This window comes from Phoenix dactylifera, chromosome 4 (assembly GCF_009389715.1).
Source record: "Phoenix dactylifera cultivar Barhee BC4 chromosome 4, palm_55x_up_171113_PBpolish2nd_filt_p, whole genome shotgun sequence".
Lineage (NCBI taxonomy): Eukaryota > Viridiplantae > Streptophyta > Magnoliopsida > Arecales > Arecaceae > Phoenix > Phoenix dactylifera.
The window spans coordinates 10,042,318-10,164,213 of record NC_052395.1 but is presented as its reverse complement, the minus strand read 5'-3'; the positions used below and the strand labels follow the sequence as shown (position 1 = coordinate 10,164,213).

The window sequence follows — 121,896 nt, the reverse complement described above, 5'->3', positions numbered from 1 at the left end:
TTCAAAAGAAATTATATTCATGTATCATTGTAAACCTTTGAAGTCAGTACATAGTTAAAAGAAGAAATCATTACAAGTATTGATTTCTACTACAAAAAGTGTTTCAAAATAGCCTAGGGTATACAAAAAGAAGATCCCTAGATGTCTACAAAAAGTCCCTTATCGGCGACGTTGCTCATAAGCCCTACAAGCTGCATCTATAAATGCATTGATTGAATCCATTAGGGTCTTGAACTGATCTCCCTGTGACTTATGGAAGGCTGCCACGAGTGCTTCAAATTCTATGGTTGCCATTTCAATTCTTCCTCTAAGTTGGGCAACCAAGGTGCCCACATTTCCTCCTGGGCTTGTCAACTCTTTAAGACTCTTTGAAATGGTCTTCAAGCTGTCCTTTAGCTCAATTGATCTGATTGTTTGGGTGGCACCCACACCAACTATTTCTTGCGTTGTAGCTTCAATTTGAGCTCTAATTTCCTTCAGCTCTTGTAGAAGCCCTTCATGTGAAGCTCTGATGGGGGCCAACTCAGTAGAGATCATGGATCTCATTTTCTCCCTCATCTGCTGGCAAATGACAGATGCTAAGGTACGCATCTGGTCTTCTGATAGGAAGGAGGGCCCACTGACTGGAGGAGGTGGTGGCATGGATGTGGAAGGTCCAGCTGAGCTGGAGGGTATATCAGGGAAATCCATGTGGCTGGGTGGAGGAGAGTGGTGGTCAGACTCCTGATGTGGGATCTCAGGCTCTAGGGTTTGAGCTTTTCTTTTTGGTACCTTGACCCAAGACCCATCTACCTTTTGAAACTCCATTCTTCGCATTGTGCCCTCATTATAGTAGTCGGTGTTTCTCAAGGGTTTTGTAGGTTCATTTTCGGGAATGTGAACCTTAAAGTGTTTAAATACTAGGGTAAATATCATGCCATAGGGTATACTAAACCTAGAATACCTATGACATAGAGCAATGTAGTTTAACATGAGTCTAGGGAGGTTTAGAGGAATCCCTAGTAGGATATGGTGCATGATAACTAAATCTCGCTCCGAAACAAAATCGAAGCGACCGGTTTTAGGAAACAAGACCCGGTTGACAATACTTAAAAGTAATCTCATCTCGGCATTTAGGTCTTGTGAGTTCACTACATCAAGAGGGCCGCAGTCCTCTCGTCCTAAAAGTAAGTTTAGGGCTATTTTCCTTTGGGGATGTGAGGTTGGAGCCTCACCGTCCTTAGGGATTTGCAAAACAGTGGATAAGATGTCCTCATTAAATTCTAATAATGTCCCCCGGACATATGCAGTGTACCCTAAGTCCCCTAAAGCCATATTACTAAACATTTCTCTAACAAGGCCGGGGTAGGTCGAGGTATTGAGGGTACAAAGGTGCTCCCACCCTTAGGCTCGGAGTCTCTCTCCAATATAGAACCCCTCATTATCTAGAAAATAAAAATCTATGTACCTCCCGGTTGTCACTGTGCGATTTGCACAGGAAATGGTTGTGGTCGGCGGAGCAACCGGAGGAGACGGCGCGGAAGGTTCTTCCCTCCGTTCCTCACCATCGGCCGCTGCCCTAGGATGCCTCCCACCAGTCCTCCTAGCTCTTTTGGATGCCATTGAATGGAAATCCTAGGAAAATGAGGAGAAAGAGGCTAGGGTTTGTGTTGGAGAAAAATGGAGGCTAGGGTTTTTGTTTTTGTCGGGGATGAAAGGGAAAGCTCGGGTCGGCTCGAGCTGTTTCGACCTATTTTAAAAACCCTCGTTCGGTCCCCGAGACGTCTCCGCGACTAAGGCGAGACGTCTCGCCTGAGGGGACGTCTCTGCGATTTGCCAGAGACGTCTCCGGCACTGAAAAATTTCAGACTGAATTCTATCTTTTCCCAATTTTTTATTTAATCACCCTAATCAACATGATTTCTTTTGATAAACACAGAGTGAATTTGTTTGTGATCCTCCCCCTTAATAATACATCCTATAATAATTTGATAATGATTTTTGAATTATTAATATTGAAATGAGGAATGTTTGACCAAATTTCGAATACCTATGAAATAGGCTCTGAAAATATCTCCATGAAGAGTCCAAGGGAGGGTAACCATCCTCCGGAAAGTCAAACAGTTCGTCATTTAGCTTAGATGAATTCATGCTTTCACTTATGTTTACCTTGAGGTGGATTACTAGTTTGAGTAGCAAAGCAATGCAATACAAGTTCAATTTATTTGCTAGGATCATACAAGCTCAAAGCATTCCTTAAGAAGTTGAATCTATCTTTACAAAGGGGCTTTGTAAAGATATCGGCCAATTGATTTTCAGTACATACATATTCAATCATCACATCATTTTTCAGCACATGATCCCTAATAAAATGATGCCTAATCTCTATATGCTTTGACTTAGAGTGTTGGACAGGATTTTTTGTTAAATTAATTGCACTTGTATTATCACATTTAATTGGTATATTATCCATTTTGATACCGAAGTCTTCAAGTTGTTGCTTAATCCAAAGAACTTGTGCACAACAGCTTCCAGCTGCAATGTACTCAGCCTCAGCTGTGGACAAGGCAACTGAATTTTGTTTCTTGCTAAACCAGAAAACCAAATTAGCACCTAAGAATTGACATGTGCCACTTGTGCTTTTTCTGTCGAGTTTGCACCCGGCAAAATTAGCATCGGAATAAGCAATTAAATTTATGTCAGATTGTTTAGAATACCATAAGCCTACATTAGATGTCCCTACCAGATATCTAAAAATTCTTTTAACAGCTTGCAAGTGTGATTCCTTAGGACATGCTTGGTATCTAGCACACATACAAACACTGAATAATATATCTGGTCTACTAGTAGTAAGGTAAAGTAATGAGCCTATCATACCTCTGTACAATTTGCAGTCTATATTTTTACCTTTTTCATCTTTATCAAGCTTGCAACTTGAGCCCATGGGTGTGCTGATTTCCTTTGCATCCTTCATCTTGAATTTTTCCAACATTTCCTTGATGTATTTGGACTGACTGATGAAGATGCCTTCCTCTGATTGTTTTATTTGTAGCCCAAGGAAGAAGTTGAGCTCACCCATCATGCTCATTTCAAATTCTCCCTGCATAAGCTTGGCAAACTCTTGACAAAGACTATCGTTAGTAGCACCAAAAATTATATCATCCACATAAATTTGCACAAGCAATAAGTCATTTTCTTTTCTTTTAATGAAGAGGGTTTTGTCTACATTTCCTCTCTTAAATTTATTTTCAATTAAAAAATTACTTAATCTTTCATACCATGCCCTAGGAGCTTGCTTAAGTCCATACAATGCTTTATGCAATTTATAAACGTAATCTGGATGTAAGTGGTTTTCAAAGCCTGGAGGTTGTCCTACATAAACTTCCTCCATTATATAACCATTTAAAAATGCACTTTTTACATCCATTTGATAGAGTTTAAAATCCATGAAGCATGCATATGCCAAAAGTAGTCTAATAGCTTCTAATCTAGCAACAGGAGCAAAAGTTTCATCAAAGTCTATTCCTTCCTCCTGATTATAACCTTTGGCAACTAGTCTAGCTTTGTTTCTTATGACTATTTCATCTTCATCTAGTTTATTTCTATACACCCACTTGGTGCCTATAATTGTAACATTAGGGGGTCTTTTCATTAGAGTCCAAACTTCATTTCTTTCAAATTGGTTTAATTCCTCTTGCATAGAATTCATCCAATTATCATCTTTTTCGGCTTCTTCTAGTGATTTAGGTTCTATTTGTGAAACGAAAGCAAGATAATTACTGGTATTTCTTAGAGAGGATCTTGTCCTTACCCCTTGCGAAGGATCACCAAGGATTAGATCCCTTGAATGACCATGTGCATACCTCCATTCCTTAGGAAGATCTTGATTTCTTGATGGAGGTTGATCTTCTTCATCTTGCTGAATTGTATCTTCTTTGATCTCATCCTCATGTTGTTTGTCTTGTATGGAGAATTCCTTCATTCGGTCTTCAAGTATACCAGCATCACCATCTTCTTCTTTTCTAGAAGAATCTCCGTTAGCTTCATCAAAAACAACATGAATGGATTCTTCAACAACAAGAGTTCTCTTGTTGAAGACCCGGTATGCTCTACTAGATGAGGAATAACCTAAGAAGATCCCCTCATCTGATTTAGCACTAAATTTGCTTAGATTGTCCTTTCCATTATTTAAAATAAAGCATCGACAACCGAAAACATGAAAATAGCTTATATTTGGTTTCTTACCTTTTATTAACTCATAAGGTGTTTTCTTCAAGATGGATCTAACTAATGCACGGTTTAAAATGTGACATGCAGTATTTATTGCTTCAGCCCAAAAATATTTTGGTAGATCCGATTCGCACAACATGGTACGAGCCATATCTGCTAGTGTGCGATTCTTCCTTTCTACCACCCCATTTTGTTGGGGTGTCTTAGGTGCCGAGAAATTATGATTGATACCATTTTCGTCACAAAACTTTTCAAAGTGCTGATTTTCAAACTCGGTACCATGATCACTCCTAATTGCTTTTAGTTTAAGATTGAGTTCATTCGAAACTCTATTATGAAACTTGATAAAAGCGGGAAAGGACTCATCTTTATGTGCAAGAAATGAAACCCATGTAAAACGTGAAAAATCATCAACAATTACAAGACCAAATTTCTTACCCCCTAGACTAGCAGTTCTTGTGGGTCCAAACAAATCCATGTGGATTAGTTCTAAGGGTTTTGTTGTTGAGACTATGTTTTTAGACTTGAAAGAGCTTCTCGTTTGTTTCCCTAATTGACATGCAGCACAAATTTTGTTCTTTTCAAAATCTATCTTTGGTAGTCCTTTGACTAGATCTTTTGTAATCAATTTAGAAATTAAATCCATGCTAGCATGTCCTAACCTACGATGCCATAACCAACTAGTCTCATTGACTTTGGGACTCATGGCTACAAGACATTGGCCATCCTTCATGGTGAGATCATCAAGATCAACCATATAAACATTTCCATGCCTATGTCCTGTGAGTATGATCTCATTGTCAATTGGACTACTAATTATGCATAGTGATGATTCAAATGACACTTTAAATCCCTTGTCACAAAATTGACTTATACTTAATAGATTATGTTTTAGTCCATTAACTAACAATACATTGTCAATAAAAGAGGAGGGTGAAATGGAGATTTTACCAACACTAATGATTTGACCTTTAGCATTGTCTCCAAATGTGACTACTCCTCCTTCTTTTGATTTCAAAGTGACGAAGAGATTCTTGTCACCGGTCATATGCCTTGAGCAACCACTATCAAGATACCATATTCTCCTTTTATTCCCGGCTGCAAGGCATACCTGCAAAATGATCATGTGAAGCTCTTAGGTACCCAAGTTTTCTTGGGTCCTTCGTGGTTAGTGTAGTTGGTTCCCTTAGGCACCCATACTTTAGTTATGTTTTTAGCTTTCACAAATGTACTCTTGTTAGTTTGGATCTTTCTTTGAATACAAGAGTAGGCTTTATGTCCATTCTTTCCGCAATGAAAGTATGTAGGTTTTTCAGTTTTTACATCTTTTGCTTTTATAAAGAAATTCTTTAGATACTTTTGTTGTTTGTTAGTTTTATATCCTAATCCGGCTTTATTAAAAACAGCTCTTTGATTTGAAAGAATAAGATTTAATTTTTCAGAGCTTTGTGTGAATTTTTCAACAATTGGTTTGTATTTATGTACCTCATTCTTAAGATTTAAATTTTCTTTAACTAGTTCTTCCTTATCCTTTTTAAGGGATTCAACATTTTGTGCAAGTGAGGTATTATTATCGAGTAGAGATTTTACTTTTAGATTTAATTCCTTAATTAGTGTTTTTCCCGTTTTATTTTCAATGCTAAGTTTTAAGTTTCTATTTTCTAGGTCAATGGTGTTAATATTTTTAACGCTCTCCTTCTCAATCAATAGGTTTTCAATATCTTCTTTCAGTTTTTGATTGGAGGCTTTTAACTCTTTATTCTTTGCTCCTAACATACTACAATCATCCATAAGTTCTTGAAAAGCTTCATACAATTCTTCTAAAGTAAAATTTATAGTTGAGTTTTGACATACCTCGTCGTCTTCGAATGCCATGAAGCACAAATTGGCGGTCTCTTCCTTCTCTTCCTCGGAGGATGATGTGTCACTATCATCCCATGTTGCCTTCAATGCCTTCTTCTTCTTCTTTCCAAAAAACTTCTTTTGTTGAGGGCATTCGGAACGAATGTGTCCCGGTCTCTTGCAATCGTAGCATATGATTGGGTCTCTTTCTTTTTTTTTTTTCTTTTTCCCAATCATTTCTCCCTCCAAACTTTTTCCTTGGAAAGGGTTTCTTTTTCCTCATGAATTTTTTAAACTTCCTAACTATTAAACCCAAGTCCTCGTCCTCACTTTCTTCCTCACTCTCACTACTTTCTTCTTCACACATACTCGAAGTAGCCTTGAGTGCAATTGTCTTCTTCTTTGGCAAATCATCTTCATGTTGCTTCATCGTGAGCTCATGCGTCATCAATGAGCCCAAAAGTTGTTCTAGCCCCAAGGTGTTGAGGTCTTTGGCTTCTACGATCGCCGTGACCTTTGCTTCCTATGCTTTCGGCAAAGACCTGAGAATTTTACTTACAAGTTCCGGATTAGTATAAGATTTACCCAAACTCTTTAGACCATTAATTATATCGGTAAAGCGTGTAAACATGCATGTGATGGTTTCATTGGGTTCCATCTTAAACAACTCATATTTGTGAACTAGAATGTTCACTTTGGACTCTTTGACTTGATTTGTACCCTCGTGGGTAACTTCAAGCCTATCCCATATTTCCTTAGCGGAACTACATGTGGAGACTCTATTAAACTCATTTACATCTAGAGCACAAAATAATGAGTTCATGGCTCTTGAATTGAGTTGAGCCATCCTATCATCATTCTCATCCCAATCCTCCTCAGGTTTGGGAACTTGAATGCCATTAACCATGTGTGATGGTTCTTGTGGTCCCTTGACTATAACCCTCCACAAGGCATAGTCTTGTGCTTGAATGAAGATTCTCATTCTAGTCTTCCAATAGGTATAATTTGTCCCATTGAAGAGTGGAGGTCTATTGGTTGCTTGCCCCTCAGCAGGAACATTGTTAAAGGGTGTTGCCATCTAGATCTTTGGCTAAGACGGTTAGGTCTTTCAAGAAATACACAGAGCACCTGCTCTGATACCACTTGTTGCCCAGAGATGGTCACCCAAGAGGGGGGGTGAATTGGGTGTTTTAAAACTTTTGTCTAATTAAAAAATAAAACACACAAATGTATGAGCTAAAGCTAAAATAAAGCTATGAAGACAAACAATCGCAAACACAAGCTTTTATAGTGGTTCGGAGCCTCCACTGCTCCTACATCCACTCTCCAAAGCACCTTTGGAAATTTCCACTATAATCCACGATTACAGTACGGTAGTTTTGCGAGTTCACTACCCAACTCGTTGTTTTACACCGGGCTAACAACAAACCCTATAACCCCCAATTTCACTTAGGCTTGGGACGCCTTTCCCTTGTTCCAAGTCCCTTGACTGGAACAAGCACCACAATGAAAGGTTTTACAAAGGATCGAAAAGCTCTAAATAAGCAAATATGACAATGATAAACAATAGAACCCGGAAGAATCCTTTTGCCGTTGGAAGCGTGGGAAATGATGATTCTTCCGATGTAGATCGCGTAGGCTTGAGTATGAGCTTTGAATCCCGAGCGGAAGAGAGTGGTTGAGCTTGAAATCACTTGGGAAGCTTGAAAGCACTTGATTTCTTCACTTGAATGCACTCACTCCCTTGAACTTCTCTCTCTTGCTTCTCTCTTAAATGATCTAGCTTTGGGTTGGTGAAGAGTTGTTGAGAAGCACTTAAGAGGTCCCTTTTATAGCCCAAAAAGCAAATATAGCCGTTAGAGATAAAGTAAAAGAGATTTGAAATTCAAACCAAACCTGCAAAAGTTGTCAGTCGCGTCCCAGGCGCTCCGGAGACGTCTCCGCTTCAACGCGAGACGTCTCGGCTGTATAAATTTACTTTTCACTTTGTTTGGGGTCGACTCGGCACTTTACGGGGACGACTCTGGAATTGTATCGTTTGAATCCTTGTTTTTCTGTTTTTCTGAGAGGGTCGTCTCTGTACTTTACGGGGACGTCTCGGCTTGTTTGCACTTTTTGCATGGGGACGACTCGGGAAGTCTGCTTTTTACTTGCGGGGACGACTCCGTGTACGGTGGGGACGTCTCGCGCATATCTCTTGAAAACTGCCTTTCTGCCGCCACTGAGAGAGTCGACTCCGCTATCGCGGGGACGTCTCCAGACGTGCCAGTTCTTCCTGTTTGTGCCAGAGACGTCTCTGAGACAACCCGGAGACGTCTCGGCTGTCCCTGAACTTTTTCTTTCATCTCAAAAATTCTTCAATAAGTCCTTAAAAAATCATGGGAACTTGCCTAAACATTTCTTAACGATATTCTTAATAAAATACATGAAATCCTCAATTAAATTGTTAAGATAAATGGAATTATACTCTAGTATTTTGTATTCATCAAAATCCATTAGGGGGTCAACAGAAGCATATGTAACCAGTAAAGTTCGACCGTGGTGACAGAGAGGGACCTCTATTTAGCCTCAGTGCTGGACTTGGAGACAACAGATTGTTTCTTTGCTGACCATGAAATCAAATAATTGCCCCAAAAAATGCCATACCCCGATGTAGAACGATGGTTGTCTGGTGAACCTGCCCAGTCGGCATCACAAAATGCTTGTAATGAAATAGATCCATGAGAATACCAGAGACCAAAATTAATCGTTCCTTTAAGATAGCGGAGGACCCGCTTAGCAGCTGTTAGATGTGTAGCGGTGGGCTTGTGCATGAACTGACAAAGTTGGTTCACTGCAAAGGAGATATCAGGGCACGTAAGGGTGCAATATTGCAATCACCAACAAGTTGGCGAAACTCGGTGACCTGATCACTTGGCAGAGGATCGCCATTAAAAGTTGAAAGTTTGGAGCCACTAGAGCAAGGAGAGTTCACAGGTTTAGCACCATCCATTTTTAACCGAATAAGAAGATCATAGATGTACTGTGTTTGGCGCAGATGTAAACCAGAGTGGTCACGGGAGGCTTGTACTTCCAGAAAATAATTCAGATCACCAAGTTCCTTCATTTTAAATTCACCCTTCAGCTTAGCAATGAGGAGAGCAATAACATGTGGATGACTACTCGTAACGAGTATGTCATCCACGTAAACAAGCATGAAGATGTGAATTTTGTCCCTGCGAAACAAAAACAAGGAAGTGTCGACAGATGAGGCAGTAAACTCGAGACCGAGCAGTGATTCCAAAAGTTTAGTGTACCAGGCACGAGGAGCCTGTTTTAATCCGTAGAGAGATTTTCGAAGTCTACAGACATAGTCAGGATAATCAAGATCAATAAAACTCTTGGGTTGTTCCATGTATACCTCATCGATGAGAAAACCATTCAAGAAGGCATTAGACACATCTAACTATTTAATAGGCCAATTGAATTGTACTGCTAAGGCCAAATCCACTCGAATAGTGCTCTATTTGATAATAGGATTGAACGTCTCTATAAAGTTAACTCCAACTTCCTGATCGAAACCATTGGCAACGAGCCGTGCTTGATAGCGATCAAGGGAGCTATCTTCCTTCTACTTAATCTTGTACACCCATTTATTGCGTAAAATATTATGATCAGCAAGTCTAGGACAAAGCGTCCAGGTACCATTAGCAATAAGAGCGTCGAATTCCTCACCCATGGCAGCCCTCCACTTTGGCGATAACACTGCTTTTGAATAACAGTTAGGTTCGGATGGCAAAGTTGTTACTATTAAGGCACGAAGAGGATGTTTTGTGGTAAGAAAAAGTTTGTGATTAGGAAAGGTTTTAGGTTTTAGAGTCCCAGTTTTAGAACAGGTCGTCATAGAGTGTCGGAAAGTATTTGGTACGAGATCAGCTGCAACAGGGTTGGGGGTGATATTGGGTTGAGCGAGATTAGAATGATGCGAAGGAATAGGACTAGAGCCACTTAGTATGGGAGGAGTAGCATCTGGCATGAGACTATGGCTTGGTGAAGAAGGCTCAATATTCGTCGAAGTTGGCAAGGGCAGAGAGACTATAGGAGAAGGATCAGGCAAAGTGAAGTGTGTATGAGTTTGACTTTGTGATGATAACTAAATAGAAGGAATAGAGATCTCACCTGATGTTTCGCCAAGAGATGCAGTAGAACATGGCAACATCGAGTGTTGAGGTGAAGGAGTTATCGCAGGAAACCTACACTCATCAAACACAACATTCCTAGATATACAAACTCGACGAGAGAGACAGGGTCAAAGCAACAGTAGCCTTTCTATTGAAAACCATATCCCAGAAAAATGCACTACTTACTACGAAACATTAATTTGTGGTTATTATAGGGAGTTAGCAAAGGATAACAAGCACAACCAAATGTGCGTAACAATCTGTAATCTGGGGCAGTACCAAAGAGTTTTGTGTATGGTGAGACATGATCAAGAACCAGAGTTGGTAATCTGTTTATTAGGTAGGTTGAAGTTAGGAAAGCATCAGCCCAAAAAGTCATGGGTAGATGAGATTGTGCAAGAAGAGACAACCCCATTTCAACGACATGTCTATGTTTTCTTTCGGCGAGGCCATTCTGTTGAGCAGTATATGGGTAGCTTAATCGATGACAGATCCCATGCTGAGCTAAAAAAATTTGAAATGGAGTAGAGAGGTATTCACCGCCGTTGTCGGTCGAAATTGCTTAATTTTTGTGCTAAACAAATTTTCAACAAATATTTTAAATTTAACAAAGCAAGTGAAGACATTAGTTTTGCGTTGTAAAGGAAAGAGCCATGTGAAACGAGAAAATTGTCGATAAATAAAATATAGTACAAGCTGCCGGTTAAAGATTTGGTAGCACAGGACCAAACATCATAATAAACTAGCTCTAAAGGAGACATAGAAACTCCAGTAGACTCAACAAAGGGAAGCTGCTTAGCCTTGCCAAGTTGGCAGGATTCACAGATGCTTTCTTTATTCAACAAACTAGAAACAGGAAGCTTATAACTCGACACAACACGACTTAAAATAGAATGAGATGGATGACCGAATCTCGAATGCCAAATTTCAAAGGGAACTCTTACGCCGAGAAAGACCGTTGGATTGTTGTGATTTTTGAGTGTGGTCCTCCCTGAGCGAATAGGATATAGACCTCCTTCACTTTTGCCCTCGAGCATTGTCATGCCTGTTCGCATGTCCTTTACAAGAAAATGAGAATCGGTGAGTACAAAATAGCAATGGTTATCCTAACAAAATTGATTAATGGACAAGAGATTGGCTAAAGCTTTAGGACAGTGAAGGACATGTGGAAGTGTTATTTTTCTATTGTGTAAGGGAAAGAAAATAGAGACAATATTTGCAACTGTTAAACCTGTACCGTTACCAACAGCAATAGTATCACCACCAGTGTAAGGCTGATGCAAGGAAAGGTTTTCAATATTCACAGTTATGTGCTGGTTGGCACCAGAATCAACATACCAAGTATCATCTTTTGGGGGAGAAGAGCGTCGAGCCACCATTGCAGCAAGTTAAGTAATAGGAATGCGCCCTTGGTAAGAGTGATCCAAACGTTTGAAACAATCAAGTGCACCATGACCATATTTACCACAAATTTGACATTTCTCACAATTATCCTGGAATATTTGAGCATTACCACCCTACTTGTAAGAACCAGAGGAAGACCCTGAATTGAGTTTTAGGGTGTAGTTGCGCTGAGGAGCTCTGGTGTTGTTGCCTTGCTTCTCCTTGAAGTTACTTGCGGAGTTGTTATTGTTGGATGGCCGAGAAAATTGTTGGTTATTATACTTTGCCACCATAGCAAATGTACCTTCTGGTTGTACAGTTTGCTGGTGTTGTTCCAAGAGATCCTCATGAGGAAGAAGCTCAGATTGGAAGTCCTCAAAGGAGAGACCCTGTTGGCGAGTAGCAAAGTAGAATGATGAGATAAATGATGTGTACAATGAAGTCAGACCACTTACAATATAGCCAATCATGTCATCATTTGCTACTGGCTTGCCAATAGCAGCTAACAGATCAGCAATGGCCTTGGCATTGTCTAGATAATCTTGACAAGAAGAAGAGCCTTGGCGCAGTGTTTGGAGTTGACATTTCAGACGAGCAGCATGAGAAGCTGACTGCAACGCAAAGCGCTGGGATAGAGAAACCCAAGCCTGACGTGCAGTAGTAATACTATACTAGGTGGAGAGAACCGTAGGAGCCAGTGTAGCATTGATGATGCTAAGAATAAACTGATCCTTCTTGTGCCAGAGGGTATAGGCAGAGTTGACAAATTTAGAAGTTCCATCCTTAGATGAAAGAAATTCTTCAGGAGTGGTGCCAGAACCATCCACAAAACTCTAGAGATCATTAGACTTTAGCACAGGGTGAACTGTGCAAGCCAAGGAAGATACGAAATGGGACCATCCAACTTGACAAAATAAGTTGTCCAATATTAGGAGCAACAAAGGCAACGAAATTCTCAGAAGAAGAAGCCATATGATTGAAAGGATAAAAGAAGAGGTATTGCATTTGTAGGAATAGGCTCTGATACCATGTAAAATATTTACCTTCCCAAGATATTCAATATGCATTGATGTTCACAATTTATACAATTGTTTCTCACGTTTTACGTGATGTACAGTTCAATAAATCTCGCTATTTCAGGTACAACAAAATTGGAACAGACTATGATCAGCTAGAAACTGAATTGACTTTGTCATCTTGAGATCTTTGCATGTGATCAGTTGAGATGTGGTCAGTACCACTAACAATAAGTAGAGGCGACAAATCATTGTGTTTCGTTGTTTCAAGATGATCCTGCATGATAGTAGTTCTAATTTACCCTCATTCTTCAAATCATTACTCAACTCAATGATGGGGAACTATCTTTGAGAACGAATATCTAAGATCACCCTAAAGCAATAATCTTGGGCTGAAATTTAGGAACAAAAATATCCCTTAGGCCAGCTAGAAAATTGATATATCAATATACCACTATGTCAATGTTTACATAATATCATATTGATATATATATATATATATATATATATATATATATATATATAATATTATTAATCATATTATTATTTAATTATATTTTTTAATTATAATAGAAATATATTATTATACTTTATATATATATTATGAAATTTAATGCATTACTTCTATTTTCTTATTTTTCTCATAAAAATAAATAATAGTACTAAAATAACAAATAATAATTAATACACTTTTATAGGCTTAATAAGTATATTTTTATGAAATATATTAATAATTTATTAAAATATGTTTTTTATAAATAATAAATATACGAAGACTGCCTCACGATGTGCTATCCCTAAGTTCGTCAAAGGCAAAACCTACAGGTTGAAAGCCTGCGTTTGGTGACTCTGCAGTGGACAAAAGAAAGCAATCTTATATAAAGGAATGGAATATTCCATCTTTTCCAATATTGGGCTATTCCCAGTATGCATAATAACAAGAAGTAGAGAGATGGACAGGATGAGCAAAAGAACTTTGCATTATTAGAATTGTGAGGACCCATGCGATCATGTGTTTAGACCTACATCAGTTATTCGCCAAGAAGATCTTGCGTACTTATACATGACTAAGAAACCCAAAAAAATAACTTTCAACAAGTTTTTTTGGATAAGGTCCGGAGTTGTTACAAATAGTATCAGAGCGAATTCGGCCTATAACCTATGTGGACAAAGATACACTGCAGTACGATTTTATGGAGGCTGACCATAGGTCGATCGTGGTACTTATGATTAGATTTGAATGGATTTTAACCCTTAGCCTGACGAGGACGTCAGGGCTTGAATGGGAAGAGTATGTGAGGATCTGTGTGGTCGTGTGTTTAGTCCGATATCGGTTATTTGTCGAGGAGATCTTGAGTATTTATATAGGACTAAGGAATCAAAAAAAAATAACTTCTAACTAGCCTTTTTGGGTGAGGTCCTAAGTTGTTATAAGAATAATTGATTAATGTGGAATTGTGGATGGAAACATGTCACATTAGAAAGCATAGAACGAATGGTGATATGATTATATGAATCAGTGATAGTCTTGTCGGAGGATCCATTTCAAGCGAAAGCAAATGCAGAGGTGCCTATCTTTGGTCACTTAGATTTGCTTTAAGGTATGGGAGTAGTGGCATAGGTTCGCTGAAGTGCAAGAGCAAGAATCTTACAGGCTGTTGGCCAAATGGCAAGATCACTTTTTGTATCTTAACATCCTCTTTTGGAGAAGAATTTCTTGGAAGTACATTAGATATGCCTTTTGGCATGCCATGCCCTTCTGCTGAAAATTGTAGAACTGCATGCTTCTTCTGTCGGCAGATGCATTGTTTTCGGTCAATCCTTTTATTCCTTAGGACCAATAGATTGTTTTTACTTGATTCTAGCTTTGGTTTGTGTAAGAAACCCATATATTGGCGGTGAAAAGGTTAAAAATTATGGATATACCATTAGGTGATATTGTCCCTAGATTAATATCTAGGGATCATTACTCAATGCAATGGTTAAAAGGTTTTGGCTAACAAGTGCAATGGAGCATGGGTTCAAATCTCAGGACAGCACTTTGAATAAAAAGATTCCAAGTATTTGATCATAACTAATATTAATGACCTTTTTTTATAGAAAAATAAATAAAAGACCTTTTTTATTTATACCAAAGATTAAAGGTTTTGTCTCCATTTCATCCCAGATTGCTGGGATCATAACTAGGTTAATGACCTCTTTTTTATAGAAAAATAAGATATCATCTGCTTTAGTTTGTAGACGCGAAAGATGTTTTTCTCCCTCAATAGCAATTGTTCATTGCTAGTGTTGCGTGTAGATTATCATCGATTTGCTCCTATGGTGAGGTTTATATATAAGTTGGCATCTGGTTGCCTCTCTACATCTCTCAATTATCTTGAACACAACCACTCAGTTCAACGTTCTTTATTAATGTTATAAGACAAGATCCAAATTCAACTAAGTCAGCTATTCAATCAAATAACAAGATCTAAGTGGCGACCTAGTAACAAAGTGGCATAAATTCAGTAATAAAAGCAAATTTATTTGACATGGCTTTGGAGAATGAGGTATGCTTGGTTGTTGGAGAATGAGGTAGCTTTGGTGTACTTCTCACATTAAAAATTATTTTTTTTTTAAAAAAAGTTGCGATCTTTGAAGGCAAAAAATCTCATTTCCAGGACTAGGCAATTGCAGATCACAATACAGAAGGCTGAACTTGCACTTACTCTTCACAAATAAGCTGATGGAACTACAGTAATCCAATCGAGCAAGGGGCTTCCATAATGCCATTACCCTGCCTCAAAACCATTGTAATAATCAAAAAAATATCATAACTCACACTTGCAAATAGAGCTGCAGCCTAGTAGTTACATCCCTGTGCTGTCAAGAGGAGGATCTCTGTTGAACTTTGAGGGAAGTTTCCCCAAGCATTGGCTTAGAAACTTTGATTACTTACATGAATTGATTACCAGTCATTGCACCGCTATTCTAAAAATAACATATATGAAATGATTTCCAGTCATCACACAGCTATTCTAGAAATAACAGAATGGGAACTTTTATGCAACACAGAACATCGCCTCAGAAACCTTATGTGCCGAAGAAAAGGATTCCTCTTGCAGAGGAACTACCACCTTTCTGCATTGTCTTTTGCTCCATGTATGGGCTCCGCATATGAAATAACTCCTTTTCTCAAGTCTCAGTAACATTGCTCAGAATAGGTTCTGGCAGTAACCCCCCTGCGAGTGCTCAGAAACTGTTGATTACAAGGCAGTGATAGAAAACCATACTTCCTTACTATAAAAATCAAAGATGTGGCTATCAATAGAGACAAAGTCAGTTTTTTGAATTGAAGTATGATCTAACAAGTCTGAGAACTATTCAGGTGCAGAAGAGTCCTGCAACAATTTGATCACACCTATTCTTGAAGTATGCATACTGAATTTTGCAGAAGGAGAAGCACCTAAACTTCACACAAAGCATAGTTGCCTTCCTATCCATGCTTGAAAGCCAAAATACTTTTCTTTTTTGAGACATGAAAGCTAAGATACAATTGTTTCAGTGAAAACTGTGAATGAGATTTGATCCCAAGCTATCTTCTCTCCGCAAATTATGATTCCTCTTCAAGGATTGCTTCTGCAAAGAGAGGGCTGCTCACTTGGTGAGAGAAACTTGGAAGATCCAATGCATCTCTTGCAACAATCACATCTTCTTCAGATAATTTTAAAGCCTCTAATATATATTGCTGCAAGAACAAAAGTTCTGATCATACTAGCAGGCATATATTAGATTTGATAAGTAAATTAGTAGTAAATGAGTATGAATTTTAGTTCTTTTCTTCTCGCTAGGAAGGTAGAGTTAGAATGGGCAAGGGAAACAACTAGGAGTTGCATGACAAAGTATTAAGTGAAAAATATTGTTTAGTATGATACTGAGATGTGCAATGAAAATTGCAGACAGTTGCAGAAGGGGTTCTCGATTCTCACAAACAAGAGGGCCAAAGGGAAGGGGAGACCAAGTAAGACCAGGATGGAGGAGGTTGAGAAACATCCAAAACACCTGCAATTTCTAAGGACTTTGTCTTGGACATGAAACAATCTACTAATACCAAATTGATGGGAGAAAGGCTTGTTAAATTTAGTTTACATTTAAACAACTATAGCCAACAATAATGTTTCCTAATAATTATGGCTAGCTGCTCTTCTTTCAAAATGTTTCCTAATACTTTAGTACCTCATTTCGCAGCTTCCGGATGTATCCAACAAACAGCAGGTGCAATCGTTCCTTTGTGTAGCTGTTGATATGGCTGATGAGCCGTAGTTCCTGCAGGAGGAAAAATACCAATTGGGACCGAGCAACTAATAAAATTTAATATCCACCTTGAGAGAGAATTTCTGTCTTCTGATGTTTCAGAAATAGTCATTTTAGAGGCCACTATAAGCATGTGTCGCCAATCTAAGATTTATAACTAGACATCCAATGCATACTCAGGTGACTCACAAAAACAAAAGGAAAACTACATGTAAAGTTTCAATGAAAAAATCGAGCTGATATATGAGAGGACATGGAGAAGAAATCTTGGCAAAGGAATCTTCCAGTCTCTCAAGATTCAAAGTACTTAGGCATAACAGAATTCACAGAATGTACTGTAAGACTCAGGAGGAAGAAGTTTTGACAACAACCATTGTATGCTTCCTAAAAACAGGAAATGCCATTATCAGTTGAAAGTTCAGCAGTCACCATTTAAGGAAAACACATGCAGATAATAAGAGGTAACAAGTTGATTCCCTTTCTTCGTGAAATAACAAGAAAATGTTAGATGAAATTTGCTTTATAAATTTATCCAATAAAGCAAACTGTTGTCTTAAACCAGAATATACAATCTAACTTTTGATAACTGATCAGAAATCAATTATAAGATACTCACAGTTACTCTTTTAACAGTGCCCAAGGAAATGTCCCATCCAATGCTCACCACAACCTTAAAGATTCCATGTATTTCAAGTTTGGCCCAACCAAAGAAGACTCCGCATACTTGATCAGGAACAAATTCATATGAAGCATTATCTGTTTGTTTACAGAATAAAATGTCAAGTGAAACCTAGAAGCAATAACTATGCATTGATCAAATAACAATCAATACTACAATGCCCCAATAGATGCACAATATCAGATGAAACATTAAATCGGGAAGTTTACTGACCTTCAGTTATTTTAGCAACAGCAAAGCCATCATGAGGAAATAGCTCACCTAGCAGATCTTTAGCATACAATGGTTCAATTGGCAATGCATTTTGAACCCCTGCACCATAACAGCATGCTTTAATGATAGAATGTAACCACAGGAAATATGAAATGAGAATGAAATAGAATTATACAGTCTTCAAACGCTGGAAGGCCCCATAACTCAGGCTGAAACTCTAAAAGTGAATGAAGCACACAATTTGCAATTGAATAACGTTCATCCTGACATTGGAGAGATGGAACAGCCACTACCTTCGCTCCAGAAGCCTTTGCAGCTCTCACACCAACCCTATATGAAACAACCTGATTTACTTCCAAGAAATAGATGCCGACATGCATGATATGTCGAAAAAAAGGATATAGTTAATAGCTCCTCTTGATAAATTAAGGTAACAATGCAAGGCAGGAACTTTAATCTAGCAGTGTGCAACATGCTAGCCTGGTAAATATTTCAGATCAGATTTTATGGGATTATTGATCGCCCTGCAGCTTTTATCATGTGACTTGCAGGTTTTCTTAATTAGCCACTAGTCATGCTACCTTCCACATGCTATATCAGTTTTCCCAGCAAACTTTTGCCATTGTGAACCACTTGCATTCGCCACAAAATAAGGGCTGCCACCTACTTTTGCTGCTTATGGGGTATGTTTGGGAGGTAGCATTGTTGATGTCAACTTATACTCGAGTAAGAAAGAAATTTCATTGTAAGAAATTTTGAAATGTACTCATCAATGATCGTACATGGAGAGAATTAGATCTTCTAGCCTTCTGCTGAATTCTATTGCCTCTATAAACTACATGAATTTTCAACACATATGGCTTTATTCTATAATTTTTTGAGGCTGCAGAATGATTCAAGTAACATGAGAGAATTAGATCTTCTAGCTTTTTTCTGAATTCTATTGCCTCCATAAACTACATGAATTTTCAACAGATACAGCATTATTCTATAAATTTTTGAGGCTGCAGAATTAATTATTCAAGTAACACGCCAGAAATCCACTAAAAAAATTCTTTTAAAATTTTTTTTGATGAATATTACATTTCCTTAAGTAATTTTTTAATGTTTAATCATCTAGGCAGAATATCTATGCAACATCCGAACTATGTCTAATATTTGTTTTTAACACTTCTTGTGAACAAGCAAATGCCCTTGTTAGCTACTACATATAAGTCAGCAATGCCGGCTTATGAAATAATGGATGTTTAAAACCAAACTCTTACTGGAAACTTGTCTTGACTATGTCCAAAACATTCATATTATTTAAGAGAGCAACTTTCATTGATGAGTAATGGTATCTATATGGAAATATCAAATGAAGGATCACATTCTGGTGATCAATTGTATGTGGCTAAAATTACTAAAATATTATCCGGTAATGCTGTATAAAAACTAATCATGCAACGTTTCCAACACCCAACTAACAAATATCCAGTTCTACTCACGGGGAATCCTCAATCACTAGACAGGCTGATGAATCTATGCCAAGTCTTTTTGCTGCCTCTAGGAATCTGAAAACAGATGTAGGACAGCAACAGTTAATCCTAATGCAAAAACAATTCAAGCCAAGAAATGAGGCATGTTATATCCTTTAGCGAAAACACTCACATGTCAGGAGAAGGTTTTCCATGTTTAACATCATCTCCACCAAGTATGACAGAAAAGGATTCCTTCCAACCTGTATCAATGTTTCTGATAGCAAATGAAAATATGCATACACAATTGATGAACCGCAGGCTAATATATCACATAAAAAAACTTGCACATCAAGATATCATTTTCCCTGGAGCTATCTACAGCATGTTGACATAAGACAGCATGTTATGCTAACTAAAATATAAATATGCTGCAGTTCTTGTGACATTTTTCTGCAAGAAGGCACAATTTAGGCTGTACAGAATTTATGCAAAGTGTAGGGTTGACATAAAACAACATGATATTATGCTAACTAAAATATAAATAAGCTGCATTTCTTGTGATGCTTTGGCAAGAAGGCACAGGTTAAGCTGTACAGAATTTATGCAAAGTGTATGGGTTTTCTTATCTCCATGCCGCAGCCATAGCAATATGTTAAAGATGGTAAAGCCAAAGGCAAGTCTAAGCTTTCGCAGAAAAATATTCCAAGAATGTGTCGTCCAACTACCTTGGAAAACCTACTAGCAGTTCAAGCATGTGAAGGGGGAGGGGGGAGCTGTCGAGTACATACTAATACATAAAATTTTTAAGCCAGAATCCTGAACAAGAATCTTTGTCTAAGGCAAGAAAATCAAAAATGTTACAGAAGAATATAAAGTTCATAAAAAATTCAAGGGAAAGTGATAACCTTGCTGGTGCGAAATTTTTGTCTCTATATGTCTCCTGATGGAATTTGAAGCAAGTGCCAAAGGAACTCCATGCTTGTGAAGATGTCTAATGAGGCGATTAACACCTGGAAGTGCTTTTGCTTGTGGCAACCTAGAGAAATGGAATCACACAGATTCAGCCCTTTACAATTCCTTCATTCAACTATAATACACACTTTGGCACTTCTAAAATAATATATTGTGCTATTAAATCGACCTTGCCTTTGTGATTTTCCATCCAATGGCTTAATAAGAAATATCATTCAAGTTCGTGGACTGCTAATTGCCCAGAAACCCTCTCAACTATTCCACCAACAAGTGTATATTATCAAGACTTGTAATAAAAGGTCTAATAAAGGGCCATTCGAACAAATATTAAAAACACAATCTGCTAGGTCACAGTGCAGCTTATGAAGTCATGAATTGATGATACTCCAAGTGAATGTGGTCATATTCTACCCATACGCTTATTTATTGGCATAGAAAGATAAATGGAGAAGACCTTTTCAAAGGTGCATATGTTGAACTTCAACCCATTAAGCGAATTCGCACCACAAAGACTTGTTACCACAAAGTTTGCATAGAGTTCCTATGTCCCTTCAGAAAATTAATCTATCCTCGATAAAAATACAATCAAGATCTCTTTAACATGAAAGCTCTACTACTACAATTTCATAGTAATTTATACTATGAAGGGCGGAATCCAAGCGACACATAAAATCAAAACTAGGCATGTTGTCTCTGTTACCCACAATTCTGGTCAGGCTCACTTAGCAATGCAAATGGAGCAGGTCAGGCCAAGCAAATCCAAAATTTTCAGAAGAGTTAGTCACATCATGTGGCCTGAAAGAATGTAGCAGTACTCGCTAGCTATAGTTCATGCCAGATGATTAAATGCTTGACTCTAAATAATGTTAAGCTCTCATATCTAATCGCATGATAAATATGAATTAGAATCTAACAAATAGAAGGATGCATCAATCTAGCTTTTTTTTCTCAAAAGGAAGACCTCACTTTTCCTGATACATTGGCATGATCGCCTCCGAGAATTCATCGGCAGTCAGTGGGAGGTCATAATCCTTCACAATGGCAGCAGCCGCCTCCTTCTGCATCTGTCCCAGCCTCCTCTCCTCCTTCTCCGCATCGGGGACCTTTCCATACCTGGCCAGGAACTCCTTCAGAACATTCTTTGTTGCTCTTTCTACATGGAAGAAAAATTGCATTAAAAACCGATAACCCACACACAGGGGGAGGGGGGGAGAGGACAAAACGAGACAAGAAATCAGAGACCAGTGTCCAAAAGGGTGCCGTCCAAATCCAAAATGACGGCCAAAAGCCGATCTTTCTCCATCGAGAGAGCGTAGAAGAAGCGAAGAGGGAGGCAGAGAAAGGAGATGGGAGGTGGCGAAGAAGAGAAGGTGGTGGCGGGGATTTAAGAGGGAGAGGATGGAGAAAAGGAGGAGGGAATGGGAATCGATTCGGAGAGCCGTGGGGGATCGGAGTCCTCAGGGATGGAATGGAATGACGGGTTGTATCTTTCGCGGTCCGCACAGATCTCAAAGCACTCCGAACCTACCATTCACAGTCTGCACAGATCTCAAAGCCACTATTGCGCGATCTAACGGTTGATTTGCGCGAAGGAAGGTGAATCCTTCTTTTGCTCGAAAGATACAACCCGGTCCCCTAATTTATGTACGGATTCCGTCTTACCTGCGCAACGGCAACAAGGTGCGGTATCTGATGCTTTTAAAAGGAACAAAAGGATATTCTTTTCTATTATTTTTAAAATTATTGGTTATTCATATTTGAGATCAAATGGAATTGATACATTTGTGTTTAATTAAATTGTTTGAAATGTTTTGATTTTTTGAATCCATGAGATCATTGCCATACTCAGGGGAACTGAATTCTTTGGTTGGGTTCAGTGCTTGAGTTTTTCTTTAATAAATGGTGGTAGTATCCCTTGGATATGCTTATCAAGGAGATTGCATCAACGAATGCGCACTCTAATATTCCTTGTGTTCTGGAATGGTTGTGATGCCATGTTCTTGGGATCTTAGAATTGGTCCACTTGAGGGTGAGGCTCCAATGGCATAATATGAGGCTATTGGATGGCTTTTCACCCAAGAAACTCATGCTATCATGCAGTCGAAGCAAGCATCAAGGATGAGGCCATCATTCTTGGCGACTGCAATTTGTCTCTGAAATAGTGAAAAATTATTATTTTTTAGAAATAAAAATAGAAATAATTATAGATTAATGTTAAAATCACCACTTGTCCCAAAAACTTAAACGGATAGAATGAGGTAGATTTATTTATATATTTTATATTTTCTTACATTCTCTCTCACACGTGGGCCGAACTTTTTTTTTAATGGGTGAGCCTAATATGTAAAATTTTTTAATAATAGGATTAAAGAGTGTGGAAATAAAGTTCGAACTCAGAACCTCTGCTCTGATACCATGTTAAAATAAAAATAGAAATGATTATAGATTATCCATCAATGCTCCCATCTGTAATTTAAAAATTAGCACTTAATCCACCTGAGGTCAGCTTCCGCCATGCTATGTATTACCTGGTTGTGGTTTGACAGGATGCAAATTTATCTTTAGAAAAAGATCTAGAGCTTATTTTCACTCGATTTGAATCCCTTTTTCTCTCACATATCCAAACTGAAGCTTGTTTCTCTAAATCCAAGCATTTTTCTTTAAATCTAAGCCTCTTTTCACCAATATAAAGCAAACGAGCAAGCTGAAATCCACTAGATAAGATAGACTTCGCAGTTCTTGAAGAACAAATATGTTGTGGTTCAAATTCAGCCTGAGGGTGACCATGCCGGAGGAGTCAGAGGGAGCTGCCGGACGGGATGGAGAAGGAAATTGCTTCCTGCACGCTGACGGACCTGCACAAAGCCTCATCGGTGGAGTTCTGGTGAGGCCCCTCCGATAATGAAGTTAGAGTAGATTTTAGGTGGTCCAGCCAAAAAGTCCTTAGGCATTACCTAATGGGACTATTTATAGTTCTCGCGGAGGTACCCAGGTAGCGTGCAGTCAAGGCTTGCTTGAGGCATATGGTGTAGGCCGTCCTTGTGAAATGTATAGCGTCGACAGAGGTGGCGGGGTATAATTCCTGGTTGATATGTCGTGGAGTGGCTAGCAAGCAAAGCATGGCGCGGTAAGGTTGTAATGTACGACCATGTATGTGGACATAGAGGCGCGCGTAGGTGCGCACGTGAATGTGGCCGTGGGCGAGATTGGGCTCGCTTAGAGGCCGCAACTTTTACTTGGTGAAGTTAGCTTGATGAGCACTGAGGTCGAGCCGACTTAGGGGGCCGCGACATATATTTGGTGAAGTCGGCTTGGCGGACACTGAGGTCGGCCTAACGTCCTCGGCTCTGAAGTCAGCTCGGTAGGGGGCCTCGAGCTCGAGCCGGGGCGTCATTATGGATACCTACGGTCGACGAGGCCTCTTCGGCTCTTGGTCGATCCTGCAGAGCGCTCCGAGTGTAGAGGTCCGGCCGAGATCTGTTCGGCCTTTTGTAGGGTTCGGGGTTGGACTGGTGCTCAGCGGGACCGAGGTCTGGCCTACTCAGTATTGATGTTTTTTTGGCTGAAATTGGGTGGTTTCATGTTGTGAGCAGGACGATCCATTTTGCCCCCTATCATTTGTCCCTCGACTTCCGAGGTCGAGTCGCTCTTCGACTCGGGCGAAGGAAGTAGCTCGAAAGTTGATCGTCTTGTCATAACCAAGTGCTTATGAGGACGTGCACACTGAGCTGGGTATACTTCACATAATTGAGGGCTGGTTGCTTCAGGCCGAGTCTTGCAAGCAGAGTTTGAGTGGATCAGGTTGCCACGTCAATTGAAGCGGGAGCGGCCGCAGGAGCTCTTTGAAGTGTTGCGTGCATGCTCCTTCTCAAGGCATCGCTGGGTGGAACGCAAGGAATTAGTCATTAATGTCCCGTTCTCCGAAGCGGCTCTCATGACCGTTTCGGTCTTCAATGCTATGATCCAGGAAGATCCGCCGAGGGAGATTCTGGATCTGCCATGTGGTGAGATCCAACTACTTGGGCGTTTGGTTAACCCGATTTGAGCCGTTGAGGCAGGCTATATAAGATTTTGGGAGGATCTTAGAGCGCTCACTCGATATCTTTTGCTTTCGTCCTCTTTCCTGGCTACCATCTTCATTATGAGAAGTTGTAGGGATGATCTTCAGCAATAAGACCTTGATGGCTCGACACAACGAGGTGGTTGCGTTGAATGGAGCTCGGTCTGAGAAGAAGTCGCAGAATCTCATCACCGGCATCACTAAGGGCTTCCGCTACAAGATGCATTTTGTCTTGGCCCGCCGATGCTAGGGTGGATGATGCCTGGAGCGAACGAGCTCGTCGAGGTGCGCGAGCTCATCGCCGATGCAACGGTCTGGGATGCTGCAGAGGCCGCTACTGTGGTCGGATCAGAAGCTGTTTAAGCTAACAATTCTTTTCTACTTGTTTTCTTTTTTCTCTTGCTTTTGCTAGATCGGCCACTTAGGCCTTTTGTATGTAGCCCGACCTCAAGGTCGGCTATTTTTGTACTCGGCCCTTGGCCTTTCAATATGAATAAAGTGCATTTTCTTCACTACTTTGCGTCTTGAAATCTGACATAGTGTTTGAACTCATTTCACTTGAAGCTTTATGCTTAGCTAGCAAGGTCCGAACTGCACAGTTTAGGTATTGACTTAGCCTCCATGCTGCCAGATAACTTTGCAGAGTCGACAAAGAGCTTGCCGAGGCCGGGACAGAGGCCACTTCCGAGGTCGGGACGGAGGCCGATCCCAAGGTCTAGCTCGATGAGTGGTCATGGGCACGTATGTGGATGCAGTCGTAGGCGAGGTCGAGCTTGATGAGAGGTCACATCATGTATTCGGCGAGGTTGGCTTAGCAAGTGCTGAGGTCAACTCAGCCTCTCCGATTCCAAAGTTTGCTCGGTAGGGTGTCCCGAGCTCGAGGGTCGGGGCACGTTGTTGGATAGGGCACCCCGAACTTGGCCAGGGCGCGTCGTCGAATATCAAGAGCACCCCGAACTTAGATCGAGGCGTGTCAGCGAATATAAAGATGCCCCGAGCTTGGTCGGGGCGCATCGTCGTATAATCCTGCGGTCGAAGGAGCTCTTTGACTCGCAGTCGACATAGTAGGGTACGGGCCTGCGACGTCATTATAAGCATCAAAAGATGTTGCTGCAGGTTGTAGCAACGAAAAGATTCAGCCGAGGTCGACTGAGCCTTTGGCGAAGTCCGAGATCGGGCTAGTCCTTAGCAGGACTGAGGTCTGGCCTGGTCGGTGTTGAGGTCTGCCCGGCTGGAATGAGATGATCCCTTGTCCTGAGCAAGACAATCCATTTTGCCCCCCATCAATGACCATAGAAACATTCGATGTTCAATATATATAACATGGAAAACAATATTTGAGAACAAGTCACTCTATAGATAATTGATTAGGATAAAATTAAAAGTTCATACTTCTGTATAATAACCAAACAATCATTTTCTCATCATTATATAAAACATGAGAAAACAATTAAGAAATATATCCCTTTTGGTGGTAAATAATTAATTGTAATAAGGGCCAAGTATCATATTTTTGTATGCTAACTATAGAACCATCATGTGGCCATTATATAAATATGACAAATTTAATTTAACGATGGAACCCTCAATAGTTGATTGATTATATTGTGATTGAAATTTAAGTTTCTATAGAGTGACCATGGACTTGCTGTATGAGATAGAGGATATAAAATTTAGAAACTAGTCTTCTTATAATTCGTTAACTATAATTAGATCTAAATTTTGTGTTTCGATGGAGTGCTTAGAAGACTATTTTGCATTTGCTCCGCGGGATATATGAAATAAAGCTTAATGTCAGATCCATTTGTGGTTCAATTATTTATAAAAGTTCAAATTTCATACTTTCATATAATGACCATAAAACTACTTTTTGGACACCGTATTAAATACGAAACATAAAATTTAATCGTAAATATTTTATACTTATGAATCATAATCAAATCTAGTTTTGAGTTTCTATGTAATAACTAAAAAATCATTTATATGCACCTTGTATGAAACATTGGACTCAATGATAAAGGAAAGCCCTGGATTCAACATTGTTTATACATTGACCAAGGTAAGGACTCTCTCTTAACTCATTTCAGGTCGCTTCCGACAATCAAATGTCTAAAACGACTTGTCTAAAATGGCTCCAGATGTCCACGTAATCCAAACTATTGTTCGATTAATTAGGTCATTTAGCTTAAACTAAATTTGCTATCCCAAACCAGATCATGTCGACGGGCTACAACCAAATGAAACACGTGTAATGTTTAAATCTCTTCATCTGACTTGTTACATTTACTTTTTAAGTTTCCTTCGACAGTCGAGCAAGTTAAAGGTGTGTCGTACAGGTACAATCAGCTGTTCATGCTTGAGACCAAACAGCTCCATTCTCCACTGAGGCGTTGCTACGTCACTAGATCTGCGGGACCCACTCTCCCAAAAATATAAATAAAGACGCCGAAAGTTTTCCCGCAAAACACCACCCTGGAGTCATTTATTTGAAGCTGGCTGTTCCTGTCGCCGTTGTATTCTAAAATCGAATCTCAAATTCTCCTAATCAACTGCCATGTGTCCATATTTATTTGCTCGACTCGAATGAGAACGAGAACGAGAGCATATGGGATCACCAGACTGAGAGCAGAGCTTCAAGCCTTCATCGCCTTATCCACGCCGAAATGAGCATCCGAAGCGAAACAAGGACAGAGTGTTGTGCCGAAAAAGAAACGAGGAAAGAGAGAAAAACGCTATTCCTAAGTCCTCCAAATCCAATGGCGTCCCCTTCGATCCCATTTCGGGATCCCCATTCCAATCCGAAACCTAACCTTCCCTCCATTCCCACCCCCATGGCCCTTGCTGCCGCCCCCTCGACCCCCTTCCCCCTCTCCCTCCCCCGAAAACCCCCGCCATTGACCCCTTCCGCCGCCGCCGCCGCGCCCGCCCACCTCGAGACCCCATCCTTGGCAATCGACCACAAGCTCGTCGTCTCCGGCGGCCGCCAGCTCTCCGGCCACGTGGACATCAGCGGCTCCAAGAACGCCGCCCTGGCCGTTCTCGCCGGGTCCCTCTGCTGTGCCGCCGGGCCTGCGGTGATCCGCGGCGTGCCGAACCTATCCGACACCCGGACCATGGCCGCGGTGCTTCGTTCGGTGGGGGCGCGGGTGGAGGAGGCGGGCGGTGGGGAGGTGGTGGTGGACGCTAGCGGGGTCAGCTCCGTCGAGCCGTCGCCCGACGATGTGGGGAGGATCCGGGCGGGGTTCTTCGTGCTGGGCCCGCTGGTGGCAAGGTTCGGGGAGGCCGAGGTCGCGCTGCCCGGAGGGTGCAAGATTGGGGCGCGGCCCATTGATCTCTACGTCCGGGGGTTCTCGGCTCTTGGGGCTGTTGTTGAATTGAGTTGAGTCTAATACTAAACTCCGTTGACCTGTTTGAGAAGAAATAGCATTAAAGTTATGATTTTTATAGCTTATACTGTTGGTTGAATGTTTTGATGCAAGTTCTTGAATTTTGTGACTGATGATAGATTCATAGGGAGAACAATCACAACATTGGAGAAAATTCCTTTATGATGTTTAAATTAAATAAAAGCGGAACTGAGCTACGAACAATTGTACCATTCTGAAACACAAGCAGGAAGCAGGGTTGGATCATGAGAACCAGAATTTGGTTACTGGTGATGAGAAGAAACAAGCCTTCCAGTCGAAATAAAGTTTGGATCCAAAGGGATTATGATCCAAGGCATTCATTGTATATATCTTTCATTTGTTTTTAATCTGGTCTGTCATTTAGTAAGTGCAGAAATTTTAGCATCGGTATGAGACGTGGGAAAATATAGAAAGAATATTTGGTCATCAGCAAGTTTCCAGTTGAAAACACACACATGGATTGTTAGACTGGAATAATTTATCAATTATCTCTTAGTTTTATCAATAAAGATTTAGAACCAGATAGTCTGATATTAGATACTCAATGTATTATTCAGATCTTTTTTATAAGTAAATGATGCTCTTTTCGACAAATATACTTTGACCTTGCTGGATACTTGCGTATTCTGCACCACTTAGTTCTGAATGTATTTGCCCGAGCGGCACCTTTAAGCAGATCAAAGTGTATATAATTAGATAAAGATTAGACCTTTTTGATTGAGGTATTTGCGTGCGACTTATGAGTTCAGAAATCAATTGTTTTCAGCTAATGATTTCTGAGCCACTTAAAATTAACGATGACCATGGCCTCTACATCTTCCTTCTTTACTTAACAATGCTTGTGATAATCCCATAATTTGACTTTGTGAGACCACTTATAAGCTGCTGAATGCTGGGAGCAAGCACTGACATAAATCCGTGCATACTTTTTTCACAGGCATGGGAAAGTCCGAGTACATGCAGCAAATGGCAGAGGCCTCATTGGAGGTCGGTTCCATCTTGATTATCCCAGTGTTGGAGCAACTGAAACCCTCATGATGGCGGCATCTATGGCAGAGGGGGTGTCTGTACTTTCAAATGTAGCTCGGGTAAGATATTAAGGAACCAAAATTAGATCTTCTCTCGTTTCTTTGTCTTATAGAAATTTCAGGATTATATTGATTGCGTTGCAGGAGCCAGAAGTGGCCGATCTTGCTCAATTTCTAGTTGCCTGTGGGGCGTGTATTGAAGGGGCTGGCACAGGCACACTTGTTGTTACTGGTAGAAAGCAGCTGCATGGTGCTGAATTCACCATAGCACCTGATCGCATTGAAGCCGGTACATTCATGGTCGCTGCAGCCATTACTCGTTCATGCATTTCACTGTCACCTGTCATCCCATATCACTTAAGTAGCATGATAGACAAGCTTTCCGCAGCTGGTTGCAGAATCACACAGAGAGGGCCTAGTATTCTAGAGGTATGAGTAGCTTTTATCTTCATCTTCTATATCTTGTTCTCTGTAGAACCTCAAAGGCTTAAGAATTTTAACCACTTTAGCAGATTTCAGCAGTGCCTGCAACAACTGGAGGAGATCTTCAAGGTTTTTATCTGAAGACATCACCATATCCTGGATTTCCTACTGACCTTCAGCCTCAGTTCATGGCCTTGCTTACCACTTGCAATGGGTCAAGCATTGTTGAAGAATCCGTCTTCGAAAACCGTATGCATCACGGTATGCTGTAATATGACTATTGAATCATTTTTTTTCATTTGGCATCCTTCTTGTTTCATTTGGCTTGACTAACATATGAGTATGATGTTCATATTTGCCTTATTACATGAAATTATAGATCAGATTTCTTTTTTCCTTTGGCGCAGTTCTTGACCTTATCCAATTTGTTGTTAAATCTAACTCTGTTGAAGTCAAAGGAATACTCGGTGAAGTCAAAGGGATAACATGAGACCTTTCCTCTCAGTGTCGTGTAATAAAAATACAAAACCTTCCATTCACTGGTCTTTTCAAGTTTGCAATGATGTGCTTTGATCGGTATAGGCTTGCAAGTTCATGACATCAAATCTTCACCTAGTGAAAAAGCTGCATGTGTTTCAGTCGAGTGGTTTTATCATACTTTAGGTTAGAAAATGAGATTCCATTTTGAGATTGTGTTTGTTTATGACTGCTATTCTTGATGTTGCCTCTTCAGCGGACTTCCTTGTTGGGTCTCTGTAAGGCTACTTCTAATGAGTTCAAAATCTATCTCCAATAAATTTGACATGCTAAGAATATACAGTAGTACGTTTCTTATTATCTGACCAGCATCATCCACTGTCTTTCTGCTTGTGATAGTGGAAGAGCTGCAGAAACTCGGTGCCAGAATTAAACTTCATGGAAGCACAGCACTAGTTGAAGGAAGAAAACCAAGGAGGTAATTGTTATATTATTTCCTTGATCGTGCCTATAACAAGTATGAGAATGTATGCAGGTACCATTTTAGAGGTTAATTTCTAGCCGTATGACCAATCTTTTTCCTGACAAAAACATCAATCGGAATACTTATTTAAATCTTCCTTTCTAGCTTTGCCCTCTATGGTTGTCCCATTGCTGCGGCTGATTTGAGAGGTGGAGCTGCCCTGGTCTTAGCAGGAATGGCAGCAGAAGGGGTTACGGAGGTTGGCGGTGTTGCTCATATTGACAGAGGTTATGAGAATTTTGAGCCGAAACTTCTTTCACTTGGAGCCCAAATTAAAAGAGAGGCGACTCCAAACAGCGTTTTGTGAAGAGCATTGCTTAATGCTTATGGAAAACCTCCATCAGTGGAAGCTTCATGACTGTCTCTGGCTCTTGGGGGGTGTAATTTTTTTTATATTTTTTAATAGTTGTTTGTGTTGCACGCTCTTACTTTCGTATAGTTTGGGTTCAAAAGAGAATCTCTTTGTACTGCTACATCGGGCTATATCCACGTACATGGCTTTTTATCTCTCGCAATTCAAATTTCGTGCTGTATTATTCTAGATGTAGGAACAGACACGCATGAGTTTGATAACTGATCGTCCATGCTTCCTAAAAAATTGCTCCCTTTGTTCTCTAGTTAGAGAGTTTAAGAAACATAAATTATTATAGTTGATGTTAAAAATTCTAAGCACCGCATAATTTGGTGATCGGGATTTAAAAAATATCAGCCATGGAAGACTTCTCTTTCTACCCTACAGATAAATCCCAATGCAATAGGAGATGTGTTGCCCAACTATGCAGCCCAACAAGAGGATAAATTGAGTTTTTCAAAAATTTTAAGTAAAATATAGTAGAATAAAACTTGATGAGTGCATACAAGTTGAAACGAGTAATTAATAAAAGTAAATATGTAAGATATCAATGTAAATAATACATGCATTATAATACAACAAAATTTATAGTAGTATGATGTCAACCCTACACCTACATCCATTTTTCAAGACATCTTTTTTGAAAATTTTTAGTATAATCTTTTCAAGATTGCAGTCCGATTGTTTTAGTCGGGTTTACAATCAACCCAGTTGATTTTTACTAGCAATCAACCAAAACCACAATCGAGCCTATCTCCAGGCTCAATACAATTTAATTCAAGATTTGGATAGACCTTTTTCTCAAGTTTCAGTCTCTGAAACTTGACACACTAACATATAGAGAATAATATGTAACACAATAAAAATATAGCTCTTTAAAGAGAAATACAATTAATAAATAGAGCTTTGAATCTATTGGTTGGCCTTGATTAAACTTGAATGTATTTCATCCACTCTCTTAGTTGTAGAAAATGTGATTTTTCGGTTCTTAATGAATATCCTTGAATATTTTTCTTTTTGAGGATCTTTTCTTTTCTTTGGCTATTCATTTTTTTCTATTTTTCTTCTACTTTGCTTTCTTTTAGTGTTATTATGTATTTATAACATTTAGGATTGGTTGGAAGATTCTCTTAGTATTTAAACAGATTCAAAGAGCTATTGTAAGATAAAGACAGTTGTTCTGATTTACATAAAAACTAGATGTTATTGTTGTCGGATGTAGAGAGTCGACTCAATATTTTCAGGGGCCGGCCCATAATCTTCAAGAATTGACTCATAATTTTCAACGGTTGACTCAGATTAGCTGTTGTTTTTATTGTGCTCTTTCTCCTGCGACCATTGTGAAGTCAGCTCTTTTGGTTTAGGAGTTGACTCGTCCATTAACAGGGGCCGACTCGTTATCTTCATGGGTCGACTCTCCAATAGACTGAATTTTATTGTTTTCTGTCTTTTCTCTGTGGCCATTTAGGGGTTAACTCGCTTGCTTCTATAGTCAACTCTTGTCTGACTATGTTGACTCGCCAATATGGTAAAATTTGCAGCTCTTTGTCTTTTGTCTGTAGCTATTCAGGGGTTAACTAATTTACTTCTGGGGTCGACTCTTGTTTGACTGGAGTCGGCTCATGTTCTTCATATGTCAACTTGCCAATATGATAAAATTTATAGCTCTCTATCTTGTCTCTAAGACTATTCTAATGTCGACTCGTGATCTGCAAGAGTCGACTCGTGAAAGCGTATCAATCTGCATCGATGTGCCATGGTCGACTCGTTGCAATCTAAAGGCCAACTCTTGAGATAGCCCAAGTCAAAATTTTCTGTATTTGTATGTTAGCATTCAAGGGTTACTTCAAGACCCTTTTGGAGTCAAGTTTCTTTGCGTGAGCTTTGGAGAATTAATCTTCATTTGAGAGTTACTGAAGGCTTTCTTCTTGACTTTTTGCAAACATTCATGTATACTCAAGGCAACTGATTAGTAAACTTTTTACTCAAATATTTTGCATCATCAAAATTAAATCTTTAGTATCACCAAGATGCTGCTGCTATCACAAGATAACTAGGATGGGTGGGCTGGATCGGCCTTCATTATTCGAAACGAGCAAGGATATTGGAGCTAAGTCAGCAACTGGGTCTGGCTAAATCTTATATATATATATATATATATTGAGCACACCTTTACTGTTGATATTTTACATGGATATTGTGAAGCCAATCAGTGTGCTGATGGGCTAACCAATTTTGTTATTAACCATACACAACCTTGTCCCTGGGCTGTTCATTAGCCTGCAGATCTCATGAACTAGGTGGCTGTGGATGCCACCGTCATGCATATAGCACGGCATGTCACACAGTTGTCTTCTTGCCAAAAAAGAAATATTAACAAAATGCAAGATAAGTACATCTACTGCATTTAGGGGCTATCTGGGAAATCCAGTAGAATTGGATTCGATTTCCTACTAGCTTATTTGGATATGGCCCATGCTAATCCTACACCTTAGCAGCACCAATTATTGTAGGAAAGAAGACTTCCATGGATCAATTTTCTTGTTCCGCAGACCGATAGGCCTACAGGCTAAAATTTAGACTAGAGTTTGATATGGGCCATGGTAATCCAACACCTGAGCAGCATGGCTTATTGTGGGAAACTTCATGGATCAATTTTCCTGCAGAACGATAGGCCTACAGCCTAAAATTTAGACTACAATTTTGAACTTAGAAGACTACACGTTCGACGGGCCAACAAGCCTTGTTCCTAAAAGATATGCATACAGGAATACTCAAACAGATCCTTAGTAATACCTACCGGCCCTAGAAAAGTTCTCTTTGTACTCTGCAGCTAAATCCCAGCGCACCAGGAGATGACGCTACTGTCACAATAAAAATTACATCTGCTAGATTTGGTAATATCTTTCCATGGGCAGGTCCATAGGTTGGGAAGCACATGGCCGTAGTCTTCTGTGTTTAAATTTAGGGCATGTTTGACAAGCCAAATTCAGATGAATGGATAGGGGTTGGAGTCACGGAGTGCATGAAAGGGTGAGGGAGATCACTTAGTGTCATGGCCCGATCCAGAGGTGTTTAAAAAAAAAAAAAAAAAATCTCCCGAGATCCTTTTTCTACAACTCCCCACCACCACAACGCTCTCTTCCCTGCAGATCATACTGGATCTGGCGAGAACGTCCCAAACATACCCTTAATAACCTCATTTTTTGCTGGATTTCCATCAGTCCCAGTTCTTAATAAAAATAAAATAAAATAGAACATGAACGAAATAAAATATTGTTTCGGAGGATCACTCTGCCATCATTATCCAGCACAACGCCATTCATGAAACTTTCAGGAAGATGTTTAAAATTTAAAAATAAAAAATAAAAAAAAAATCAGGAAATGAGAAACAAAGAAAATCTCATTATCTCACAAAATATTAAATCATTGAGCAGCTATGTAAGTGATCACCAAGGTCATCACATCCATCATTTTATCTTACACCCATCCAATACTTAGTCTCCACTCTTACTTACCAGAATAAGTTCAGTAGTTTCAATTTAGGGCAAAAAATTAACCTGACAATGCTCATCCTGAAAAAACTAGGCTGAAGAGAGTGGTCCATTGCTCTATAACATTTGATGTAACGAATCTTGAAAGCACAAACACCATGTCACCAACATTGTAAATTATGAAGCATGAGAAGGATGTGATGACAAGTAGAAGCAACATGATCTTCCGACCCCAAGTTGTAAATATGTCCCACTGTCAGTTAAAATCCCTTAAAACAAGCACAAGAATATAAGGAGATACCTGAAAATTAAGCTAAAAGATCAAAACCATCGTGGATGGCCTCAGAATCCTCATCCTTCCAGGTCAGAACTCGCAATTGGTCTGCTTTACTGAGAAAAGAAAAAAAAAAGAACACAGTGATTTTAAATCAGCTTATGGAACAATCTCTACTTCAGCAAAAGAGTAACCAGATCATCTAATCTTTATAACCCTAAAAGATTTCCTTGGCTATAGAAGCCAACCTCAGCATCTCCAACTGCATTAATTCCAGCACCTTCCTTTGTAGCATCTTCTGCTGCAGCCAAATTTAGAGAATATCATTACAAATGCATCTTCCAAGAGTTGAAAACATCAAAAATTTTAAATAGTTTCCTTAGGTATCAGTTCAAAAGGTTGAGCTAGAAAGTGATGAGAGATACACACAAGGTTAGAGGAGATAATCTCAAATTTTCTACAGTTTACCTAACCTCAATTTAGCAATGATTGCTGAAGAACACAGAAGATAACGAGGAACATTTGACTAACATCATGTCTAGGATACAGCAAGAACATGCAAGAATACTGTTAAATAAAACAAGGTAAAATCATGAAAGAGCAAGGTCAAAGGGAAATGTTAAGGAATATTATAGCTAATGTGAAGGCCTTATAACTAACTAGGGAAGTTGATCAAACTGGAAACATAAGTAGATTGAAGAGTGTTTAAGAAGAAGCCCACAAAGATGTTAAGTCCATGCTAGCTGCATCTCATCTTAATGAATTTGATGTGCTACCATCTTTCCACAACAAGAAAAAAGAACTGCGAGCCTACAGAATGGGAGTCCTGAGAATGATTATGTATATAAAATGTTCTGACCAAAATGCCCTTATACTGTTTTTATTTTTTAAGTCATCAGTACCTCCCCAACCAAGTCTTAGCAAAAACAAAAACCTAGCCAATCAATTAATGCTTTCTTTTTTTTTGTTTTTGAGGAAACAATTGGGATAGCATGATAACTCTTTTTCATTTATTTTTTTCCCTTCCCTTTTAAGTTTCGCTTACATAACAATCCATTTATATTATCATCTTTAACTGTACCAGTAACATACTAGTGACAATACACCCCACATTACCATTACTGATTGACTCATGATATTACATCTTAATTTGGTTGAGCCGAGCGCCAACAAACACACTGTCTGCACGGTGTTGTACCATGTCAATATCAAGACTTCAAACATTAGTTTATATGTAATACAATTACAAGAATGTGTATATAATCTTTCCCCTAAAATATGCATTGCACAAGCCCACTCCTTGCTCTGCACCTTGCACCTAAGCTACGAGAGACCTTGTTGCCCCTCTGCCTTTGACAACTTCAGTTAAGTACCAACCTAGTCCTATCCAATCTTCTCCATATCAAACAATATCCTATGATCCACAAAAAACACATATGCATCGCTACAGTTTTTACTTAGATTTCATACTCAAAATATTTCTTTTCAAAGCATGTAGTTTCCTTATCAATGCATGTGGTTTATAGATGCATAGCATATGTGTTTCTAATATGAGACCAATAATGCATATTCAACAAAATTCCTAGCACAGGTTATGAACTAGGTATACAAACTGGTGCAAGCATAGTAGACAATACTTAATCGTTGTATTGAAGCCAGATATCCAAGGAATGCATTTCATGTGCTAAATTGCTAATTTACACTTTTATGCTTGGAAATAAAGCAAAATGAAAGAAGTCTGATAAAAACAATTTTAGTGCGACATATAGCTAGAACTCATAATACATGAATACTTGACCTATGAAGTGAACCTAAAAAACATGAACCATGGTAAGTTTCAAATCATAAAACAAAAGAAAAAAAAATAAAGAAACAAATGGCCTAAAAAGTACTAGACATCAAGAACAAAGAGAAAGGAGAATTAAACCACATTAAATTGTCTGAAACTCAAAAGAATTACATGCACTACCTACTCCCCTACAATTTCAAGCCAGTATTCTGTAAGCTACTTGATGATTGGAAAAGATTTTAGTCGGTCAAATAGTAGGATACAAGAACTAAAATTTTTCAAGAAGTTTCCAACAGAGATAAAAATGGTTTAAGTAGATATAAGGATATAATGTCTAGATATATGACACTAGACGGAAGGAAAATGACACATTACCAGGTCTGTCACCATCCACATTCCACCAACACATGGGAAATGGGAATTCTGGCGATGGCACATCAAAAATGTTTAATAGCTGGGTAACATAAGGCTGGTAGAGACAAGAAAGAATAAACCAAAGAAATTGTTAAACTCATTCAGGTAGGTAAGAGATGAATGTGCACAATAGCCAAGATGACAGAGGATACTCATTTAAATTTTTTTTGTTGATAAAAAACTTGGTACTTTACCACTGAGGTGGTAGCCCAGTGGGAACGTAGCCTTACTTCTAACCAAGTGGTTCCGAGTTCGAAACGCATGGGCGTCGATTAAATTATAGCGACCGGATGCTTCCTGCTCGAACACGGGATTTAGAAGGGTGTATAGCTCTGCTGGTAGCCTCGGTGGTGCCAGATGTGACGTATGGTTTTCGTGCCGGAGCCCAGAGGGGTAACCGAGCCAAGCCCACGGATGGAGAGGGTATGAGTAAAAGCGGCCGGGGTGCCAACACACGGTCATTTCTGCCCGTATCGAATATTCTCCAGGCGGGGTGAGGGCCCAGTGGGAGCTGCTACGCGGGGGTGGGCTTGTCCCTTCCTCCCCCCTTCCCCTTTTGTCCAGCAAAAAAAAAAAACTTGGTACTTTCAAGGGACTCGAGAAAGGGGAGAATATATGGTCAACTTCATTCACATGGTAGGACAACAGTATCACAAGAAGATATTATGCTTCGGAATCCTAATACTTTAAATATTAGACTGCTAATAGTATCACAAGAAAACTTTATGTTCCAGCGCCGCAAGAATGGGAGAAAAACTAACATGGAACCACATGTGAAAAGCCGCATGGAAGTAGCATCCCAGTTATCTTCATAAAAGTAGGGAGAAAAGGAGGCATCTTGAGTCTCTTGACAACTTTATCTTAGAAGGCAACAAAACAATTACACAAATTGTACTCTCAACACACCTCCTGTTCCACACCAGATAGTAACGAAACGTAATGTCGATCCTTAATTGGCAGAATAAAGAGCAGGCGCAAGGAAGCAGATATTTTGAAAACACTTTCAGTAAATTCGACGTTCCAGCAAGAATCCAAAGCAAATGCAATACCCTATGTAGAAGACTTTGGTTGCTACTTGGTCCAAATGCATTATTGTCAGGGTATTACTATCGATGATTCAAACCATTTTATCCACAATCTAGCTAGTACAGTCGAAATTAAAATGACCCTTCGCAATTTGCATTGGATCCCTAGTTCGGTATCAGCATGGAACATAAGATCCAGATTTGGATCAGAGGATCCGGATCATGAACTGCATGGATCTTTTGGATTGTAAGATCCCTATTGAGGTCATAATTTTACAAATTAAAGTTGGAATATCAATGTTTAACATCAATTGATTTCTGACTTTTAGACTGACCATATCATCATTGATAAATTTCCAAGACATCAAATCAACAATTTCCTTTATAACTACCAACTTTTAATAAATTGATTTAGTTGTTTTGGAGCTAGGCCTAGAGTTATGTCTACTACCATTAAAAAAAATGGTTCTTTCTAAAATCTCTTCAATGGAGAATTGAGTTCAATACGCTCGTGCCCATAAACATTTTTTGTGGGGTTTAAATAGTTCGAATTTAGATATTACAGTGGCTTATATGGTTAAATAAAATTATAAATATAATTTTTTTATTTCCTGAACATGATATTTATTAACTTATGGCTTTTTAAAGTGAACATTTTGTGTCCCCATATGATGGTTTTTTATTCATTATTTGTTAAATCGCAAGTTCATTATGCTTTTTAACTTGTATGTTGTTTCAACACCATCTTTTGTGCTTAAAAGAAATCGAAGAGAATATCATGATTTGCAATCTAACCCGATTAACCCCCTTCTACAGTTAACCTATACAATATCGGTCTTAACAACATTGGTCCAAGCAATGAAGATGCAAGTGCAATTTTAGTAAACCTATAGAACTTATCAAATATGAAAACAGAAAAATTAGTTAGAGTCCACAATTGTCGGGACATGACAGGAAAAAACATCATTGTGCTCTATAAAGCTAATTAGAAGATGGCCATAGCTTGAGTAATTTGTTGGCTCCTAATTGGAGCTTTCTCTTGAATGGTTTCAAAATTTTCCAATGAAAAATAATGCTCAACATTAGAACCTTCTCAAAGAATAGTTGCAGACCACAGTAAACATAGATATTTCATACGATACAGATCATGGAAGACATTCATGTGGAACAGGTTGTTTGTCTTGGCAGATTATGGAATTTATAGAAAGTGTATAAAAGATGTTAACAAAAATTTTAAACAACAAAATATTTGGGGTTTTAGGAAGCATGTCTGGATACCACTATATAACAAGGACTAAAAACTCCACAAGTAAAATAAAGACAAATTTGGGTACCTAATAATTCGAAGACATTGTCTTAAAAGGTCTCCAAAACATGATTGGTCGGTGACCAGAATTCTACCATTCTTAAAGTCATCTCATCTTGAGTGTACGAACAGCACCTGCAGTCCTTTTCTAATTTTGAAAAATAGGATCCTTAATATAAGTTTCAAACATATAACCTAGAAATATCTGACAATTATCGATATCCTATATATCTAATATGGAAATGACAATGTGATTAAAGTATTTATGCTTCCTAGGTGGAACTGATCTGCAGTGCTTTTCTGATTTTGAAAAATAGGATAATTAACATAACTATTGGACATGTATCTAGAAGTATCTGACCATTATCGATATCAGGTACATATCTAATGCAAAGATGGCATGTGATTTGAAGCATTTGTGCCTCCTAGGCAGAACTGGATGCACAAATCTATGCCAAATATCTGAGAAAAGACTTATCAAGTACGAGTATGGCTTGTTTGGAAATAATCATATTTGTCCAAGAGTTCAAGACCACATCCTTAAGAGGCAAGGTTGCCATAAGCAGCCACCTAGGTATTCAAAAACCCAACCACCCAGGCCATTGCATTTTCCAAACCTTCAAGCAAGGCAGCCAACTAAGAGGGATAGGTTGGCACCCAGGTGGCTACTTGACCACCTAAGGGAAGCCTTTGTCTTGATTCAACACCTTGCAGATTAATTTATTAAAGGAATTAAAATTTCCAACTTAGTTTGTCTCTAAGTAGAAAGTACATATTTACTTCATGAGAGAAGTCCATTTATATCATTTTCCCTCGTGTACTAATTGATACATGAATGTGCTATGTTGTTAACAAGTTTTAAATACTGATCACTTATTAGCAAATTTCTTAAATAATTAAATCAAATATTTCATTATTGCATAACCTAAGTAGCTATAGAAGGTGTTCTTTGATGTGCTTTTATTGAAAACATACAATTTTATTCCTTGTGATTACCTAGGCATCTCACCTAGGCCTTTAAAAGGGTCAATGCTTAGGGCCATCTAGGCGATTTGACAAACCTTGTTAAGAGGTTCAAGTAAAAACTGAGCATCAGGATGAAATTTTGGAAGGACTCAGTCCTTTATTGTAGATTGCTTTCATCATAATATCTTTCATTAACTCTTTACACAATATAAGTGTGTCACTACTAAAGTGGACTTAAAAGGTTTTAGTCTAACATGAGTGACTAGCAAATTTTGACTTTGCTCACGTTCAGTTACCAAGAAATCGGCACCCTGACATGGACTGCTCCCAAAAGTGGTAACATCAGGATGTTTGGTTGCCTGAAATGACCACCAAATTGCAATTCAGCCAATTCAGGACTTCTCTCCAGCTCTGTAAATTATAACTGTAAACTCATTGAGGTGATTTCAAAAGTGAAGGTTCGAAGTGGGCAATTTCACTTTTGCAATTCTCATCCAACCAAAACAAGTCCTTTGTTCTCCATGCACACATCCAAAGTGTCACACAACCATGAAAGGTTAATTATGCAAAGATTGATTCATTCTCTTCTATATATCTACATCCATACCCTTATACCGTTAAGTACGCCAACTAAAATTGGCAAATATGGATATGTTTCTTATATTGTGTTCATGGATGAACAGTGTTTCTGCAAGAACATTTCTTCAAAAAATTTTCATTGAGGGGGGGGGGGGGAACAAATTTCAAAAAGCAGTGCTTTCAGATGAACATTGCACTACATAGAGAGAGGTCTTCTCCATTTCATTTGTCAGCTCCTACTTATGTTGAGTAAAATAGAACTATGGCAAGCTCAACCCTTTTGAAATCATATCAAACAATCTTTTTCAAAGTGCATATATCAATGAAAGAAAGATGAAACTTAGTAAAATACTTCTATTCAATCTTGCAAAATACGTCTCCAAAATTTGAAAGTAAATGTTAGAAAACATAACCATTAGCATTATCAAAAATTTGGCCATAATAAACAGGTCCATGCAATTATTCATAAAATTCAAAATAAAGACATCTCTTTTTAATGGCAATTTCTATACTTCAGAAAAAGACAATTTTGACAACTCAATCTCATAATCCCTTTTAAAGAATAACACATATATTGCTCAATTAGAGGAATTTTTCTTTAAAAAAAAACCCAATGGATTTTTTCCCCAACCATTCTGCTGTCGACACAACTACTGTTATTTCATGACCCAAAGTTGGCCAAACAAACAAAAAAGAATTTGGAAATATAGGATGATCCTTGTTGTTTATATTTCATTATAAGATTCGTAAGGAGCCCAATGTGCGTTCAGCCTTTTTCTTTGTCTCCAAGAGGTCTTGCCAAATACTGAGCCCTGTTCAGCACACATTCAGCCAAACAGGACTCCAATATCATAGAACTGACTCTTTTGCTGGCTGCAGCTACATCATTTGTATGGACCTCAAATGGGAAGAAAAGAGTAACAAGCACATAACATTTTAAGACAGTCAAGCAGTTTCTGAAATTAATGTCAAAGCAAGAAATACATAATCACAAGAACCCAGAATTGCAAATTGAGTGGGCATCATCATCTAGTACCCAACCTACAAAAGAAAGGTTGTAGCTGTGAATGCATAAACAAATGTTAGTAATAAGATATAAACTAGAAAAATCAGCATGATGCTAGAAGTACCCAGATACTGCAGCTAACTAAAATGAGATTATAGAGGTTACTCCTAAAAAATTCATAGAGTAACAGAAGCTGTGCTTGAATGGGTCGCCCTCAGAGCAGATCATCTATTACCTCCATCCTCAGGGATGTCAGAGGTCCATAAGGTGAGATTATCCCTCAAAAGTTGCATGATCAGAGTGCTATCCTTGTAAGATTCTTCACTCAATGTATCAAGCTCAGAAATAGCTTCATCAAAAGCTTGTTTGGCCAGGTGGCAAGCCCTGGAATCATTGTTTGTCTAACATTATATCCATAATAAGATATTATAGAAGACATCTGAACTCCTATTGCAAATGCATACCTCTCAGGTGAGCTCATGATCTCATAATAGAAAACTGAGTAGTTCAATGCCAAACCCAATCGAATAGGGTGAGTAGGAGACAGGTCTGCCTCAGCAGTACTTGAAGCCATCTGCAAATAGATTGAGCATATGCTCAGAAACGTCACCATAACAGGTGACATAGCAGAGCAGCAGCAAGACTCACTATGAATATCGGACAATTCAAAAAACAATGTAGAGAAGCAAAATAAGGTCTTAATTGTGAAATACAAGATGTGTGTGTGTGTGTGTGTGTGTGTGTGAGAGAGAGAGAGAGAGGAGGAGAAGAAGACAAAGAAGAAGCATATGAGATTATTTCGTGATTTGGCTCTTTTGAGATAATGATTCCTATTATTCAGCCTCCACCAGAGGTAAAAGACTTTAAATTAGAAAAACCAAATCCAGAATTCATAAAAATTCTGGAAAAAAAAATAAAAAGGGATACACATCGGAGTCGTCAGTAGAAATTCTAAGACTAACCCTGATAGTGAAGAATCTGGAAAAGATGGCTTGGATGATATAAATGAAATGGTTAGAGACTTATTGACCAAAGGAACAAAATTAACATGGTATATGGCAAGATTGATAGGATCAGAGAAACGCCTGTGATAGGATAAATATCAAGAGTCTAATGATTGTGTTGGATAATCATACAATAAAATATCTAAGATCAATAACATCATAACATCATATACTTAAAGTCATCATCAAGCCAAAGTTTGGAAACATCTTTCATAAATTCTCAAGACAATAATTTAATAAAAAATGCTCAAGTAATAGAATATCCAAAAAATCTGGATGACATATATAACTGGACAATTCCAAAAGTAATGCCTAGTGAAATATATCACATAGGACTTCTTGATTTTAGTTCTAAAATGGTCATAAAAACCATAGAGCAGACAATCCAAATAGATGGATCACCTCAAACTCTTAATTTATCGAGTGACGAAGATATAAAAAGATATAAGAAAAAATAAAGGTAGCATTTAAGCCCTTAACTTTATTAGGGACGAATACTAGTCTCATGTCAATCATAAGAGATGGAAGTTGCAATGATTTCAAGACCTCCTTAGCAGCAGTAGTAGAAACCAGTCTCTGCCATGGATCAGTATACTTTAACTGCATTCCAAACTTTAGTCTGTCATTAACAGACCAAAATATATATGAAGTATTAAAATTAAACATAATCACATCCGGATATAATTATATGCCAGGATCGGAAGTTATAGCAGTAAGCTACAGAATACACTTCAAAGTACTAAATAGCTTAGCACCTAAAAATAGAATAGACACCCAAAAGGGTCAAACAACCTTAGTTTACACGAACCTAGGAACTTCTAATATTGCCACAAATAGACTAATTACTTGGAATGAAATTAGCTTCCCAGATATATGGTCTTTGGAGGAAATAATTCCTACTCAACCTTATTAAATAGAAATATAGATCAGATAATACAAATGACTGATGGGTCAGTAGAAATTATGTTTAATAATTCATCTAGAAAAGTAAGAATCCCTGAAATCACTAGATCCCTATCAAGCAGAAACTTTGATAGGTATGAAACCCTTCCTACTACCAGGGCTTCAAGTTCTCGGAAAAGAAGTGAAGAACTAAATGTGGTAGAAGGAATAAACATAAGTAAAAATAATATTCCATATGGAATATACAAGGGTAAGGAATCTCCTACCCAATCAGATATGAATTTTCATATTAATTAATGTATTTTATAGAAGGAAGTGTAATTAGAAGAGCAACACATAGTGTATATACTGCTCGATTTAATTCTATTCCTATGAAATTTCGGATTATTGCAACACATAGTGTATATACTGCATCTTGTTCAGTATTCGTTCCTGGGGTGTTACTACTGGTTGGCCTATCTGGCTCTATTTTTATTATCTTTATATGGCCTAAAATTTCATCTCTCCGGCTTTGATTAACATATCCTTGCCCCCAACCTCTTAGTTGTCCCACAAAGCCTATTGTGATGAATTTAGCAATTTCATGGTCAGTATTACCATGTTGATGACATATAGTAGAATACACTAACATTCTATGTATTGTATCTAATATTTGTTTATCACTCATTGCATCTATGTACCATTCAAAGATATGTTTTCGAAAGTAAGAATTCTGGAAAGGTTCTTTTTCCTCATGTAGAAGGTCTAATGGTGAAGGTCTTTTATAGTAGTACTTTTCTAATGGTTTAGGCTCGTACCTAATCAGATTAATTTTTAGTTCTGTTAATTGATCCTCAAACTTATCTAAGTTTGGTATTTCCTCTTCTGATAACTCTTCATTATTCTGGTTATCAGATTCTATATCAATCTTTTGATGAAATGCTCTAACCATTTCATTTATATCATCTGAGCCATCTTTTCTAGATTCTTAATTCTTCATAATATTTTTCTTTATAGTATCTTAATTCTAATGGAGAGAATTGCTTAAAGTACTTCTGAAGCCTTTATTTCCTTCTGACTGGAACTCTTTATTAAGAGCTCTTCTTCCTTCTATAAAATACATTAATTAATTTGAAAACTCATATCTGATTGGGTAGGAGATTCCTTACCCTTGTATATTCCATAAGGAATGTTATTTTTACTTATGTTTATTCCTTCTACCACATTTAGTTCTTCACTTCTTTCCCGAGAAGTTGAAGCCCTGGTAGTACCTATCAAAGTTTCTGCTTGATAGGGATCTAGTGATTTTAGGGATTCTTACTTTTCTTGATGAATTATTAAACATAATTTCTACTGACCCATCAGTCATTTGTATTATCTGATCTATATTTCTATTTAATATAGGTTGAGTGGGAATTATTTCCTCCAAAGACCATATATCTGGGAAGCTAATTGCATTCCAAGTAATTAGTCTATTTGTGGCAATATTAGAAGTTGCTAGGTTCGTGTAACTAACGTTGTTTGACCCTTTTGGGTGTTTATTTTATTTTTAGGTGCTAAGTTATTTAGTACTCTGAAGTGTATTCTATAGCTTACTGCTATAACTTTCGATCCTGGTATATAATTATATCCACATGTGATTATGTTTAATTTTAATGCTTCATATATATTTTAGTCTGTTAATGACAGACTAAGGTTTGGAATGCAGTTAAGTATATTGGTCCATGGCAGAGACTAGTTTCTACTACTGCTGCTAAGGAGGACTTGAAATCATTGCAACGTCCATCTCTTATGATTGACATGAGACTAGTATTTGTTCATAATAAAGTCAAGGGCTTAAATGCTACCTGTATCATTCCTATATGTAGGAATTTATATTCTTTCTTATATCTTTTTATATCTTCTTCTCTCAATAAATTAAGAGTTTGAGGTGATCCATCTATTTGGATTGTTTGCTCTATGATTTTTATGATCATTTTAGAACTAAAATCAAGAAGTCCTATGTGATATATTTCACCAGGCATTACTTTTGGAATTGTCCAGTTGTATGTCATCCAGATTTTTCGGATATTCTATTTTTTGAGCATTTTTTATTAAATTATTGTCTTCAGAATTTATGGAAGATGTTTCCATACTTTGGCTTGATGATGACAATCTTAACTTTCCAAGAACTGCAATATTTTCTTGTTATATAAAGTGCGGGATATAGATATTTATAAATCTTAAATAAAATAATTAAACTTAAGCATGTGAAAAGCATCAAATTTTACATATTTTTGCATCTAATGGAATCCCCTATAAGTGGGAAAACAATCAATAACTTAGTTCTTGTATCACGTTGTATAACACTTGTACTGCACTTGTAACCGTGTTGGCACACGTTTTAGCATTCATGTTCAAAATAGCCAAATCAAGGAGCGATGATACTGGATAAAAAGGCAATAAACCTAGGATATGTGGTCATCAAAGATGCAATTCTTAAAAAGTTCTGATTCTTTGATTGCCTTAAAAAACAGTAAAATCAATAATATCCAGTTAGAAATAAATTTTGGGAATTAACATGCACTATGGGTGAATGCACGTAACCATATCGGAACACTTTCTAAATATGTTGACCAATGCAAAGTTCAACAACCGAATTGAAGACATTAATCAATCAATTAGCAGATAAAGCTACAATAAACACAAGAAATCCACATGCAGGAAATGCAATTTTATGCTTCATGTAAAAGCCAAATATTTATCACTTACATAATTTAAAAACAAAATATTTTGTTCACAGACCACAGGAAAAAAAACAGAGAACCAAATGCAAGTGTTGGTGTAATGCTTGCTGTGGCCAGAAGGTAAAGTTATTCAACAAAGAGTGCAAGCAGGGAAAAAAAGCGAACAACTAATACAATTAAAAAATTAGAAAAGTTCTAACAGTGATTAAAGGAGGATGGGAAATCAATATATATACCTGATATGCCTTAAGGGACTGCTCTGCCGCCTCTTTCCTGTCATTTCCGGTCTTGAACTCCGCCAGGTAGCGATAGTAATCACCCTTCCTGTAATCAAATAGTAAAACTGCTCAACACCCCAAAAATCTCTAACAATCTACGAAATCTTGGCCCCAAAAAATCAGATGTGGCTCACATCTTGTAGTAGAAAACTGATGATTCCCCGGCGGAGGACGAAGGGATGAGATGCTCATCGATCAAGGCCATGACATCATTGCAAATATTCGAGAGCTCTGACTCCACTTTCTGCCGGTACTCCTTGATTCCCTTCACATGGTTCTCGTTCCCCTTCGCCTCCTCCTTCTGCTCGATCGAGGAGAGAATCCTCCACGACGCCCTCCGCGCCCCGATCACGTTCTTGTAGCCCACGGAGAGCAGGTTCCGCTCCTCCACCGTCAGTTCCACATCGAGCTTCGCGACCTTCTTCATCGATTCCACCAGCTCTGTGGAGGGGAAAAAACACGGATCGGATTAAAACCCTACCCCTATCACCGATCGAAGAGGGGAAACCCTAAGAATCGAGATCGCGAGAGGAAAGCCTACCTTCGTAGCGCTCGGCTTGCTCGGCGAGCTTGGCGATGTAAACGAAGTTCTCGCGTTCTCTCTGAGACGCCATTATCGATCGGATCCGAGCTCTACCTTGATCTCTCTCTCGCTCTCCTCTCGCTTCTTCGTCTCCGAGCTCCGGGCTCGCGAGCTCTACGGTAATGGGGACGAAGAGGGGAAAAGGTAACGCAAACGGACAGCGGCCATAGACTGAGATATGCCCCTGAACTTTCCTGAATTTACGGATATGCCGCGTTGTGATTCTTAGAAGTCATAACCTGTCCGTCGATGTGTGAGATAGCGGTTACGTCGATAGGATGAGCGTGAAAAGTACGCGTTTCTTCGGCGCGTTGCATTCTGAGCTGGCGCCTGGCCCCTAAATAAAAGTGGACGGTGACAATTGGAACGGTACTGTTTGGACGGTCTGATTTATATTGCATTAGACCCGGACGTCTATTTTAGACTGGAAACGGTGGTGGCCCACTACCTAAGGCGGGTCTTGCAGGACAGCTGATGTTTTATATTTTTCAATCAATATAACTTCCATTGAATTCGCAAAGAATATATTGAAATATTTTCAAATGTTCAATCGATATCAACTGATTTTTTTAAAAAAAAAAAAGCACATTTCATTGACTACATTACTTATCTAATAATAAATAGGGTTTCTTTTCAATACTATTCTTTATCGCGATATAATTATATAATATCGTTAATAAGAAATTTATTAGTTTATTAAATCTTATCGAATAAATTTGTTAGTGCTACTAAATTAATATAGAAATTTACTAAATTATTGATAATTTGTTTGCTTAATGTACGCTCACTAATAAAAAATAATTTCTAATAATGTTGCATCCTTTCCGTATCACAAACAAGGTCACTAAATTACTTTAATTTCTATTTCTTTACCATACATTGATTGGATCACGATTTAATTATTTTATAATAAATATTGTACTATATTAGTAAATTAATATATACTATTAGAATTTTATATAGTGATGATATATCATAATATTAATATTAAATATTTCTTTTAGAAAATAATTTGGTACTTGTCGCTATTATGTTGTTTTCTATATCTGTCATTTGTAGGGGTGCAATGAGTCGAGCAGCTCGCGAGCTGCTTGAGCTTGACTCGGATATCAATCCGCTCAGCTTGATCATTTGATTGGTATTGTATTTTAAAAATAGTTGAAGAAAGAAAAAAAATTGCCTTCATGCATTCTGCAGGTTATACCAGTAAATTATTAAAGCGGTCTTCTAACATTTAGTTTTCAACCTTTGTACATTGCATGTCGTTTTTTAACAGTGTTAAACTTTACATCACGCATCGTTTGTTTGTTTGTTTGTTTTTTTTTTTTTTTTAGGCAGCAATAGGTGGCTAATTTGTATCAATGCTGTAAGTATCTAAGAATAATTTATCTAGTGTAAATAAAATTTTAAGCCTTGGTATGGCCCACTTTCAAGCACTGCTTTCTGTGAGTATTACTCATTTGTATCATGTCCAAACCAATGTCAAATATTGACAAAAGTTTAAATATAATTAGGCCATTGACATATAAATCCAGTCCAACCTACTTAGGATATGCCCAACTTGGCTTGCCCAAAATTATATTATAGTAGAACCAATTAGGTATTTTCTTTTTTTCTTGATTTTCTTAGTAAATAAAATAATTTTTTATTCCCCTATATTGGCATGAATAAGATTGCAGCGATGCTAATATATTAACTCTTACATAAGAAGTTAGCAGTTCATAATAATCACTTCATTTGCTAATAACCAGTTCATTATTGACTCGAAAGGCAAAGGTAATCTTACAAAAAAAAAATGTAGGGTGATTGCCCCTCAAGCATGGCTTCTTAAATGTGTAATGAGTAATCAATATAATGGGAAATGTTTCATATTTTTTATAGAAAAAGGTATACATATTTATAGAATGGAGTGAGTATGTGGAACATGATATATATGTACAAATCATCTGCATCACAACATTAAAAATTTTCTTGAAACTATGTAATTATAGAAAAATTTTAGTAGAGAACGGTGTAGCACTTGGTTATCACTTTATGCTTCCAAAAGTGGGGGATTTTTCTAGAAAAAAGATGGTGATCCAACAATGGTACGAAGCCCGAGTCAATCCAAAACATCAACATAATCAAGTTATACATAGATGTAGAAGATTTATTGTTGTAGTCAAGAGCAACTTAGTGTTAATAACCATAGTATGTTATGAATTCATACTCAGTTTACATAATCGTATCATCTAACTTTATTACATATTGGAGGCAATAGAAGCCACGATCTAGCATGCATAAAAGACTTGAAGCTAGATGTCACCTTCACTGGCATTGGAAAATTTAGATGAAATCATGAAATAGATAAGGTCATATGGAATATTAACTCAAGTTCATGCTTTGACGGGGTTTATACTTATAGATATAATATATGAAAAAATCATGAAGGGTTTGCTTGGAGGATTTTCTTATTATTATTTGTTTGATAAAAAAGAGGATTTTTTTTTTAGCTTCAAGATAAGAAAAGGAGAATTTAAAATGTTCTTTCTGTGAATTCCCGTAGTTTATAGTGGAGACTTGCAAAAGAAAGATTTGTCGAAGTGCTACAATTCAAGGAGATAAGATGGAGAGAGGGGAAGACGTTGAGAACAAGAAAATGGGATTTGTTTTTGAGCTCAGGTTTGCTACCTATTTTACTTTCTATCATGTACATTTTATTTAAAAAGCATCGCACTTACTCTCTTCCATTTAGGAAAATAGATAATGTTGCTGGAAATTAGACCCGGGGGCGGCCGTCGGCTGGAGAGGAGGAGCTCCGCTGCCTGGGTGGCGGCGCGTCAGCGGGCGGCGTCCTCCTGGAGACCTGCAAGAAGCCGATGGCCGGGCTCTCCGGCGCCGGCCCTCCGATGGTTAAGTCAGTCAGGAGTCTGTATGGGGGTGGAGATAGCAGTAAGAAGTTGGAGGAGTTCCCTTTTTATAGAGGGAGCTGGGTTACCTGTAATGTGACGGGGCAATCGGCCTGTCGTACAGTCTGGCATGCAGTAGAATTAATGTTCGATCGTGTGAGTCAACACCGTTGCTGTTGGAGATCAGGTCGGAGCCCTCAAGTCGTCGTCGAGTCATGCCATCATCAGTGATTAAGTGGGTTTGCCGTAAGAGGCTCGACGTCCGTAGACGACAGAAGCCATACGCTTTAATCGTTGAGTGAACCGGAGATCGGGAGAAGTCATACGTTTCGGTGGCTGAATGAACCAGAGATCATCATGAACCATATTCATTTAATGGTTGAGTGCGCCGAAGGCCTGCAGAGGCCACGCGCATTAATGATCGGGTATGCCGGAGGCCTGCAAAGGCCATGTGCATTTATGGCTTGACGACGGTAGCAGGATATGGTGAGATTGAGTATCTGGAGTAAGGCTCCTTTAAGGGCTTAAGCTGGGGTCGAATACTTAGGCAAGGCATTTCGGAATTCAGCGCCTGGTTGGGTGCCGAGCCGAGGCAGTTGCCGAGTCGGGCGCCCTTAGTTCGAGCGTAGTCAGGTCGGCGCCTTCTGGTCGGCGCTTTCTGGTCGGGCGCCTTCTGGTCGGCGCCTTTGTTTCGGGACGACTTGGGTTTTCCCCCAACAGATAAGACTCTGTATTAGCTTATTTTCATCAATTAGTTTGCTATGAGATCTTAGTGTGAATGTTCTCCTTCCAAGCACAACTTTAGCTATTCTAGTGTGCATAGCTAATAAAATACATGCATTAGGCTTTTGTGTGGCGCACTTGAATTAAAATTAAAATATATGTGTATAACGCATCCACATGGCATAACATGATCCAACTAAATTGAATGTATTGCCCAAGGATTTCTTTTTGTTGTTTTTTCCTACACAATGTATAACAACGACAGAATCATTTGGGGATGGATATCTAGATTAAATCATCATCAGAGAGATCCTTCAAAAGCATCATTTAATATATCTTGTTAAAACAACTTATGCGAAATATGATACTCCAAAAGGAAGCAGTCCTAAATGTTAAAGGTCCTTTTGATGAGCATGAACCACAACTCCGGTATAAAAGTTAAGTTTAAAGTACCATATCAATATCTAGCCAAAAAAAAGTGCCACCCACAAATGAAAGCTCAAACAGTGAATAAAATCATGATTCAATATTCCGAAACAAGTTAGCAAATAAATTTCTACAATGCCAGCTTTGGATGACTAGGACAAGGTTTAGTTACTGCAACTCCAATCATTAATTTAGCATCAAATTAATTATTCTGAAAACTTTTTAGATGTCATATTCCTACTCTTAACAATTATTTTCCACTTATCAAGCAATAGGTATTCAAATCACAATATTTAAATCTAACAAAATAATTATCATTTTTTTAACTTTAACTTGTCCACTAATTAATTCCGAACAAGATTGAAGAATGTGCAGTTTTATTCTTTTATGTATATATCCATATACAAATTGTTTCATGTTGAAAATGATCAATTTTGACCTCAATTGCAGCAAATTAATTTGCTAGATATGGTAGAGGTATGTTTGGCATTGCCTAAAAGAAGTGTTTATATAACTTCCGAATCAAAATATTGCTTCTCCTAAAAAATAAAAATTTGGTAACATCATTTAAAAAATGATTCTATATGAAGAAAAGGTTAAAAAGGCCCTCTTACCGGATAACCTAGCCTTTAGCTTTCCTCTCTCTCTCTCTCTTCCTAAAGCAGCAGCAAATAGCAATACCAAACGCGTCTATGGTCAGTTTGATTTGACACAAACGAAAAATACCTCTGGGCTAATTCCCATAAATTTTTTACGTTATAAATGTCATTATTGTCAATTATAGCTCTGCAAGCATTTGGATCTCATGTGCCAAATAGTCTCTAATTAATGTCGATCATAAATTACAGAAAAGAAATTAACCCAACTTACACCGAACAAAGCATAACTCGCACTTGGAAATCGGAATCGTTTCTTGTCTTAAAAGAAGAAACGAGATAAATAGAATTGAGGGAAAAAAAAAAAAGAAAAAAAGACAAGCAATCACATTATAGAACAATTATTCGGGTTCTCAACGCTGAAGATATCGCCTGCCCTCCCGCTGACAACGGCGGAGTGCGCGGAAGGCTGGTAGTAGCCATGCATGCGGGAGTCGTCGTAGCCATGCTTGTAGTAGTTGTAGGAGGAGGAAGGGGCGGCGGTGGCGCTCACCGGAGCGGTAGCCAAAGCCGGGTGGTGCTGGTTGTAGTACTGTTGTACGGTGAAGGTGTGGTTCTCCGCGCCGTACGGGTATGGCCATAGCACCGCCCGCCTCCCCGTTTTCCTCACAGCCTTGAGCACCTTCTTCTGATCCACCCACCCGGTGACTGTAACCTTCTGCCTCCCCATGTCTACGTCCACATTATCCACCCCTGTTTCACAAATTAGAAAACTAATCAATGAATAATTCAGGTATAATTAGCTTTCTAAAATTTGCAGCATTAAAATTAATGGCTTCATAAGAACTCCTTTCAGTTCCTAAAGCTTTAGGTTTTAGACGCTGAGTTTGGAGGACTAGTGCAAAATTTCTTGCAGGGAAACACAGAGACATCTAGGTGTAAAGATTGGTTGTAAACTGATATCCTTTATTTTTTTACGCGTTTCCTCTTGAATGTATAAGCTTGTAATACGATACCTTCGAGCTTCTGAAGAGCTTTCCTTATCTTGCTCTCGCAACCAGAGCAATCCATATGCACGCACATCTCGACGATCTGTGTGCACACAACATAACGTTGAATGAGATCGAAACACACCACAGTTGATAAAGATCTCTTTTTTATGAAAGGCTGCTGAAAAAGATCTCGATGGCCATTCAGAGAGGGGAAAGTAAGCAGTTTGAGAACTTGGAGAAGAGATGACTCACCGTCATTTCGTAGTTGCCTGCTTCCTCAACAACAGTCGCAGCTATTCGTATCGATCTCCTTTCCTCTGTTTCTCTCTCGAAGAAATCTAGCTTCAATTTTGGAGTAGCATGGCCGCGGTGCGCCCCATATATAGAGAGCGGAGAGCGGGGTGGACAACGGCTAGAAGCCATGGTAGATGGCGGATACCGCGTGTGCATTAAAAAAGTAATAGTTTGCACCGACTTTTCCGGGAACCATGCTGGGATCTTCCCATTTGCCGAAGTAAAAGTATGGAGTGGATTTTCACCAAAAAAAAAAAAAGAAATATGGAGTGGACCAATAAAAAGAAGCCGCGTATGTGGATATCCCTCCCGTTGTAAGTCTTCGGCATTCTTTGCAGGAAAGTTCGCCGAGAGGGATGGGAGGTGGGACCGTGGGAGCTCAGGCGTTCCATCCCGGACGGCGAACCATCCTTCTTTAGCTGGAGCTCTAACTGGCCCCACAGACCATTTCAAGTTATCTTGCAAGTCGAGGATGCGACGGGGTCATCAAAGGATGATTGCACGGAAGGAGCGCTGTTCAGAGGCGGGCGTAGCGGATCTTGTCTCGGATTTCTAACGGGAAATAGCCCGCCGTTTCTCTCCGGCTTCCGCGTCCCTTCCGCCCGAGGAAAGCTGGGTCCAGGTGGACAGCGTTTAACGCTGAGAAGCGTACGTGGCACGCATCTATTGGGGGAGACTGAGAGGAGGTCGGCAAGGAGTGGGCAACGCGTCACATCATACCACGTGGGAGGACGAGTACGAAAATGTTTCCCGTTTGACGAATGGGAATGCGCCACGTAGAAATATTTTATGGGCCTCCGTATCCTGCTGCGGCGGTGGATGGTGGGTCGCTTCAGGTGGGCACATGCGGACATGGGCGCGGAGTGGGTGGCGGGAACATCTAAGAAGCGGCGCTCAGTGCGATTTCTCTGGCTCGGTCAACGACGCCATGCGCCTGGCGCTCGGAGATGAGAAATTTCCTTTTTTGTTTTTCCATTTTAATACTATCAAGAGCTGGGTGATTATTCTTTCTTTTTGAATGGAAAGTCCCTGTTCATGTTTGCATCAATTTTTGGGCAAGTCAAACACGGTCTGATGGTACCAATTTATGTAGCTGGCGACGCCTCTCAAAGGTTGTATTGGCACCAATTTGTGGTCACGACCAGGATTCCAGATTAGTCACTCTTGTAGGTGTCGTTCCTTCGGAGCGTCAACTTTTAGGACTGGACTAAAGGCAACGTGGAAGAGACTTTTCTATGCAAGATAAGTGTTTGAAGCGGAGCGTATCATCCTCAAAGGGACTCAACCGAGATGATTAAGCGCATTCTGGAAGCAGGGTGGGAGGCTGAGCACCCGCTTCTGCGCGACCTCCGGCAGTTACAGAGGAAGTGTTGTGCCTTCTAAGTCATACACGTGTTTGATTGGGTATGCTTCTGTTCCTTCGCCACTATGTAGTCTACTTTCTAGTAATTCAGTTGGCTGTGCTCATATGAGATTAGTGTGAACAGCCGATATACCAAAATAAATGTTGTACGAAAGATTTGGAATCTAATCATACCTTCGCTGGATTTTGAAAACATAAAAATAGCAAGGAAAAAAATACGTTCATTCCTAGTGGAGTTCATTATCTATATATTGCTTCTACTTATTTGGGTTTTTTTTTTCCCAAAGAAAACTCGTGTAAATCAATGCGTTCAACAGCCATTTACCTCAAGCTGCATTCTTTTTGCTTTTTTGACCTTTTTTTTTTTCTTGAAACAATTGAACCAGTTGATTTAAGTAACTTAAGAACCAAGCCTTAACATGCATAGGTAATGATGGTTTAAACTCAAGCCAAGCTTCAATGCACTCTTGCTGCAATCAAGACCTTGCTTGAAGGGCCCAACTTTTGGCTTGGCGTTGATCATTCATTTAACCACTCTACTTGGTGGGAGGTAGCATGTTCCATCTCCCTCAGTGATCGCATAAAACAAGTAACTGAATTCGATTTAGTTGAAAAGCATTATCCTTAACTACAGTAGAGTGAGGGTCATCCATTGCATTGAATGATGAACTCAGACAAAGTCACCATCTTTCAAGAGTGTGGGTTGAAGTGTTCCCATCAATCTGTAATTACTGGATAGACCTTGGATATTGAATCATTTCTAACACCTAACACTAATGTTTTGCATCATCTTTTATAATTGATTGTAAAAAGACAGACTTGTTTCCTAAATTATTCATGAGTCACAAGAGCTTGGTATGTGATGCAAGCTAAAAATAATGTAGATGCAAGTTATCTATCAATCTGACTTCTATTATTTATGTCTAAATATACTATTAAAATAGAGGCATTTTTTTTTCAGAATTTGCTTGTCAATTTTTGTGACCAGCATACTTTTAGTTCCTCCATTCACAAATATCTGCGATAATGATGTGATTAATAAGTTAAATATAGTTCTATTTATTTCTGTAATGCCATCCGTTATACACTTCCTTTTTCCTCTTCAATCGGATGGGACTCATATTAAAATACTAATCTAGACAAAATTAGACTTTCCCCAACCAAAATAATAAAAAGTCGACAAAAAGTCATTTTATATATTTTTTATTTGATCTTTTTTTGTCTTCTTTTATGTAGTTTCATTCTTCATTTTTATTTTTATCATTCTTTAATTTTTCTTTCTTATTTAAGTCATTTTTAAGTAATATTTTATATCATTAACTTGACATTTTGAATTATCATGTTTCGTATAAATACAAAAAATTTAATATTTTTGGCTATCACATCAATTACTTATTATTTTTAATAAATACTTCTATTAATCTTGTGAGTAAAATACAAAAATTCTCATGATATTCATGTTTATTATACATACACCTAATAGTTCATGCAACTTGCACTTATACTGTTAAATTAACGATGTTAATAAAACTATTAACCTCACGTGGAAAAGTCAAAATTACCATTTAGGTGGAGCGAAGGATGCATATATTTTCTTATATTATTTGGTGGCTATTATATCACTTAAGATTATTTTGATTTTTTTTTTAAATTTTTTCTGTTGTGGTATTTGGATTTTATTTAAAGTTAACGATTTGACTAATATAGTATTAAATTATGGGTTAAAGTACTGGATAAAAATAAACCTTATGAGGAAAAGCATAAAATCTTTAAACAATTAGATGTAAGTATAATTTACCTCTAATCTCAAGGAAGTTTTTGTAATTTATTCTAATTTTTTTCTAACTTTTTCTATTTCTAAATAACTTATTTCTTTCCAACTTTTAATCATGTATATTATTTCTTTTTTCTTTGTTATTTTAAATTTTTGCATTTTGATTGTTGGGGGTTTGTTTTGTGGCTTGGTTTTTACTATGATTTTGTATTTTTTGATTTTTATTTTTACACTTTAATTTATTTTCTTATATTTTTATAATTTTACATTTTTAATTTATTTTATTTTTTATATATTTATTTTAATACTTTGATTTTTATTTTTAAAAATATGTAATGTACATGCCTATTTGCTAGTAATTGGGTAAATATACTAGAAAGAAGCTAAAAATAAGTTAAAACATACATATTTAAATCCTGGCGGCCATGATACCGATACTTAGGAGATTGGAGTTAACATTAGAATTGGTAACATTATGCTGCTGGTATATGAAGATGCTACCTCCTATGGTGCTATTGGGCCCTACTATGTCACAACTCTGGCTAAATGTACGAGCGTCATGTGAAGCCAGTTAGCCGGACCCAACAAGCCCATAGAGGTCCCTCTACTTATTTGGTTCGTTGAAAAATCAGGGAAGGAAGTGGGGTCAACAAAAAAAATGAAGAAAAATTTGATTAAATTTTTCAAAGAAAAAAAATAAAAAATAATATTTTTATGATAAAATTATTATCTTTATAAAAAATATAAATCACATTGGAAAGGTACTTTTTTACTAGTTGAAAATTAGGATGTTTTTTTTTTTTTTCCAAAACTACTTTTAAACCATCAATATCTATAGATAAGATCTTTTTCTTTATTAAAATTGTTGTGGTTCAAATCTGGCCCGAAGGTGACCACGCTGGTTGAGTCGAGGGAGCCGTCGGTGTTGGAAAGAGGAAGACGGGATCCACCTCCTACGCGACGGCCGTGGTCCTGCACAAAGGCTCACTAGTATTCCCGATGAGGGTCCTCCAACGATTAAGTTAGAGTGGACAAATTTGGTCCGGCCCAAAGGTTTCTTAGAAATTACCTGACCGAGCTATTTATAGCCTCGGTGGAGTAGCCCAGGTGATGGAGATACTGTCAGTCCCTATCATGAGGGGGGATGGCTCTGAGCCGGATGGCGCGCAGCTCAGGTTGGCTGGTGACATGCAGTACAACCCATTCTTGAGAACGGTAGAGTTTTGACAGTCACAGCAGGATATGGCCGAAATTGGCAGGGTGCCGTTTGACTGCTGTTGGCCGGTTATGAAGACATGACACGGCAGTATGGTGGAGTACGACCACGTAGGTAGGCATAGGCCCACACACAGATACGGTTGCTAACAAGACCGAGCTCGTTAAGTAGTCATGTCATGCGTTTGATGAGGTCGGCTTGGCGGATACTGGGAGTAGCTCGGTTTCGTGGGTTTCGAGGTGTGCTCGGAGGTGCGCTCCGAGTTCGAGGATCAGAGCGTATTGCCAGAGGTTTGGTATTCCGAACTTGGTCGGGATGGGTCGGTGTTTGTCTGAAGTTGGTGAAGTTTCCGGCGAAGATCCGATGATGAGCTGGCCCTAGGCTGAGGTGAAGATTCATCGGATTGTTGTTGATGTTTACTGGGCCGAAACTAGGTGGACTTTTAGTTGTGGGCTGGATGCGCGCCAGGTCAAGCTGGTGCGCCCCAGGTGGAAGTCCCTCAAATGGCCCAACGGCGTCGCTCCGGGGGAGTACGGCGGACTTCCGACCACCACCAAGCTCCGCAAGTACTGGAACGGCCGCGGCAATGAGGATCCCGTCACCGGCACCGACGACTTCATCTGGAAAAAGGACTTCCTCAGCCGCATGTATCGCCTCCTCCGAGAAGACCCGGCCACCCCCAATTACCCTCCTCCCGTAGTATCTCTCATCTCCAATCACCAAAATTCGATCTTTCTCTGGGGTTTTCTTTGCCTCTAATTTCTAATTTAGTTTTTCCCTCCAAAATAAACTAGAAGGAGCGAAGCTCGGGCTTTTTGAGCTATGATTTTGATAGGTTCATTACTACGTGGAATCGGTGGAAAGTTCACTGCTAATGATCACTGAGCACACATGCTTGTTTATATGTTGTTTCCTTAAGTGCCAATGTCTGTCAAAGGTTGTCTTGGTACTTGAATGGATTTTCGTTGTATGATGTTGTCTTACGGGAATCAAGAAGACAGAGAGGGGATCCCAAGGGAAGGGAGCAGTATTTCAAGGTATCCTCTTTTTCCTGCTGAACCTGTGGTCTCTTTCAGTGAACAAATCTGCAATCTTTATCTTTAGCTTGTTATTTCAGTCAGAAAATATCTTTAGCTTGTCATTGATCTATCTGATTTCTACCAAAAGAAATCAATTTGATGAATTTATTTATTTATTCTAATTTTTTGGAAGTTTCTCCCCTGAATTACTTGTAAGAGATGGATTGTGGAAAGAGTAAGGAGATCACATCCTATTTCACCATACATACCATATAACAATGTTTCACCAGTTCATATTTATGGCCTTTTCTTTCTCCCTGTTGCAGTTGAAATAGGAGATGCAACTCCTTCCTTCGGGCATTGGTGGCATTGGAGTAGGCTCATGCATTTCCTACTCTCCTGAAATTGGACCTAGGTTGGCCTGGAAGTACCATGCTACAGTGAATTGTTCTTCCGCCCCCCCCCCCCCCCCCCAAAAAGCACAAACATACTTGTAGAATATCTACTGGGGTTTCCTTCCTGTATTATTTCTTTTCTTTTTTTTTTCCTTTCCCACATTCACTTCTTTTTGCAGTAAATATTGATTAGTTGCATTTTATGTTCATTATTCATTTGCCAGTTTACACATTTCGATTCTTATGCCTGCAAATTCAGTGAATTGTATGTGGACCGTTACTGAATTTTGTTATCTATTTCTAATACATGCAATTATCAAGCTTTCTCCTCCTTATAAATTTGATGAACTCATATTGACATAATTCTTTGTAGCAATGCTTGCTTGTGATTATTGTTCAAAGAAAATGGAGCTTTTTTTGTTGCTTGTATTTTCCTTGCATCTTGTTTTGTGATAAGTGCGGATGCATTTCACTTGAGTATCCCAAGGAGCGCGCGTAAATTGTAAACCATATCCTAGGATAATTTTATAAAAGAATGACCATCATTTCCCATTAGTTCTCTTATTCTATATTTCCAAATATCTAAGGTAATTAAGGGAGCCTAATATAAACATCATGTGCAGGTCAAGATTTTTCCTTAAAAAATCATTTCTTCACAGCATTTGATGCTTTGTTCTTCCTTAAGCTAAGTCGCAGGGCTGCTTGGTTCTTTGGTGTACATACATATGCTTGGAAATAGTGTAAATTCCATGGCAGCTGGGGCTAAAGGGATGGTCAAGTATGTATTGCCTCCTTTGAAATTAGTTACAAGCTAACTACATGTCTAAAGACGAAGTAACCGTTTTTCTGAGTGGAGGATAAGAAAGATTATAGCCCATCTCATTCTGGATCTATTTTAAGTCTCTCTCTCTCTCTCTCTCTCTCTCTCTCCCTCACACACACACACACATTTATGTTCATTGCCATTGAGAGCTTTGCTCCCAGCTAAAACAGGGTTTTCTAGATCTTAGCTCGCAACTTTACTCCATGTTTCTTAAGTCTTAAGACTCCTCACTTCTGATCTCCATGACAATGAGAGCCTCCATCCTTATGAATATTGCTGCAGTCTTCATCACATGCAACCAGTACTCTGAAGAACTTAATTAATTTCTTAATCATGTAGCTGGAGGATAATTTGTGTCATATTGTATGAAGAATTATTGGAGACTGTTTGAGAATATGAGTGATGGACGTAATAATTTGGTCCCCACAAATTAGCTAGGTGCCTCTAAATGTCGACTCTAGAAAGGTCATGCATTTTGTATGTCTAGTTTGCCTCAAGCCAAACAAGCGATTGAGTGATATCTCTTGCTAAGAACACCAGAAATGTCACCATCACGTATGTTTTTGGATTTCATGTTCTTGTAAGTGGATGTAAGATTTTTGTTCTTGTGTTTATAGCATGCTACCTTTAGTGTAGATAAATTAAAAGAAGAAATGAAGAGCTTTTGTTTGTAAAGCTCAAAGATTCACTGAAGAACGTGTCTTCAGGGGAGCAATTGGCAACCAAGGCTACTGGTTCCAGTGGCACACTGGCACTTGTCATGAAATACAATAGATGGAATGACTCAGTACGTTTGAAAGACTTTGTTGATGCATTCAAAATGCATGAACTGGTCAGGTCTCTGAGAATTATGCATCATGAATATTGCACTCATTTAGTTTCCATGGTTCTGAACTTTTTTCAATATCATTCTTTCCAATGAGGTACTTGTCCTTCAATTTCATCTCTAAGAGCTTGGATATTAGCCCTAGATTACGGCTTCATGCACCTGGCGCTGATACCGATGCTTGTCGGTTTTTTTCACATGTAAGTTTGCCACTGTTGTCCAAGCTATTCAGGATGCTTTGAATGCAGTTGAGAAGTGCCAAGTTTGAATATTAACGTCAATGCCATTGGCATCTTATGTGGAGAATTAAGGACTTGTTTGGTTTGTGGAAAAAAATTTTCCTCGTTAGAATATTTTTTCTGAAAAAATGATTCTTAATAATATGATGCCTAGAAAAAAGGTTTTAGTATGTTTGGTTAATCATGAAAAAGTGGCACATTTTAGAGTAGCTTATGTTTCGTTGAGCATCTACTTTTTTGGAAAAGTTGTATGAAATATATATTGTATTCTTAATAAAGGGAAAGACCTTACTTATGGATTTTGATGGTTTAAGGGTACTTTTGGAAAAAAAGGGACTCCAATTTTCAATTAGTGAGAAAGTAGCTTTCTTATGTCTTCTATGGATTTTTTTTTCTATGAAATATAAAAATCTTATTTTAATAGGATTGCTAATTTTCCATCTCTTTTCTTTGAAAACTCGAACCAAACAAGAGGTATTTCTTTGTTTTTCCATTGACCACACCTTCCTCCTTTTTCTACGAACCGAACGAGTCCAAAATGATTGTTGCACAGAAATGATGATAATCCAGTTATATGGTCATATATTGGCATTCATTTGGTACTATGATGCATCCATGCTGAATTTTTAATGTTGTATCATCTAAATCATATTCTAACTTGTGCAGGTTCAAATTCCCATGAATATAGATAAACTGATTTTATAGGTAGAGAATCATGGAGAAAATCCCACAGAAATTTTTAAGGGTTCCAATATCTCTCCAACCATTTTCTGAATCATCGACATATAGACACAAAGGTGGAATTGATATCAATTCTCTGTACAATTGCCGTATATTCATTGAATCTATTCTAACTGGACCAGATTGGGGCCAACGAGAGAAGTGTATGGACAAATCAAGTGACGTAAATCTGCGAACCCTATCATGTGTAACACAAGGACGTTGATGTTATACAATCAGCTGGGATTTGTGCAGCCCATGGGTAAGGACAAATGGATGACTGGACAAGCTAACCATTGTATATTTGCATACAAGATGGCAAGTGCTGCAAGGAAAGAGCATCCTCCTCTACAGTGTACAGCAAAAGGTATTTGCTTGTTCTCTATTTATTGCTCTCTCTTTACTAATATTTGCTTCTAGGTAAGCCCAGTGTAAGCTGCACAATTGCAATCTTCTGCTTGATAAATTTGATGTTTGCGAGTGGTAAACTTCTGTTTTTTAATGGATCCTAAATACCACAGGTTGTGAAACATTTGGTATACTGAAGTATCAGTGCGAATACTGAATTGTTTTTTTGGGAAGAAGCGAATGCTGACAATTGTTGCACAAATGGTGATCCTTATCGAGCCAAAAAGAAGCTTGAAGACAAAAGCTCTTCCAGCCCGCCATCGTTATCCATTTGGTTTGGAACAAGTTATGATGGACTACACAATTTCCTGGCTGATCATCAGAAAAAAGAAATTAGCCAGCAACAGGACCTTGTAGTAGAAGTAAAACATTTTTTTTTTCATTAAATCAATGCTTTTGGCGTGAAGAGATGTATAGGAACTGTTCTTTGACTTCACTTCCATGATGTGAATGAGAAGTGAAGGTGATCCACTTGTCAATCCCTAATACACTATACATTGTCTTTTTCAGAAGATTGCTCAAAGGAGAATACTCACCACCATGCCTAATCTTCACGAAATCAACAAGCTTCCAAGAAACCACAAGAAAAAATCTCATTGATGTGCGTGAGAATCCAACATTTTTCAAGCGTAGCGTTTCCCAGTAAAAGGGAATCCAACCATGAGCCATCTCTGGTTCCACCTACTTCTTAGATACCGCCGCATATTCCTACTTCTATCATTGGGCGATCGCTAGACTCGGGATGTACACGTTTTGCAAACCAAAAAAAAGATATTAGAAAAGTAAACACGAAGTGAAAACCCCGAAAAAGAAAAATACGGCAACCCTGACGGAAGACTCAACGAAGTCCGCGTCTGAACCCCTCGTTGGTCCTCGGCCTCGCCGCCGGCGGGTCCGGCTGCAGCAGCCACCGCTCGACCTCCCCGCGATCCAAGTGAGAAGAGGAGGGGTACTCGAGGATGCAGGAGGCGGCGGCGGCGGCGGCGCCGCCGCTGCGGGGGGCGGGGCGATTTTTCCGGCGGCCGGCGCCGACTGGGACGTTGCGGAGGGTGCCGCCGGCGGTCCAGTAGCGGTGGCAGGCCTTGCAGAAGTGGCGGGGTTGGTTGACGTTGTAGTTGTTGAAGTAGCAAAACTTGGTCTCCTTGCTCTTGCACCTCGGGCACGGCAGCGCCGTCCCCCTCACCGCCGCCTCCACCACCACCCTCTCCGCCGCCACCGGTTCCGCTGGCCTATCCCCCTCCTCTTCCTTTGGCCGTCTGTCTTCCGTTATGATCACCGTTCCGAAGAGCTTGAAGCCCGGCTCTTCGCCGCTGCCACGCATTTCGACGTCGGCCATGCCGATCAGCTCAGCTCACCTCTGTGTGTGTGTGTGTGTGTGTAAGAGAGAGCAAGCAAGAGAGAGAGAGAGAGAGAGAGAGAGAGTAGGGGGGGAGAGGGGTGAGCTATGCTGTGGCTATATAAAGGGCTATACAAGGAGGCGGTTCATTCTTTAATGTTTCTCACCAGTATGGTTGGGCAAAAGCCCAAGTAATTAGTTTGACAAAGGAGACCTTTTCTGGGTGAGACCCCGCCGTTTTATACTAGACAGCATAGTAAAAATCTTGCAAAGACTGTATGGTTTCTTCTCCTTCTTCTTTTATTTTTATTTATTTTTTTGGTAGAACGAATGAATTAGTTATTTAAAATGAGTGTAAATACATTCATAAAAATTAGTGTAGAAGATATATAGAAAAATTTTATAATGTAAATTCAGTATAATTAGCTACATAGCTCGCCATCCAATCTACAATATTGTTAGCTTCTACACGAGAAGCCTCACCAAACCGCAAAGCACGCATCATTTACCAGCAATCATCTAAAAATAGATAGATACCCGCATAAGCAAAAGTTGGATAAAAAAGCCATCTGGCAATTGTTAATGAATGTTTCTCTAGATAAATGCGAGAATCATTCAACTTTTGCGTAGCATAAAACTTTGACATCATCGGGTTCTATTAGCATCTCTTATTCCATCAAACTAGATCTTGATATGGTTGGGGGATTTACTTTTTATTATTCACTCATTCATTCATGCATTTTGTTGTAAGAACAGATTCGTTATCACTGTGCCGCACAACAGGAATCGTAGACCGCTTGTATTAAAGATTTTACCAGATTAATTAGCCCGTGCCTTCACTTCGTAATTTCCTTGAATATCAAGTAATAGGCCCTATAGAAAAAGTAAGAAGGAATTAATGGCTTGGGTCTGCTATGGTTGGAAAACTTTTAAGAATCACGGCAGGCGTATGGCGATAAATTTGCTAAAGCTCGTCATGAATTGCACCAAGCTGCAAGCAGAAAGTCTGCACATCCTTTAATAGGGATGTTGATTAAGTATGGGGTGCATGGATTACATAATTTTTGTACACTTTGGTTATGAGTGGAATAAAGCAATGTTTGATGCACGGGACCATTTTGCCTTCCATTTCGAGGAATGCTGTACTTGAGCACGAAATGGTTACAGAAACCATTTACGTGCTTGACGTGGCGTCTGAACTCGGCTCTGTCAAGACAGCTGGAGGATTATGAGAGGAATGGAGCGTTAACATTCCGTCTCTTCTCTAAGTCGGCAACTTCCGCCTTCTTTTCTCTAGGTCAAACAACTTTATTATTGCTTCTACGTTAGGGTGAATAAATTAGAATAAAAATTGAAATGATTATATTTTTCAATGCGTTTGGTCCGTAATAGGCGAATCGGAATTAGATTTTGAAAGATTAAAGTAGTATATCTATTTTCCTCTAAAATTAGAATAAGATTAGGACTTTTTTAGCCAAATAAACAAAATAGAAGTCGCTCATTTTTATTTTCATTCCAGAATTTAGCTCTCTGTAACTAAATAATTTGTAATGTTGGTGAAAGATGTCACATCACGCCATTCCTCCTTGCTTTTTTTTCTCTCTCTCTAAATGATAGTCATTGCTATCATTGCTGCATCTGATCCAAGCCTCATTACATTCAAGACGGTCCATATCTGCTATAGATCTACTGTCTCGCTGAAACCTTCAATTTAATGCCTAATTCTTTGTTTCCAAGGTTTGTATTCAAATTTCTAATTTTTCTACTTTCCGTTGGGCTCCTCCACATCTTCTCTTTCTACTTTCCAACTGTTTCTCCTTCTCTCCTACCATCATGTCTTCACAAATTTGGGACTAAAGTTAGTGGTCCTCCTAGAACGACTTCACCACATAATAGGTCAACAGTAGGAGCCAATCCAATAGTGCGAGCTCATGAGATAGCGGGAGCGAGTGATGCCATGCCAAAGTTGTTGCCGGAGTATGCATGCGGCGGAAGGTCTTTTGATACCACTCCGTCGGTCTTTGAGATACAGAATTATTTAAAAACGAGGACAACTCTTTGCTACAAGACAACATATGTTTATAGGAAAATGAGTAGCGCTGCAGGTCTCATATATAGTCAATCATATGAAAGTTATACTGTGGTTCTCCTAATTTCTTACATATTTTAATCTCACAAATATGTTTATATTAGATTGGTATATAATAAATTCGATTTACAAAAAGAAATATCTTACAATGAATTTGTAACAACCCAGAACTCCACCCAAAATGGCTAGCTGGAAGGTATTATTTGTGTTCCTTAATCCTGTATAAGTACCTAAAATTTATTCAGTGAATAACCGATGTGGGACTACTCACATACTTTTTCATTCAAGTCAGCCCCAATGGATCTGTACTGCAGTGTCTTTTAGTCCATATAGATTATATGCTGGATCCGTTCGGATACAATTTGTAATAACTCAAGACCTCACCCAGAATGTCTAGCCGTAAGGTATTATTTGGATTTCTTAATTCTATATAAGCACTCAAGATCTATCCAGCGAATAATCGATGTGAGACTAAACACATGTTTGTACGGATTCCCATAGAATTCATACAGAGAAGCAGGTAAAAACGCTTGGTGATGTATTTTTAAAATGCGGTATTTAGCCCAAATGGTGATTTATGTTATATGAAATGTGTAAAACATATTGCACCATTTCAGCTAGGCCGTGTCAAGTGGCTCTACAGCGGAGACATAGAGGCCATGTATACAACCATTAAAAAAAAAAAAGAAGAAGAAAAAACGTTTACATCAAAACGAGGTGCAAGTGGTCGTGTTTCATAATGAATTACGCCCATGTGACGTTTGTCGATTGCTCAAATTCAGTGTATGGATTCTGACAAATAACATCACGTCATTGGGAGGGTTGAGAAGTTGACAAGGGACGGAGTTGGAGTTACATGGCTAAAGCTGGGCACTGAGGGCTGAAAAGGGCACGGTTAGCGTTAGATTTTGGAGCTTTTGATTCTTTTATGGTGTCTTCTTTCTCCCCCCACCCTCTCATTTATGTTATTTAGTACATGGCTTTCAGCTCCTATCAATCACTGGTCCCAACCCTTCTGAGGGAGGACCAGTACCCAACCCAATAATAATTGTCTCGTCTGCAAGGGAAAAGCTTCGGAGCACCCAATCTGATGCGCCGCTGACGTGAGAAAATGAACAGAGAACCTCTTCTATTTTTTTATTTTCTTTCATAAAAAATGGAAGAGAGAAAAAAAAAAAAAAAAAAAAGACGTACTTCATCCGCATAGTAGTCCCCACTGGAAACCTTCTCCACCAGAGAATGTTCAATGCTGCAAATTTTTACGTTCCCTCTCTGACCCATGAGCTCTTCTCACTGGAATCAATACCCATGTGTGAGTACATCACCCCAGCGTTACCTCGGTACCAGCAGACCAGATAGCGACTCCACCGGATGAGTCAGATGGGAGCATTTGATCTCCATATTCAATCGATGCCCGCGCGTTTCAAACTTGGATCACTTCGATGGAATCAAAGCCCCGTTCCCACCATACTACCACCTCAGTAGCAACCTATTCTATTTACTGCCATCAACTTTGTGAATTAGGCGGTCGTGGACACTCCTCATCCCATGTAACGCAGGGAGCAATGGGTGAACTAACAGACACGGAGAGGAAGAAGCTACTTTATGCATCTCAAAACTTATTATTTTTTATTTTTTTATCTGTTTTCATATTTATAATATATAATACATTTATTTTAGCAAAAAATAATAATAATAATAACGGGCGCTCCATGGCTCACAGCATGACCATCGACATATCATACATACCTAAGGTTTTTTCATTTCATGGTGTCTTATCAGATCAAACTATGCGGTTAATTCTTGTAGCTGTCGATGCTATTGCCTCACGGCAGCAAATAGGTCAGGCTTTGGGATGGTTATTCAATTTGTTATACGAAAATGGTGCTAAAAGCTTGAGCAAAGGCCACCTATGCACACACGCATTGATCAAACTTGGCTCCTTTCCTAATCGAATAAGTTTGACTAGAGCAAGATGAGGATGACTCGGGCTCCAATCATTTATATAAATTGAAACTTGGCACAAAGGTTTTGATTTTTGCAGCTCATTCATTTGCAGCCTTTGTTGTGCCTTGCCATAAGTGTGGCCATCCTGTTTCAAGTAGTACCTTTGTCCAAAGCAACCACAACAATTCCTAGTTTGCCTTGACCCAGAAGGAAAATCTTTGGTTTCATCTCAAAATAGTTAAACAGAATAGTTTTTATTTGGAGAAATTATTTTCTATATTATGTGACCATGCATGCCTCCAATCACAACTATTCATTTCTGTAGCAATGCATGCTTGATGAATAGAATCCATATGTTGTGATTGGTGGCGTGCACAGCTATCTGATTGGTATTGTATAGAAAATATTTTTTTCTTTATTTGTGTGTCAACAAGAATTGGACTTGTTTACGAAGGAATCTTAATTAAAATAATTCAAAAGCACCCTCTCAATCTTTTAGTCAAATCATCACTTTTCCTTGTATAACTAGTTATTCCGATGGGGCATCTCCCCCCTTTTCTTTCACTTGAAAAAGTATATGCTTTTTGGGTAAGCATGGGTCTTCTCCTCCTACAATTTAATAGCTTTTTGTTAGAACTAAAAAGAAAAGAAGAAGAAGAAGCGAGAACCAGCTGTTTGGTTGGAAAGTCCACATTTCCATGATGCTGTTTGGTTCCAAGATTGATCTCTTTTTTTTTTTTAATAATCCCCTTCCATAAATTATGCAAAGGCCAGCCATATCCTTATCCTTTTCCTTTCCTAGGGTTCACCCCACCTCTACCATGCCATTAATACAGATAGACTGGCTGCCCAGTGCCCATTATAGTTTGTAGGTCTATCCTGGAAATTCTAAGTATTGGTGGACTGATCTGATCAAGGACCCTTCTGCACTTTTGGAAAGATCCTGAGTCTGCCCTCTTTTTGGCTTTCCTTTATAATAAGAAACTTACAGTGTTAGGTATGAATCTTGAGTTAGCCTCAGAGCCTGGGCATCAGTTGGAAGAATTGGTTGGATTCTCCCAACTATCTCAGGGGGTTTTTCTTAGGAGACTTCTATCTTAAAGCAGCAGGACTTGGATACCCAACTACCAAAAATTCAAGCATCAAATCTAACACCTCCTATAAATTACAAAATGAATAAAGGTGTTTCATTTATTCACTGCGAGGATTATCGTTAAGCACAAATACTGCTTAAAAGAATAAATAAATAAAGGTAATCTACATACAATAGCTGACCGAAAGATTAGGTTTGCAAGTATGAAATCTTGTATCAATCGGTTAGATCATCAGGTGATGGATGTGGATTAATATGACTTGATACGTGATTCATAGCCCGGGAGATTAGCTCCGGTAACCATGCACGGACGCGACTGGAAAAGAACAGAGGAAAAGTTGGAGACAACAATGAAGTGCTGAGAAATGCCGTCCCAGAAGTCTCAGGAGGGAAAATTTAAGCAGGGCTGAGGTCCCATGAAAATCTTACACAAAAGTTATCATAGTTTTTTGGTTCATTGAGGTGAAGTACACGCGTTGAGTATGCAAAAGCTTAAAATCTCACCCAAAAACACAAAAATATTATTTAAATTTCTATAAAAATATCTAGAATCTATCTAATATATATTTGATATAGAATTAAATATATGCCTGCACGGATCCTCATATATTCTTTCTATTTAAATTTTAGTATATTCAGCAAGTCAAGAATCATGATCATTTCAAATCTAATTATAAATATCATAATCTAATTACAAATGTCATGATCAGCAAGTAATCAATCCAAATGGATCTATATTGTATTTTAGTATTCTTTTAGTCTACATAGATTATATATCGAGTTTGCTTCGATACCATTTGTAACAATTCAAAGCTTCCTCAGGTAAGCAGAAAAAAGTTGCATCTTAACTGTTTTGTATAAAAATATCGCGTTACACATGCGCTTGTTAGGTCAGCTTTCAACCAGAATCTTCATCCAAAATCGAATATTTATTTCTTTGAATGTAATCTTGTGGACTGCAAAGGTTTAGGAAATATCTCTTAACCATTGTCACATGATACAGCTAACAGATGATGGGCAGGACTGGTTTTTACATCAGCATATTATGATCAAGTATACTTTATATGCCAGCGCTAGCCGTACAATAAATTAGCATTTAAAGTAAAGTATGGAATCTCAGTGTCTAAATCATGGCCCTTATCTAAAGGTAATAAATATGCAACAACCACTTCGTTCATATCTTTTTTGTTCAAACAACAATCCTTTAATCAAAGTGATGAATTTAGAAAAGGGAGCCTTGCTGTTGGATCTATGAAAGGGTGCACAAAGAATTAATTAAAAAGAAAACCTAAAAATATCCTACAAATTCCCATCTATGATAGCCGACATATAGTAGTCAAGAAATTGCACTGAATAGGAACATCAATTGAAACGGAAGTTTGCACTTTAGAGAGCAGAAAAAGATTTAAAAAGAAACTAAAAAATATAGCTCACGGATTAGTCAACTTACTGCATGGTTGGGGGATACTGATGCCCTCCTACAAGATAATTGTGAATTAATATGTTGCCCTCTCTCTCTCTAATCCTATAAGCTTTCAAAACCATATCAAAGACAGCTTGAGTATTTGGTGTTGTGACCACAAATATCACAGCTTACTTGTGTCTCAGATCTCCATGTACCCTGAACTTTCTCTAAACCCCGCAAATGTTCTTGATATTTCTCCTGTCTATGATTAACCTAACTCTCATTATTCTTTTGTAAATCCATCCAACTTTTTAATAAAAAAAATTACAGTAATGATATCAAGTATAAAACAAGAACAAGCCTTTGATGACAAATTAAAGCATCTCCGAACACATCTTCCGCAACATTAGCGTATGCTCTCATAAAGGTCAGACATCACATCTTTAAAGAATTGTCATACAACTGCATGTGCTATCATGCAGGCAATGCCCTAGACATTGAGCACAAAAATTTCTAGATGCAGCAGTAATGGGGAAATTATACATGATTTACCATCTATTTCACAAACAATAGAAAATTCCAAGGGCTCCAGTGCAAGAGAAATTAACCAAGTGAGAATCTTCTAGGCTGATGGTGAAAAACAGCTTGTGAAGGAAAAGAACTAGTCTTCACCATCCAAATTTAACTAGCTGCCTGCTGCTCTGAGCATGTAAATGACAAATTATAAAATTGCAACTTCCGACTTGGAAGATTTTTCTCCATTCAATTGTGCTCAATGACAGACTTGACATAATGAAAATATACATAATAGTCACTGAGAAAGTTTTCTTATGATCGCAACCATTCCAGCCAGCATGTGTGTGCTTGACCGACTTCTAAAACATTAATTAAACCTTCCCCTTCTATGTCAACTTTTACATGCAGCAGAGCTACATGTGGGAGCAAGGGAATGTCAAGCCACCAAGGCTACAAGTGAGACTTAGATGATCAGGATGACATTCAAAGTGAGAATTTTATCTCCAAACATTGAAACAGATCTTACCATTCCCAACCTGGCTTAAGATCTAACCCCTGCCAAAACTGAAGACCCAAGGGTCAGGCATGGGTTCCAATTAAGACCACACCCCGGACCGGTTCGGTATGGATTGGTTATGGAAAACCCAACCAATCAGACATGATTTAACCCAATAAGCATCAGTTTGAAAATCCAGGATCTGCCCACATAATTAGTACAAAGGTGCTCAATCTTATAATTTGTCAAACATGAATCATTAATTCACTCAGGTTATGGTTTCCTTTTTCATCCAATCAGAAGATATAGCAGTTTATAGATTAGTTTTCCATTGCCTGGTTTCATTCTCATTATTCATACCAGGGCTACGAAGCCCAAAGAGTTTGTCGCCATTTCAGATAGCTGCATACATACAAGATAGTAACAAGGCAGCAAAGTTTCTAGAGAAAAGACAACACAAAACTCTAGATATATTTTGAATAAACATTCTTCCGGCACATAATTAACCAATTTAGCCAGTGTTCTGCATTCCAGCTGCTATACCCTTCATGGTCAGAATGAGGGTATCCTCCAGTCCAGGGGCATATTCACTTGTGGGGTTTAGCTTCACCAATTCTGCAGCTGGCGTGCTAGACCCTGCTATCTCCTTTGACAGATGTGGTCTCATCTTCACATGGTAACTGGGGTCTCTAATCCGTTTCAGCGTATAAGCTTGGCAAACATTCAGAGTTGTGATATATGCATCACGGAGACGTAGTCTCTGTTTCAAATATGGATCCCCTTCGAGGAGATCTTTGTGGCCAGCAACCTGCAGAAATCCATGTTTAGTTGCTGTTATGTGACTAATGATATCTGACAACTGAGAAGTACATATCAGTGAATAATGTAACTTTATCGGGATCTTAAAATAAACAGGTACATGATTCAGTTAGGAGGAAATATGGATTTAACTTGGGTAAAAAGTTTGAGTTAAAATTCATAATATTGTCTTTCGGTCCGTCAGAGATCACTTAGCAACATAACAAATGAGTCTACAAATAAAATACGAAAACCAGGCTGCAAGTCAAAGTAATATAACTTTCAGATCAAATTTCTGAGATCATTGAGATCATGGACATATCTATTGTTTTATACATTACAGATGTTACAAATAATTTATGAATGTTACAACTTTGAGAATGTTAAAAATAATTTATGACTGTTACAACTTTGAGATATGTAAAGAAAGTATGATTACTTTGAACTGTTACTCTCCAGAGTTTCATATCCTTTTTCCTGATCTAGCGAAATAATGATTATGCCTGAATTGTTATCTCATATTGAATAATCTTTCACTATGGTACAACAAAGAGTAAAAGATGTTTTTTTTTAAAATATAAAATGACTGTTTTAAAATATAAAATGACTGCACCAAGAAAATGATGCAAGCAATAATTTGGCATACAAAAGAGCATGAAATTGATCCTTTATTAGAACACTCTCATACCCTATAAGGTTTACAACTGCATGGAACTATGTAAAGTTCTTGAGGGCAGATACACAGCATTGACTGGTTATAGAGATTAACAGATTATATTGACAGAATATAGAGATCATTCATTTCAGACTGAAACTACACATTGAAGAATAAGACTGCATGTTTGTGAAGATGAAACACTAAAAGTTGAGTGCATACACATGCCCTTGTTAAAGGAACCCAAAGGCACTAGGATAAGTCCCATGCAGAAATTAGAGGCGTATATGGCATGTGCATCCTGAAGAGTGAAATCATCTACTCAAATGTACAGATTTTCCCTATTCAATATAGAAGGTTTTGTTGTTGCATTTGTCCTATGTAAGAAAGACTGACTTATCCAAACTAAACTTTGGTCTTTAGAAACATAATGACAACCATTCTATATGGAGAAGTCATACTAAGAGCTTGACTGGGCACTTATTAGGGGAGAAAATATCTACATGGTTAATGGAGTTGCGTCCAGCTTTGCTGACCATAAACATCATATCATCACACAGAATGGTGTCATTGCCTTAGCTGTGATGCTCTTATGTCAGGAATATGGTATTTTCAAGGACCAACTACCCTACTTGAACTCTGGGGGAAGGAGAAAAATGAAGTTGCTCCATTCCTGGCAAAATTCTAGAATGACAAATGGTAACCCTCTTCTTTATATGAAAAAATTAAATACCTGAGTTAGGAAATGTACTGCTCAAATCTCATGAACCCTGATAGACAAGCCTTAAGCTTCCTTAAAATCCATGTATATGGAAAGAGAAACCTACCTGAAGAAGAAGTTGCTTTGTTGCTTTGTAGCTGGCTCTTAGTTGCTCGCCAAATGGCCATAAGTCTTCAGAAACAAGCAATTTGTCATATAAAGCAGCTATACCAGGATCTCCCTTGGCAAAAACCATCTCAACCAAGTCAATAGTGACTCTGAAAAATGGCCACTCATTGTACATCTCTTGAAGCATATGAATATTCCTGATATCTTTTTCCATGACATGCTTAAATGCTGCACCAAAGCCAAGCCACACTGGAAGGTGAAACCGTGTCTGTGTCCATGCAAAGATCCATGGGATTGCACGTAGAGATTCTATGCCCCCACTGGGCTTCCTTTTTGATGGCCTGCTGCCAATATTCATCCTACCATACTCCAGCTCTGGAGTTGCCTACAAATTTTTATAAAAACATTCCTGTCATGATCTATATGACATTATATCTCCAAGAAAATTTAATGGAAGAAGACAAGCATACAAAGAAACTCAAGGAAGAAATTAAAGAATCTACATGATACAACCAAATTACTATTTCCTAATAAGACAGTTACGCAAAGTAGGAACACTTTTCTTAAATCAGTACATCCTGTAAATCAAAGAGTTAGCCTATCCATCAAACATAAAAAGGAAAAGGAAAAAATGCAAAAGAAAATCAGGTTTAGTAAATCTCTAGAAAGTTTGTGGCAGTAATCCAAGTGTCCAAAAGAATGAAACATTATTAGGTAATCTTCAAGCAGATATTGCACTGCACAACCATAACACTTACCACGGTAGTTTGTTAGCTGCGTAATAAATAAGAAAGCCAGATTACTTACTAGGCGGAAATATTCAACGAAACGTGGTTCTTGGAAGACAATTGATCGGTATTCCTTTGTGGCTATAACAGCCATCTCATCCAGCAATGCACGCCATTCAGGTTTTGGAGAAATAGGGGGATGCATTCCATGTTCAAGAGTAGCTGCTGTGAACCGTTGGAGTGTTCTGAAGCACAAATGCTCCTCTCCAAATGACTGTTCAATAACTTCACCTTGAACAGTAACTCGAAGTGATCCATGGATCGTGTCTGGTGGCTGAGATAATATAGCAAGATGAGTTGGACCACCTCCTCTTCCAACAGTTCCGCCTCGCCCATGGAACATTGTCAATTTCACTCCATATTGCTTGGCAACCTTTATAAGATCCTCCTGAGCTTTATATAACTGCCAAGCTGCAGAAAGACGCCCAGCATCCTTTCCTGAATCTGAATATCCAATCATGACTTCCTGCTTCCCATCAATCCGGTTCCTGTACCAGTTTATTGAAAATAGTCGGGCTAAAGCAGCAGGGGCTGCCTCAAGATCTGCAAGTTTCTCAAACAGTGGGACAACTCTCAGAGGTTTCTTCACACGGCACTCACGCTGCAACAGCTCAACTGCCAAAACATCTGATGGAGCAGTTGCCATGGAGATGATATATGCCCCAAAGTTGTCTGAAGGAAGTTCTGCAATAACATGCAATGTATCTAAAACATCAGCAATTTCCTCAGTTTTGGGAAGGTCAGGACCAAACAAAGGGCGCTTTCCATTAAGCTCAGACAACAGCCATTCCTGACGTTGTTCCTCTGACCATTCACGGTATGATCCAATTCCTAGATGCTTGGTGATAGCATCAATAACATCGGTGTGCCTGTCAGATTCTTGTCTGATATCAAGTCTCACAAGTGACAGGCCAAAGGTCGATACTTGACGCAAGAAGTCAAGAAGGCTACCATCAGCAATTGGTCTATCACCACAAGCACAGAGAGATCTGTAACATAGCTCTAGGGGCTCCAGGAACTGCAAGAAAAGCCCAGCGCAGTTTTAAGACAAACAGATGGAAGAAAAGTATGCACGCACAAATGACTACAGAGGTAGAAAAGAGTGGTATATGAAAGTTTATCAAATGTGAAGTTCAGAAAATACTAACTGAAACTATGGCTAAAGAATGATTTTAAAAAATTGAGTTTTACTTGATTGTTTTTTGCCAGATCTAGATCTTTTGAAAAGGAGATCTTGATGTAGAAGATCTGATGCCAGTTTCTCCAATATAGGGGAAAAGAAAACAAAGAATCTTTATTTCGTGCTTGCTCCATTTAATCATTTTACCTGCTCAAGATTGGTGAAAGATGCTTCCTCAGGAATGTCTGAATATCCATTCGACAATAAATGGCGGGACCGCTCGCGTGTATTATATAGCTTATCTCTCACATCACTAAGTATAACACGGTAAGGCTCATTTGGAGGAACTTGTTTCCAAAACTCTGCAATCAAAAATTATCAGAAAAACAATTAAAGCATACCAATATTAACAATTATCCTGAAGTCCAAAAAAACTTTCTGTGACAATATAATGACATGGTCACACGGCAGAAGAAAATATAGCAAACCGTTTCCTGAAACGTGCAACTTAAGAAGTGACTCAAGTGATGCACTGGCTGCCATTTGTCTGGTTAGTCTATTTCACGTGTCAAAAGGGTGACGTAGTATCTAGTTATCTCTAGTTGGCAGAAGTATTCACAAACGAGTGCTATTATACATGTTTTGGTTTTAAGTAGTGACTCATATATCCTATGTTGGTTGTCTTTCTCTTCAAAATGTTTCATATAAATATCTACCTATAGTTGGGTGTTAAATCCTATAAGATGCGGGCATCATACTGTGTTGTCCTTTTGTTTTCATGGTGTTACGGGGGAACTTAGCCACCATGCCCCACGTGACCGGCACGCGCGCCCAAGAAGACTACGGCAGCCCCTTGATCCAGCAATCCGACCCCGAGTCGGACATCTTTGGCTCCGCAGCCCGACCCCGAGTCGGCTGCCCCTTGATCCAGCAATCCGACCCCGAGTCGGACATCTTCGGCTCCGCAGCCCGACCCCGAGTCGGCTGCCCCTTGATCCAGCAATCCGACCCCGAGTCGGACATCTTCGTCTCCGCAGCCCGACCCCGAGTCGGACATCTCTCGACAACGACAGGCTATTCCCCAGAGGCACGCCGCGGCCCTCTGCTCCACTACACCCAGCAACGGTCGTATCCGGCGCTGCTCCACGATCCCCTGTAACAGCCGTACAAAGCGGAGCTCCACTACGCCCTGTCATGGCCGTACCCAGCGCTGCCCCACGACGCCCTGTAACGGCCATGTCAGTGGCAGCTCCATCGTGCTACATGATGACCAACCCCCCAAAAGGACCCCCCAGCCTGGTATATATGCGGCTGGGGGGAGAAGGGGGAGGGTAAGCAAGAACTTCCAGAGCATTCTCTTATTTGCCACTATTATCTCTCCTTCTCCTCCAATCTCCTCTGACTTGATCGTCGGAGGGCCCCCACTACCGCAATGGTGGTGCGAGGCTTGCTTGCAGGTTTTCCGGTGGAAGGTGGAGCGCAATCAACACCAACCGAGGCAACTCAAACGGAACCCCGTTCACACCGCTGTGCCAATCGTTCTCGGTTTGGACCACCAGTAACAGTTGGCGCTAGAGGAAGGGCCGAATCTCAGAGCGATCGTAATGGCACGGCGAGGTGGTCGTGGAGCTTCCAATGCCTCCGGTCGCGGGGCCTCTCGCGCCTCCGGCCGGGAGGCCGCTGCGTCTCCAACACATTCTCAGCAACACTCCACCGCTCCACCTCCCATTCAGATGGTCGAAGCCGCTCAGTTCGACCAGTTAGCCCAGCAGGTTCGCACCCTCGCGGAGGCAGTGCAGAACCTGCAGGGTGTGATGTCTCGGGCGCCGCAGCGGGCCCAGGAGCCGCTGCTCCCTGAGCGCTCACCTGTCCTCCTCAACCCGCGCTCCTTCCTCTCCCATGGGGAGGAGCGCCGGCGCGAGGAAGATTCTCGAGCACGGTCCATTCTGCCGGGACCTTCCCATCGGAGCTGCGCGGGGTACGAGAGGCGGGCCCGGGCGCGTTCCCAGACCCCCCAGTCCTCAAGGAACCCGCGCTCCAGTCGGTCCCCCTCTCGGTGCTCCTTGTCTCCCACCCATCGGTCGCGCTCCCTGGACCGGCGGGTGGACGATCTCCACCGACAACTCCAGGTCCTGAAGGGCCACTCCAAAGATCCCTTCGCCGACTTGGAGATCTCCTCCCAGCCGGCGCTTGCCTCGAGGATCCTGCGGACCCCGAATCCGCCGGGGTTTAAAATGCCGGCGATCGAGCCCTATGACGGGGCGGCGGACCCGCAGGATCACGTCGAGAGTTTCAGGACCCTTATGCTCCTCCACGGAGCATCAGATCCTCTCCTCTGTAAGGCCTTCCCGGCGACCCTCCGTGGCCCGGCAAGGGCGTGGTTCGCCGGCTTGGAGGCTAACTCAATCCAGTCCTTCGACCAGTTTACTCGCCTCTTCATCACCCATTTCGCCGTCAGTAGCCGGCGGCGACTGGTCTCCGACTCCCTCTTTGATGTCCGGCAAAACGAGGGAGAAAGCTTGCGGGATTATCTTACCCGCTTCAACAAGGCTACGCTGGAAGTCCGGAACCTGAGCCAGGAGGTGGCTCTTTCAGCCCTGAAGCGTGGCTTCCGAAAGGGCAGACTCACCTTCTCCCTGGACAAACGCCTGCCGCGGAGCTTCCCGGAGCTGTTGTCCCGGGCGAACCAGTATGCGGACGCCGAGGAGGCGGCCGCCCACCGGAGCAAGGAGGCCGCCGAGATCCCTCCAAAGCTCGGGAAGAAAAGGCGAAAAGAGGCACGCCAGAGGAGGAGCCCGACGCCTCAACGTCGGCGCAGAAGCCTGTCGCCGGCGAGGAACCACGGCGCCCTACGCCCTCGTTCTCCGCCCCAACGTTTCAACCGGTACACTCCTCTCCTGACTCCCCGGGCCCAGATCCTTATGGAAATCAAGTGGCGGGAGGACCTCCCGGTCCCGAGACAGATGAAGAAGATTCCTGGGAGGAGGCCCTCTCGGGCGTACTGTGAGTACCACCGGGACCACGGCCACGACACCGAAGACTGCTTCCAGCTTCGGGACGAGATCGAGGCTCTCATCCGCCGAGGGCGTCTCGGTCGATATGTGAACGACCGACGTCCCCCCGCAGACCCGCGTCCGGCCGACCCGGCCCCTCAGGAGCCTCGGGAGCAGAATCGACCCGTCGCGGGCGTGATCCACACTATCACTGGGGGCTGCCCCCGGCCCGAGAGGAACGCAGGAACCCCCCACGATGACGCCATGGTGATCTCCCTCACTATGGCAAACTATGATGTAAGGCGTGTTCTTGTGGATAGTGGAAGCTCAGCTGATATTTTATTTTACGAGGCCTTCCAAAAGATGAGCTTGTCCAGACAATTGTTGCACAAAACATCCACCCCCCTCATAGGATTCACTGGTGACGCTATCTCGGCCGAAGGTGTCGTTGAGCTGCCTGTGACTGCGGGCGTTGCACCCGCAGAAGCCACGGTGCGGCTCGGGTTCTTGGTCGTCCGTGTTCCCTCGGCCTACAACGCTATCCTCGGACGACCCGGACTGAACGCCCTTCGCGCGGTGGTCTCTACGTACCACTTGCTCATGCGGTTCCCCACGGCGGCCGGGATTGGAGAGGTCCGAGGTGACCAACCGACCGCAAGGCAATGTTTCCTAGCAACTCTCAAAGGGAAGAAGCCCGTAGAAGCCTTAAGCGTCGAGTCCCTCGACGCCAGAGACGAGGTGGCCTTGCGGCACGGGGAGCCGGCCGAGGGTGTGATCGAAGTTCCCCTCGAGGAAGGTCGCCCGGACAGGACGATCCGGGTCGGCGCCAATCTTGACCTGGGAGCTCGGGCCCGGTTGGTGGAATTCCTCCGAGCCAATGTCGATGTGTTTGCCTGGTCGGCGGCCGATGTACCTGGGATCGACCCGGAGGTCATTTCTCACGCCCTCAACGTCGACCCGACCCACCGACCGGTAAAACAGAAGAAGAGACACTGTGCCCCGGATCGGATCCGAGTGGTCGACCAGGAGGTAGACAAGCTCTTGGAGGCAGGATTCATAAGGGAGGTCAGCTACCCCGAATGGCTGGCAAATGTCGTACTTGTCCGGAAGGCGAGCGGAAAGTGGAGGATGTGCGTCGACTACACCGACCTGAACAAGGCATGCCCCAAGGATAGCTTTCCGCTTCCGCGGATAGACCAACTGGTCGACGCGACTTCCGGATATCAGCTGCTGTCTTTCATGGACGCCTTCTCCGGCTACAACCAGATAATGATGGCTCCACAGGACGAGGAGAAAACTGCCTTTATAACAGACCGGGGGCTGTACTGTTACAAGGTAATGCCCTTCGGTCTGAAGAATGCTGGCGCCACTTACCAGCGCCTCGTCAACAAAATCTTCAAAGAGCAAATCGGCCGGAACATGGAGGTGTACGTGGACGATATGCTGGTGAAGAGCCGCCATGCAGACCAGCACATCGCGGATCTGGAGGAGACTTTCGCCACCTTGCGGAAGTTTCGCATGAAGCTGAACCCAGCGAAGTGCGCCTTTGGCGCTTCGGCCAGGAGGTTCCTCGGTTTCATTGTCAACCAGCGGGGGATCGAAGCCAACCCGGACAAAATCAAGGCCATCCAAGATATGTCCCCTCCGACCAAAGTGAAGGAGGTTCAGGAGCTCGCTGGGAGGGTCGCCGCGCTCGGACGATTTGTGGCAAAATCGGCCGAACGCTGCCAACCTTTCTTCAAGGTGTTGAAACGCCCGAAAGACTTCCTCTGGACGGCCGAATGTCAAGCAGCATTCGACCAGCTCAAGGAATACTTGGCGTCTCCTCCCCTGCTGTCCAAGCCGCAAGAAGGGGAGATGCTCTACCTCTATCTGGCGGTCTCCCCAACCGCAGTCAGTGCGGTATTGGTTCGGGAAGAGGCAAAGCTCCAGAAGCCTGTGTACTACATCAGCCGGGTCCTACGGGATGCCGAGACGCGGTATACGAAGGCTGAAAAGATCGCCTTCGCGCTGCTGACTGCGACCAGGAGGCTTCGCCCCTATTTCCAGGCCCATTCTGTCACCCTCTTGACCGATCAACCGCTGCGGCAGATCCTCAGCAATCCTGAGAATGCGGGACGGCTGGTGAAGTGGGCAGTAGAACTTGGTGAGTTCGACATCCGCTACCAGCCCCGACCCGCCATCAAGGCCCAGGCGCTCGCGGATTTCCTCGCTGAGTGCACGGTGCAGGAGGCGGAACCTAGGTCGCCGGAGACACCCAGCCTCGACCTCCCGATTTGGACGCTTCACATCGATGGGTCGTCGAACCCCGAAGGTGGAGGGGCCGGGCTGGTCCTTACCAGTCCTGATGGAGTGATAGCCGAGTACGCCTTGAGGTTCGGATTTCCAGTGACCAACAACGAGGCGGAGTACGAGGCCCTAGTCACGGGACTCAAACTCACCAAGGAGCTCGGCATCCGGCGCCTGAAGGTCTTCACCGACTCCCAGCTGGTGGTCGGGCAGGTCCGTGGGGAGTTCGAGGCCCGGAACCCGACCATGCAGAATTACGTCCGGAAGGTGCAAGCACTCATTTCCGACCTCGGCAGTGTCGACATCCAGCAGGTCCCAAGAAGTGAAAATGCCAGGGCCGACAGGTTGTCCCGCTTAGTGGGCGCAGACGCGCACAACTTGTCGAGGGCGATCTACCTGGAGACCCTGGATGCCCCGAGCATCGGCGAGGCTGGAGCGGTGATGGCGATTGATCCGGAGCCGTCTTGGATGGACCCGCTTGTCGCCTACCTCGCCGAAGGGATCCTCCCTGAAGACGAAGATCAAGCTCGGCGACTTGTTATGAAGTCCGCCCACTACGTACTCTATGAAGGGAGGCTGTATCGGACCTCGTTCACCGCCCCCCTCTTAAAGTGCCTCCGCCCCTCGGAAGCGGCCTACGTCCTCGGCGAAGTCCACGAAGGCGTTTGCGGATCACACTTGGGGGCTAGGTCCTTGGCGCACAAGATCATGAGGCAAGGCTATTATTGGCCTACCTTGTTGGAGGACTCAAAGGATCATGTACGGAAATGCGACGCCTGCCAGCGCCACGCCAACGTCCAGAGAGTCCCTTCTGTCCCCTTGGCACCAATCACTGCACCCTGGCCCTTCGCCCAGTGGGGAATGGATATCCTCTGACCATTCCCCGTCGCTTCAGCTCAGCAGAAATTTTTGATTGTTGCAATCGACTACTTCACCAAGTGGGTGGAGGCAGAGCCGCTGGCCACTATCACGGAGACGCAAGTCCGGAAGTTCGTGAAGAAGAACATCATTGTCCGATTTGGGGTACCTCGGGTCCTCATCTCGGATAATGGTCGACAGTTCGACAACAAGCATTTCCGTGACTTCTGCGAGGAGTTCGGGATCGAGCATCGGTTCACATCTGTGTCGCATCCCCAGACCAACGGCGAGGCCGAGGTCACAAATCGGACAATCCTCCAAGGAATCAAAGCGCGAATCGGTCGGACGGGGCAAGCTTGGGTCGAAGAACTCGAGAATGTCCTTTGGGCGTATCGGACCACGCATCGGACCCCTACCGGGGAGACGCCTTTCAGCCTAACCTATGGCACAGAAGCCGTTGTCCCCGTGGAGCTCGGACTCCCCTCACCTCGGGTGGCCGCGCACCGACCCGAGGCCAATTCGGAGCAACTCCGAGGGGACCTGGATCTCTTGGAAGAAGCGAGGAAAATGGCGCAGGTTCGGATGGCGATGTATCAGTGGAGGGTGGCCCGATATTACAACTCCAAGGTCCGACCGAAGCTTTTCAGAATCGGAGATCTGGTGCTAAGGCGAGCTAAAGCATCTCAACCTGCGGAAGGTGGGAAGCTAGCGCCAAATTGGGAAGGCCCGTATAGGGTTCGCTGGGTAAACCGACCTGGCTCCTACCAGTTGGAGGCCCTAGATGGTCGAGAAATTCCAAGGAGCTGGAATTTCGCTAACCTGCGGATGTATTACCAGTAGAACGATAATGCCAGAAAGACAGTTCAAAAATGTATAACACTTTTCATTTCAATAATTTCTGGTTACAATGGCGTGCTCGTGTGATTACAAGGAATTTCCAGAGGGGAATTAGGGTGTAAAGAAAGTAAAGAAGAGGTGGAGACTCCGAGGAGCTGAAGATCTGGGATCCCGAAACCTCCATCCGAAGCGGCTGCAATCCCACCGGAAGTGGGTGCTTCCAACCGGAGGCGCCATCGACGTCTCAAGAAAAAGACGAAGAGCCGGCGCGGATGAAGAAGAAGTGGACGAAGGAGAAGTCCACACTGCTCCTACCCAGAGGCGCCATCCACGCCTCACGAAAAAGACGAGGAGCCGCCGCAGAAGAAGCTCCCGCTGCCTCCAGGGGAACGCCACCTCCAAGGGATATTCCGGTCCTCCCCAGTGTTAGGGGAGAGAAGGGATACAAGGGAGAAGAGCATATGGAGGCGCGGTCCCGGATCAAGCGTCTGGCGCGGAGCTCAATCGGGAGGCTGAACTTCAAGGAGGGGAGACGTGATCCCGGATGAAACGCCTAGAGCGGAGTTCCGCCGGGGAGAACCTCCTTGTTGATCCCAGATGAAACGGCTAGTTGGCGGAAGACGCGAAGGGCGCGCCTCCCGTTCCTTCGGTAGGGGTCTCTCAACCATGCGCCGGAGAGGAGGCCCACGATCCATGGCAACCCGAACAGCTCCGGCTTGGCAGGCTCCATCGCACCTGCACCTATATTTATAGCCAAACTGCGGCCCCCCGGTCGTTCCGATGCGGGTGGCTCCAATAAATGCGGGCGCATTGAATCCGGAGCCGATCCGGCTCTCGAGGCGTATCTTCCCGCGATTTCCTAAGCGTTATTCTCCTTAATCGCATTCTTTGTGCAGGACACTCCGGGTGGCCTGTACCCCTAGGTCCACATATCTCCGCTCGCGCTCAGGCCGCATCCGCCTCGAAGAACGCGCGTATCGCGGCCGCTTAACTGACACTCCTCGCAAGCAGCAACTGGCGATCCGATTTCCCAGATAACCCCTCAATTAGCATTTAATGCCCATCTGGTGTTCCCCAGGCGACGCTTGGAGAGGAGGAGAAACACGATCGCAGCTGGCCACGGAGAAATCCCGTCGGGCGGCAAGCGACAGGCGCACGACCAGCGAGCGGAATTTCCCGAGGCTCGGCCCTCGGATGCCCGGCTAACCCGATGATCATCCCGGGAGCAGACTAGCCTGAAGCCCCGACCGGTCGCCTCGGCTTGCGCCAGCCTTGGCCGACCAACGAGCGGAATTTTCCGAGGCTCGGCCCTCGGATGCCAGGCTAACCCGATGATCATCCCGGGAACAGACTAGCCTGAAGCCCCGACCGGTCGCCTCGGCTTGCGCCAGCCTTGGCCGACCAACGAGCGGAATTTCCCGAGGCTCGGCCCTCGGATGCCAGGCTAACCCGATGATCATCCCGGGAACAGACTAGCCTGAAGCCCCGACCGGTCGCCTCGGCTTGCGCCAGCCTTGGCCGACCAACGAGCGGAATCTCCCGAGGCTCGGCCCTCGGATGCCAGGCTAACCCGATGATCATCCCGGGAGCAGACTAGCCTGAAGCCCCGACCGGTCGCCTCGGCTTGCGCCAGCCTTGGCCGACCAACGAGCGGAATCTCCCGAGGCTCGGCCCTCGGATGCCGGGCTAACCCGATGTCATCCCGGGAGCAGACTAGCCTGAAGCCCCGACCGGTCGCCTCGGCTTGCGCCAGCCTTGGCCGACCAACGAGCGGAATTTTCCGAGGCTCGGCCCTCGGATGCCAGGCTAACCCGATGATCATCCCGGGAGCAGACTAGCCTGAAGCCCCGACCGGTCGCCTCGGCTTGCGCCAGCCTTGGCCGACCAACGAGCGGAATCTCCCGAGGCTCGGCCCTCGGATGCCAGGCTAACCCGATGATCATCCCGGGAGCAGACTAGCCTGAAGCCCCGACCGGTCGCCTCGGCTTGCGCCAGCCTTGGCCGACCAACGAGCGGAATCTCCCGAGACTCGGCCCTCGGATGCCAGGCTAACCCGATGATCATCCCGGGAGCAAACTAGCCTGAAGCCCCGACCGGTCGCCTCGGCTTGCGCCAGCCTTGGCCGACCAACGAGCGGAATTTTCTGAGGCCTAACCCTCGGATGCCTGGCTTAGCGCCGGAAGAAGTTCCTGAGGCCTAACCCTCGGATGCCTGGCTTAGTGCCGGAAGAAGTTCCTGAGGCCTAACCCTCGGATGTCTGGCCTAGCGCCGGAAGAATTTTCTGAGGCCTAACCCTCGGATGCCTGGCCTAGTGCCGGAAGAATTTCCTGAGGCCTAACCCTCGGATGCCTGGCCTAGTGCCGGAAGAATTTCCTGAGGCCTAACCTTCGGATGCCTGGCTTAGTGCCGGAAGAATTTCCTGAGGCCTAACCCTCGGATGCCTGGCTTAGTGCCGGAAGAATTTCCTGAGGCCTAACCCTCGGATGCCTGGCCTAGTGCCGGAAGAATTTCCTGAGGCCCAACCCTCGGATGCCTGGCTTAGCGCCGGAAGAATTTCCTGAGGCCTAACCCTCGGATGCCTGGCTTAGTGCCGGAAGAATTTCCTGAGGCCTAACCCTCGGATGCCCGGCTTAGCGCCGGAAGAAGTTCCTGAGGCCTAACCCTCGGATGCCTGGCTTAGCGCCGGAAGAATTCCCTGAGGCCTAACCCTCAGATACCTGGCCTAGCGCCAGAAGAATTTCAAGAGTCGGGAGTCAGCGAGACGCTACCAAGAGTTAAAAAGAAGAAGGACGAAAGTGAAATGAAGAAACTCTATTTGCATTAACTTTCATTGTTTCAGGGCCGAGACCCATACAACTTGGCAAAACGCCAACACACAAAGAAAAGAACAAAAATACAGAAGGTCAGCTTGGAGGAACCCCCGGGTCGGGAACGCCGGGCACGTCCGCAGGGGGTAGGGAGGCGGTTGGAGAATCAGCAGGCAATGGCGCCGGAGAGGAGTCTAGAAGAGAGATCCCACTCAGGTCAATTTCGGGGTACTTAGCCGACACCCTTGTCAGGCCTTCCTCGAAGCCTAAGATAAAGAAGTCGGACCCCGCGTCCGACATGTCACGGACGAACTCGTCAGACTGACGATAGGCCTGTACCGCCTCCGACATATCACGGGTGAACTCGGCGGACTGACGATAAGCCTGTACCGCCTGACGCCCGATTTCCGCACTCTTCTCGGCCAGCGCCGCCTCTGCCCGCTCCATAATCTGAGCTTTCGCCTCCAAGACCTTCGCCACAATCCGGTCGTCCGCCTCGAAGGAGACCCTCAGCAGATCAGCCTGAGCCTCCTTGTGCTTCGCCTCGGCAGCAATGCGAGCAGCCTCAGCCTCCTCCAGGCGCGAATGAAGCTCCTGGTCGCTCGCGCGGGACTTCTCCAAGGCCGACTCCAATTCGCCCAGCTTGGCTTCAAGAGACCGGGTTCGGTTGCGGGCGTTGTCGGCTGACCGCTGGGCCTTCTCCCACCTCTTCCGGTAGTCGGCAGCCTTCCGGGACTGCTTCTCGGCCCGCTCCTCCGCCTTCTTGATCTCGCCCTCGAGACCCGAGGCAACCTTGAGTTGCTCCTGAGCCTCCAACAGTTGCTTCTCGAGGGTGACGAAGCCGAGTGCCCGCTCTTCGGCCACCTGGAGCCTCATCTCGAGGTCCCTGGTCGTCCTCCCCGCCGCAGCCTGACCTCCCTCCTCTACTGCCTTCAGTTGGCTCTCGGCCCTCGCCAGAAGCCTCGCCTGTTCCTCGTAGCACTCCTCCAGGCGGATCATGTACTGGGCGAGCTAAGAGATAGGAAAAACGAGGGCGTCAGGCGGGGATCAACAGAGCCTATAAATGATGAAAGCGACCAAAAGAACACTCACCGACATGAGACAGACGCAGCTGGCAGCCCCAACGTCAGGGACCCTCATCTCCCGGACCTGCCTGCGGTCCTTCTCCAGCAGCACCGTCTCGATGAGGTTTCGGGCGCCGGCGAAAGTGAAGGCCGACCCCGACTTCTCCCCGGAGTCGGACGGTGGTTCTGCAGCCTTACCCTTACCCATCGCTTGGGGAAGAGTCATGCTGACCATGCTCGGGGCGGGGACCGCCCCTGGAATTGACAGGGTCCCGCTCGGCCGGGGCCTCGGCGCGTCCCTCCTCGTATCATCCGGAGCCGACCGAGTCGAAGGCTGGGCTGGGGACCGATCACGTCCGACCCGTCCATCTCGGGCGCGCCCGGGTGATGCCTCCGGAGAAACGGTAGTCTCGGCATCGGAGGGCTGATACAGCGTCAACTGCCGGTCCGCGCCCGCGGCGTCCCCCTGATCGGTGGGTCCGGACCCGTCTGTCGGCGTCGGAGTCGCCTGTCGGCGGGACTTCTTCGCCGGTGGGGCCCCGCTCGGAGGAGCTCGTTTCTTCCTCCGGACTGCTTCCAGTAGGGACGTCCTACCAACAGCCGTTGCCTTGTCCGACCGCATGACGTCGTCGATCTCTGCAAAAAGGACGAGGTGGTCGGAGGTTGAGAAACTGAAGGAAAGAACGAGACGAAAGAGGAGAAAAGAGCTAAAAAAGAAATGGTGGCGGGCTCACGGTCAGCGGGGACCGAGCTCAGACCGACGTTCACCAAGGTATCCTCGGAAATAAGGCGAGTCACCGGGGAGAGCCGGCCCTCGGCAACCAACCCCTTCAAGACGGCGACGCCATCGGATTCCTCCCTCGACAACCTCGATAGGCCAATCGGGGACTTCATCGGCGTCTCCCAGGTTGCCCTGATTCCCCAAGAGGGATCTGCGTCAACGAAAAAGAAGCGCCCCTTCCAGCCGTGAATGGAGGTAGGAGCCTCCTTGACGAGGCCGCACCCTCGCCGCGCCGCAAAGCACCACCACCCTTTGTCCTGGGGGTGGCCGCTCAGGCCGTAGCATTCCCAAAAGACACTCAGGGTGGCAGGAACCTCGTGCATGCGGCAGAGAACCTGAAAGGCCGTCAGGGCGCGCCATGAGTTCGGCACCAGTTGCGTCGGCGCCACTCTTAAACCCCGAAGCACCTGAACGACTAAGTCCAAGAGGGGAAAGCGGAACCCGGCCTGAAGAATGCCCTCATTGATGGCAACCTTCCCTGGAGGAGGATGGGACATCCTCTCCTCAGGCCCCGGGAGCGTAACATTGCAGGCCTCGGAAAGGTGGTATCGAGCCACGAACCTATCTAGGTCTTCGGCGACCAGCTCCGACTTAATGCGGTCTGCTCTCACTTCGCCCATCCCTAATGGCCAGTGAATCTACGGTCAGGACGGGGTCAAGAAGGGGGAAAGGACCGGAACGACTGGAGTACACTAATACAAAAGGAGAAAGTATGGAGAGCCTTAAATTGAAGAGTGGGGCAACTCACCGGAAGAGAAGGAAGAACGGCTCCGAGAGCGTCAAAGGAGGAGCAAGCGAACAGTCCGACGGCAATGACGGCAGCGCAAAGGAGAAACTCGAAAATGTCTGTAAAGAGAAAGGCGGACGGAGGAGGGCCCCCGGTTAAATAGGCGGAAAGGTGGGTGACGCCTCGGTGACGCCAGAGGACGCCTGGCTGCCGAAGGGTCGCTCGCGCCCCAAAGGCGAATCGACGCCATTAAGGAAGGATGTCCGCCGAAATCCTCAGACTGCCAGGTCAGCAACAACCGCCATACGCCATAAAGAAGGCGGGGAGCTCGAAGCGCGTGCGCCTCTCCGAGGGATGGCGGCAATCTCGAAGCATCACTCCCTTCACCCGTTCCCATTCTGGTTCCAGGCTCGGAAGTGGGGGGCTACTGTTACGGGGGAACTTAGCCACCATGCCCCACGTGACCGGCACGCGCGCCCAGGAAGACTACGGCAGCCCCTTGATCCAGCAATCCGACCCCGAGTCGGACATCTTCGTCTCCGCAGCCCGACCCCGAGTCGGACATCTCTCGACAACGACAGGCTATTCCCCAGAGGCACGCCGCGGCCCTCTGCTCCACTACTCCCAGCAACGGTCGTATCCGGCGCTGCTCCACGATCCCCTGTAACAGCCGTACAAAGCGGAGCTCCACTACGCCCTGTCATGGCCGTACCCAGCGCTGCCCCACGACGCCCTGTAACGGCCATGTCAGTGGCAGCTCCATCGTGCTACACGATGACCAACCCCCCAAAAGGACCCCCCAGCCTGGTATATATGCGGCTGGGGGGAGAAGGGGGAGGGTAAGCAAGAACTTCCAGAGCATTCTCTTATTTGCCACTATTATCTCTCCTTCTCCTCCAATCTCCTCTGACTTGATCGTCGGAGGGCCCCCACTACCCCAGTGGTGGTGCGAGGCTTGCTTGCAGGTTTTCCGGTGGAAGGTGGAGCGCAATCAACACCAACCAAGGCAACTCAAACGGAACCCCGTTCACACCGCTGTGCCAATCGTTCTCGGTTTGGACCACCAGCAACACATGGTATTCTTTTTATAGCCTTCTTTCACTTGATTAAAATTTTCCATTTACCATTATTACATATTGTTAACAAATTCACCATTGCATATCACTACATATTTGCACATATATAAAAATAAATATGCACATGTATAACCCTCCCTCAATATGTGTCTAAAGAGAATCACAAGTCTCCATTGTACACCAAAAAAAAATCTAGTAGGTTGTATCTTGTAAGTTGTTGGTAGGAGTCTATAATTCTAAAAAAACTCACAAGCAAGATCCGCCGAATCGGTACAGGGACCCATGCCGGTCGACTACCGATTTGGTACGGGGTTAACCGGGCAGTCGGAACATAATCACCCTCTTTTTATGTCACGGGAATGATTGAGAGGGAGAGAATCAATCGAATCTTGATCGATCCTAGCTCTTCAGTCAACTTAATGTCCTTCTGCACATTGAAAAGGCTAGCATTGGACATTCTGAACCTCAGTCCCGAGAATGTGGTCATCCAAGGCTTCAATCAGAATAGTCAAACTACACTCAGATCCATCATTTTGCCTTTGCGCCTAGGTAGCTTGGAGACTTTGTTCACACCCGGTTCAATAGACCAATTTCAAGCCTTTAAAGAGATGGGGGGGCCTAAACTGGTTCTGCTCTGAACCGTCTGGTTCGGGGTAGTTCCAGAGGAATTTCAAATATTAGTGTTGAACCGACTCGGTTTCCCATCGGTTTGGTTTGGTACAAGGTGAACTGGGCCGAAGTGCCCAGTTCAGCATACCTTGCCCGCAAATTTTTATACTTCTTTAAGACGCATCCTTGACAGCTTCACATAAGAAAAGCATAGAATAATGTTAAAATTCATATGTAATACTTGCATGTTTGCTGCTTGCCGCTAGACTCCACATCAGACCCATAAAAGAAGTCAAAGAAGCAACTAAAGAAAATCAGTAGGAAAGATGGCCACAAACACTTGTCTCTTAGATTAGTGTTGGCATATATTCCTTCTTTTCAAGGAATAAGCCATAAAATTGAGCACGAAATATGTGGCTCTTAGCCTAATGAACATTAAGAAAGACTTAAGCATGGTGGGTCTATCATGTATAGCAAGGCTATTTACCTCTTGATGGATATTGGATATTATGTAAAGATTCTTATCTATAATTCCTCACAGATCATCAATATGATGCATTAGTATTACACCATCAAAATGCAACCTCCACAAGCTTCCAGCCATTTCACAAGCTCTAGTCTGCATGATACAATATAAAGAAATTCGCTTCCAATAGTATATTAAAACCTCCTCATCACAGCAGGTAAGGATAATAGCTAGATGGAAGCAATATAATTTCAAGCAGGGTAGTTGAGTTGGAGATACGCTTCTTTCATGCACGGTTGTGACCACCACATGCTATTAGGACTTCTAGGAAAGGATTTGGCAATAGATTATCTGTATCAGTCACCAGGGAATGAAAAAGTTTCCGGGCATGAGACAGAAATACTGCAGTAGTAAGCGAGGATGCTGAAAAGAATGTGAAGGGGTTAATAAATGCCTTTAAGATTTCATACGTATATAAATATCTCAGCTCTATGAGAAAGTAAATCACTCCAAGTGAAGTTTTGAACCCTACAACATAGAGGATCACTGCCTGAAATGGATAATTGAATGTTGAATAGGGACTGCAAAGCAAATAATTACTTCTTAATTGTTAGAGGGATTGCAAATATCTAGCAAGACTTAAGGGCATTTAAGATAAACTACAATGAATGAACGATACAAATTATGCAAAAAAAGGCTGAATATCTACAAGGAAATTGCAGCAAATAAAGGGATGTTAGAAAATGAAATAAGTAATAACAGATTATAATGGCTTAAAACCCCTGCAACTAACAAATTTGAGGAGCAAATTTTGTGATTGGAGGAGATCACAGAATAAAGTATCCAAATTTCCAGAAAGTACAAGGAAATTGACCCATGAATCCATACAAAGCATCCAAAACACTTTTCCAAGCAAGGCCATTCTATTCACATCAATAATGGGATGCGTGATATGCTAAATGTACCTAATTTCATGGAGAAAACATATTTTACACACCTATATAATGTTTTGCAGCATCTTTTTTTGAGGAGCGGTGGAGTTCGTCAGCTCGTTCTCGGAGTTCTTCATTGCAGCGCCACATAGAAAGCTGCAGGAAAATAAAATGGTGCAAGAAACCATTAGATGATGCATAAGTTTCTTCATGACAAATAAATAACAATACAAAAGGCAAAAAAATTGTACAACCATGAAGAGTGAAAAAAGTGATACCTCAAACATTAGATCCTCAATCTGGGAATAGTACAAATTAGCAGCCATCATTCGAGCCAACAGGCATACATCCCTTGTTACTTCTGGAGTCACTCTAGGGTTTCCTATATGTCATAGCACACAGGCATTAGTTTGCAATAACATAGAAAAGGTCAAAAAAACCCTTGCCTAGATGACTGATATAATGAAAAATATGCAAAAACTCTTTCCTGAATTCAGTAACTCCCTTCCTCGAGAGAATCATCAGTTTTTGTGAATTAATTACATATTGTTAGCATTACATGATATCATCAAGGCAATTAGTAAGAAAATGAAGTTCGATAAAATTTTTTTGGAGATGTATCATACCATCGCGATCCCCACCCATCCAAGAAGAGAATTGAATAAGAGGGGCGTTATAAGGAACACGTTCACTTATTCCTATGTTTTTCAAAGCTGTATCAACCCGGCGCAGGAACTTTGGAACACCCTTCCATATTGTCTCATGAAAATAGCTCATCCCAAACCGCATTTCATCTTGAGGAGTGGGAGGAGTTCTTCGTATCTCATCAGTCCTAAAGGCAGCTTGAATCTGCAAAAATAGTATAAAACAAATAAGCAAAACAGGCAAGTGTTTAGAACAGGTAAAGAAGCTGGCTTTCAATAAGTTCTTTTTTTGAAAAAAAAAAATACAAATAAGACAATGGTCAGTAAAAAGTCAGTGGCAGTGACACTACTTGCATAGTCTGTGACTGTGAAGTATGTTTCTTCTTGGTATTCCTACTTTACTAGACATTAATAGAAATGATTAAACTCAATTAAATTTTATGCATCCAGCAATATTGTTTTTTATCGTGAGGTGGTTTTGTTGTGTATAATACATTGAGAACATTGGCTTTTATATAATCTCCTTCTGATGCTATGAAATGATTGAGAAAGGTTCTATGAAACCAGGATCTGATACTATGAAGTGAAGCATGCAATTATACAGCTGACAGTCATATTGGAAAGCCAAAAGCTTTTCTTTATTCAAAAGCACAATGTGCAACATAACAAACGTAATGTATCTGCACAGCTGACAAACAGAGAATGCACAATGTAAGTACATAATTTAACTTCACAAATAGGACCTAACTAATATAATGTGAGAAGAGTTCCATTATTAACAACTTTATTGTGTTATTCTTGTCCTATTGTAAGTATAACACACAGAAGTTTATTGAGATAGTGAGAGGTACAATTTAGTCAAAAAAAAGAACAAAAATGCATAAAAAATTAGTAGTGATGCTTAACTGAAGTTAACGGCTAAATGATAACTCAGAAATGTACTTTTTGTACTAAATGAAGTACAATGATGGAGAGATTGACCCGAAAATAGTAATGTTTGAAAAGATGATGCTTTAACTAAAGTTAGTGGCTAGAAAATATCCTAAACATTTTTTTCACTACTGCAGTGGAGGAAAAAGATGGAGGGATAGATGAGAATGTTTCCAATAAGGAAGCTAGAAAGGCTTACTAGTATATAAATATACATAAGATAATAAGACTATTTTGCATCATCTCTTTGTTGAAAACATTGGAACTACATGTGAAATGAAAGTGTCAATAATACAAATTTGTTAAGATGGAGTGTAGCAAAATCAAATCAAAGATTTCTGGGAAGCATAAATAAATAGCCAACAGAAACTAGTATGCACTTGTTCACAATGAGATCGTAAAGTGCAGTTTAAGAAAAATCACACAGGCAATTGATGTACATGCATAGATCATACACACTTCCAAAGAGAACAATTTTTAAAAGTCGGACCAATTTCTGATATAATTAATATTAGCTGCTCTAGATAGCCTCAGCAAAATTCAAGAGTAAGAAGCCTATGCACCTCAAAGAATCTAAATATAAATCAAAGGTATATTTGATCAGTTGAAAGAGATGAAGTCCCTAACACAAAAGAAGAAAAGCTTAGACCCGGTAACTAACATCTTGAGCATCTGCCTGAATATGAAGCATTATCTCTGATGGAATCTCACTCATTTAATAGCATTTGCATTTACTGTCAAAGCATTACATGATTATGTCAATAAAAAGGCAATGGATCCCCATTAAATCATTCCAAAACTTGCCAAAATGGAGAATCGCTGTCTTCAGAGAGAAGGAAGATTTTTTGCGCGAACAAAGAGATGCCCTTGGTAAAGGACAAACTAAGTCCACATCCAGAAATCCAAAAGCATGGTGAAGAAACATAGTTAAACATAGAATTTCAACAATTCAACTATGTAAGACTAACCTGCCAATCGACTATTCTGGTCCAATATCATATATTAACAGAACAAAATATGCCTATGAGAAAACACCAACTATCCCAATCGCTGAATTAAAATAAATAAATAACATCAATATTTTCTTCACACCTCATCCTTCAAACCACCTTTGGTTTTTTAGGAATTTTCTCTTAGCTTAGTTTTATCTCTCCTATGATTTTAAGTTTTTCTACTGGCGTGCTATTTGTCCATGATCACCATGAGTCTGAGATAATCTATGTTCTGTTCCATGTTACTACAATTATTTGGTTTTTCTAAAATTCATACATATTAAATTCACTCCTTTTATGCTGTACCTTTATCTTGATTTGTAATTTTGTATACAACTTCTGAAACCCCTTTTTAATTTGGGGTCAAAATGACCACTGTATGGAACTGAAAGTCCAACATATTCATTCTACAAAGGAATTAAACTGAAAGGATCTAGTAAACAGTGCACCAATTTGCTGTCCGATAATCATCAAAATCTTTTTACCTAATTTCAGAAGGACTGGATAGTGACAGTACATAACAGGTTTGATATGGTAATGGTGTTCAACTTTGATGGACAAATGATAAACCAAATAGTCAAAACAAGCAGTCTCATACCAGGTTCAAAGTTCCAAACTCTAATTACGGTAGATCAAATGATTCAGTAGGTGACTTAGACGACCATTCTTAAAAACCAGTAAATTTTTTCAGAGATGCTTTGTTATGTTAGGTTTAACTCTATAGGGCACGACTGTTGGAAGACTAGTGAATCAAGCTGATTGGCCTGTAGGCTAGAAGGTGATCAGTTGATTTTCTTTACAAACTCCAGATAAAAAAAGACATATGAAACTGGAATGATATCTTCAAGCTTGAGGCAAGATGACATAAAATTTGAAAACAAAATATTGAAGAGGTAACAATTGCAACATAACGTGCATTCTTATCAAATTACCTCTCGCTGAAGAGCCTCATCAAGTTCCTGCTTGTCATCAGGAGTAATATCCTTCGCATATAACTGCGCCAAACAATTCCTTATCCTGAACAACAAAAGCAAATGTTCAAAAATGATATGCAATTTGTTTCATCTAGAAGCATGTGAAGAAAGATTGTCCCAGAGAAGAGACTGGTCAGGGAAAATAAGTTTATGCAACAAAAAATATAAGCACTAGAATGTGTATATAATTAAGCTGACTAGTCAAATTTGAAAAAGAAAACGTGAGTATAAGTATACTAAACTGGCCCAGAGAAACAATTCTGATTATTGGCTACAAACCTCGCATGCTTCTGAAGCAGTGATCTCCTGACTGACTGAGTTGGATGTGCAGTCAAAACGAGATCAACTGTCTGGTTCTTCAGAGCATCGAAGATCTCTGCTGGGGACTTCTTCAGCTGCACCACAAGCCTCTTAAGTGTCTCTTCAATGTCTGATTCAGTCGCTGCAGAATTTTCATCAGCAAAATCACCCTTTTTTAGCTTGATTCTCCTACGGTAGGCAATCTGGACCTCCTCAGCCAAGTTGGCCAAGTTAAGCATGTGTGAGAACGACTTGGCGACCACTATGGAGTCACCTGGGTCCAAACTTGTCAGCACATTCCCCAGCTCATCGAGCTTGCTAGGGTCAGGCTTCCCTTCATACTCTGCAGACAGCTCATATAACTCTTGAACCTAGCAACGTAAAGCAAGCCATGTGTTGATCTCAAATCTCTGTTCAGAAGAAGTATACCATACCATCTACAGTACGAACACTGACTAAATGAGCAAATTGAGCGATTGAATAAAACAACATAAACACCAACCATAAACTGATCTGTTGAAAAAAAAACTATTTTTCTAGTTTTAAAAAAACAAGATATAACAACACGAGTGGGCTTCTTCTCTTATCCTAATGAATTACCAAAGCATCAATCAAAAACAGCAAGGAACACCCTGGCGTGCCCCTCAGACTCCAAGTCAGCTTACTGAAATTGGCATCCATCGGCCTCCAATTTTGTTCTAACATAAGATCAATGGCCAATCATTTAGCGTAAATTACCTACCAAAATCTTCAATTCTTAAGATATTGATTCAATTAGTCACTCATCTAGAAAACGAGGGAAAAATTCCAAAGCAAACATCAAAATCTGAAATGAAATTTCTCCCAAAAATGAATTATCAACAGATTAACGTTTCAACCATTTAAATAACTCGAAATCCTGCTATATACCATCCACTTCTGACAGAGGCAATATGGGTTTTTTTCAAGCCCAGATTTTTTTAAAAGCTATTTCTTTTAGGTAAAAGAGGTCGCAAAAACCAACACGGATCACCAAAAGAAAACACAGGCAGAATTTGCAATACCGTTTCCCTGAGATCTTCGCCATGCAAGTACTGGAGAATATCAAGGAACCGATCCAAGAGGAGGGCATCATATTCGACCAGCTTATCATCTTCCGAGACCTTCCCCGGCGCCAGAAGCCTCAACTGCGCATCGATCGATGCCAACTTCTCCACCACGTTCCGAGACATCTCTCTCTTCCCTTCTTTAGTGCCCCCTCCCTCACTCTCCCTCCAAAATCACTATTTTCTTCTCTCTCTCTCTCTCTCTCTCTCTCTCTCTCTCTCTCTCTCTCACTCACTATTTTCTTCTTTCTTTGTATCTCTCAGAACTAAAAATTGAAAACCACAAACTTAAAGAGAGATCCCCTCAAGAATCCGATCGAGGGCACGTATAAGGGAAAACAGGCGCTCGATGGCGACAAGAAAGGGACAGAAACCCACGAGAAGGCTCTGAGAACCCTAGATTTCCGTGAAAGATCGGAGAAGAAAAGGGATTTCCGTGAAAGATGGGAGAAGAAAAGAAGAGTGAAGAGCAGCAACAAGAAGAGACAGATCAAGAGCTCGGCGGGCGTGGAGGGAGCCCTTCCGGCTGCCTATTTATAGAAAATTTTAGCCGCTCGCTCTCTTACTATTCTACCATATGGCACGAGGTGATTGGTGGGTTTCCATTGGTCGACGCAATAATGGCATTCAAACAACCAGTCATTTATTGCCACGTATAAACAAAAAGATGATTCGGTAAATTTGTTGGGTCTGGAAGCATTTTTAAACTCGAAATTGCGGGCTGGGATCTGATGCAGGGCAGTAAGTAGCTGGGGTAAAAGCGAACACCATATTTCACGGCTGGAAAAATGATGTGCTGACGAGTAGAACAACAAGATACAGTGGACCGTTATATATAATTATTATTTCTAGGGTTCGCACTCAAACAATTAGAGTAATATTGATTGAAACCAATAGAGATTTTATTGGATTAATATTATTCTGTTGCGCAAAACACAGGATCCAAATGGTAAACAGAACAACGCACAAAATTGAGAGAGGAAGAGGAAGATGAATTCAACACAGGGATTTACGTAGTTCGGCAATGTGTCTACGTCCACGAGAGCGAAACGGCCGTAACTTTCAACTATCTCAAATAACAAGGGTTACCAGATATTTATAGCTAAATCCTAACTTTAGAGTCCCAATCCATATCAGCATCCCTGGTAAAATAAAACACTACATAATTATTCCAAAGATAAATATATCCCGTCGCTTCGCTCCGCTCCGTTAGAATATCAGTGTCCCACTCAAATAAGAATACCACTTAATATGAGCCACTTATTTTAACAATCTCCACTTTGGCGAATATTCACCCCTTAGGAGGAAAAATAACCTGGGACACCACCTGACGCTCACAGATTGGAACACATCCTCTCTAGCACCTAGAGATGTTAACCAAGTCCAAGTAATGCTTGAACTTGTCTGCAGTAACGAGTTTTGTCAACATGTCTGCTGCATTTTCAGAAGTGTGACTTTCTCAAGCAATATGTCACCGGAAGAAACCGACTCCCTGATCTTGTGATACCTCACATCTATGTGCTTGGTTCTCGCATGATACACCTGGTTCTTTGCCAAATAGATCGCACTCTAACTGTCGCAATGCAACTAAACTCCATCTTGCTGAACACCCAGCTCCTTGACTAATCCTGTTAACCACAATGCTTCCTTGGCAGCCTCAGCCACTGCCATATACTCTGATTCAGTCGTAGATAGTGCAACTAGAGACTATACCATGGACCTCCAACTGATAGGCCCTCCTGCAAGAGTGAATACATAGCTTATAGTCGACCTCTTGTCATCCAAGTCTCCTGCATAATCTGCATCAACATACCTTACGATTGAAGGATCATCATGTTGTCTGACAAAACAGATACCATGGTCTGTAGTACCCCTCAAGTATCTGAAAATCTACTTGACTGCATCCCAATGCTGTCTCCCTGGATTTGCCATAAACTTGCTCACTGCGCTAACTGTATACGCCAAATCCGGTCTAGTACAAACCATAGCATACATCAGACATCCCACTGCACTAGCATATGGAACCTTTGACATGTCTTCAATTTCTTTCTTTGTCTTTCGGCACTATGAGGTGGACAATCTGAAATGATTCGCTAAAGGTGTGCTTACTGGCTTCGCATTACCCATGCTCAACCTCTCCAACACCTTCTGTATATAACTACCCTGAGATAACCACAATTTTCTAGAATCTTTGTCCTTACGAATCTCCATTCCAAGAATCTTCTTGGCCACGCATAAATTTTTCATGTCAAACACTCTACTCAACAAAGTCTTCAACTTATTGGCTTCATTCATACTCTTCGCAGGAATCAACATATCATCCACATAAAGTAACAAAAAAATAAAAAAACCATCATCAAGGCTCCTCACATAAACACAATAGTCATACTCACATCTCCTGTAACCAATCCGAATCACGTAGGAGTCAAAACGCTTGTACCATTGCCTCAGAGATTGTTTTAACCCATAAAATGACTTCTTCAATTTACAGACTAAGTGCTCCTGTCCAGGTTCTGAAAACTCTTTTGGCTGCTATATGTAAATATGCTCCTCCAACTCACTATAAAGAAAAGTTGTCTTTACATCCATCCGCTCTAACTCTATATCGTAATGTGCTACCAATGCCAACACTACCCTTATGGAAGTGTGTCTGACCACTGGGGAGAAAATCTCATCATAGTCAATCCCAGTTCTCTGTGAGTATCCCTTTGCTACCAGACGTGCTTTGAACTTTTCCTCTTCTTTTTTCGATACTGCTTCCTTTTTCTTGAACACCCACTTGCATCCTATCGCTCTCTTCCCCTCCGGAAGCTCCACCAACTTCCATTTCTAATATTTATTCAAAGATTCCATCTCCTCCATCATAGCACCCATCCATCTACTCTTCTCCTGGCTGTGAACTGCCTCCTGAAAAGTAGTAGGAACTCCACTGCTAGTGATTAATACATAGGAAACCAAATCTTTGAAACTATACCTAGTTGGTGGCTTGACAGTACGTTTGGGTCTGTATGTGATTATATTATGTTGCTCTTGATCGGCTGAGGTAGAAGTCTCTGTACCTTGAACATTATTTTTCTTGACAGAACTCTCTAACTCCACCTGCACCACCTGCTTATTGCTGCTGCAACTTTCTGGCATCTACTTTTCTTCTTCTTGAGTACTTTTCAATATGGCTTTCTTATCAAAAACCACATCTCTGCTGATCACCACCTTGTTTGCCTTCGGATCCCAAAGATTTTACCCTTTCACCCCTTTCTGATACCCTAGAAAGATACACTGTCTAGACTTCGGGTCTAGTTTTGACCTCTCCTCACTAGGAATATGCACATAGGCAGGATATCCAAATACTCTCAAACTAGAGTAGTCTACCTCATTACCCGTCCATACCTTCTCTGCAACCTTACCATCTAGTGCTGCCCTCGGTGATCTGTTAATCAAGAAGCATGCCATATTCACTGCCTCTGCCTAGAAGTTTTTTGCAAGCCCTGCATTTAACCTGAGACACCATGCACTTTCAGCTATAGTCTTGTTCGTCCTTTCCGCCGCACCGTTCTGCTGAGGTGTCTTGTGTACTATGAAGTGTCTCTTAATTCCATGCTGCTCACAAAACTTTATGAACTTTGTGTACTCAGTCCCATTGTCTGTTCTGAGGCATTTGACCTTTCTTCCTGTCTGGTTCTCTACTTCAGCTTTCCACAACTTAAACTTGGCAAACATTTCTGACTTGTGCTGCATGAAGTATACCCAGACCTTTTTCGAGAAATCATCAATAAAAGTTAAGAAATATGTCTGTCCTTCCCGTGATGCTACTCTGACTGGTCCCCAAACATCTGTATGAATATAATCAAGAATACCCTCTTTCTTGTGCGTGGCAGTCCTGAATTGAACCCTGTTCAGTTTTCCAAGAACACAATACTTGCAGAAATCTAGTTTGCAAGTTTTAACATCCTTTAGAAAATTTCTTTTATGCAGTTCCAGCATACCACGTTCACTCATATGACCCAAATGCATATGCCACAAGACTGTATTATCATACTCAAACTCTGCTGCAGCAACTCCACCTACAACAGTAGTCCCTATGTAGATGTTCCCTGCTACTTTCTGTCCCTTCATCACTGTCATAGCACCTCTACTAACCTTCATTTCTCCACTTTGAGACTTGTAACAAAATCCATTAGAGTCTAAGATACCCAATGAAATCATATTCTTTCTCAAATCTAGAACATGTCAACATCACACAACGTTCCAACCACACCATCAAATATAGTAATTCTGATATTTCCTATTCCAATAACTTTGCAAGATGCATCATTACCCATCAAAACAGAACCAGAATTAACTAACCTGTAGGTGTCAAACCAATCTTTATTGGGCGTCATGTGATAGGAACATGCTGAATCCAGAATCCAAGAATCCGCGAGATGATCTGAACTGGACGAAACTGAAAGTATATCACCGTCACTGCTCTTTGTGTCTTCTTTCACTTATTTGCAGACTTGGACCCTTCAGATCTGTCATCGTCTTTACCCTTCTTTTTCTCAGGACAATTCCTCTTTATGTGACCCTATTTTCCACACTTGTAGCACGTTTGCTCTTCTTTTTCCTGGATTTAGATCAAGATTTACTGCAATTTGATCCATTCCTTATGTTGCTTCTTCCACGCTCCTGGTTACCCTTCACCACTAAGCTTTCTCCCTGAGAACTCTCAGCACTGGCTTTCTTCCTCTGATGAAAACCTAATAAGGCTCCAATGACATCCTCTAACTCTAGGGTCTTCTTTCCCCACGTCAGAGTTGTAACAAAATTTTCGTATGTAGGAGAAGCGGATAAAGAATGCAATAACATCAACGCTTTGTCTTCGTCTTCGAACTTCACATCAACTCGCTGCAGATCACTGATAATCTGATTGAACACGTTAATATGTTGGCTTAAATCAGCACCCTCCGCCATCTTAAGACCATACAGTTTCTGTTTAAGATAGAGCTTGTTCGTCAACGACTTAGACATGTACCGACTCTCTAATTTTGACAAAATTGTCATCGGCGATTCCTCGTCCATGACATGATACATTACATCATCAGCCAGACAAAGTCGTATATTTGAAACAGCCTTCGCCTCCAATTCCTTCCACTCTGCATTACCCATGTCATCTGGTTTTTTTCCGTATAGGGCCTTCACCGTACCCTGTGATACTAACAGATCCTTTACCCTCCTCTACCATAGCCCGAAATTTCCAGTTCCATCGAACTTTATCACATCGAACTTCGCAGAAGAAATCTATACCATGTTATCCTTTTGCAAAATAAAACGGGGAAAAAGAAATAAAAACAGGACCTGATCCAAGGTGTTTCGGCTCAGCAGAAACTCCTCTCCTCGTGTGCGGACGGCGACGTACGGGTGGGCGAAGGCAGACGGCGGCGCATGCGGGGTCGTGAGCACAGTGGCTCGGCGATGCGGGTGGTGGAACGCTCGGCTCCTCTTCCTTCAGATCAGACGTGCGGCAGCGGCGGGCACGCAGTCGGCGCCCTCCTTGCTTGCGTCGGGCCGGTCAAGGACACAGACACAGGCAGATCGGCGGTGGATGCAGATACAAGTCTTCTCTCCTCTCCTCCGGCAGTGCAGTGGGGCGCTTCCTTGCTCGTGGCCGGCGATGGGAGGGCTTTCCCCTTTCTCGGCGATGAAGGTTCTTCTCCTCTGGATCTGTTCACGCGGCGGTGGCGCGAGGATGCAGGCGGCGATGCGACGAGCCTTCTTTAAACCGACCATCCCAAGCACCCCTCCGGCGTTCGATTGCGACTTGGCCCACACCGACCTCCGCCACGGGCAAGCCTTGCTGACTTGGCCCACACCGGCCTCTGCCAACAATCCTCCCCAGCAAGCGAGCCCTGCTGACTTAGCCCATACCGGCCTCCGCCAACAATTCCCCCCTCCAGCAAGGGAGTTTTTTTTTCTTTAATTGCTTATCCTAGGAATCGAACCCGTGCCGCTGGCCCTGATACCAATTATTGCGCAAAACACAGGATCCAAACGGCAAACAGAACAACGCATAAAATTGAGAGAGGAAGAGGAAGAGGAATTCAACACAGGGATTTACGTGGTTCGGCAATGTGTCTACGTCCACGGGAGCGAAACGGCCGTAACTTTCAACTATCTCAAATAACAAGGGTTACAAGATATTTATAGCTAAACCCTAACCTAGAGTCCCAATCCCTATCAGCATCCCTAGTAAAATAAAAACACTACACTACATAATTATCCCAAAGATAAATATATCCCATCGCTTCGCTCCGCTCCATTAGAATACCAGTGTCCCACTCAAATAAGAATACTACTTAATATGAGCCATTTATTCTCACATATCCAATTTTGACGTCGAAACTTCTAGGATTCATCTACATACATGTTTTGATACTTCATTAGATTTATTGTAGTTGTATGACAATGAAATTGCTCTTGAGTGGTCACTCTATTATGATCTGATTGATTTATGACTCACCTTGATTGACATCAAATTAAATATATTGACCTAAATTTGAAATTTTTCAATGATGGGTTTGGTTTTGCTTGATTCAATCTTATATATAAGTTTATTATTTATAGCTCAGGTAGCTTCCATGGTTCGATGTACATGGACTTGATTTTCCACGGTTCATGTGATACTCCTTTATTACCTAGTTTAGGTTAGATTGTCTTTGAGAACATTAGTTTATGTTAAACCTAATGTCAACTAATATACTTGTAATTTCTCCTCCTTTGGGCCATATTAGCTCAACTCCTTGCTTTGATTTGCATCTTTACGAATTTTTATGTAGGTATATCTCTTTTCATTTTAAGATAATTCAAGTTTCAAGAATGGTGCTTGTGCTCTCAAAATCATTTCTTATATATATTGTGAAGCATTACTAAGTGTTGGTTGGGTTGTGGTAAATATATCTGGCAGTCCATGTAAATATGGCCATCTATTTGTAAATATTGTTACTGTTACTATAATAAAGGCTTCAATGAAACATAATATTAACTTGCAAATTTAGCTAATTAATAGAAAAAGCTTACTAAATGAAACAAGAATGTAAAAACAATATATTAACAACTTCTACATGTGATTGGCTTTATTTGAAAATTTTGAAACATATGCATTTATTATTAGGGGTAGAGCAATAAATTAGAAAAGGAATCCTTTATGGAGGCAGTTACTCACTCATTCAAACTAGACGTAAAATGGTCACATCCTTTTAATTATTTTGACTCTTTACCGGAGTAATTTAGGGCTCATTTAGTCCTTAGAAAAAGAAAGAAAAAAGCTATGATAAATGGGAAGACGAAGAAAGGCATCTTATTTAGTTGGAATTTCAATTGGGAGAGATAAAAAAATAGTATTTTTATAAAAATAAGATTTTTTATTTTATGGAAAAAAAATCTATAATAAATATGAAAAAGCTACTTTTCCATCAGAAATTGGGATTTTTTTTTCTCCGAAACTACTCTTAAACCATCAAAATCTATTGATAAGGTCTTTTCCTTTATTAAGGATATGATAGATATTTCAAACAACTTTTATAAGAAAGTACATGTTCAACTAAATATAAATCATTTGGAATGAGCACTTTTCTATAGTCAGCCAAATATGTTAAAATTATTTTTTCAAGCATCATATATTCAGAAATTAGGTTCACATACAAAGTATTTCGATGAGATAAAAAAAATTCACAAACCAAACAAGTCGTTAGTTTGGATTTACATCATTGCGTGGCTAAAATTGTGTTGCAAAGGGTATAGAGTAAGCTGTCCACTAATGTAGTAGAAAATGATCATAGGCCAAATGCAAATTTTATAGTTTGATATGTTTTTATGTGCAAAGAATCAAAACCGTGCTAAGATCATATATGTGTGCAATTGTCAGGAATCAAACATATAACTTAATGAACTTTTGACTAAGTTTGGGCTGGTGATTGGGTTCAAGACAATAAAAAATTAGGTATTGGTCCTTTGATATCTCTAAATGTCGATGCATCAAAGAAACATCCTTGTTCCATTACATCAGCTCCCACATCAAATTTCTTGCAACATGGTTAAAATAATATTTATTGTTGTATATAAAAAAAAAGGCAAAGCCCATTCCCTCGGTAGAGCTAGAAATAAGTTGAATAGTATCCAAATAATATTTTTAATATTTTATTAAAAATATCAATAACTTTTGCATATTTTTATATGAAGTTCCGACGTAATCTCCCAAGCCGAATGACGTCTCACAATTTATTTTATTCGGTCGATGAAAGCAAGTGTTCATGGACGATTGTTAAATAGCGGGGTTGCTTTGCGGAGTGTAGCTGCCGCAAATTAGAATTTAGAAGCAAGACTTCTCTACTTCCAACGTCATTTGGTAAAATAATAATATTAATAATAATACTACGACGTTCTGCCTCTCCAATGAGGTGGGAAGGCTAAACTTAATTCTAGATTAAGTATATTTATAGTTTATATTCTATAAAATATTATTGAGAGAAATATGTTTATAGTTTAAACTTTAATATCATGAATTATTAAAACACTTTCTAGGAAAAATATACTTCAAAGTTTAAACAATTTTGGAAACTCAGAGTCCATTTTTTATTGCTTACGATCGGATTTTGTCCATTTGATAATCGGCAGTACCTAATGTTTATGTTTAGTGTTGGGGGGGGAGAGGGGGCCTTGAATTTAGTCCCACATCGGCTAGTAGCGGAAAGGTTCCGTGCCTTAAATGGAGGGTGGAAATCCTTTCCTCTCGAGGGCCCTTTTATGGAACAAAACCGTGAGGAGGGCTCTGGGTACGCTCGACCCCCAAAGCGGACAATACCTCGGAAGGAACGCGGTCTTCTTTCTCTGCTAGCTTAATGTGGGCTAGGCTGTTGTGTGAGGCTCCGGCAGAATGCCGTCCCCGCAACATTTAGTATCAATAATATCAATGGATATTATTGAATGACTTGGATCCGTTTTCAATTCAAGCTGATAGGAAATATGGTTTCAACTTTCAACACATGAAAATACTATGTCAAATTTGTGTATGAGGAAATAATTTTTCTTTGACATCTAGCTTTGATTTGATCACCTTCGATCAATGTCCTCATCCTGCGAGAGAATTTGTAGCTTGAGTTTCATGTGGCTTTAAGCATTTTACCAATGGATCCCTGGAACATAAAAGAATATCGCTAAACTTGATGTTAAGAGATGGGTGACACAAGACAGGTGTGAAGTTCCAAGTGGCTGCATAATCCTATTATAGTTATGAGCTCTAACTACTTGAGCTTAAACGTGCTCCTGCAGGATAATTGCTGGTGGTACTTGAATTTTGCTACCTCTGTTTTTACTAACTACATCGTGCTCTATTAAATTTTTCTCAAATATATAATAATAGTGAAAGGGCCCCATTAAGCTAGAGTTTTTTTTTCTTTTCTTTTGCACTGGCTCCTCACACCATACCTATATGAATACAGCCAATAAATTCAAAAAAAAAAAAAGCTCACAAAGAGAGTAAAAAACATCCGCCTGATTCACCGAGAGAAAATCTTTAGAGTGATGCGTCACAAAGGAAGCCACCCAGATAGCTGCCTTCCGATAAACATAAGTGGCTTAGAAGGAGTCTATATCTCTTTAAAAATGTTATTTCAGAAATACCATTCTAATGTTTCGTACCTTACAAGTGGCAAGATTTGCCCGAGGTGGTATAATAATGGCGATGATGGCGTGAAAAAGATGGTGACAAGGTGGCGGTGGAGGTAACAACGTCGGTAGCAACAATGACAGCAATGGTTGTCGTAAGATGGTATTAATAGTGGTAAAAAAAATAAGCTTCTTATTTGTAATAATTTGAAATAAATTTTTTGCACTCTTATTTGTCTAGAAATAAAAAAAAAAGAAAAATAAAAAGCAAAAAAAAAATCATATATATTTTTTACCTTGGTTTTTAATGCTTAAAAGTTCTCATCCTGTGGTCATTCTGACCCGGTGCCGGTCCGCAGACCTGGAAGATGATTTGCGCTTGTTAAAACGGAAGTTGCTATCGGTTTGCTTCGTGGCATCACAAGCTATCACACACCTACCTGGCGAGGAGAAATTGGGCTTGGTCTCTGAAGCAAGACCTAATGGTCCCTCGAACTCTTAAATAAGAATCCAAAAGAGAGTTCCGTATAGGCTCCCTCAACGATTGCCTTCAGCGGAAGATCCATGGGTCAAGGTTGAGGGTCACAATGGTCGGCAACCTTTCACCATCAAATCTCAGATTTTTTGAATGATATGGTGATTAGAAAAGTCAGACTTTGCTTCTCTTATAGGGTATCAAAATACACTCTTCTTGCAACCTTATTTATCTATGAATAAATATTTACTGTAGCATGAATTTAGATTTATTCGCCTTGAGGAGAAGATGGTATTTGTTCGCTGAAATCTTATGTGCAACTACTAACGCGTACAAACTCAGACTGATGAGATCCACCTGAATTTTTATTATTTTTTAAAGAAGAAAAAAAAAGGAAACTGCTTAATGTTATTAATATTTATATCCAAACACTGAAACTTCTTAGGCTCTGATGTTATTAATGGTACTTTAGCTAGCTATCCGTGAAGTGCAAGAAAGAAATTTCTGTGACGTGCATCCGCCCACCTATCCTGGGGATCAATTTGCCCTCTCTAAATCAAGGTTGGACCACAAATTTGCTTGTGGAAATCGAGCCGGTTCTAGCTCTAGGCTCTCCTCCAAAATTAGAGGCGGCAATCAAATTAGGTCGAATCAGATACAAGTTAGAGCAGATATAGTATAAATCAAAAAATTGCCTATTCGAATCTGATATATTTATTTAATAGGCCAAAAATCTGATTTTAATTTAAAAATCAGATTTTTAAATTAATATTCATGATGTTCTAATGTTCTATTGATACAGTAGCCTACTTATATGAATATGGAGGTGGACCTTACTAATACTACTTAATGAGTTTATTTCTCATGGTAGGTCATGGGACCGGCCGAAGTTACAGGCTACTTTTTCATCCGACTTGGTGGCCCACATCAGCAATATGCCAAAACTAAATCTGGACAGCGTGATGATAGGATCTCTCGGAGACTTAACCTATCTGTCCCTTTTTTTTTTTTTTTTTTTTTTTTATAAAATGAAGGAGAAGGGGAGGAGAATTAATCCTACCCGCGTAGCAGCCTCTACTGGGCTCCTTTTCTACCAGAAAATATTCGATGCAGATAGAAAATTTTTCATATTCTCTCTATCAGTACGGTCGAATCCGCGTACGTCACTCCAGTACTACGCCGTAACTTTGCCGTTGGCTCAAAAATAATGTTTCATATCTGTATCGATCAACGTGTGATGCGTTGTGATTTGTAATTATTATTTTTTTAAAATCAAAAGCATATCCGGAGAATCATACCCCTAATAACAATTCTAGACGAGCACAAGGGAAAAGACTGAAAACTTCAAAAAAAAAAGTCAACGTCGCCCCACGTGTCGTCCGGTGTCTTTGATTTCCACGTCTTCTTCGCATCACATGACGGGAGGAATTAAAGGCCAGCTGGGCCCACTTGACGTGATCCATGATACGGGTTCGGCGTCAGATCTTTCGTGCGAAAGAACGAGTCACCTTCTTTTGCGACGTCGACCGTTGATTCGCGAGAAAGAAAAAGGGTCGGGTTGCTTTGACATCTGTGCGATATGCGATCCAACGGCTGACGTCCAGAAAAAAAGATGAATCATTCTTCCGGATCCGACTTGGTTTTTCGTTACGGGCGTCAGGAACAAGATGGCCTAACTTGACCTTAAAACACTGAAGCTTAATGTCTTTCGAATCTCTTTTTTTTTTTTTTTTTTTCTTTTTTAAAACGGATGGATCATACTAGACGAATACAGATGCACTCAATAAAACCAAAAAATAAAATACTTCAGAGTCCCAGATATCTCGGAGCAAAGGATAGACGCGGAATTATTTATTTTTAGGGGCTCCACTGTGGTATTATATATCTAGGTCACTTCATTTGGGTCATCTAATTAAATAGATGCTGTAACTACTAAGATGCTAACATTGGCTATCGTTTGACATATTTTTTGCTTACAAAACTCTTTATTTTTTTTATCAGCACAAGAATAATATATCTATTGTATATTTATCATTTTGTTGATTTTTCGCTGTCACATGCCATTACATGCGATCTTGAATTTAAATTTCATTTTGGCGTGGTCCTCACTTTCCCTCCCCCTTCTCGTGATTTCCCTCTTCTCTCCTCCCCCCCCCCCCCTCATCCTTCGGATCCCTTCTTCTTTTTCTCTATTTATGCCTCTTATATCATAAAATTATTAGACGGATCAGATCCAGGCCTAAAATAAAATAAATTCATCTAAGATGATTTTATTTTAGATCCATGATGAATTTGGCTCACCTGATGATTCCTTCTTTATGCCTTATCCTACCTCCCCTCCCCCCTTCCACTTGGACGGGGGTTCTCCTTGCTAAGCTGTGAAACTTTGATCTATTGCCTCTCTTATTCTCACGAGATTCATGATGATACTGGGTTTTCCCATCACTGTTCTTTGGTGGTTGCATTACTGTCTCTACTATAGACTTTATCGTTTTCCTTTTCTCTTTTTCTTGGGCTCATGGCTTAGAATAACTATGTTGGGGTAACGATGGAGCTCCCTCGCCAGTCCCGTGGTGATATCTCAATTTATCTTCCTACTAGGATTGCAAATTGGTCCAAATTGTACTTTAGATGGCGTCCAACTTGTACTATTGTCAAAACTTAACTTTTTTTATGTTTAAAATAGTATGCCCCATCTTTTACTATTTATATAAATTTATACGGGAACATATTTCAATATACTATAAAAATAAATTTATCTTGTTTTGCTTGCTTCTATATTTTTTTTCTTTTTTTTATTTGAAAAATAAAGAGAAATTCGATTCACCTGGTAATTTCTTCTTTATTGCTTATCCTACCTCCCCTCCCCCTTTCCACATGCACGAGGGTCCTCCTTGTTAAGCTGTGAAACTTTGATCTATTGCCTCTCTTATTCTCATGAGATTCATGATGATACTGGGTTTTCCCATCACTGTTTTTTGGTGGTTGCATCACTGTCTTTATCATAGACTTTATTGTATTCTCTTTCTCTCTTTCTTGGGCTCATGGCTTGGAATAACTATATTGGGGTGACGATGGAGCTCCCTCACCGGTTATATCTTGATTTATCTTCCTACTTGGATTACAAATTGGTCCAAATTGTGCTTTAGATGGCGTCCAACTTGTATTATTGTCAAAGCTTAACTTTTCTTATATTTAAAATAGTATGCCCCATCATTTACTATATATATAAATTTACACGGGAACATATTTCAATATACTATAAAAATAAATTTATCTTGTTTTTCTTGCTTCTATGTTTTTTTTTCCACTTTTTTGATTTGAAAAATAAAGAGAAATTTGGTTCACCTGATAATTTCTTCTTTATTGCTTATCCTACCTCCCCTCCCCCTTTCAACATGCAGGAGGGTCCTTTTTGTTAAGCTATGAAATTTTGATCTATCGCCTCTCTTATTCTCATGAGATTCATGATGATACTGGGTTTTCCCATCATTGTTCTTTGGTGGTTGCATCACTGTCTGTACCATAGACTTTATCGTATTCTCTTTCTCTCTTTCTTGGGCTCATGGCTTGGAATAACCATGTTGGGGTGACGATGGAGCTCCCTCGCCAGTCCCGTGGTGATATCTCGATTTATCTTCCTACTTGGATTGCAAATTAGTCTAACTTGTGCTTTAGATGGCGTCCAACTTGTACTATTGTCAAAACTTAACTTTTTTTATGTTTAACATAATATGCCCCATCTCTTACTATTTATATAAATTTATAACGGGAACTTATTTCAATATACTATAAAAATAAATTTATCTTGTTTTTCTTGCTTCTATGTTTTTTTTCCTCTTTTTTGATTTGAAAAATAATGAGAAATTTGAGCCCTTATGATATGAACCTAATGGATGAATGAGATGCACCAAGACATACACCACACATGCCAATGGCTTGGATTTGCCCCCACATCTTTTGCGTTGACTAACAAAGCATTCACTGAAGTTCATTGACAAGAAAGAAAAAAAAGGAGGATAGAACTTTGATGGAAATTCTGAGATTATTCACTTAAAAGAGCGCACACAAAAAAAATTGATAAGTTTATTTTCAGAAAGACCTCAGTAATCTGAGGAAAAAAAACAGGAAACTTAATGCACCAGCCGGGAATCGAACCCGGGTCTGTACCGTGGCAGGGTACTATTCTACCACTAGACCACTGGTGCTGGATGTGTTGACGGGTACCAAACTAAACAATTTATCCAACCAATAATTTCAATGAGCTCTTCTAAACTTCGATTTTCGCAGGTGCCATTGAAAATATTCTTTGCACAAACACCCTTGCTAAGCACTACCGTCACCAGCAATTGGACTAAACTGAGATAGAGCGAGTTAACAACATTTAGCCTTCAACTATTATTCTAAATAACCGAACTGCCCAAAAACATTAAAAATAGTTGTTGATCTAACCAAAGAACAAAAGCCTTTTTCGGCGAATGATAGCTAGTTGGATCTTTTGCATGGATACTCTTCTAAATGTTATATTTTGCATAAATATCCATATAAAATTGATATTTGTATGTATACCCTCGTAAAACTCTGTTATTGTACAAATGTCCCTAATATGACGGTTGTTCTAACGGTATTAAGAAAAGTCATATTTATATTAATTGAAAATAAAATAAAATTTTAAAATTATGTTATTGTTCCTGTCTTTTTCTCCTGCTATCAGTATCGTAATCGCGAGATCGCGATCACGATCCCGCTGGCGATTGCGAGCCGCAAGCGGAAATGCGATCGAGCAAGATCGGGATTGCGAGCGGGCTCGAGCTCGCGATCGCGATCCAGCTCGCGGCTTGCGAGCGCGATCTCTTTTCTCCCTGTATCTGTAATTCAATAGTATTTGATGGTAAAAAAAAAGTTTCTTCCAGCTTCTAAATCTCTCCTATCCAAAATCTAGTCCTGAACTTGATCTATCTTCTAAATCTCTCCAATCTGTTCATTATAAAAAAGGTATTTCAATATCATCTTGTCCTCTCTTCCCTCTTGTTGATGCATACTATTTTTCTTCTATTAATCTGAACCAAAAAAAAAAAATTTATTGCAAGTGTTAGGGAACGGGAGGGACAGTTGTACCAAAAAACACCACAGAAATCCAGTGTCATCTGCACAAAACTAATTTAGGGATGGACATACGAAGTTGAAAATTTGCAAGGATTTACATGAAAAATTTCTTAAAATGGTATTGCTTAATATGACCTGCAAAATTCCAACCTGTAGGTTTTATGTATAGAATAACTTATTGGGCATTTGAATGCCTCACGTAGCATGCCAACTGATAATAGATTCCAGGATATTGGAATGTTGTCCCATTATTTATCATTTATTTGTTTATATGAATGCCTCTACTTGGAGCAAGAATCCTCTTCTCTCAGGAAGTTATGTAAGGTGCTCAAATCATTGCCACCCAAGCGCTAGTTTAAATCAAGTCCCCCTGATTGATTTAGAGAAAAAAAAGCTAGATTTCGGAAGAAAAATGGAATTCATACACGTTTCAGGCTTCACAAATATATTTACAGATGATTTTATGATGTTTATCAGATAACTTTCTGATTCACCTCCTGCTAAGGGTAGGCTTGATTCATTTTTATTGTATGGCATCATGCGTGGCGAACTACATGGATTGTACTTTACAAAATTCTCGGCTAATTTTCCTATCTAGTTTTATAATATTTTATTTTTTTATTCTAATGGATGTATCTATCCTCATTTATTTTAAATCATATGACTTACTTAAAAAAAGGGAAGAGAATTCCGAGAGGATTATTGTGACTTGAGACAATAATTATGTGGAGACAATCAAGGCACCACTAATCTTCGACTAGTTGTCAAGATATCCGTAGTTTCATTATGACACTAAAATCAATCAAAAGGGAATCAGTCTGATGGATCGTAGTATGTAGTTATGTTGATCCAAAATTCCAAATCGGAATAACGGTTCAGATGTCAAAATCTATTTTCCCATGTACCAGATTACGGCGTATCTCCCATATGTACCTGGGCCATCTGTCTTTGTGCGGACGAGTTCGGATTACCTCTGCCGTGCGGACAACTTAGGACTTAATGTGGGCCCAAAACTGCGGGTGGCACAGTACCGTTAGTTGTAACCCAGATGCGTCAATGAGCCCATTTGTGAAACGCAGCATGAATCCGACTTAAAACTGGACATGTACTAATTATCATCAATATCAATTCCATGATTATTTTCTCGGCCCTTTGATTGAGAATAGTTTCATATTTCCATTTAGAAGGACGTCTTTGTACCACGGGCTATTAGATTCATAATGAGGACAGAGAATTATTTTTACAGTTCTAATCAATGCATCCAATGCAAGTTGATGGGAAGATATAGATTAGAGTAGAACGAGAGAGGAAGAATGCATGGGGAGAATTTCGCAAAAGCTATTATGTAGCTTAATTGTTTCCTAGACGCTGACAGATTTGTGTATTTATGATAAGACTCAAAAAGAACCGAGCGAAAAAACACAATTGTCTGAGATAATCTCAAAGATGCTGAGAGATAGGTATATTTATAAGCATTAGCGCCACCATAATGATGCAGGAAATAACATGATCAAGATTAAGTAGCAATTATTGTTACCATGGATATTCTCTTCAATGTTCATGCATAGACTCCAGATGACCCAGATACATCTACTCAAAACTTCAAAATGCCAATCCACATGCCTGAAAAACCATCTAAATTACACAAGCATGGCAGCTCATCATTAAGGCCCTTACTGAAGCAAACTAGTAGAACACATAAGCTGATAAATTTGAAGCAAATATTTACAGCTGTGCCATTAACAGGCCTGCTACAATTTCTCCGTTCATCTTCTTCCCTACAAAACTAAAGCCTCTAAGTTATTATAAAATAGTGAAAAAACTCAGATAATTAGCAAGTAATTACCGCTTGAAACCAGACCTCTGATGAACCGAACCTGGGAGAGATGATTAATTTCTTTATAACATGCATGCTATTGCCAAATTACTAACCACTCAGAATGCATACCTTCTTCAGGAATTAGCTCCAATTCATCATGTAGCTAATGCCCAGTGAAAGGATACGAACTCCAACAAAAAAACGTCGGTGCCAGGTAATGTCAAGAGGTCACAGCAAAGATTGGCAAAGGATGAAATGGTTAATAACTTACCAAAGGATGAAATGGTTGATAACGTGGATTAGAAAACCTAATATGTTGATAGTCACATTGATCTAAAAGCCACAAATAGCAAAACCAGATGTTTGTAATCAGTGATGCTATACATTTTACGGAGTTTTTCCTCCTTTGGTTTCTTATAATTTAAGGACTTGCAGTAGCTGACAAAAACTTTCTCGAATAACTGGCAGTGATATGCCAACCCATCAACCGGAGCGCAGGCTGTAGATGAGAATGCAGTACTACAAACCTAAACATCCTTCCAAAGAGGGCCACCATGCAATGGTGCAACTCCTTCCACTGATGAAACTACAAGCAATCTGAAAAAGGAGCATAAAACAAAGAAATGGATTAAACATGCTATGATAAATCATCATCAAGATTTATGTTTTAAACTTAACAAATTAATTTCATCATCTCAGTTGATGCAGATAGATTTGAAGCAAAAAAAAAAGATTTTGACTCCTTTATCAAGTTGGCAATGGTAAATTTACTGATACCAAACTGCATAATGTAAAAAACTTTAAGTCGATTCCAAATCAAGATACAGTATCATACTGATACAATTCAAGGATGCCCATTACATAATAGCTATGCAAGTCTAATGCCTGCCTATGTTGATCCTACCACATCCCAACTATGGTGTTACTAATACTATCTACACTTCTCAAAATTTATCCAAGCACAGCAGAGAAGAACATGTTGTAGTGCTAAACAAAAAACGTCCGATTAAATTCTTTAGTTAGTTTTTACATGTCAAGGGTCAAAACAGGCTTGTCCCAAGCTTAAACAATCCTATTACTGGTCAAATCCACACAAAACTTGCTTAGATCAAGAGAATCATGATCTTGGACATTTAATAACACGTCCAGTTCACCAATATAGTTGTACAAAAAATCGTATCATAATTTTTCATAGTTGTAACTGGCACCTAGGACATCATCTAAAATCTCCTAGTTCAAGTGTGGCATCATGAAACAGTAAATTGTCATCACATTATGTCACTTGGCAAGATCGGCACAAATATACATAGAATCTGTCAACAAACGCTTGAGGTGGCTCCATTATGACCGAGGTATTATAGGTTTGAAACATAGAAACAGCCTCTCTGCATGTGTAGGTAAGGCTATATAAATCCGACCCTCCCCAACCTGTGGACTGGTGGGAGCCTCACACACTGGATTGTTCTTTTTTATTATAATTTTCAAACGCAAACCATTTTGTATAACTTCCCATATACTATTCAAACTGGTAAGATGCATATTGCACTTTTTTTGGGGGGGGATGGGGAGTGGGGGGTGCGGGAGAGGGGGGCTGAGGTCAATGGGCAGATGGCATTTTTTATTCAACAAGAAATCCTCCACGATATTTTGTGTTAATCGCATAGAGGTTCAGCTCTAAGCCTTAAAAAAACTCTAAAATAATTTTGTTACTTCGCCTTCTAAAATAGGTTAAGTGCTGCACATTTTTTAGCAAATGAAGGCTATTAGTTCATATAACAGGATAACAATAAAAGTGGCTTTCCCTCAAACCAATGAGAACAAGTTATTATAAAGAGACTCTAATTACAACAAATTTTACCAAGATAAAATTACAGCAGGCACCTACCACTTTGGAAAAAAAATATCACTTTGTCGTGCAATAAATATCATTGATTAAACTCAAATCTGTATAACAAATCTCAGTTGATCTTATAGTTACACACTAGTACACTATATTGTAGCACATGCAGACTTCATAGCTCATAGCAGTTTTAAACTGTAATCTAATTTAAATCATGCAAAAAATCTCTGCTAGAAAACAGCAGCCCAAAGCCTTAGAAGTTATACAATATTACCCCATACCCCTGCATGAATTACATCCAAAATGCTAAACAAAATGCGAAAAATTAAAGATTGGTTTCTGAATCTTTTGATATAAAGAACCATTCATTCAGCATTTCCTAGGGAAATGCCATAAGAATAGTCGGATTCTGGCAAGAGAATCATGTATAAAAAAGTTCTGATTTTACAACAGTTTAATGATCTCAGAATCAGCGATAATCGAGCTTTACTTGAACCAAATGGCAAAGAGTTCTAGAGAAACGCAACACATATTAAAGACACAAAAAATGATGAATTCTCAAAAACTTCAATGCAATCACTCAGATATATGGTTACCCTTGTAAACCTATCACCTGCATAAATGGTTGAAGAATATCAGAGACATGACTTGGTCGATATTTTTAATGCTCTAATACAAGTTACTGCTTCCCACCTCTGTAAAAAGCAAGTCTACGGAAGCCAATATAACGTAGGCATTCTAACTAGTCCAGCAGTATAGACTCAGCTACAATAATAGAGAGCTAAGATTTTTCACTTCTACATCTCTATGGGATTCTTGCAAGTCTAATTTCACATTCCAAGTGTGGATTCCTCTTGACTTCAATAGAAGAGAGCACTTTCTTTAAACCAGCTCAGGCTAGCTGAAACAAAGTGCTTTAACTTTCTTGTAGGCTTCTTATACTCCATGTTGCATTAATATTAAAAGACCACGGCACGTACTTATGTTTTCGAATTAATGCAGTATGCTACAGTTCCCAGATGTTCCATCCTCTCAACGCTGTTCTAATTCACTCTAGCCCTCGAGCAAATCTTTAGAAAACTTAAGTTTGTCATAGATCTTATCTCCAACCCAGACTTCTGTTTAGACTTTAAACATGTCAAATCATTATTTCAAGTCAACAGACCAAGTTGCAGACATATGTATTTCATTGTAATTTCTAAGACCCACCATTCAACTTAAAAAATCCAAGAGTATAGCACAATGAGCCAAGACCACCCCAAAAATATTGGAGAAGCTTCAGAGACCACTCTCTCACTCTAAATATGAATAAATATGAATAAAATGAATAAATTTCATAAAATGAGTCCCATCTTGCAACTTCAGAGTACAAGAACATAGCAGAATGGGCCAAAAAAACTCAAAAAATCGAAGAAGATCAAGAGACCATCTCTCTCTCTCTCTCTCATACATGAATAATTTTCACAACTTTCAGATAAGGTAATTGCTTACCTGATTTACATTATCAAAAAGGACCTAAGAAATCAAAGTGCTAGCAAGTACTAGAAGTAATAACCTGAATGGCCTTTAAATCACTTGAAATGGCCCATAATGTCAAATTCTTCAGAGCACAGATTGCTAATATATAGTGTCAAGCCATTCCTAAAGTATAATTCCCATTTCCTTTCCCTCTCTCATTCCATATGCCACTTCAAATCATAAGCAATATAATACTCGTCTTTCCCTCTATTGATCCTTCTCTTATTCTTGCATCTGACTTCTGTGGCATAAGATAATTTAGTATAAATAGATTTATGCAACTTCTCAAGAAAGAGACAGAATGATCTGGCATGCCCTGTCGCACCATTGTCAACCTTTCCACACATAATCCCCTCAAGAAGATCTAGAAACATTATTAGTTAAGTTACTTTTGATTTATTGAATGAACATTTATTCAACCTTGTACAGCCAATCACACTCCAAAGAAAGAATATTTTTATGTACTGGTGAGAGCTAGACAATTCAAGATTATTAATCATGCATCATCCGAAGATAGCTTTCACCATGTCTTATCAAAATGGAATGTCTCTAAGCTCATGTTCACATGTTGCTGATGAACAGCCCAGTGTAAGCCCTCTTGATAATATAATAAATCTTTGTGGTTCACTTGCAGCAGAACATCTACCGCCCTATAATGGATTAAATGGTACCAGTACCAGGACCCTAACACTCAAGCACAGGTCATTTACTTGGATGAAAACCAATCATAATACAGTAATAATGCATGCAAGTGTGTATATATGTGCATATGTACATCCCTCCGTTCACACATATGCATGCATGCATGTGTGTGTGTGCATGGATGCAGTTCAATTGCTTAAAACGGAAAATATCAAAATTTGCATTCATGCAAGAAGTATAATTTGCTATGATTGAAGTGAAAAGAGTAAATCAACTTTGACACAGATAACAATCAACAAGACATGAAAGGAATATTTTTTTTTAAAAAAAAATCACATTTCAAGAATATCAGTGCTAATACACCCCAAAAACTGCCATCCCATCTCTTATGTGCAACCTGGTTCCTTGAAGTTTCTTAAGCAGTTTGTAGTTTTGAACCTTCATGTAAAAAATGGCACTCATGGACATTTATCTTATCACTAGACATTTGCACGTGCTGTGCATGTGATTGTGAAACCCCCATTGAATATGGTCCATAAGATGAAACACCCACGTGGTAAAGAGGAAGCCCAGTAGACTTGGTAAATAGAGCAACAGAAGATTTTTCTTTTAGAGAGTCCCTGAGAAAGGGGTACCATGCATGGAATAAAATATTGGAGTCGAATACCAAAGTGGAATCCAAACCCAATGTTCGCTTTATAATAGTAATGGTGTAGTTACCACTTGTTGACACTTGGCATATTTTAGCAAATATAACACAGATTAAATTATAAATTATAAGAGTTTGACAAAAAAAGGTTTTCAGATGCCCAAAAATCATCTGTAGTAACATCAACGAAGACTCTCAAAGAGATGGAATCAACACACCTGTAAGGCCTTCCAAGTACCTACTTCCACCTCAAGTTAGACTCTTATCCAACTTCTATCATCTAATTGAATTCCAACCTCAAAAATACTAACCAAGAACCTTCCCATGAACTGAAAAAAATACAAAATGTATGATCCAGTACCACCAAATTATTGATAATTTTCTTTGTTGGTGATTCCATTGGAATCATATTACCTTATCTTGCCTTTGAGAATTTTCTTTGGTCTAACTAGAGATTGAGAAAATGGAACATTGGATAACCACCTCTCATATTTCAAATATCCCCATTTTCCTATTTTAGCTACAAAGATTGGTGCCATTACCAGCCGCTACTAAAGGTATCTTATCAACAACAATGAAATGTAAATGATAGCAAAAGAAAAGCAACTTTGGGCACCCATTTCTTAGAGAACCCAACCTAACACCCCTTCACTGACAAGTGCGTCCCATCCCATGGAGGTCCCATGGGTAAGTGAGAAGGAATGAGGTGGGTCTCTTCCAAAATGGATATGTGCTTTAAGTAATCCTCCCAGCAAAATCCCAGCTGGTTATAACACCTTGGCAGACAGTTTTAACTACAGAAATTCAGAAATAGAAGATCAATATGTACGGACAATTACTTTGCATAAGCTTGACTATCAAGTTTGATTAAATGCATTTCTCACAAAAACGATTCAACATCAGAGCAGGATCAGTATGAAGACAATGAACCAAAAATTAAGAATACTGTGATATTGTGAAATAAGAGGTTTCACATTGTATCCATAGAAAAGAAATTTTGTGGCAATAGGATAATGCTTTTTTTATATTGAAAAGTTTAGCTGCACATTGTGAATTATAAAAGGCTTTTGTGGACTGCATAATCATAGGAACAATTGCTGACACAAAACTCCTTTTTAAGCTTCCCTGTACCTTTCCGTCTCAGATAAGTCTTCTCTCATTCTGCTACTTCTTTGGTAACACATGCCTATGGCTCTAGGTCCTACCAAGTGTATCTGTGAGATTTCAATAATAAGCAACTCAAAAAAAGGAGTTCTCTTCTTACCCAACTAATTTTTAGTACAATTGGCATGCTCTGGCCATGTAATTCTTGAATAACATGCCCAGGGTCGAGGCAAGGCCTACAAATAGAGGAAAGGAGTGGCAAGGGGTAACAAAGGGTGTTAACGTTCTAAGCTTATCTTAATTAGATGCTTAACAAAGAGAAAACAACATGTGGCCACTATCTTAAAACCCCTATCACACAATTCATGGTGCACTAATTGCATATGAGAATAATGTGAAATGTTGACATCTTTAATTTCCATTTAAAGTAGTTCAAAAGAAATATTAAGTCATCTGCATAAAATAGCAATGAAGGCCCAGATGTAATTATAGAAATGATGGGTTGACCAAATCACTCACATCATAGTAATGCAAACAAGCTGACTTACAAAAGGCACTTGTTTATATGCATAAAATGTTCTTGTACAAACATTATTTGTTCGGAAAGTGTCATGTAGCCGCCACTGCTACCAAATATTCAAGTCCCAAGAGAACATATAGAATTTTTCATAATCTGTAAAAGAACACGAGTAAGGGTAGGAAATAAGCTATCTTCAACTCTCTTTTTTTGTGCTAAAAATGGGTATCTCATACAATGCGGGTACGGATACACCCAGTAGAGTCAGCAAATAGCAAATCACACAATGTCCTAGGCAAGTCCCCCTCCTTAGCCCACAGGGTGTCTCCTGAGTGGTTCGCCACATACGCTGCCACCCAGTCCGCTGCCCTGTTGGCCTCTCGGTACATATGCTTAATCTGAAAGACCACTCCATCACTCACTATCGCCCAGATATCTCGAAGCAAGGGGTGTACCCGTCCACCTCCGCCCGGGCCCTGTTGGACCCAACTAATAACGGTGGATGAGTCACCCTCTAGTATGATCGAGGTAGCTTGGAGCGCTTGCCTAGCATGGCACAGTCCAGGCCAGGCCAGGCCGCCTGCAACTCTGCTCCCGGAACCGAGGTGTCAAAGATCTGGCAGCCACCACCCTGCAGCTCGGGCCCCTGATAAAAAACTAGCTCCTCCCCTCCTGCCACCCTCTAGAATGAAACCGTCAAATTAACCTTGAGAAAACTCGGAGGTGGGGGCACCCAAGTGAAATACACCCTATAGAGCGCTGCCTGAGCAATATGGTGGTCCCAGGTGTTCCGAGCTATCAAAAGCCCATGATCCAAGCTTGCCTGAGTGATCTCAGCTGTCTGTGCCCTGGCGCGCTCCACCACGAACCTCAGGGACAAGCTACGCTCGCCAAAAGTCCGAGCGTTCCTCGCCAACCAGATCTGGAAAGCTATGCAGGTCACTCTTACGGCCTCAAGCCGCATATGAGGTGTACTAGACCATCGCCGAACAGTCTGTAAGAAGGAATCCCCTTGGCTCCATACCTCCTACGGCACCACAGCAAGTCCCCAAGCCCCTCTTGCCCATGTGCACTAGAATAGCGAGTGCTCCATCGTCTCATCCACCCGACATGCCGAGCACTGGGGGGATGCGCAGTCCACGTTTGCTCAGCACCTCTCTCGTCGGTAAGCACTTCCAGGCCACCTTCTAAAGAAACAAGGCAACCCTAGGATGAAGTCCAAATCTCCAAACCCAACCGCAATTTGGGCCCGGCACATGGTCCCGCTGGATGGTCCGGAAGGCATCTCCAACTCTAACACGGGCACTGCAAGACGTGCTCCATACCCTGACATCCGAGCCCGCGGCTCTCAGGACCGGTAGTGAGCGGACCTGATCTGCTAAGTGCTCACCAAATAGTTGGCCGAGCCTCACACCATCCCACTCTGCCTCCCCAGGAATGAGGACACACGCCCCGAGTCCGCCCACCTCATCATTGATCATAGTCGGCCAGAGTTGCAACGAGAGTGCATCCATCCACGGATCCTCAATCACATCAATGCTTTGTCTATCACCAATCAATCATCTGGTATTCGCCGCGCCACATGAAAGAGCCTCTCCAAGTGCTCAGGGCCACCCCCATAGCCCCCGCACTGCCATATCTCGCTGCCATAATCTGGCTCTAGAAACCCTAAGGCTCTAGGATGAATCTCACTGCATGATGAGTAAGGAGCGCCTCACGCCTGTCAAGAAGGGACTACACCCTCAATCCTCCCTCGCTCACCGGCAAGCAAACTCTCTTCCAGATTACCAAGTGCACTCCATAACACCCTCCATATGAACCCCACAAAAAGCTCCGTAGTAGCCGCTCAATCCCCAACAACACTGTCTTTGGGACAACAATGTTGGCTATAAGATAAATCGGCATAGAGCACAAAACAGACTTGACCAGCATCAATCGACCCATCATGGAAAGAGATGATGCCCTCCAACCCCCCAATCTGCTCTGGACCCGCCGCACCAGTCCGGCGTACTCTGCCGTCCTCAGTAGCCTCCCTGTAATAGGAATCCCCAAATAACTCCATATCCCCTCCTGCTCCTGCATCTCCAGAATCGTCCTGATCTTCCGTCGCACCCTTCGCTCCATACTCGGACTGAAGAAAATGGCTGATTTCTGGAGATTCGCCCTCTGTCCAGAAGCCGCACAATAAACTACCAACACTCCCTTGAGGGCTTGCGCATCCCTCGCCCTTGCCCTCACCCTCGCCCTCTTCCTAGCCAGTAGGAGACAGTCATATGCAAACAATAGATGAAAAATAGGTCAGGTATCAGGAGATGGCACGTAGGCTGCCAGATCCTGACTCCCGCAAGCAGCCCGCATAGCACGAGAAAGCACGTCAGAACAGATGATAAACAAGTAAGGGGATAGAGGACAACCCTGACGAAGCCCCATGGTGGACTGAAAAACGGCGACGGCGTACCGTTGACCAGGATTGAAAACCTCGGCCCTTGTACAAAGCCTAGCACCCAGTCTATCCAGGTCTCATGAAATCCAAAACCCTCCAGTGCAATCCTGAGGAAACTCCACCGAATTCTATCGTAGGCTCGCTCTATGTCCAGCTTAACTGCCATCAAGCTCTGCCTCGTTGGAGCCCGTTATAGATCCCACATCATCTCCTGAGTTAGCAGGACATTATCAGAACTACTCCCCCCCCGAACGCCCCCTGCTCCCGGCAGATGATACCTAGCAGAAAAGGCTTCATCCTCCCCATCATGATCCTCGCCACCACCTTGTACAAGGTGGTACATTAACTAATAGGTCTGAAATGGCTCGGCTCCGACGCATCCTAGCGCTTCGATATCAGAGTGATAAAAGTGGCTTTCAGTCATCTGTCATCTCTACCTGAATAAAGAACAACTAGACTGCCTCCACTACTGCTCTCCGAATAATGCTCCAATACCTGCGGAAGAAGAAAGGGGGAAAGCCATCTAGTCCCGGAGCTTTATCCTCAGCAAGAGCCCAGACCGCTTCTTGCACCTCCATCTCCGACACTGGCTGAATCAGGATTTTGTTCTCGGCCTTCTCAATTCTGACTTCCGGCCTTGGGAACTGGCTGACATCCTCTAACCCACTGTCCTCAGTCCACCTCGATTTGAAGAAGTCATACACGAGAAAGCACATCAGAATAGATGATAAACAAGTAAGGGATAGAGGACAACCCTGACGAAGCCCCATGGTGGACTGAAAAAATGGCGACGACGTACCATTGACCAGGATGGAAAACCTCGGCCCTTGTACAAAGCCTAGGACCTAGTCTATCCAGGTCTCATGAAATCCAAAACCCTCCAGTGCAATCCTGAGAAAACTCCACCGAATTCTATCGTAGGCTCGCTCTATGTCCAGCTTAACTACCATCAAGCTCTGCCTCGTCGGAGCCCGCTGTAGATCCCACATCATCTCCTGAGCCAGCAGGACATTATCAGAACTACTCCTCCCCCCCCCGAACGCCCCCTGCTTCCGGCAGATGATACCTGGCAGAAAAGGCTTCATCCTCCCCACCATGATCCTCGCCACCACCTTGTACGAGGTGGTACACGAACTAATAGGTCTGAAATAGCTCGGCTCCGACGCATCCTAGCGCTTCGGTA

At 41.0% G+C, this 121,896-nt stretch overlaps 8 protein-coding genes, 1 long non-coding RNA gene and 1 other non-coding gene across 17 annotated transcripts in view; 2 read left to right on the top strand and 8 right to left on the bottom strand.

The window, feature by feature from the left end:
- Positions 1–11,728: 11,728 nt before the first annotated feature.
- LOC103712723 lies at positions 11,729–12,661 on the bottom strand. The gene is made up of 3 exons (XM_008799330.2): positions 12,638–12,661; positions 12,281–12,427; positions 11,729–12,205 (listed from the first exon to the last, which is right to left on the bottom strand). Exons 1-3 carry the CDS (start codon positions 12,659–12,661, stop codon positions 11,729–11,731), a joined length of 648 nt encoding a protein of 215 aa, XP_008797552.2.
- A 2,828-nt stretch (positions 12,662–15,489) lies between these two features.
- Positions 15,490–21,672, bottom strand: LOC103724324 (bifunctional riboflavin kinase/FMN phosphatase-like). 2 transcript variants are annotated; one of them, XM_039125512.1, is made up of 10 exons: positions 21,470–21,672; positions 21,194–21,380; positions 20,161–20,291; positions 19,446–19,515; positions 19,283–19,348; positions 17,971–18,125; positions 17,796–17,894; positions 17,520–17,659; positions 16,826–16,915; positions 15,490–15,831 (listed from the first exon to the last, which is right to left on the bottom strand). In XM_039125512.1, exons 1-10 carry the CDS (start codon positions 21,528–21,530, stop codon positions 15,805–15,807), a joined length of 1,026 nt encoding a protein of 341 aa, XP_038981440.1. In that variant the 5' UTR covers positions 21,531–21,672; the 3' UTR covers positions 15,490–15,804. The 2 variants fall into 2 exon arrangements, with proteins under 2 accessions (XP_038981440.1, XP_008813770.2); XM_008815548.3 differs by having other exon boundaries at positions 15,569–16,337.
- Positions 21,673–26,897: 5,225 nt separating this feature from the next.
- Positions 26,898–30,666, top strand: LOC103724323 (UDP-N-acetylglucosamine 1-carboxyvinyltransferase 2-like). The gene is made up of 6 exons (XM_008815547.3): positions 26,898–27,666; positions 28,632–28,782; positions 28,867–29,151; positions 29,235–29,406; positions 30,022–30,100; positions 30,251–30,666. The coding sequence occupies exons 1-6, from the start codon at positions 26,951–26,953 to the stop codon at positions 30,450–30,452; spliced, it is 1,605 nt and encodes a 534-aa protein (XP_008813769.2). The 5' UTR covers positions 26,898–26,950; the 3' UTR covers positions 30,453–30,666.
- Positions 30,667–33,903: 3,237 nt separating this feature from the next.
- On the bottom strand, positions 33,904–46,984 carry LOC103724322 (14-3-3-like protein D). Of its 3 annotated transcripts, none has more exons than XM_008815545.3 (7): positions 46,782–46,984; positions 46,375–46,681; positions 46,199–46,286; positions 41,815–41,924; positions 41,586–41,734; positions 34,514–34,566; positions 33,904–34,381 (listed from the first exon to the last, which is right to left on the bottom strand). In XM_008815545.3, exons 1-7 carry the CDS (start codon positions 46,852–46,854, stop codon positions 34,379–34,381), a joined length of 783 nt encoding a protein of 260 aa, XP_008813767.1. In that variant the 5' UTR covers positions 46,855–46,984; the 3' UTR covers positions 33,904–34,378. The 3 variants fall into 3 exon arrangements, with proteins under 3 accessions (XP_008813767.1, XP_008813768.1, XP_038981439.1); XM_008815546.4 differs by having other exon boundaries at positions 34,514–34,563; XM_039125511.1 differs by lacking the exons at positions 33,904–34,381; positions 34,514–34,566 and adding an exon at positions 35,150–36,477.
- Positions 46,985–51,667: 4,683 nt separating this feature from the next.
- Positions 51,668–52,886, bottom strand: LOC103724321 (heavy metal-associated isoprenylated plant protein 28-like). Its single transcript, XM_008815544.4, has 3 exons — positions 52,701–52,886; positions 52,473–52,548; positions 51,668–52,209 (listed from the first exon to the last, which is right to left on the bottom strand). Exons 1-3 carry the CDS (start codon positions 52,869–52,871, stop codon positions 51,842–51,844), a joined length of 615 nt encoding a protein of 204 aa, XP_008813766.2. The 5' UTR covers positions 52,872–52,886; the 3' UTR covers positions 51,668–51,841.
- A 4,672-nt stretch (positions 52,887–57,558) lies between these two features.
- Positions 57,559–62,031, top strand: LOC103724320. Of its 2 annotated transcripts, XR_003383130.2 has the most exons (4): positions 57,559–58,132; positions 58,441–58,529; positions 61,064–61,484; positions 61,639–62,031. It is a non-coding gene; the product is annotated as an uncharacterized LOC103724320 (long non-coding RNA). The 2 variants fall into 2 exon arrangements; XR_005511461.1 differs by having other exon boundaries at positions 58,441–61,484.
- Positions 61,560–63,128, bottom strand: LOC103724319 (dof zinc finger protein 5-like). Its single transcript, XM_008815542.4, has 2 exons — positions 62,062–63,128; positions 61,560–61,837 (listed from the first exon to the last, which is right to left on the bottom strand). The coding sequence occupies exon 1, from the start codon at positions 62,859–62,861 to the stop codon at positions 62,364–62,366; it is 498 nt and encodes a 165-aa protein (XP_008813764.2). The 5' UTR covers positions 62,862–63,128; the 3' UTR covers positions 61,560–61,837; positions 62,062–62,363.
- Positions 63,129–70,698: 7,570 nt separating this feature from the next.
- On the bottom strand, positions 70,699–95,185 carry LOC103724317 (phosphoenolpyruvate carboxylase 2-like). The gene is made up of 10 exons (XM_008815540.4): positions 94,920–95,185; positions 93,856–94,247; positions 93,535–93,619; positions 90,663–90,885; positions 90,315–90,418; positions 90,102–90,192; positions 74,805–74,959; positions 73,497–74,495; positions 72,688–73,074; positions 70,699–71,215 (listed from the first exon to the last, which is right to left on the bottom strand). Exons 1-10 carry the CDS (start codon positions 95,085–95,087, stop codon positions 70,919–70,921), a joined length of 2,901 nt encoding a protein of 966 aa, XP_008813762.2. The 5' UTR covers positions 95,088–95,185; the 3' UTR covers positions 70,699–70,918.
- A 14,027-nt stretch (positions 95,186–109,212) lies between these two features.
- On the bottom strand, positions 109,213–109,283 carry TRNAG-GCC. The gene has a single exon. It is a non-coding gene; the product is annotated as a tRNA-Gly (tRNA).
- A 2,414-nt stretch (positions 109,284–111,697) lies between these two features.
- Positions 111,698–121,896, bottom strand: part of LOC103706898 (trihelix transcription factor ASIL2-like) — a 16,401-nt gene continuing 6,202 nt past the window's right edge. The window contains exons 2-4 of one of the 4 annotated variants that reach the window (XR_005511460.1): positions 112,130–112,597; positions 111,911–111,959; positions 111,698–111,816 (exon numbers count right to left, since the gene is read on the bottom strand). Coding sequence is in view for 1 of the 4 variants with exons in the window: in XM_008791165.4 (XP_008789387.1) it covers positions 112,587–112,597 (11 nt within the window). In the remaining 3 variants the exon portion in view is untranslated. Of the gene's footprint in view, positions 112,598–121,896 lie in introns of all 4 variants that reach the window. The other 3 variants (XR_003385682.2, XR_003385683.2, XM_008791165.4) reach the window with 3 other exon arrangements.

Coding starts and splice junctions, on each gene's coding strand:
- LOC103712723 (XM_008799330.2), bottom strand. CDS start 12,661: ATGCATATTGAATATCTTGGGAAG. Junction 12,428..12,637: donor ATATTGAATATCTTGGGAAG/GTAAATATTTTA, acceptor AATGATCTCTAG/AGTTTTGTGGATGGTTCTGG. Junction 12,206..12,280: donor ATGCTACACTGGCTCCTACG/GTTCTCTCCACC, acceptor TTTGCGTTGCAG/TCAGCTTCTCATGCTGCTCG.
- LOC103724324 (XM_008815548.3), bottom strand. CDS start 21,530: ATGGAGAAAGATCGGCTTTTGGCCGTCATTTTGGATTTGGACGGCACC. Junction 17,660..17,795: donor TGTTGCTAAAATAACTGAAG/GTCAGTAAACTT, acceptor GTAAACAAACAG/ATAATGCTTCATATGAATTT. Junction 16,338..16,825: donor TCCGGAAGCTGCGAAATGAG/GTACTAAAGTAT, acceptor TTGTTCTTGCAG/CAATATATATTAGAGGCTTT.
- LOC103724323 (XM_008815547.3), top strand. CDS start 26,951: ATGAGCATCCGAAGCGAAACAAGGACAGAGTGTTGTGCCGAAAAAGAA. Junction 27,667..28,631: donor GGGGCTGTTGTTGAATTGAG/TTGAGTCTAATA, acceptor CTTTTTTCACAG/GCATGGGAAAGTCCGAGTAC. Junction 29,152..29,234: donor GAGGGCCTAGTATTCTAGAG/GTATGAGTAGCT, acceptor CCACTTTAGCAG/ATTTCAGCAGTGCCTGCAAC.
- LOC103724322 (XM_039125511.1), bottom strand. CDS start 46,854: ATGGCGTCTCAGAGAGAACGCGAGAACTTCGTTTACATCGCCAAGCTC. Junction 46,682..46,781: donor GCAAGCCGAGCGCTACGAAG/GTAGGCTTTCCT, acceptor TCCCCTCCACAG/AGCTGGTGGAATCGATGAAG. Junction 36,478..41,585: donor TGACATCCCTGAGGATGGAG/GTAATAGATGAT, acceptor TGCCATCGCCAG/AATTCCCATTTCCCATGTGT.
- LOC103724321 (XM_008815544.4), bottom strand. CDS start 52,871: ATGGCTTCTAGCCGTTGTCCACCCCGCTCTCCGCTCTCTATATATGGG. Junction 52,549..52,700: donor CAGGCAACTACGAAATGACG/GTGAGTCATCTC, acceptor GTGTGCACACAG/ATCGTCGAGATGTGCGTGCA. Junction 52,210..52,472: donor AGCTCTTCAGAAGCTCGAAG/GTATCGTATTAC, acceptor TTTGTGAAACAG/GGGTGGATAATGTGGACGTA.
- LOC103724319 (XM_008815542.4), bottom strand. CDS start 62,861: ATGGCCGACGTCGAAATGCGTGGCAGCGGCGAAGAGCCGGGCTTCAAG.
- LOC103724317 (XM_008815540.4), bottom strand. CDS start 95,087: ATGTCTCGGAACGTGGTGGAGAAGTTGGCATCGATCGATGCGCAGTTG. Junction 90,419..90,662: donor GATGGGTGGGGATCGCGATG/GTATGATACATC, acceptor TATGACATATAG/GAAACCCTAGAGTGACTCCA. Junction 73,075..73,496: donor TCGTTGAATATTTCCGCCTA/GTAAGTAATCTG, acceptor AAAAATTTGTAG/GCAACTCCAGAGCTGGAGTA.